General features: G+C 45.5%; 8 protein-coding genes and 1 pseudogene across 12 annotated transcripts; 7 read left to right on the forward strand and 2 right to left on the reverse strand.

The window, feature by feature from the left end:
- Positions 1 to 4,980: 4,980 nt before the first annotated feature.
- On the forward strand, positions 4,981 to 12,658 carry bmp16 (bone morphogenetic protein 16). The gene is made up of 3 exons (XM_035524851.2): positions 4,981 to 5,545; positions 9,680 to 10,011; positions 10,425 to 12,658. The coding sequence occupies exons 2-3, from the start codon at positions 9,687 to 9,689 to the stop codon at positions 11,366 to 11,368; spliced, it is 1,269 nt and encodes a 422-aa protein (XP_035380744.1). The 5' UTR covers positions 4,981 to 5,545; positions 9,680 to 9,686; the 3' UTR covers positions 11,369 to 12,658.
- Positions 12,659 to 25,029: 12,371 nt separating this feature from the next.
- Positions 25,030 to 59,357, forward strand: ppp1r37 (protein phosphatase 1, regulatory subunit 37). 2 transcript variants are annotated; one of them, XM_081716024.1, is made up of 13 exons: positions 25,030 to 27,076; positions 44,925 to 45,022; positions 49,387 to 49,432; positions 49,861 to 49,961; positions 51,636 to 51,755; positions 51,999 to 52,149; positions 52,727 to 52,882; positions 53,297 to 53,409; positions 54,073 to 54,214; positions 54,312 to 54,478; positions 54,823 to 56,461; positions 56,567 to 56,668; positions 57,152 to 59,357. In XM_081716024.1, the coding sequence occupies exons 1-12, from the start codon at positions 26,341 to 26,343 to the stop codon at positions 56,653 to 56,655; spliced, it is 3,558 nt and encodes a 1,185-aa protein (XP_081572150.1). In that variant the 5' UTR covers positions 25,030 to 26,340; the 3' UTR covers positions 56,656 to 56,668; positions 57,152 to 59,357. The 2 variants fall into 2 exon arrangements, with proteins under 2 accessions (XP_081572150.1, XP_081572151.1); XM_081716025.1 differs by lacking the exon at positions 25,030 to 27,076 and adding an exon at positions 35,690 to 35,738.
- Positions 59,358 to 61,444: 2,087 nt separating this feature from the next.
- Positions 61,445 to 65,378, forward strand: LOC113577457 (proton-coupled zinc antiporter SLC30A1). 3 transcript variants are annotated; one of them, XM_081716092.1, is made up of 4 exons: positions 61,445 to 62,607; positions 62,987 to 63,622; positions 63,904 to 64,053; positions 64,313 to 65,378. In XM_081716092.1, exons 2-4 carry the CDS (start codon positions 62,992 to 62,994, stop codon positions 65,059 to 65,061), a joined length of 1,530 nt encoding a protein of 509 aa, XP_081572218.1. In that variant the 5' UTR covers positions 61,445 to 62,607; positions 62,987 to 62,991; the 3' UTR covers positions 65,062 to 65,378. The 3 variants fall into 3 exon arrangements, with proteins under 3 accessions (XP_081572218.1, XP_026865908.2, XP_081572219.1); XM_027010107.3 differs by having other exon boundaries at positions 61,445 to 61,743; positions 62,168 to 63,622; XM_081716093.1 differs by having other exon boundaries at positions 61,445 to 61,608; positions 62,168 to 63,622.
- Positions 65,379 to 65,539: 161 nt separating this feature from the next.
- selenot1b (selenoprotein T, 1b) lies at positions 65,540 to 68,712 on the forward strand. The gene is made up of 6 exons (XM_027010110.3): positions 65,540 to 65,819; positions 66,389 to 66,499; positions 66,588 to 66,714; positions 67,116 to 67,203; positions 67,415 to 67,565; positions 68,011 to 68,712. Exons 1-5 carry the CDS (start codon positions 65,689 to 65,691, stop codon positions 67,537 to 67,539), a joined length of 582 nt encoding a protein of 193 aa, XP_026865911.1. The 5' UTR covers positions 65,540 to 65,688; the 3' UTR covers positions 67,540 to 67,565; positions 68,011 to 68,712.
- Positions 68,713 to 72,491: 3,779 nt separating this feature from the next.
- On the reverse strand, positions 72,492 to 73,891 carry LOC145658577 (trypsin-3 pseudogene; annotated as a pseudogene).
- Positions 73,892 to 74,632: 741 nt separating this feature from the next.
- tsen34 (TSEN34 tRNA splicing endonuclease subunit) lies at positions 74,633 to 76,874 on the forward strand. Of its 2 annotated transcripts, none has more exons than XM_081716027.1 (4): positions 74,633 to 75,383; positions 75,627 to 75,768; positions 76,028 to 76,309; positions 76,510 to 76,874. In XM_081716027.1, exons 1-4 carry the CDS (start codon positions 75,033 to 75,035, stop codon positions 76,713 to 76,715), a joined length of 981 nt encoding a protein of 326 aa, XP_081572153.1. In that variant the 5' UTR covers positions 74,633 to 75,032; the 3' UTR covers positions 76,716 to 76,874. The 2 variants fall into 2 exon arrangements, with proteins under 2 accessions (XP_081572153.1, XP_081572154.1); XM_081716028.1 differs by having other exon boundaries at positions 76,037 to 76,309.
- Positions 76,875 to 77,727: 853 nt separating this feature from the next.
- bcl7bb (BAF chromatin remodeling complex subunit BCL7B b) lies at positions 77,728 to 82,327 on the forward strand. The gene is made up of 6 exons (XM_081716595.1): positions 77,728 to 77,914; positions 78,529 to 78,604; positions 78,683 to 78,785; positions 79,206 to 79,379; positions 80,231 to 80,310; positions 80,475 to 82,327. Exons 1-6 carry the CDS (start codon positions 77,823 to 77,825, stop codon positions 80,544 to 80,546), a joined length of 597 nt encoding a protein of 198 aa, XP_081572721.1. The 5' UTR covers positions 77,728 to 77,822; the 3' UTR covers positions 80,547 to 82,327.
- An 854-nt stretch (positions 82,328 to 83,181) lies between these two features.
- LOC145658578 (tyrosine-protein kinase BAZ1B-like) lies at positions 83,182 to 96,898 on the forward strand. Its single transcript, XM_081716029.1, has 19 exons — positions 83,182 to 83,945; positions 86,279 to 86,395; positions 86,909 to 87,053; positions 87,318 to 87,507; positions 87,691 to 88,010; positions 88,332 to 88,520; positions 88,643 to 90,116; positions 91,022 to 91,160; positions 91,545 to 91,699; positions 91,960 to 92,080; positions 92,332 to 92,430; positions 92,529 to 92,706; positions 92,996 to 93,181; positions 93,328 to 93,475; positions 94,001 to 94,148; positions 94,304 to 94,413; positions 94,524 to 94,711; positions 94,967 to 95,073; positions 95,412 to 96,898. The coding sequence occupies exons 1-19, from the start codon at positions 83,827 to 83,829 to the stop codon at positions 96,112 to 96,114; spliced, it is 4,836 nt and encodes a 1,611-aa protein (XP_081572155.1). The 5' UTR covers positions 83,182 to 83,826; the 3' UTR covers positions 96,115 to 96,898.
- Positions 96,899 to 111,622: 14,724 nt separating this feature from the next.
- Positions 111,623 to 114,447, reverse strand: LOC145658629 (frizzled-9). Its single transcript, XM_081716516.1, has one exon. The coding sequence runs from the start codon at positions 113,864 to 113,866 to the stop codon at positions 112,118 to 112,120; it is 1,749 nt and encodes a 582-aa protein (XP_081572642.1). The 5' UTR covers positions 113,867 to 114,447; the 3' UTR covers positions 111,623 to 112,117.
- Positions 114,448 to 115,000: the final 553 nt, after the last annotated feature.

The following is a 115,000-nucleotide window of genomic DNA, read 5'->3' on the forward strand; positions in this document are numbered from 1 at the left end:
GTTCGTTTATTTACTCCAGGCGGCCATTCCCCCCGAACACGTTTACACGAGCGGAGGAGAGCACGCTTCCTGTTATTTATACCCCCCACCCCTAGATACATCCGCATCGCTCTGCTAACCGCCATCTAACACCCCCCACCCCATAAACATGGCGCTGCCAGACCGTCCACTGCATCATCTGCTTACTGCTCTGGCTATCGCGATGAAGCTGCCGTAGCGCACAAACTGGCGCACAGGTGCGCACAACCACACACACACACACACATATATACACATACATATACGCACATACACACACACACACACTCACACACACATATACATATGTGCACATATACACACACACATACACACATGTACATACACACACACACGTATATACATGCACACATTCATATACACTAATTCATATACACGTAAATATATATGCACACACACACACATGCAGGAATGAGAAGTGGGGATCGTAAAGGCAGTCCACTAGTCCTGGATTGTATCATCCAAAGCACACAGTTTTAGATAATATTGCTTGTTTGGAGCTTCAGGGTCATGGGTCATATCACATTACAGCAGGTGTTTACAGCAGGTGTTTAGGGCTTATCACACTGATAGTCTCTTGTGTAGACTTAACAACTTAACAGTAGTTAATAAGTTTCTATCAGCTGTTATTAACATACAAATGACACTGTGATTTGTTCAGGACCAATGATAAGCAACCCAGGCAAGTATTTGAAACAAGTATTTTCAGTGCACTCAAAACGGGAAAAATACCGAAACAGACACCAAAAGTAGACGCACGAAATGAATTCTTGTTCAAATTCTGAGTTATACTGTGTTACACTGCATTATGCTGAGTTCACACTAGTTACTTAAGCCTTAGTCTAGCACTTAACGAACTGAATATGCAAAAAGGAAACAGTCAGCAGAATGACACTTTTGGCGGTACTGGTGGATGTGGAATGCCCTTCGTCTCAGACGTGTGTATGTATGTGTATGTGTGTGTGTGTGTGTGTGTGTGTGTGTGCGTGTGCGTGTGTCTCTGTGTGTGTGTACGAGTGTGTGTATGTGTTTGTGAAGCGTCTGATTTGCTGGCTGATTGAAGCCATGATCTGTTATTTCAATGTTCCCTAAAAATCCAATAAAAATTATTTTTTTGGTGTGTGTCTTTCTGGGAGCTTGCAGAGCAGAGGAAGAACAGGCCTCTGAAATGAACGATGTTTCACCCACCTGGCGGAACTTCATGCCGGGTGCTCCCTCCAACACAAACGGTCCAACAACCCCCACCCCCCACCCCGTCCCCAGAGCCGACTGGAGATCAGCCTTTCTCAAAGAGCTTACACAGCCTTAAACACAATTTTCAGCCCAAACGCGAGTTTCACTGTTTCAACACATCATGGATCGGCTATGCAGAGGTTATAAACATGTCATGTATCGGCTATGCAGTGGTTATAAACAAGCCCCAGGATCACCATCGCTCTGGGACAAATAAGTCACTGGAGCCTGCTTGACCTCAGAAAGGTCATAAGATGGACTTTTTGGCCAGTGATCTCACAGTGTGAAGCATTAGGAGCGGTTTGGGGGAGCTTAATTGCATTAGCTTCAACAGATCTCTGACTTGGCTAAGATCTAATGGCATTGATACCAGATCACACCTGGATGGCTTATGCAGAAAGACTCCACCTGAAAGTGCTAAGGGGACTCACAGTAAAGGAAAGCTAATGGAACTAATGCTAATCTCACAATGCTAATGAGCTCCTGCTGTCTTCCCTTCATTGTTAGCAACATTGCGTTTCCTTTAAGGGGCACTAGAGGACAATCCAAAGGACTTGGAGCCCTGGCCCAGTGCAGACGTTCTCTCTGAACCCTGTACCATTGGTCCAGTGCACACTGTACCCTGTAACCTTTATTCTGGGCCCAGTGCACACTGTATCCTGTACTCTGAGTCCAGTGCACACTGTACCCTGTACCCTGTACCTGGTGCCCTGGTCCCAGTGTGTGTCCCCTCCTGTGAATAGAGGTCAATATGAAACACATACTCATACACACCCTGGTCAATGTGAAACGCAGACTCATACGCGCCTGGGTCAGTGCAAAACGTGCACTCATACGCACCCGGGTCGGCCTTCACCTGCTGGGTGACCTTGCCTTTATTTTAATTTTCCTGATGACCTCATTGGAATGCTGTGTAGCATAGGGCAGGAGAGGCAGGGTCCTGGGACAATGCAATGTATGTGTGTGTGTGTGTGTGTGTGTGTGTGTGTGTGTGTGTGTGTGTGATGAGCCCATGAGTATTATCATGAAGAGTAGGAGAACTTGTGTGCCGGCAGTGGTGCCATTAGAAGGAAAACCTCACATTGTTTCATAGTCAGAGGGCCAGCCAGGAGATTGGCATGGGTCACCGTCTCGCTCTCTCTCTCTCTCTCTCTCTGTCTCTCTCTCTCTCTCTCGCTCTCTCTTTGTCTTTTTTCTCTCTCAAAAACAGTGACCTAAGGAGAAAAGAATCTTATCTTTACAGAAATGCACTTTGGAATTCCTATCATAATGCAAAGCCAGCCCGTGTTTGTCCATTTGCAAGAGTGCGAGTGGAGTGAGATAGAAACGGGGGGAGTGATGCTGCACACTGTCGTAGAGTGTGTGAAGGAGTGTGTTGTTGTTGTTTATGGGCGGGGCATGTAGAAGATTTATTCTTTGCAATGCCATCATCTCACCCTTCTCATATGTCCTTTCCATTTCCTGACAACTGCAGCCCAAAATTCCCAGCATGCACCAGTACAGACCAAGCTCTGCCATTCTCGCTGCGAAAGTACAAAAACTATCCCTTCTGTACCCCTCCGTGTTTTGTGTACATTCACTTAACACAAGTAACACAAGTAATTAACTTGATTTAAGCGTTTAGCAAATTCAGCAAGCGTGAAGGAAATTCTTTCTAGCTGCACAGTTTAACCTTAGCTGCAGTGCTCTGATAATGACTGTTCTTCGTTCTCTCAGTTTGCACCCTTGGTCTCTTTGTGAAGTGGGTGGAGGTGGAGGTGGTGCGGGTGGGGGTGGGTTCACCTGTGCAAACAGAACATTTTGTCACTGAGATAAGATCCAGAGGCATCTAGCCCTCTTGCTCTCTATAACTGGCTCTAAGCCAAGACCCAGCAACATAAAGCCATAATATCCCTTATTATCACCATAGGAGAAGCGCGGGTTTCTGCCCGATGTCCATCTGGTCTCAGATCAGGGTGTAAGCTGGTTGCAGACATGATGGAGATGAGCTTCAGCCCCTCTGTGCAAGGGTGGGCTGATGCCCTGTCCTGGAATGGCACAAAGCCCTGGGTTTGTAATAGGAAGTGATCCCCTCTTCTGCTGTAAACTGCACGTTCACCAGAACCTTATTATCACCTTATCCCGGCAAATTCACGGAAAACCTGCAACTAGATGGAATACCGCAAAGCTTACAGGTGAGTGAGGAACAGCTGCAGCTGGCTTAGCGATTCTAAGATTCCCCCCCCCCCCCCCCCATCGCTTAGAACAACGCTAGCTTATCACAGACATTTACTAGTTCACATATGCAGAATTGCTTGGAGTGCATTCAGCTGTACACCACCACGTGGGTGGTTTAAGTCAAGAAGAAGCAGCAAACGGCTACGCCTGGCATGGAGGAAGCACATGTTAGCCTGCATCCTCCCATGCTGCTCGCTAAAGTGTGACCTGGAAGAGCTAGATAGCAGGCAGGAACTGCAAATGACTAACTGGGGGAACAAAATGGGGAGAATCCAAGAAATCGAAGAAGAGACATAGAGAGTGAAAGAGAAAGTAGGATCCCAGTGGAGTCGGAAAGTCATTGGAGCAGGCGGAGATCCTCTCAGAGGCTCTGCAGGCTTGAGGGCCTACTGTTTCCCTTTAGGGCCTTCAGTGCCTGACACCCGTTGCGGCTCACCGGATCACTGCAACAGCCCCTCAGCCGAGAAAAGGGATTTGTGTGTCGGGACCCTCTTTCTGCCGCCATGCTCTGCCGTTACCCTAGAGTTGTCCTGCTGCATCCTGATGCAAGTGAAATAAAGGAATTTGGGGATTGTCTGTATTGTCTGTGTTAAAGCAGCCGGGTGGGGGAGTGATTCAGTGGACTCAATCCAATCAGTGAGACAACACTTCTGAGGTTGGAGACGTTTTCTCATTGCCCTGTCGGATGCATACCAATTCACTTCACCTTACAGGAAGGACGAATGCACCTTACTCCTCCACTCTCCCTCTCTCCCTCCCTCCTTCTCTCCCTCCCTTTCTATCTATCTTTTTCTCTCTTTCTCTGTCTTCCTCTCTCTGTCTATGTTTAATCATCCTCTCTCTCTCTCTCTCTCTCTCTCTCTGTCTCTCTATGTCTCCCTTTCTCTCCTTTCTGTCTCTGTTTCTCTCTCTCTCTCTTTTTCCCTCCCTCCCTCTAGGCCCCTTTTCCCCCTCTCGCCCCGTGGTGATGGATGCGCCAGTCGGCCACTGCCGGACTCCTCGGTCGCTCCACTGACAGTGAATTAATCTCGTCCTCTCGATAGCCCGCTCCGTTCGCCACCTCTCCATCCAGAGTAAACAGTCAGAGGGATGATAGCCCGTGGTCGTGCCCATCGTGTGCGCTGCATTATCTATCCTGTTTTTTCCTGTTTCCGACAATAGTAACTAAGAGTGAAGTGTAAAGTAAATGACAAATCTGACCTACTGTGTCTCCAGCTCAACCCTGACCTTATCTCAGTGTGTGTGTGTGTGTGTGTGTGTGTGTGTGTGTGTGTGTGTGTGTGTGTGTGTGTGTGCACACGCGCATGTGGGTGTTTATGTGTTCAAGTGTGAAGGGGAGGGCGACTCTCTTAGTGACATCACTATCAGGGAGGCTCCGACTGGACAGGAAAGTCAATTAGAGTTTAACTGAGTTTACCAGCTGGAGAGAGTGAGGAAGAGAGAGAGAGAGAGAGAGAGAGAGAGAGAGAGAGGAAAAAGGGGAGGAGAGTGAAATAGAGAAGGAGAGCCCAACAGAGAGTGGAAAGCAGAGAAGCGGTTACAAAGCCAGGCGGACTGGAGGGAATTTTACCGGCAAGTGAAAAACTTCAAACTTCTACTTCTCTTCCTCTTGTCCTCTCCACAATCTTCCCGGACTGTTCCCTCTGCTGTTCTCTCAGAGGCACGACTGTTGGCAGGCTGGGACAGGGGAGGAGGAGGTGAGAGGAGCCGGGCTTCGGGGGGCCAGAGGGAAGCTGGTGGAGAGATTTTAAGCGAGCTTATCTGAAGCTGACAACAGGATGAGTGTGTGAGGACCCAGGATTACCGTGTCGTCTTCCCCCAGTGCCCCAGCATGGAGTCGACAGTTAGGCTGCCTGGCAACCACTCACACACGCACTGACTGAGGAAGAGGGAAAGAAAGAGGGAGAAAGAGAGAAAGAGAGAGAGAGAGAGAGAGAGAGAGAGACAGAGACGAGGGGAGGACCAGGTTCTCAGGAGAGCACAGGAGACGTGGGTCCGTAACACTGGAGCTCACGGACAAACCATGGACTCTGCACATCTCTTACCTCACCTGGACGTGAGTACCACACACACACACACACACACACACACACACACACACACAACTTTCCCGAGCAGAAGCTCTCACTCTTGGCACCATTCGTGGTCTAAGCCCAGATGTAAAAACACGGATCGTACATCATAAGCTCGTTCTGGCAGGCTTTCTTTCATCAGACTCGGAGTCTGTCAGTAAGACGTGTTTATTCTGCATCGCGTTACACCTCAGGTCCATTTCCTGCCGTTTCCACGGCGATCCTGATGGCTCGTTGCCTCCGCGCTAAAAACTCACATGTGCTGCTCGTGGACTGTACACCCAGTATGAGCCTCACGTCCCGCACGTGAAAGCGATGCCCCTGCCGGCCGCAGGAATCAGGGTGGCACAGCTTGGGCACAATCTCTTTGCAGGACATCTCTGGGTTTCCTCACTGTCTGCCTGGCTGTCAAAGGGAAAAGGAGAAAGTTTAAGATGGGAAGTTGTGCCCTGCTCAGCAGGAGACTAGGAAGAAATAACATGCTCTGGAAAGGGAAGAAATGCACTCGTAGGAAGGCACGCGGAGCACAAGGGTGTTTTCCCCACTGCTGGCAAACACCATACCAACATGTGTAGTAGTAGCTGTAGGTACCTGTTTCACCTACTTAGGGATATGTCATGCCATATGTCTTTAATAATAATAATAATAATAATAATAATAATATGGTAAAATTATGCTAAAGATATTACATATAATGTTTTTTTGTAAAACAGTGGAGGAGAATTAAAAATAATTAGAGAAGCTACACCTGAAATATGAAGGAGTTCTATTTAAGTTTGGTAGTGATGTATTACGGATCAGCTGACTGTGAGTGCTCCTATCATGCTGAGAACATGTTATGCTCCTGTGAGCCAATGTCTTGTCTAGTCTACTCCAATGGTCCTTAGGGATCCCTTTAGTCTACTCTGATCTGAACCTTGGCACGGACCACCGTCTCTCTCTCTCTCTCTCTCTCTCTCTCTCTCTCTCTCTCTCTCTCTCTCTCTCTCTCTCTCTCTCTATCTGTGTGTGTGTGTGTGTGTGTGTGTGTGTGCATGTGTGTGTGTCTGGTCTGGGCAAAAGTGCTGTGTGTATGGTTTCTGGCTGTGTGTGTGTGTTTGTGTGTGTGTGTGTGTGTGTGTGTGTGTGTGTGAGAGAGAGAGAGAGAGAGCGAGAGAGAGAGAGACAGAGACACAGAAACACATTTATATAGCGGTTCTGAGGTTTTCTCAGTGCTGTGTGACATACAGGAGGCAGACAGGTCTGTATCATTAGCTCTTAATTATTCCAAATTACAATTGTGCTAATACACTCCTATACAACCACCCTCCAGGCTCCCTAGTGTATTATCCTAAAGATTTCATCTGCTTAATGTAGATGGCCAGCCACACACTCTCCCCAGTCTACTTCTCTGTCTGCAAGTTCTTCTAGCACACACATATTTGAACTGTAGGAAAGTGTAGGTACTCTATGTGTGTGTGTGGGGGGGGGGTACACAAAGCATTTTTCACAAGGAGTTTTTCAGCAGTCTTAGCATGTGTTGTTTTAGGAGAAAGTGAGAGAATGGAGAGGAAAAATGGAGAAAGAGTGAGGGAGAAGTGGTCAAGGGGAAGAAAGAGGGAAAAACAACAGGAAGTATGAGGAACCGAGGGACCGCGCGTAACATGAAGACACACAACTTCATGGCAGAGGATAAATCAGCACAGAACAGAGAAAACTGCAGTCCCTACAGACCTCAACCCTCTCTCTCTCTCTCTCTCACACACACACACACACACACACACACACACACACACACACACACACACACGTGCACACACCTACACACATACATATACACACACAATCATGCATGGGCACACACATTCACACACACCTGAGCCCTGGGCGATTGCAAATTACTGACCTAATCCACACAAAAAACAAGATACAAAATATTTCTGTGTGTGTGTGTGTCACTAGCAGCAGTGCCCTTTTGAACAATGATATATCCATTCTAGTCAAAGGAAAATGGCCAACAGGAAGGAGAAAGATAAGGTAAAAGACAAACAGAGAGAGAGAGAAAGAGAGCGAGAGAGAGGAGACAGAGAAGAGAGAGAGAAAGAGAGAAAGTAGATAGCAAATCTTTCATACTCTATGTTCCAACTCAAAGGTCATAAGGTCACATCACTGTAGCAATGGCACGAGCCTAGCTCCCAGTGTCTGCTGGGATCATCCTGCTGTCTGTTTCAGGGTCAGCCTGGAACCTAATAACCCTCCCCTCAGCCTACTCCTGATTACTGCCTCCACCCAAAAGGAAGCAGCTAGATGGTGCGAATCCGAGAATCCAATCACAGCCCCGCCGCAGTGACACTTGCCGAAAATAAACGCACACAGGGGTCATCGAGGGTAAAGGCAGCCACAGCAGTCAATTAAGCCTGGGCCCCGCACTTCCAGGTAGGTGAAGATGGGCACTGTGCAGTGTGGGTCGCTTCTGTGCACACGCCGCCTAGATAACACCCTGCCGTTTGTCCGTGATGGAATGGCGAGGGTTGGGGTCACTTAATCTGTTTAACTGCAGGATGTGGGCGACGTTCTGGTCCTGATTGAGGGACTGACGCAAGTTTGACGAAGGAGGAGGAGTGAGGGAGATGAGTGAGAGAGGGAGAAAGAGAGAGAGAGAGAGAGAGAGAGAAGGGGCTACAGTAGGAATTCTCAGGAATGACTATTTCACGTTGAGAATAGCAATGAAAGAACATCATTCCCAATCCACTATAGCAGCAATCCCAAGAGGATTCCACCCAAACTTCCACAGTCCTCTGCTGCCTCCTTCTCTGTGGTGCATGACTTCACCTGAGAGAACATTACATTCTCCAGCTTAGTGGAACACCTACTTTAGTGTCCCCTGGGCTCTCAAATTAGCCCACACCCAGAGTCCAGGGCTGGGGTGGTCCTACTGCCCTCTAGCCATGCAGTGAAGAGTCTTTGGTAGCAGCTGGTTGATCTCTCAGCTTTAATCGAAAAGTGACAGATAAGATTGACTAACACTTTATATTCCACGTCACTGTTCCCCATGTTGCTGGGGAAAACCATGTCCCATTCCTTTCTTTTTTCTCTATATTCAGCTCAAATTGAGCATGACTGTGTTAGAGATATGTTGATGCAAATTTAGATACCGTACATTAATGCTCATATCTTTCATATTTAAATACTGTCTGATTTACATATTCAAGTGGGAATGTGACATTTGAACAAGCTTCCGCCTCACGGGATCTAAAAATACTGGTTCATACGCAGCTGTGGTGTAAACTTGTCAGTCTCTGACAGAGCGAGCAAAATCTGAAACGTTACTTTTTGCTGCATTTATCACCACGTCACTGCGGTGCAATCAGAGAGAAGATCAACACAGGATTTAGAGGGGCTAATGCGATATTCTGGCTGAGAATGACACCATTCCACAGACACTCCTCCATTGCATAACGGCAAACAAAAATCAAACGTGGCATCTAAGATGGCCAAACAAGGACTACAAAGAGTGAAGAAAATTAACAAAATTCCAAACTCCTTAAGTGTTTCACCAAATATTTACATGGTATAGCCTTAATGTGATGTTTTACCAGATACAAGGCTTGCACAAGTCAGATTACACAGATGATCGACATTACAGGTTACTCTCATTTGTCATTTAAATCAACAGGAGAGACATGAGCCTAATGAATTGGTCTAACAGGACATGTACAGTCCTAAATCAATGATTACAGCCATATCCTCTTCTGTGCTGGTCCTTTTCCCCAGTGCTGTTTCTGCAGTTACTGTCACTTAGAACAAACACCATTTAAATTACAACAAAAAACCTGCAAAAAAACACTGCTTTCTGGCTATATTTAACTAGCAAGACAAATATAGCTGTAAATCTATTGATATAGTGCACTGTGTAGATTGGGAGAGAATGTGGAATAAACAGGGATTTGAAAGTGTCTTCAATTCGTATTTCATTATGTGAACCACTTTCAAAACAGGCCTTTTTTTCTTTAATGTAAAGGGCTCTTGACTTTTCATGTAAAGTCCAGCACCACAGAGAGAATTAAACACAAACCAAATGTCTTGCTACCGAGTCATTTCACTCCTAAATCACGCATGACCTGCTTCACTCTCTCCAGGGCCACGATGTTCCCTGCTAGCCTTCTGGTTCTGATGACCCTGCTGCTCCCCCAAGCCTTGTCAGGCCACCAGGAGGGTTCCAGTCATTCTGATGGGAACCTGGGCCCCCCACTGGAGCCCAGTCTGGCCCAGACCATCCAGAACCTCCTGCTTAGCCGCCTGGGCCTCCAGTCCCATCCCAACCCCAGTCCGGGGGCACTGGTGCCACAGTATCTCCTGGACCTGTACCGCTTCCACACCCAGCAATACCATCTCATAGAAGATCCAGACTTCAGCTTCCCTACCCCACATGTCCAAGGGGCCAACACAGTCCGCACCTTTCACCATGCAGGTACAAGGTGTTAAGAATTTGAGGTCTGATTGTTTTGGCCTTCATAGCAATGTAGCTCACTTTAAGTGCAGCACAGTAATGTGTGGAAGTGACTTAACCTCCTTTTCTGCCAGCATGTGTAATGAAAAAGATATCTGTTAAGTCAATGCAACTGTTTGCTGTTGTGGTCTTGGCTTTAGTATAGAGATCTTGGAGTAGATTTTAAAAACACTCCCTGAAAATGACATTTAATTATGATTTAGTTACACCATTACACCATTACCTGAGTTTTTTTTTTAAAGGAACATGTAATGGAAGCAAGTACCAAGACCATGAATGCAGCAACAGCTAAAAGAAATGCAGCAACGATCAAATGAAATTCTTTTTTTTTCCCCTCCTGTATGTTTTTTGTTCCCCTTCTCTCTCCATCTCAGTGTCTTCAGACATCCCTCACTCTGGCGAGAAGAAGGGCAGGGTCCACATGGCGTTTAACCTGTCCTCTATTCCCTTCTATGAGACCGTGGTCTCAGCAGAACTGCGTTTCCTGCGTGGGGGCGTGGGTTCAATTCCTCACAACGTCAGCATCTATCTCTCTGGTAGCAACACCAACTCCCAGCCCAAGATACTCCATTCAAGACAGGTAACCAGAGAGCCCCAGAATGGTGAGTCTTGGGAGGCCTTCCCCCTGGATGGAGAAGTGTTTCAGAAGCTGTCTGATTGGTCAGGGAGTGTGTCCTTCATCTTGGAGGTGAGCCCAGATAACAGCAGCCTTCTGGTGGAGGACGTAGACACGGAGGATCACCTGAGAGTGCGCAGGTCCGCGGACCAGGACGAGAACAGCTGGACACGACAGCGACCACTACTGGTCACGTACAGCCACGACGGGCGCAGTGAGCCGCTCCTACCCCTCGGAAGGAGGACACCCAGGGGCAGGAGGGCGGGGAGCAGGGTGAGAAACAGCCGAGGTCAGGGGTCAGAGTCGGGCTGGCGCGGCAGGTGGGTGGAGAGGCGGGTGAAGCGTAACGGCGGAGGCCGAGCCGCCAAGCTGAAGCGCCTGGCCCGCACACGCTGCCGCCGCCACCCGCTCTACGTGGACTTCCGAGATGTCGGGTGGAACAAGTGGATCGTGGCGCCCACGGGCTACGACGCCTTCTTCTGCCTGGGCGAGTGCCGCTTCCCACTGGCCGACCACATGAACTCGACGAGCCACGCCATGGTGCAGACGCTGCTGAACTCGGTGAACGGGGCGGCGGTGCCGCGCGCCTGCTGCGTCCCCACTGCCCTCAGCCCCATCGCGCTCCTCTACCTGGACCAGGACGAGCACGTGGTTCTGAAAAACTACCAGGACATGGTGGTGGAGGGATGCGGCTGCCGGTAGCAAGGGGCAGAGCGAGCACCAGGAGTGGAGAGGTGGGCACGGGTGGAGGAGAGATTTAAGAGCGAGAAAGGCCGAAAGAAAGGAAGCAAGCAAGAAAAAAAGAAATGTTCAAATCTTTAAGCTCATGAAGGAACCTCTGAGGGCATTCCCATAATCCTCCTGTCCGGTGAAGCTGTACGTGTCTGTGTGTCGTGTGCTTTGCAGTCGGGGCTGCTAACCCTCTCGCCCAGCCCAAGTACTGCTCTGTCCTGTGCTCCGCAAAATCCTGACCCCCTTCTGTCGGTGTTGTGCCAGTGTTGTTGTGTATTTCCTGTCCGTTTCGCACCCTTTCTCGCTATCGCCATTGTCGTGCCACTTCAGGAGGGTCCAGCTGAGATGTTGGGCTTTTGCCAGCCAAGGACAAAACACGCTTTGATGGACTTCAGTCTTTACAGAAGCGATACGCTGGGCTAATGCATGCTAAGATCGGTGCGCTACATGTCTCAACACAAATAATATGTAAAAAGATGTACAAATACAGGAAAGCAAGGCAGCTCATGCTTACCACCAGAAACTAGTCAAAACCCTGAGAGTAAGTTTGAGAAAGTATTATGCTATTGTTTGAATGTGGAAGTGCTATTATTTATGGTGACCTGTTATGTTAATTTACTTTGCAGTCAGAGAAAAGTTCACAGTTGCTAAACAAGTAATGTCTATGGTCTTGAAGTAAATATAATTTAAGAGAACATATATAAATATGTATATCTATTTAAATAACAAACAGGTATGATGTATTTAATCTTTACAAATATTGCAGACATACATATTGTAAGGCCTCACAAATACAGTGAAAATCATTCCAATTTGGTTGTATTCACCATGTATAAAAATATCGTTAACTTTCCAGTGCCAAGTTGTAAAACAGTGAAAGTTGCCTCCACGCATAAAATATCACCATGTTGTCACACATGTATCCATGCCGAAAGCATTCCACAGAATGCTGTGGAAAGAAGATTTTGTCATCGTGTTAATGTTTCACAGTTGTCGAAGCAAACATTTTGCTTGTCTAAAAAGAAAACTAGTTCAAAGGGGAAAAAAATCAACTCGTTGCTCTTTTTAGGACATGTTCTTCGGGCTGTAGGATTGTTCTATTATTTCCTGGTTATAGTTTTAACAATGTGACACCTTCAACACCCGCATATATGCAACAGTTTGTGGAAAGTCTGATGTTGTCTGAAGATGTGAAATGTGTAAAAATAATAATAAATAAATAAACAAAAAAACTGATCACGCACTCTAGGGATTGTCTGCAGACTCGTTCCCTTCCACCCTGCGTTTTAATCCCACTGCGGGATTTAAGCAATGCTGCAATTGCTCCATTTTATATGCGGGTTCTGGTGGGTTAGCAGAGCAGAGCTTTCGGTAACATACGTGTGCTAGGCCAACAGCATGAAGCCCCCCAACGGCTGCCTACTGGTGACAACGATCGGTCTTAAAATGAGCCCACTATTTCTACCAGTGGTCAAGCTCTCTCACAGTAGCACAAACCCACTGATCTAAGAGCTCAAGCAGACCTTCATTCTACGTCTACTGTACGAACACAGAAATCTGGGGGGGCTGAGGCTGGGGAGTGCAAGATGAGGAGACAGCTCACCAACAAACCGCCACACACCTCATCAGTGAACGTTATGCATCTGAGATCCCTTCCCTCTCCCTCCGTCTCTCTCTCGCTCTCGCTATCTATTGGCAGCGTCGATCTCTTGTCTGTCAAAGGCCATGACTGCGATATGACCTGTTGTGGACACACTGCAGCAGACACCTTAAAATGGGACGTTATAGCGGCAAGAGTGTAAGCCACACATCTTTGCTCAGCATCACTCCCTGCTGAGTATATGCGTGTGTGCATGCGTGTGTGTGTGAGAGAGAGAGAAAATGAAAGAAAATGTGAGCAGAGAGAGTGCTACCTTCCAGATACATCCAGAAGTTGCGAGCCTCAGCAGATTTATAGATCATTGCTTTATATCACTCCTCACTAGCTGTCATTAGCTCAACATCACTCCTTGCTGTTTGTGTGTGTGTGTGTGTGTGCACGTGTGTGTGTTGTGATAGATAGAGAGAGAAGGCTATTTTCTGCAGGCCTGTGTATCTATATGCCCTCACCAAGCTCAATTGATAAGAGTGCATGGCCTTACCAGGTGTAAGTCCAAGAGGAGTCGGTGTGCAAGAACATCACAGACTATGAGAACATTTGTGAGAAAGACTTTTTAAAGCACCCCGGTCATGTGTTGGAAGAAAGATCACCTTTGACCTTCTGTCCCCTTCCCTCCCTTCTCTGTCATTTTGTAGGTCATCATAAAGGAGTGATCGCTGGTAGGCCTGGCTTATCTTGTCAGGTGTGTAAGCTGGATTGGTCCATGAGGTGGATCGCAGTGGCCTTGACCCAGTGAAAGGTACAGCGTTCTTCACCATAAATCTACCCGTATGGCCTCCGTTCAAGCTCCAGATGTGCGGAGGCAAAGCTGGATTCACTTAAACTGTGCTCCAAGGGTGGTGGTCTTTGGGCCATTTCATTGCTGTTTCATCACCAGACTCTCATCCACATTTTGATCAAGCATTTTGGATGGAATGAGTAAAACATATTATAACATTAACAAATAAACAAACACATTAGAACAAAGTTTAAAAGAAAGGTTTCCAAGTAAGGAAGTGGTGCATGAACACTAGAAGACTATCATGTTCAGTTAGAGATTTTTGTTATTAATGTAGAAAACCACACACAATGAGAAATATGGTAAATCCATTGTGGGAGTTCCCCATTGGCCTCTTAATGATTGACAAGTTAAAGAACAGCCCAGACACCCTTTCTTCTGCTTAAACCCGCCCCTTGTCTCATACTCTGGGGAAAACCACTTCCTGTGGTTTTTAGCACATCAGGAACTCTGCTTCTTCTGACTACTGCACAATATCCAGCAACCCTTTGACCTCTTAAACCCATTTTAGACATTGTAAAAAAACATCAAAAAGGGCAGAAAGTCTATTAAGAGCCTTAGCCCTTATAAGCTCTTATGTGACCTTTTACAAAGATTTTGTGATTTTTAGCATGAAGAAATATTTTTAAATGGTATCTTCCCCATCTATCTTATATTGGGAATCTATAATATAAATGACATTCGACATGTTTTCTGGCCTAAGTACTGGAGAACATAGCAGTTATAGATGCAATGAACTGTCAGATTTTCATTTATATTAAGAGAAACTAGAGACACATTATACTTTTGTTTGTGACAAATTCACACTAAACCCAGAGTTCAGCACCGGTTGACTGGCCACAGAAACATCTCTCTCTCTCTCTCTCTCTCTCTCTCTCACACACACACACACACACACACACACACACACACACACACACACACACACACACACACACAGAGTCTCTCTCTCTCTCTCTCTCTCTCTCCCTCACTCTCTCTCTCCGTCCCTCTCTCTCACACACCCACACGCAGTCTCTCTCTCTCCCTCACTCTCTCTCTCTCTGTCCCTCTCTTTCCCTCACTCTCTCACCCACACACACTCTCTCTCTCTCTCTCTCCCTCCCTCCCTCCCTCCCTCCCCAGGCTGCATAGGATGAAAAATTATGTTTTTACAGGTGTCTCACGATGCGGATGCTGTCCCTGCTTGGCTGGAAATCGCATTCATTCATCCCTCCTCCTCCCAACGTTTCTCTCTCTCTCTCTCTCTCTCTCTCTCTCTCTCTCTCTCTCTCTCTCTCTCTCTCTCTCTCTCTCTCTCTCTCTCTCTCTCTCTCTCTCTCTCTCTCTCTCTCTCTCTCTCTCTCTCTCTCTCTCAGCTTAGGCCTTACTGCAGTCACACTTAGGCCCTAAAGGCGTGTAGACCAATTGAAATGGCTGCAGTAGGGAGACATAACCGTGCATGTGTGTTCCCATCAGTTCCCATCAGCTGGCAAAAGGGCAGCTGAAGGGCTAAATGCTCCCCAGAAGATCCTCGTCTCTGCGGCAATCCTTGGGAGTGTCCTGGGAGACGGACGCTCAGCTTGATAGGAGCCCTCGCGCCTGTCCCCGGCGCTCCGCTATCACAGCGCAGGAAGCAAGAGGAGAGATGGAGGGAGGTTGAAAAGAGGGAAAGAGAAATAGAGAGACAGAGGGAGGGCACGAAGACAGACAGGGAGGTGGAGAAAAGTGAGAAGTCGGAGAAAAACAGAAAGAGAGGGACAGAGAGAGAAAGAAGGAGAGAGGGAGGGAGAGAGAAAGAGTGAGCGAAAGAGGGAGAAGCAGCAGCTGCTCAGCCGTTTACTCCTCCTCCATCACTCCTTCTCCAGATGTTATGAAGCGCTCAGCAGAACGGCAGGCAGGAATGGGGGAGTGTGGCTCAGCCGAGGCCGAATCATCACAGAACACGTTTTATGACTTTCACATTCGACGTGCTATGTGAACAGGGACCCGACAGTCAATAGCAACCGTGTCCAGAACGTCTAACTCTGTAAACAACAACACGGCGCTCTAGACCCAGGTTCTTTTCATTAAGACCACTGTCAACGGCAGTACCTAGTTGTAGCGTTTACAGTTTTTATTTCCATTTTACTGCCTGTTGCTTTTTTGATAGGTCCCATGGAAATGAGCCAGCAGATTAAACGGCTCTGATTAAATCTCACCAGACAGGGATGAAGCGGTTACTGACATCCTACGCGCTGCAGAACCTGAGGCTAGCATCAGTTATGCAGGTTTTCTAAGGGGTCTGTCACTAGCTCTTTATTCCTCCCTGTCTGGGTGGTCCCAGGTTACCCTGCTGGGCTCGATCAGGAGAGTTGGACAGCCCGGAGACAATCGGCTCTCCAAGAACATGCACTTCCTCTGCGTCTGGGGGAGTTGCCACTACATTTCAATGCAGCTACTGTACATACGCTTCCCATTCCTCTCCAGCAATAGACTCAGGGGAGGGGGCGGGGGGGCGCAGGCGTAAGCGGATATTAAAACTTTCCTTTGAAGTCCGGCTTCGGAATGGGATTTCGGGTGCGTTCCCTTTTGAACTGCAGGGGGCAACGTTTTATCAAGGCAATAAGGCCATAATCATAAGCCCATGACCGCGAGGTCGCTGCAGGATAGCAGTGGGACGGGTGAACGAGAAGCAAGCGAGCAAGGGAGCAAAACGAGAGACAAAACACGTGAAAAGGCGAGTTCATCCAGCTTGATGGACGGCCACCGGGGGTGCCATTACAAAGAGGCCAACGGCAAGCCTAACCACGTGCCCCACATCGACCCTGACCCTGACCCTTGACCCCAGGCCACACGTTCCCTTCCCTGGCTCTGTCGCCGTCCTCTCCGAGAGAAAAGCGCCTCACTGCGCTCATTGCATTCGCAACGCATCCCTATCCTCTGTAGCTCAAGGCCGCTAACAGTCAGATGACGAAGCGTGGTGGGACGCTACGGCGCAGGAGATCCTGCTTCTGAGAAACATTAAACTGCGATTCATCCCTTCCAAAAGAAGCAGGAGAAAGAATGAGAGAAAAAAGGAGAGGAGGAGGAGGAGGAGAAGGAAGAGGGGGAAAATAGGAGGCCTGGCAGAAAGATTAGATTAGCACTTTTAAAACATCTGCGGATTCGTCCGGCCTGAGCTACTGCTTTCCAACAGATTACTACTTTATCCCACAATTCCTCAACCACCCTCACCCCACCCCCCTTTCCTGATTTTTGTCTGATCTGTCCATCCTTTCTGAATCTCTCAGTGATGGAAAATGAGAGGTTCTGACTCCGCCAGTAGTCATTTCTTGAAAAAACAAACAAACAAACAAACAAAATAAGCAGTAAATGAACTTGTTAACATTGACGTTGCTCAGAATGTCTGGGGAAAAACTGAGAATCATTATGATTCAGAATCATAATAATGATTAACTACCGTGATTTACCACAAGGGGTCTGGGCTCAGTGAGTCACATGGGTGACCCAAGCACAACTCTCTGGGCAAACAGCAGTGCAGAACCCCGCTCAGGCTGCGAGACTAACTCCCTGCTGAAGGCTTGTGAACGCCGTCTCCACGCTCATTCGCAAGGGCCTGCTGTTAGCATTCATACCATGACCTTAAGGGTGCCGGAGAGTCAGGACAGCCTCTTAAAGACGCGATAATGTGTTGCAGTAGCGAAGTTCTGGCAAAAACATCTCGAGATGCAGGTGCTTCTCATAAACATCTTTATTCCTTCGCACATGTACCTCAAGCTGTTTCCTGAAGTGTAGGTGGGTGTGAGGGGAAAGGGGTATCTGCTTCCACGCTCCCAAACACACACGCACACACACACAAATCGTCTCTGGAGGTGTGTTAGCCGAGACGAGGCTGTGTGAGCTGTGAGGAGTTCTGGGATGCAGGGAAGGACCTCTGTGTTTATGGAGGCGAACATTAATTCATGACTCCTGCTGCAAATAATAACTTCCCAGCAAATAATTTAGAGACTTTTGGTGAGAACATTTTGTCCATTGCAGATACAATATGTCTGCATTTATGTTTGAGGTTTGCCAAGCTTCTAAAAAAGGCCTCATACACACTTTGCTCACAATGGATTTGGACGGAACATGCTTCTCCTTTCGTAATGGAGGATGCTTGGGAATCCAAGCGGAAAAACTGTTGGAAGGGTAAAGGTATGGGAAAAACTGGGAAATATGACACTTATGCTGAACTCGCCTTACTGTAAAGTCAAACTGGAAACATGGTACAACTTAAACGTCTTAATTCACAATGCAAAAACACATCTAAGATGTTACAGATGTGATGTCGTTCTCGATACGGGAATAGCAGCCTTTTGCATACAGAACTCTCACAGTGCATGCACAGAGCGTGAGCTCGTTTCCACACGGGTCAGCCCCCAAGAGTTACACGTGCTAAACATGTGCATCTTTAGTCCCTGCCAGCAAAGCACGTGGACAGAGGCGTGTTCGGTTAGGTTTGCGTGTGGGCAACATGGAGCATGGCGGCAAGAAGAAGACGGACAGTTGCAGAGGACACACGGTGCACAGGCGGAAAGCATCTGTTGATGTTCATTGATGATCGGGTCCAAGGAACCATACAGAGAGCTGGGGATTTCTGGAGTCAGAGTTGATGTTGCTGCATGGCCAATGGGGAGAGGGTAAATCTGAGGTCCTGGTTTTGCTATCAAAATAAATAGGTTGATTGATGAGCTCACGAACAGCGTCGACGTTTCAACCTCCACACGGTCCATCCCTGTACCATGGACTTCGGCATTGCAGTCGGAAGATTTTTGATTTATTGGTGTGTGCTGCTATGAGTGTGCTATATCTGGGCCTGTACAGGGCCGACTCAAAGTCTTGTAGTCAGTTCACGAAATAAAGGCAGTAAAAAGGCACCGAGGAGCCGTGGGTCTGCTCCGAGCTTTATAAATTCTCCTGCATGGGCAAGGGCTCTGGGTCAGAACAAAAAGCGATATGTTTCACCCTGGCTTGGCCGTGCTGACATTGGAATCGGACAGCAGACTTGGTAATAAAAAGATTATTGCAGCTTTTTGGTTTTATGAGGTAGGTTTAAAACTGTGGAACATGGTGCCAGTGTGTAGAGTTTAAAGGCCACATAAAAGAGGAAACAAAGGTACCTTTCCTGAACTCACACCATCTGACAGGAAATGACATCAAGTGATAACAATTGTGAGGAACTGCTGCTATGTTCACGTCAACATAGCTGCTTTGGTGTAAAGTCATTAACTTCAGTAAATGTCTCATTTACAGCGATCAAAATGTCTAATATTTACACTGATATTCATAATAAAGGAAAAAATGCGCATAAGAAGATAAACGACTTTGGACAAGAACTGATCAAAACAAATCAACTAGGTGTCAGAGTCGACCCAGCAGCCAGCTGTTTTCAGTGTTTAAGCTGCATCTGCGGCTGCCTGAAGTTTGACAGAGAAGAGAAATAAACAACTAACCAAAAACCTCCCGTCCGTTTTTGGCTACAACAACAGAACAAAAAGATAAATGCCAGGATGTCCACTGCCTCAATGAGAAAACCAAATCAACAACGATATTATCCTGCCACACACACACACACACACACAGATGTGGCCTACAGACCTTGGGCTCTCAGTGGAGAGCCCAGGTCACCCTAAAAGCTATTTTTGAACGTGGGACAGGCACAGACATAAGCCATACACTGGTGGGGAGGTAGATGTCTAGCCCGGTTGCCATGGTGAGGTTTGGCGGAAACAGCCGCGCCGCTCAAAGTAGTTGCACAGGTCTTCCTGTCCGACCTGTTTTCTCTTCCCCGTCTCATGCTCTCAGCTGGACAGACCACTTGGGAGAAGGCAGACAGTAGCAACACTGCACCTTCTGCTCATAGCAACCAAAACAAACTGGGTAAAATAGCCCCTCTCTCTCACTCTCTGTGAGAGCAAAAATGGAGTAAAGCCCCTTCATTTTACTGTGGTTATATATTGCACACAGATTTTTATATTGCGTATAGAGAAGTTTGGAGCAAAGCAAGAAAAATGGCCAATATGTACCCGAGATACTGTGAAAACCAAATAAATCTGTCAGCAAACAGCAACATCCATTATCTTTATCATATGTCTGTAAAAAGCTGTCAAATCTGTCAAACTCTGTGAGAAGTACCTATGTCTGAGGTTGCCTTGACAACATCTACAGTTGCCTAACAAAAGTAGTTAGATGTTCTATTACACCGGGCTTGAATCTAAGTTTAAAAAGTTTTTAAAACGTGAGCGAGTGATCCATGTGCTACTTTTATTTAGAGAAGAGTTAAATAGCATTCTCTTTAATTTAAACAGCAAACAAGAACTCCATTCTGGACCAGCCAACCTCCTCTATATGCACTGAAGGCCATCGCAGGCAGTAGGTCCCATCTAGTCCTCAAAAAGCACAGCCACTATAATCACTTCTGTGTTAGTTGGGTGGGGTGTGGTTGGTGGGGTCACGCACCGATGCGTCCCACCCCCGCCGCTCTCAAACGACTCTCTGGATGAAGGCAGAGGCCAGGACACAAACAGCTGCCGTGCCGCTCGTCTTCTGACAGCACTTTCCCAGGGAAGCCGGCAAGGACACAGGAAGTGCTCCGCAACGCTTCCAAGATTTAAAAAAAAAAAAAAGAAGAAGAAGTACAGTGAGCCGATAGCCGGTGAGCAGAGTTTAGCAGGTATGGGGCGGAGTTTAGCATGTAAGGGGAGGAGTTTAGTAGGTGGGGGGGGGGTTCAGCAGGTAAGGTGTGGGATTTAGCAGGTGATAGGGCTAAATGTCTGGGGAGGCTGGAAAGGAGTGAGACGGAGAGAGGAAGGCAGATTAGATACAATAAGAGAGAGAGACCGAGAGAGGCATAGATAAAACAGATGGCAGGGAGGCCGGAGCACAGGTGGAATGGATGGGCGGACGTGTGGCAGGAGGGACAGAGAAAAACGAGACACCACCTCTCCTCTGAGGATGTGGTGAAGGAGTATGCTGTGTGCAGTCCCCGCACACAGGTGCTCAGTGACAGACCAAATCCGTGCACTCTTTTTATACGTCCCCGGCTCCCTGCCCCGACTGCTACGGTGGCTTGCCTGGTGTTTAAGGAGCAGAAGCCCTGTTATGATTAGAAAACCGTGTGTCCATGTGGAAGCTATCAGAGCAGGGCCTGCCGGCTCGAATCCACCCCCCGTCCCCCCACGACACCCCTCGGCCTTGTCACCCCCGCGCCGTAAGAGGACTGCGGGTTTCCTGTTTCCTGTCGGCCCGACAGCGTCCCCAGAAACGCTGGAGGAAGAGGAGAGGGAGTGCGAGGAGAACACCCCAGGACCAGCCCGGCCTGGCGAACAGCCGAAACCGAGCCGACGCAGGCTGGAGACTTCCTGCGCGGGTTTTCTCACGCTGCCGCTCGGCGCGCGGTCGCAGAGTAAGGTGACAGGGGCCAAATGGATGGCCGTGATCGGAAACCCGCCTTTAAGGGACCGAGCATGTTATCGGTTCCCATAGGTATGATTGATGTCTGTGTTTTTATCCTCATACACAAAGTGCTGCATTTAATGAGTTGGCACAGTTTTCTGATTAGCTTTCAGGCGTGGACAGTTTGTGTTTGTTTACTTGTAACTATGGTAGCATAAATTAGTGGATGTTCCATTTATATGTAGAAAATAATCCGTTCCTCTGTCTGCATACAATTTGGTGTGATAAACTGGGACTATTTTATTGTGTACCATTAGTCTGTTGCTTGCAGGCATTTTGTGTTTTTCTACGTGCATGTGTGCATGTCAGATTCTTTGTTTAGAACCCTTATGTATACACATGCAATGGCATTCCAGCTCCAAACTGGGTTTACATTTGTTTGTTTATAAACTGTGCTCTTTAGGGATGATGATCATGAGATGAGCCCAAAGCTACATCCCCAAGCCCCTCATTCTCCAATCTTCCTGTCTACTTCCAAAAGAGTTTTCACCATACAACTCTTGAGTGTGTTAAGACAAAGTCCTCAATGCGAGGTGTCAGAAAGGTTCACCTTGCACAAACTGGCAAATGATTCTGGCACATCATGTCCACTGTTATTGCTTTGGATCAAGATATAAAGACCCACTCAAAAACCACAGGATTCTTACTCATGCATGAATCATAAGTTGGATAGGGACACACCTGAAACTAATTATAACCCTAACGCAGCTTTATGCAAACAGTTAAGCATCACGTTTGTTATTGGAGCTTCATGAATGAACGACTGCTTTCCTTCCATAGATCATGTCAGAGACTCCTGACATTGGCCTTTCGGACAGGTCCAGGGTCATCTTAAAAGAGGTTAAAGGGAAGGCAGGCAGCATGCTCGCGTCGGAAGAAGTAACTCTCTTTCAACATGTCTCTCGCCCTGGCTGCTGCAGCACTTCCCGCTGTGTGAAAAACATCAGCGATCAACTCTTGGATCCAGTTTATTTAGAAGATTAATTCTTTCCTGGGGAGCTAACGGCAGCTCCCTGAGCCCCTGCCTGACATCTCCATAAAACAAAGCATAGCGTGAAAGAAATAGAGCAGACGCAAAAAAAAAACAACTAAAAAACAGCAAAATCCTCCTGGTCTCCGTGTTTGTGGATTTACAGCCATTCAAAAGAATGGGTGGAGGGGCCCACCATACAGAGGAAGGGAGAGAACATGAGAGCACACCTCCATACGGCTCCTGTTCAAATGCACCTGCTTCACACACACACACACACACACACACAAACACACACACATAAAAAACAAAGACATGCAGACAGGTGGGCCAAGTACTTCAGTACAGAACAGAAAGGGTCATACATCAAAAACTTGTGTGATACTTCTTTCTACTTTCTTCGAAGAAAGCCAGCATAAATAATCATCAAACCAAAAACAGTCTTTTCAGAAATTCTTATTTAGTTATTTGACAGAAGAAATACTGGCTAGACATGACTGCATATATGTTCTCAAAACCTCCAGCATACATCACTGCCTTTGATACTTGATACAGCTCTTTTTTAACCCCACCAAACTGCCTCAAATCCCCCATGAGAGTCATAGCTTTCATTTGCCCCGTAGCCAATAAATCCCAGGAATCCTCAGGCCTATGTCAGCTCAATGGATCTCCAGAGGAGCACAGATAAGGAATGGACTGACTAAAAGACAACCTCCCGTACGGCAGGAGATTACAGCTGGATCTGCTTTCGCTCTGTGCGGTGTGTGAAATAAATCAGACGGGGGCACGCACGGGCTGCAGGCCTCACCCTGGGAGCGCGCACCCCACCTGACAGGAAGCTTGAGCAGACCTGCGGCGTCCTCCAAGGCCAAATAAGGCATGTGCACACCTGCTGGGAGTTTGGGGGGCAGACAGGGAGCAGGCTTGGCCTGCTCGGTCTAACCCCCGCTCATACAGGGCTGCCCAGGGTCATCCTCTTTACTCCCATCTGTTTCATCCATGGCTTTCTGTATTTTGGGGAAGGGGAAATGTAGAAAGGATATCAGGCATTTTTCTCTAACTGGACACTATGGAGATTAGCAGCGATGAAGCTAGCCATTACTGACTTAAGAGGAAACAGAGAAAGCTTAGACATGACTTCCCAAAAACAACCTGCGTGAGTGCTTCCAATCTGATGTTAAAATATTTACTCTTTTCTGCCTGTGGGAGGTCTCTGTTTCCTGTGACTGTACTCCCTCTCCTCTCACTGGCTAAATGAAATCCTTTTTCCTCACATTAGACTTGGAGACCATGACATTGTGGAGCAGCCTGTCAACTGATTACTTCATTCTGCCTCTGTGGTGGACAGAATGTAGGCCAGCAGGTAGATAACACTGTAGGGAAAATGATTTGGAAGTAACTGCTGTGGCTGAATTCTAGCTCAGCTAAAATATCAGAATTCTCAGCCATAACGAAAGATCAAGACCTCTAGAGTGTTTACTGAACCCAAGTAGATGTTTGGCGCCTGAACTTAAGGGTTTAAAATCAAATAATGTTTACAACATGTGTTTTAACTAAAAGTGAAGCATGATGCTTTATAGCCTGTTAAAAAGCACCTCATTGCCTACATTTGCAATGAATAGTAATCGTCTGCCCCCTACTGGTAACAGGTATGAAACAAGGACTTTAGATGGAAATAACAGTACCAAATGCATACGCTGCCAAATAGTCTTCTTTCTGCCTGTTCCATCCCCCACTGAATAAAAGTGCAGGGCTATTTTATGTTCAAGGTCATAGGAAATCAGTTTAAATCATTACATAAGAGAACACGAACAACATCTATCAACATAGCTTTAAATTTCTAAACCGTACTAACCTGCCTCCTTTTGAGAAGCAGGTTACAAAAATAGAATTAACAAACATGCAGATGGTGGCTGCAGTTAAACTTATAAACTATCGCGGGAGCTTCTCTCCCCCGAGCAGTTTACATTTAAAACTGGTATTTTAATGAGTGAAACTTCCACCGCCCTTTGCCTACGAGTCACTCATATTACCAGGTAAAAGGTGTCGACTCCGAGTATAGGTTAAGGGTCGAAAAGTGGCATGAGAAATATTGAAAAACTCAAATTCCAAACGACTAACGTAATCTTTCTCATGCCTGCATTTTCAAGCTTAGAATTTTTGTTGTTGTTTGTTTTATTGATTGATTGATTGATTGATTGATTCGAGGCCCAGGCTAGTACCCACAGACGAATGTTTCCAGATATCCACCACCTAAAAACTGGTTAGCCATTATATCAAACATTGACAGTGAACAAAAAATAAACAAATAAGACACATTTTCAGGGGGGCACATGTTCACCGCTAGAGTGTCTTCATGTTGTGTTTTCTCCATGTTTCTGACCACAGCTAACTAGCATGACAGTTGTAGTTGCATTACATGTTTGCTTTGCTGGTACGGTTAAGAGATTTTCTGCTTTAACAACATGCCGCACCAGCAAAAGATGTAACGCTTCGATAGAAGATAGGAGGCGGCATGATTCGCCAAAATAAGGAGAGTAATAAGGAAAGTTTTCAAATCGCTCGTCATAGTGGAACAACAGGAAAGAGTACCACGCTCTTTTGTGGTGTGTAATTAGTGATTACTTTTATTAACTAAATAAAATCTTATTGTGAAGCACGAATGTGCTGTCTCGAAAACTTACCAGCGTTTTTTTCAGCGGGTGTGATGACGTATCGACGAATGAACAACAAACAGTTGTTAGACTGGAGTAAGCAGTCCAGGCAGAGGATCTGGTGTCTGTACCTCCGTGTCGTCTCTTACATTTGTGCGTTGGACAGAACTAGTCAGCATTTTTCGTCCTATAGGAACAAATACGGTATTAGCACATTCTAATCGAGGGACTTTGTTGTACATTTTTGGACGTCTATCTTTCGTGCTAACCTAGCTAGTCAGCTAACGACGTTACGACGCCTGTTTTTTCTTTGACTTCCCAGAGGTTGCGATGCGATGCGATGTGGTGAGACAAAGTCAAATTAATAAAATATCCGCTTTAACATTTAATGACACACTCAAATCGAAATATGTTGTAAAGTAGACGGTGTCACTTTAGCTTTCTGGCCTGAAAGAGTTAGCTTATTCAGGACTTTTAATGCAAATGAAATGGTCTTGGTGCAAGCTAGCCAATACTGTAGCTAGCTAGCTACTGCTAACAGCCCGTTAACGTGAAGGTAATGGAAGCGCCGTGAAAGACTTCTTGCTAGTGTCAGGAATATTTGGTCTAGATAGCTATCTTGGCGTTCTTCTGCAAATCAGTCCTGACACACAGGAGAAGGCAGATCTCGGTACATTTCTAGTTGACGTTGTGCTAACTTTTTTTTCCCCCGAGGAAATGAGCGTTTTATTGAAGCCTGGGGGATCTTGATAGTTTTGAGGTAACGCTTATTGTCACGAAACAAATCACAATTTCCTCTTTCGATACCAGAAAACGTAACATGTTTCTGTTTCAATTCGGTTCGAAATCGCGTTCTCTTGTGAACAACGTACTGGTCACGAAACGGTAATGTTCCTTTATTTTGTGCCTCCATGGATCAAACTTTAGGTGTTACCTTGATCAGGGGAAGGAATCTAGTAGCTCGCGACTAGGCACGTTTGTAGCACTCTGAGAAGCGCGCGTGATTTTCAGGTGTACTGGTACAAAAGCAAGCGCGAGGGGAAGGCACGAGGGCACCCTTTGAAGTTGGCCGCGAGACTGAATAGAATTGATGAAAGTATTGCACAAGACTATCGAAGTACAAATCACTTTCTGAAAGGACTTTTACTTATATTGTGCGTTTATACCTGGAGGGATGAAAGTATTGCACAAGACTATCGAAGTACAAATCACTTTCTGACAGGACTTTTACTTATATTGTGCGTTTATACTTGGAGGAAGTGGTTATTTATTATGTTACATTGAGACACTTATGAAAGAGCCGCGAAACGTTTTTTGTATTTGCGAAATATTCTAATTAATACACAAAAAGAAATAAGGAGTTGGCTTCGCGTACATCAAGTGACAGTCAGTGGTGTGCTTCGGATTTATTAATGTAATGAGAAGATGAACAGTGAGGCCCAAGCTTTAGATTTATGCAATGCCAAGACAAACACCGGTGTCGATGACATCCCGACTGTACGTGTTTCCGAAGAAATCATTCCACGTAATAGTGTTCAGTTAATGGATAGGGACGCGGGGAAGCCGGTAGGTGATACCACGGCCCCGGGCGCTGCTGTTTTAACAAGAATAACAGACTGTCATGCAGGGGGTGAAGATAACAAAGACAAGGGAAATAAAAAAGAACTGCTTAGTAAGAATAAACATGGCATCCCGACTGGACCTGCGAAGGTCTGCGCGCACACTGACTGCGCTTCCAACGACGTCCAGAAGCAGCAAACTAGCAGAGTCGCATCGGATTCGCAGATTTCTCAGTTTTCCGTCGGGAACGTAGCCGACGACGGGGACATGGATATCGGTGTGGATTTAAGTCTGGACGAAAGTGGAGTTTTGGAATCTGAGCCGGTGGAGTCGCGCCTGGCCATTTCAAGCGAGGAAAGTGCCTCTGGTTCTACCAGTGCAAACTCCTTAACGACAGATCCTAAGTTGGGAAGGGACTCGTACGACCCTTCAGAGCCATGGAGGGATAGTATGCCCTCCAGTTTTACACGTGTGGAGGTTCTTTCTCCGTCTTCAGTCCTAGAGGAAGCTGGGCTTAAGCACGGTGGCAAGAGAGTCACATTTCCTTCAGATGAGGACATTGTCTCTGGATCTGTTGAGCCCAAGGACCCTTGGAGACATGGTAAGTTCATTTAGCACATTACATGCACTGCTGCTGGACAGCTTTCCTCATGCTGTGTCGCCTAAGCATTTGTTAACGGTGTTCATGTCAACAGCTTTGAGATGTTTTAATGCCGCTGTCACAGCTTAACAATAGGTGCTCTGACGTGGGTTGAGCTCATCTCATCTAGCTGGTACCACTAGTTCGCCATACGAGGGCCTTGATCTTTTCTCCCTGAGATCAAAATGCTTTTGAAAATGCCTTTTGTTACCTGTTCTGAAGGAGAGGACCAGAGGGAATAGACACCTTAGATTTACCAGGGGTCTCATGTTTGTGCTGCATTTGTTGGTCTCAACAAACTTGTCCTTTATGGTAGAGTTTCTCAATAACTGTTACAACATTCTAGCAGCTGGGATAGGGAAAAATATTAAACATGCACTGGGTGACTGAATGCTGTATGAATTTACTGCCTGGTTTTAGAAGTGGACAGCACCCTGGTATGTGCGGAAGTCAATCTGTGTAAACCTAAGGCCCCTCCCCCCAGTCTCCCTATGCTGAAGGCTTCGAGATCATCTCCCTTAATCCTGACGCCGCCAAGGAAATCCTTAGCTACAGTCGCTCAGGTCCAAGTTACTACGGTTACAGTTCGCTGAAGGGCAACTACAGGGAAATGCAGCATGCCGCTTTGTCACTTAAAACAGTGTAAGAGTGACTGGTTCTGTTAAGGCCCGTAACGTCATGCTGAGTCAACCGGTGGAGCAGAGGAGTGGAGTTTGCCACCGACTGGCATGCTGGCCTGGAGCTGAGTTTAATCACCAGCCTCCTGCCTCTTCCAACTGCCCTCAGATCAACTGAGTCAGTGCGCCATCATCCCTGAGAGACCGGCTGGTTGGAGGAGCTTCAGGAACGTCTGTGACAACCTCCGAGAGTGAGAGAAACGCATGCGGATTAAAAGAATCAGTTTGCTTAATATTGGCTTCAGGATGCTTCAGGTCAGGCTTCAACAGTTGTGATTTTTCAGTGCTAAACACACAGGAGTTTTAGGTAGTCATTTTGTTCTGTTTGGGATACTTGGAGTTGTCAATATGCTGTGTGTGCAATTATATACTCAGGTCTTGAGAAGTCTATTCACAAAGAAATCGACCAGTTTACAAAAGTTTTACACCTGATGTGCTTTTGTTTCATTAGCATGAGGAGTTAAGTCTCAGTCAGTCCCAGGTAATTGTCCCACATTTTATCACTGTGACACTAGTCATTTTCGAAGTATTTCATGTCTGGCTGTGTCAGGTTGACAGGTTTGTGTTCTAGAGTGTGTCTACCTGGTTTAACGGGGGAAAAAAGGTTGTTGTGACTGCTATTTCTAACCAATTGAAGCCTCTGATATGCCCTCAGCATTAATTTTTCCCTTCCTCACCCTCCTTTACGAGTTTGACAAGACACTGCAAAGAAAGTGCCTGCTGGCTCCTGTCTCTCTCTGTCTCCACCTGTCTCTCTCTTTCTGTGTCTCTTTCCGTTTGGCTCTATCTCTCTGTCACTCTGCTTTCCTTTCGGTACCCTCATGTTGCCATCAAAGCCCTTGTGTCATTAAAAAAAGGAAACGGAGGGTGAAGGCCTTCAGATGTTGAACGTGTTCTCCATAAGTAGCACAAGACAGGTTTCATTGTTTATGTTCCTGTTCATTAGCTTGGAGGGCTGCTCAGTACTCTGAAAAATGGGGCAATCCGCAATACTGACATTGCAGAAGCCTGTATTATGCAAATGAGACCTCTATCAAATCACAAACCGTTTTATTGTGTGCTATGAGCATTCTGCCCATTCTCGGACATTCCAAATGAGTGTTCACTAAATGGTTTGGTGAATTAAAGCTTGCACAAGATTGAACAAACGTAACTTCAAATAATGTTCAAAGTTCACTAGTTCAAATAAAAACAAAAACATAGCCATGTCCCATCAATGCTCAGACATGTTCTTTTAATATGTTGCAGTCATACTGCACAGCAACGTAATTGCTGTGTGCTTCTTTTGTCCGCGTCCGGCTTCCCTGGTTGTGGACATGCCACACCCCCACCCCACCCCCTCACCAACCCAGTCTCTGCGGGGGTTTGCACGGATGAGCACCTCAAATCCAGCTTTTGAGTCTCATTCCCCAGCACTCGCCAACCTCCATCCTGGTTGGCCAACCGGAGGGAGCTCCGTGATATTCCCTCAGGCATTCTCGACCAGGTACCAGCATTCAGCTCTGAAATAAAGGGCTTCGGTTGATCGCGCATCCACTGCCGCTTCCCAGTTTTACAGCTTTGTCTCCTACGGGACAACACCCCACCCACTCTTTCTTTTTAATCTGCAGTCATGTGACTGCCTATGATCCCTCCTGCATAGCTGAGAGCTGCTTGTGGTAATAGTTGTTTTTATGTCGTGTAAATGCTTCTCATAAGCCACAGGGAAGGGGCCCACACACACACCAGATGCCTGTTGCCCAGTTTAGATTAGCCCATTATGTGCCAGCTCTTACTGGTTTGCTGACAAAACATTGGCTGAAGAGGTGCTTTGGATTGTTGTGTTTTACAGCTCGGTAGTGTGAAAAAGCCATTTGATCCTTCTCAACTCAGAAAGCCGTCCAGTCTACACCGACCTAGTTTTTAAAACTGCAAAGTGTGGCTTTGGATCAGCAAGTCTGCTATCTGTTGTGGTCATCCACAGTATTCTGCATATCTACAGGAAATTAGCTATGGCTCCATTACCAAGCTTACTGCGGGCTTTTTAAAAGAGACAGTAGTTGTGTGTTGGTGTAATTCGTGTAGAGAGGGTGCTCCAACAGATTGCTCCATCATGCAGTGCTCCTTCATGCAGAGGCGACCAGACCTGGCTTAAAGTAAGGGATAAATTATTACACTGCAGAACGAAGGAGCTGAGTAAAATCTGTTGTTATATTTTAAGCAATCTATTGCTCTACAGCGAGTGCCTAGTCTGTGGAAGCATTCCACAGTGATCCCACTGGCGGAGGTGAGCGGGTCCGCAAGTCCTGGTGATTGCAGACCCAGTTGCCTTGACGTCTTTTAGTGATGAAAACATTTGAGGAGGGGGAGAGCAGCAAAGACTGAGAAATGGTTAGACCCACTGCAGTTTGCTTACATGGCAAAATAAATAAATAAATAAATAAAAGTGGGTGGAAGATGCTTCAGCAACTTCAGCAACCATTTTTATATTCTGAAAGGGGGACAAATGTTAAAAGTGCCAGTTATTGATGTTTCATCAGCTTTTAATACCATTCAGCCACATCTATTGGCAGAAAGGTTGGTGGATAATTACTTAGTGGACTTTACCTTGGTAGGGTGGATTATTGATTTTTCTTTTTGGATAAATAGGACCCAGAGAGTCACGTTAAATCACTCATTCTCTGACATGCTTTTTTTTCTTTTACTGGTTCTCCACAATGTTGTGTTTCGTGCCCTAACCCCCCCCCCCCCCTTTTGTTTTGTACGCAAAAGGACTAGTGGTATGAGGACAAGTATAATTTAATCTATGCAGAGGACTTGATCGTCTCGTTTTCAAGACAACAAGAACAGCCATGGTCTGATGGTGGAGGAGTTTGTGCAGTGGTGTGAGGATTAAGTCCTAAAGCCTACTATTGATAAAACTATAGAGATGGTAGTGTAAAGGCTAGCAGTCAGATTATGGGGAGCCACTAAGCATATTTCAGAAGCACAACAAGACTGAATGAATGTATGTATTAGATCACCCTCTGAATGAAACGTTTCCACTTCTTCCATCAAGCTGTCACTACAGACTCCCAAAGATGCATTGTACCAGATTTGAAGACTCTATCCCCTATGCAAATATGCTGTCGAACAAGTGGGACAAGTGAACATATGGTCTTGTTTTAGAATCTGTTCTGTATTTTTTTTTATATGGTTTTATTCTTGCATAATGTGAATGTAAATATGACGACTACTGTGACTTGGTTCTCTCCTTGAGACAATAACTCTGAACTGAACAAAGATGGGTGAGATCCGACCCTGTGACACCCTGCATTGGGCCTGCTCAGCCCTGTTTCTGGAACTCTGCTGCACTGAACACTGTAGCCTTGATCACGTCCCAGTGGGTCAGCATGTTCTCCAGTTAATCAGGCCATTCCTGAATAACAGCTGCAGGTGTATTTGATCAGGATTGGCACCGAATTTCTAGAATTTCCGAAACAGGGCTTGCAAGGGTAGCATTGTTTCCAGCGATTCCTCTCATTGACCTGATTGTCAGCAGCTCTTGCACAGAACCTCTGTAAACACCGGTTTTAGCGCGGGACATCTGCAAACACTATTATCGTGGGACCTTTTGTAAACACTTTCCATGAAGAAGCCTCAGGGCACACCACAATTTACGATGTAAGTCATATGCAGTGGATTTGTCCATATGGCTATTAAAAGGGGTGTTTATAAACTAAAAAACATGTTGAAGTGATTGGTTGAAGTGCCTCACCAATATAGGTACTTAAAACTAAACAAGAGGTTTTTGTCTTGGGAAGGGGAGCATGTTGCCTTTACCTTTGTTTCCCTATGTATAAATCGGGTAGCTTGCCAAAACCTTCTCAGAACTTTGCCAGATAGGTCTCGCTTTGACCAAGTGCTCAAGACACGCTCTGTGGCTTATATGGCAGACCGAGAAAGTTTCTGTAGCTGATCATTAACCAGGAATGTTCTGGAAACAGGCCGGAAACCATGCCTCACATGACGGGCCTTATCAGGATCTTAACTTGAGCACTTTTGCCCATTGTGATGCCACCTGCGTTTGCATCCATTGTACCAGGAAAAGGGATTTATGGCAGGCTAGTTAAAGGAACAATATGTAATATAGTTATTGTAAGAAATTATAAAATTTCCTTGATGTGTCGTGAGAGATTAAGAAAACATGTTGAACACGTTGAATTGCAGGCTTCTCCAACAACAGTGCCACAGCCGGTATTTTCTCCTTTGTAATTTCCATTCCAGAACAGAAAGTTTGTGTTTTGTGATCCCGCCCACTGCCCATTTCACAATACCATTTCAACACCAGGGTTGCTACTCATCAAGCACCCCGTGCTGTAGCTATAGAAGCAAGTAAATGAACTGGATCAACAGGGTGAACATTAGATGCTGCCCTTCCTACAAGCCTTGGCATCCTTCTAAAAAGCTCCATGACTAGAGACGTAGTAAAATGCAGCAGTGCATTTGAAAAATGGCGATGGCTTAAAGCCCAGAAGGACTTTTAAGATGGATGCCGATATGGCTAGCTAGCTGGCCAGCTAATTTTCCCCTGAGCAAGTAAGCACAGAACTTCAGCTAAGGTTCAAACCTACTATTAGAGATGGGCAGTTTTAAGCAATAAAAGTGTTCGAGTACTCGCATTCAAACTCTGTGTCCTGTGTGCCTGCTGGGATATCAAGGCAGCCCATGTTTGAGACATAGCTGGTGAAGTGATCCCGACTATCGACATAATGTTAACACATGCTAATGTTTACTGCTAACTGTCACACTGGAAGAGTGGACAGGCCACAGCTGTTTATTAGTTGCAACTGCCAGTGTGACTGAAATATATTAGAGAAATCACATTTGACTCTAAATTGACTCAGTTTATTTAAGATTTTTTTTGTCTAAATCAAGTAATGTTGCACATGCCTATCCCTAGCTACTAGCTGTTTAGCTATCTGTCTTATGTCATAGAAACCATATACTCCATATACACCAACTTCAGAGTGTGCATTTTTGGAGCAGTAGGCTTTTGTTATTGGGATAACAGGCTTATCTATGGCTGCCATACGTAGTCAGCCATGCATTTAGCCAACATTGACTTTATCACATTAATTTATAAAAATCCACAAACTGCTTTATAAATTGAAAACAATTAAAACACTGCACACACATACATTTAGCTCCTCGACTTACAGAGCATGACTTGTTGGTGCTTGCCACTGTCCTAGTTTAAGCTTGCACTCGTTGGATTAGATTCGGTGTCCTCGACCTGGCAACCCAGATAATCTTTTGGGGTTTGTGGGAGCAGGGGTAGACAACTTTCCAATATTTTGAATTTGGACTGCACTTGCCATATTAAATGCATGGTATCAATATTACAAATAGGTCCTTTAAGCTTATTCATGGTTGCTGCAAATATATTTACAAAGTCTTTTTTCACTGTGAAATCTAAAGAGATATGTGTCCTCAGAGCTGTTTTAGAGCTGTCAGTTTACTCTCAATACTTTTAAAAGTACATGTATAAATAAATTAAACAAAAAAAGTTGAAATAATAATAATAATAATACTAGTGTCTCAGCATAATTATTGTTATTATTGAAAATATAGGTATGAGTTGATGTGAAAAGGGAACCCAGGAGGTGGGGGTATAGGCTGCTGGCATCTGTCCAGAGCTGTTCGTGATATTAATGCAGGTTCTTTTTCTCTGAATGGCAGGAACCTTCCCATCTCTGTTTGCTTCTGTGACTGTGTGTGGGTGTCAGTGGCCCCACACATTCTCAGTAGCCAACACCCAAAATCATTTCCCACAGCATCCAGTAACACTGAACCTGATCTGACCTGGAGGTAAAGGAGCTTTCGGAGCGAGTCGAGCGCTCCACCTCTCCCCTTTCCACATTGCGGTGTCCTTTGTACAGAAAAAGAAGGCCACACACACACACACACAGAGAGGCAGGCAGGCACTCGATCACATTCAGGCCGTGCCTCCTGTGAGCTCAGCTGCTGTGTGTAAATGGATGTGCCATCGCACAGCATGTTGGGGCAGTGGGGTGTTTAGTGGGGGGAGGTGGATGGTGTGGGTGCGGTGATGTGAGGTGGGGGGGGGTTTCAGTGCTATTTCTGAACGCTTAGCTCATTCGTTAGTGTCTGCTGTTGTCTTGAGGATTCCAAAGCCTGGTGCAGCTCTCCCCATTACACACAGTAGCCAACAGCAGCGTCTGACAGGCCTGGTCCAGAGAGTCAAGTCTCTCTCTCTCACTCTCTCACACACACACACTCCCTCTTATCTGTTGCCACATAGACGGCCATCATTCTGACGGGTAATTATACGGCTTGCCAGTGTTGCACAGACCTCGTGTGTTTCAGAAGGGCTGATCTCTCGAACCGCCCTAAAGAGCTGCTGGATTAAACAGGGCTGAAACAGGCCTTGATGGTCCTGTGCATTTCACTCTTTTGGGGGGGGGGGGCTAGCACCTCAGTGCTTAGCACCTCAGTGTGGCCATATCCCAAAGCTCCCCAAGATTTCAAACTTTGGTGGTACTGGTAATTCGGCACCATAGCCAATGATTGAGCAAGAGCGGTTGGATGATAACTTTCTCTCCCATCCTAACCCACATGGCAGAAATAGTAAGATTTGCTCAGAGACTTGAAACAGGTGTGCAAATTTAAACAGCTACAAGCACTTATGGCCTGTCAATGATCACTTCTACGCTTGACAACAGGAAATCGGTGTTGTCATGGGTATCCTCTGCCCGGTTGGCGAGTATTAAGATGTCGCTAGCAACGGCTGCTATTGTCGATGCCTCCATATTGCATTTGAATCATCTCTTAAATAGTACACCCTCACATATATTAATTAGAATTTTCAAATTTGTGTTTGAGTCTGAAAAAAAGTCCAGAATCTGCTGCCATAGTTCAATCTTGGGGAGTCGACGCAAATAACCTCCTGTAACTGACTGTATAGTAGTGTTTCCATGGCCACCTTGTTGCCTGTTCATCAGCAGCGTCTGCATCTTCGCCTGCAGCTGTATATCGGTGAATGCTACAGGGCAGTAAGGCGCCTGTCCCTGCGCACAGTTGGACTTAAAGCTGCTGCCTCGTTCCCACCAGGAGATTCAGTCAGAGGGGGTCCTCCCTCATCTCAGGCTTTGCACGCTCCCACTACTCCTGACACCTGGGCTTTTTAAATATTTTATTAATGTCAGTTTTTAATGTTTGATTAAGATGGGGGGGCGGGCAAAGCTCCCCTGAGTGTCTGGCTGCGTACGGGGGAGTGGGAGCGCCACATGGTGTCGGGTGGGCCGCAGCATTCCGGTACGGTTCTTGGTGGAATATTGAAGTCGTATAAAAAACTGAAGTGGAGCCAGGCATGTTCGGCAACACGTTACACTGGACTAGTCGGCTCGACTCGTGTCTGCGTACGTGTTGGAGGTGTCCCATTACACGCGCTGGCTCTCAGACTTTCTGTGAGAGTGGACTGACTGGCAGGGGTGTTGTGGCAGTAAGATTTTGGCTTGGTTTATAACCCACCAAAGGCTTGTTATGTTTGAACCTTACATCATTGCAGTATGTTCTATTCCCCCCCCCCCCCTCTCTCTCTCTCTCTCTCTCTCTGGGTGGGGTGTGCTTTTAACTCCAGGATAAATGAATGCCTTCAGCAGTAGTAAGTTTTCCCCTCCCTTGTTTTACCAAGTTCACTCGCCTTGCCTTATTTCCTGTGGCTGTGTGTCAACAAGTAGCCTGAAGAGATGATTTTGTGGTGTGCCAAACTTGAAAAAGTTTGTGCAGGCACAAGCCCTCATGCGTGAATCAACTACGTTCCGCGTCTCTAGCTTCCTCGAGAAGCTGCGAGTGCTTAATCGCAGCATGTGGTCGCTCAGCGCCTTGTTGGCATGCCGGGCCGTCGCCACTGTGAACAGACCTGCCCGAGATGGAAGGCGTCCGCCGGCGATCACGTTCTTCAGGTTTGTAGCGGTCTATAGCTCTGACATGTGCGAGGCCTACAGGTGTGTCTGTCTGTCTGTGTGAAGGCTCAGGATGACGAGAGTAGAGGTGGCACAGGTTTCCACGACTACGTCGTAAACCACGTAAACTGTTGTGAAGATCAAGTGAAATGGAAAGAAATAAACATTGGTAAACAAATTAGCACAGCTGTTTTGCCCATGGCTGCACTGAAACACCACAAGGCTTTGATGGCCTCACCACAAGCACAGCAGCTGGCTGGGAACCTTCTGGAATCTGATACTCCCCTCTGACATAATCCTATTTCCACACCTCTTAATAATGGGCTACAGGGAGAAAAGGAAAAAGCCAAAGCCAGACTAATTTATTGTATACAACTTGGTGTTTCCTGACAGGATTTTGATATGTTAGCTGTCATGGTAGAAACCGGGTGACGAAAACAGTCAGTTAGTGTTTCCAGCTGGTACAGGCCTGACTCAAGTTGTACTGGACAGGTGTTTGTTGATTAACCATCTACATTTGAATTGATCTGAATTGATTAATCAGCTACATTTTATATTTTTGTATATTTTATATTTTATATTTTTATATTCAGTACATTTTTGTACTGGCTTTTGACACACTGCTATTACATGTGTGTGTTTCTTTGTGTCTGTGTGTGCCCACAAGTAGAACAGGTTGGTGTGGGGGTAAAAATATAGGGTGAAGATGTCAGTCAGAGGGTTGTGTGTGTGTGTGTGTGTGTGTGTGTGTGTGTGTGTGTGTGTGTGTGTGTGTGTGTGTGTGTGTGTGTGTGTGTGTGTGTGTGTGTGTGTAGACGTTCTTATTTGGCATTTTGCTGTTTTAATCTCTACATATCAGACATAGTGTTCCCTTTGCACCTTTGTGGTGGTTCAGGCTGGACAGGTACTGTGTAAGAGCACAAAGAAAAAGGACACATTCACTCGTTCACTCACTCCCTCCCTCTCTCCCTCTGCCAGTGCTTATGTTGTGGGCTCTGTTCTTTCTGCATTGCTCTTCATGCATACTTCTGTGGTTCCATACTTGTGTGTCCTAACGTGTTCTGTGTTTGCCTTGTATGTTTTCTTTCCCCCCATTTGTGCCCATGTCTGAGGAGGCAAAAAGTAGGCTAATCAGTTCAGAGCAAAGTCCATATTGCAAAGTCATTCATTGCGTTTTTTACACACACAGTCTTCTCTCTCTTGCTCTTTGGCTAAAGTGCACATGAATAAAACCAATAGAATACCCATTATTACAATATAGTTTGATTATTTCCAGGCTCTTTTCATTAGGCCCAGTAATCATTCTGTAGGTATTTGTAGTGCTTCCATTTCTGTTTCAGAATCAGCGATGCAAATCTCACATTCCACAGTCCTTCTGATGCCCTTACACTAGGACATCTACATGAGTTGGTCAGGCTCCTGGTCCACACCAGTCTTCACCTGTAGAAACTGCAGACGTATATTCGATGATATTTGTGCGGAATTCGATAATGTGTAGCTGACTTATATATTCTTGTGTGTGAAGTATTTGGGGGTGGGGGGTGCTGTGGCTTGTTGTTTGTGGTATTTGTTTTTGTTTGTTTTGAAATTGTTTACAATGCTTTGGAGTACCATAGCGATGTTTGTTTATACCTGACATGACATCACTGCTTGTTTACTTGCCTACTCCTTGTTCACTTAATGCCAGCAGGGGTGTTTTTGTTTTTTGTTTTTTCCCTGACCACACAAAAGAACACGCTTCCAGACACAGTCCAGCAGAGAGACCCCAAACCCAATGCCAGCTCCCGAGCAAGGGCACGGTGGCAAATCTTCGTCCTGCGAGTAAAACCCAGTAAAAAGATGTCGCTCTTTGTCTCCCTCCTGTTTGTGCTTTTACCTCCAGTACAAATAGTCAGTATACAGTTTAAGTGGAGGTAACCACTGAGATTAGAAATTAACATTCTGTTCCGTTCAAATGCTTGAAAGAATAGAAGCCTGTGTTCTTCCTTCGGGTTGCACACGTTCTCCGCCCATGTGCACCTGCTTCGGATGGATGTTTGTAGTGCTTTCTGTGTGTGTGTTCCACTTTCCTGGAAGACAGATATGTAAGCTAGCCATAAGCCAAATGCTTAACCTCATTCTCCGAAGGTCCAGGTGGTGTTTGTCACTTACTGCTGAAAGGCAGTGAGCCGAGTGGACGTTTTTTTTTTTTTGTTGTTGTTTTTTTTTTTTTGTGGGCGGTTTTGAAATGTTTTGAAATTGGAAATGGGCCTAAATTGTCACACTTCAGAGCCAGACCCGATATTCCTCATCACAAGTGTTGGTCACATGTGCAGCTCTGTCTTTCCGCAGTGTTCACAATGTTCTGATCATCTAATGTTCAATGTAGGATGTGCATATTTCTTTTTCTCCCACACATTACATGGTCATTGGGCATCCATTGACTAAGCTGGCTCTGTAAGGCAAAGAGGAATATTTACACTTTCTGAAAATTATTGTTTTTGTTATTGTCATTTTTCTTTATTGCTAAACAAACAAAGCTGTCAAACACTCAGAACACCAGACATTGTCATTCATCATGCTACATCATGCTGATATAGATGGTGTACAATGAGCTAAACATTTTATATATATATATATATATATATATATATATATATATATATATATATATATATATATATATATATATATATATATATATATATATATATATATATATATAAAAATAATATTAGAGCAAGAGCGTGAGAGTACGTTGGAATGGGCTAAAATTCCTCCAGGTCGATGTGCAAGACTAATCAACAATTACCGGAAACGTTTAGCTGCAGTTACTGCTACACAAAGGGTTCACACCAGATACTGAAAGCAAAGGTTCACATACTTTTGCCACTCACAGATATGTAATATTGGATCATTTTCCTCAATAAATAAATGAGTCAAATGTTCTAAATAGTTTGATTTCTCATTTATCATTGGTTCTCTTTATCTAATTTTAGGACTTGTATGACAATCTGATGAAGTTTTAGGTCAGGTTTATGCAGAAATATAGAAACTTCTAACAGGTTCTCAAACTTTCAAGCACCTCTGTGTGTGTGTTTCTTTGTAATTTTTTTTTTTTTATTAGTTTGAGTTGGCAAATTAATAGAGCATGTACAGCAATATTGCTTGTTATGTAGTTTTTAAGTGCTAAAAGTGGCCATTCATTTCACATTCTCCTATAATAATAATAGGAGATGTAATGGTGTATAAGCCAATAGATGGAGCTTGTTTAGGATTGTAATGTTTCACAAAATTTAAAACACAATTTGATATGACATATGTCATAACTTGATATATTTTTAATACAGCAAATAAAAAATGTGGGGATGAATGTACCTTAGGGTCCCATGTTTTTCACTTTGTTAAAACATTGTATTCAAAACATGGACAGGAACACTGTCCGAGTCTTGTCTCACGCCAGCCTGGTTCTGGTGCAGCACCTGTAGTCCACAGCAGCGGGAGGGGCCACCCTCACTGTAGGCTTGTTTGGTTTCCATTCATGACACACTGCACAGAGCAATATTGTACTGTGATTTGACACTTACATCTTCATTACTTTATACTTTATTTTCCCCACTTGGTAGGACGTATTGTTCATGGCTTCTGAGTGGAGAAGCTAGCTAAGAAGCTTGGGTGGAACACTGCACTCTCTCTGACACTACCCTGGTTTCACATGTCTCAGAGGGAGCACCGTCCCCCACTGCCAAGTAAATACTGTGGAAAATAATCTAGCACAAATACAGAATAAATTTAAGAAAAGTGTTTTTGTTAGATTCCATGCATGTATCGTTCCTCGAGTCGATGCAACACCTGTATGTCTTGTTATACCCCTAACCCTAGTGAGTCAGCTCTGCTTTTGTTTTTTGTTTTTTGAATGTGTGGTTGTCATGATTAGATTATGGTTTCTTATGTACTGGGTGGTGTTTGATTTTTATATATAGAAATGGTTTTGAATATATGGTCCTTGTACAGTAGTTTTTTCAATATGAAAGCAAGGCAAGTTGTTTTTGTATAGCACTTTTAATGCACAGCGGCAATTCAAACTGCTTCAAATAAGATATAGAAGAATAAGAAAGCTTATTACATCGCGAGACCGATCACCTCGGAGGTCCTTGCCAAAAAATAAAAATAAAATATTCTAAATACAATTTATTAAAAGAAAGTTAAAATGAACTAAAGTTAATTTTAAGAAATCTGAAAAATTAAAGTGATTAAAACCTGAATTAAAACAAATGATTAATAAAAATATAAAGTGTATGAAATCAAATTAAACATATAAAGAATGTATTAAGAATTAAAAGAAATTAAAATGCACTTAAGTTAAAATCGCAATGCTTTATGGTCTGAGGGAATAGTGTTTAACCTGAACTGAAAGCCTGGCTAAATAAGACCATTTTTAGTTTCAGTTTAAAAACAACTAGCATCTGGGCTCTTCTAATATCCTCTGACAATTGGTTCCACTTTAAAAACATCATAATAGCTAAACGCTGCTTCTCCCTGTTTTATTCTTCACCTCAGGCAGGAATAATTGACTAGGTCCTGATGATCTGAGGGTCCTGCTCAGCTCGTAACGCTGCAGCATATCAGATAGATACACTGGTTCCACACCATTAAGGGGTTTACAGACCAGTAATGATACCTTAAACTTAACTCTGTGGTATACTGGTAGCCAGTGTAAAGACCTAAGAATGGGGGTGATGTTCTCTTCTTTTGCCCCTAGTTAGAACTCTAGCTGCTGCAACTGAAGCTGTTTCATTGTCTTTTTTGGGAGTCCTGTTAAGATGCCATTACAGTAATCAACCTGCTGGACATAAAAGCATGGATGAGTTTCTCTAGGTCTGGTTTAGTCATGAGCACCTTTGAAAAGCAGAATGTAGTCGCTTCACGTTCTATTCTCCTTTTCGCTCAGGATTAAATGACTTGGTCTTTCCAACGACTTCGATTTAAGATTTTATAATCCAGTTTTACAGTTCAGCAGAAATCAGTTCATCAAAATAAGTCTGTCTGCAATGAAGGATGTGATAAAATTTGTTTGGATAAAACATACTGATTGCATAACGTACGGGGGGGGGGGGGGGGATGCTTACCCCTGCCGATGTTCTAAAAGACAATCCAGACTAATGCCTTTCTAAGGACATAGTGTACACTCAGAACATTCCCTTCCTTTGTGGTCGTGTGTTTGTGTGTGAGTGCAGGCAGGCAAACACCAACATCCCCAACACCCCCATTACCACTATTCCATCTACTGGTTCAACCTTTTGACCTTCAACCTGCTATCGTCTTGGGTTTTCTGAACGCAAACACAAAACGGCCTGTGGCGGTTTTGTGTTCAAAGCACAGTGGTAAACCAAACAATGCTAATATGAGAAAGTAAACAACAAAAAGCAAACAAAATAAACCATAAAATGCACTTTTGCAAATGAAATGGCAGACCCCAAGATGAGAGGTTTGTTTGGTTTCCCCCTTAATGTCTGATTTTAACCAAAGGGAAAGTGCTTCACCATCAGTGCAAACTCCTAAGTAACCAAGCCTTGCTTGGTGGGTGGGCCCTAAGACCAATTGGGCAGTGACACCAGCCAATGGCATTGGTGGTTTGGTGCAAGCTGGATGGAGCTGGAACCATCACAGACAGATGGACCCAGGACAGGTTACCCAGGCACAGCCTACATCTGGGCATAGAAAACCAGGTTTTTAAGGTTATGTAGGCCTATTTGTTGGGTGAGGTTTTATAGCCTGGATTAGACCTAGTCAGAGTTCAGAAAACCAACAGGTCTAATGTCAGGGTACCTGAAAGTGTAAAACGCAAAACTTGCCTAGAATGAGATGGTCAGGTATGACTTTGGAAAAGCCATTCCTAGTTGGTGAACCTCTTGAGTTTTGTGTAAACCTAGTTCTGGTTTAGTCGGGAACACATCTGAAAGCCAGAATGTGGTCGCTCATATTCATAGGTGTCCCTTTTCATTGGGAGGTGAGGGCGGGTTGGGGGCAGGGGTGTTTATTCAATCTAATGAATCTGCCACCATGCCCAGAATACCAGAAACCCTTAATATGTTCCCAACACGGATGCCATTGTACTTGGAGTGCTTATTTATTCGGCTCCCCGATCGTCTCCTGCGGCAGACCGCCACCACCTCTGCGCTCTGCGACTGTGGGGACATGTTCCTGCCTGCCAGGCATAGCTGCCCTAATGGCTTTGAGAGGGAGGGGATTACTGGGTGCTGGAGTGGCCCAAGGCAGTCTGAGGCTGACTTTTTGTGCCTGCCCTTCAGATCAGTGGAGTCCAACAGAGTCATCGAGAGCCGAACGAGTCCCAGCACGCTGCGATCAGCGTGCCGCTCGCCTCCAGACCTTTTCATTTCACCTTAACTGCACTTTAGTGGCCTTTTCTGAACACTAGAATAAGTATCATCACTGTCCAAACTGAGACCACTAGGTTAGGCTAAATGGCTTGTTGAGGTATCAGAGTGTGCTAAGTATGATGCATACACACATGCATGCTAGTAAGGTCACATACGTCCTTCCTGACCCCAGTATTGTAGTCTGAAATCAGATGACTGACTGACTGTACCGGAGTCCTTTGCCCTGTGTACCTTATGTCAACATTTTAATGTCCTCATCGTGAATGGCCTGGTTTGGGGAGTGTGCTGCCTTGTGCTTTTCATATGCATTTATACTGTTAACACACTTTTAAATAGTAATAAATAGTTCATGAAAAGCACTTATGAATACATCATAAACACTGAACCTTTTCTTAAGAAAAAAGAGATCACTGGAAAGAAAAGGGTAGTAATTCATAGAACTAAAAGTGTTACAGTGAACGTCTGATAAGGGAGGCTTACCAGGACTGGTAGCCTGTAGGTACAGTTATAGCAGTTGTAGCTAATAAACTCGCAGCTCAGTTTCACTTGGAAATAGGACAGAAATTCAACCAGGTCACTCTCTACAGAATGCTCCTGCTTTTAAGAATTATATATGAATAGTTTTGCGAAGTAATCAGGACCAGAACACACTGAACAACTGGAATGTTCTTTGCTCATAATAATTAGTTTCATCTTCCTTCTTTGTAGCGGATAGATGATGAGAGCATGTGATTGGCCGGTCTTGAGTGATTAGAGCGTGTGATTGGCTGGGCTGATTAGAGCGTAGCCTGGCTTCAGGGTCACACTCAGGACAGGTGGCTGGATGAGGAAGCAACTACACCCATCCACTTTATTTACATCAGCATATTCGACAGAACACACCACAGCAGTCACACACCATCAGACAGTCCTGTGTGTGTGTGTGTGTGTGTGTGTGCGAACCCTGAGTGTGTGTTTGGGTTCATCCAAGGCTTTCTTTGCTTTCATTAACGCACACGATGCAGTTGGAGTGCCAATAACTTTGTTGATTGTGAACATGGGATTCGCTTCATGTGGCCACAAGATGTGCATCATGAACCAGGGATGTTTTCCATTGTTAACCCCAGATAAGTTTTTCATTGCTATATTTGTTTCATATTACATTAGGCTATAAATGTTAAGTAAAAGTTATTTTGATTAAATGGAGAGAGTGTGTGTGTGTGTGTGTGTGTGTGTGTGTGTGTGTGTGTGTGTGTGTGGCAATAACAAATTAGACTACTGGATTGCAAACAGTCAGTCGCTGACACCGATTTTTCTCATGTTACGTCCCACAATCATTATTAGATGATAAACTACATCTTATGCTCAAATTCCAATGGCTGGTTAAGAAAAACCCAGATTATAATCTGCTCTTCAAGGTATGCGCCTTCTCAACCGAATGCTACACAAGTCTCTAAAACAAACGAGACCGTAGTCTCCTAGAAGAAGAGCGTCCTAACAAAGCACCACAAGTTTGGTACAAAGACCTTTGTTCTCTCGTTCTGTAGCTACCGGCGATATTTACACTGGTGGGGTCTGATGTGATGGGCTGCGAGATGGATTTACACAGTGGATTTACCCAGTACCAAATTTGCATGCTGGTTAGAACATGAAAATAAAGCGATACATCAATGCAGTCTAACAATATTTGATGATTCAGATTATTATCCCCCACAGTAAGCACTAACTGCTTGTTCAACAGTGTATAGCATATAGTATTGAGGGTTTTTTTTGTGTGTGTGTGTGTGTGTGTGTGTGTGTGTGTGTGTGTGTGTGTGTGTGTGTGTGTGTGTGTGTGTGTGTGTGTGTGTGTGTGTGTAGGCTACAGTTAAATATCTGATTACTGTGGCGTAGACCGTTAACAGAAGTGTCTTGTGGTTATCTGAAAGAATCAGTTGGGGCTTGCAGGCTCCCTGTGAATACGCTGACTGGCTGGATTCATCATCTGATGATAAGAAAACAGGAAGCCGTAAATGTTGGGTTTATTTACCGTCTCCAGACATGTGTCCCGACCTTTGTTCAAAGAGGCTGTGTCTGGCCTCTGCTGTTTTCTAGTGATACAGTCACAATTCAAAGCACAGTGGGACGAGTGTTTAATCTTTGACCCCTGACTCAGGGTGTGCGTGCACACTCATACTTTCAACCCCTTTGTTCCAACTGTGAGGGGAGTAGCATCAGCTCAGCACAGATGGGCTGGGTAGAACTGAACTCTGTGTGTCTTGAGAAGGTCAGAGAATATCTGCCTGTCCATCTCTCTCCAACAGAACTAGTGTCTGGGATGGATATAAGGTACTGAGCCGAGTACTTGCACATGTCCGTCTGCCTCTCGCTCTCTTTCTCAGGCAGAACCAGTGTCTTGACTGCTATAGCTGTAAGGGGCCGAGTACTTGCACACACGTCTAGCAGTCTTTCTGGTTCCAGGCTCTTACCAACTCCCTAGAGTATTGTTCAAGTTCTGAGAGTGTGTGTGTGTGTTTATGGACACACACAGACACACTCCTGATTGGCACGTACATCAGGGTTTGTTGGGTCTGTGATCAGAGTGGGTTTTGAAGCAGCTATATATTGCTGAAAATAAACACTCTGAGGAGTGTGTGGCACTGAAAATAAACACTCTGAGGAGTGTGTACAGCTGCCAACTTTGATGCTTCTCAGCCTCGTGTCGCTGTGCCAATCGTGGCTCTACCCCGTGATCTACCCAAGAACGTGGTGTCTTGTATTTGATAGGACATTGTTTGTGTCAGGGTGACCTTTGACCTTGGGTCTGTGTGTCCTTGTGTGTCTGCAGCCCAGAATGTGACAGTGGAGGAGATTCTGAATGCCTACAAACAAGCCTGTCAGAAGCTTAACTGCAAACCCATCCCCAAAGTGCTGCAGCAGATTCAGGTAACACACACACACACACACACACACACACACAGGTGATCCTCCTGCCAAGGTGCCATCTGTACTGTCTTTTCACACAAGCACACATCACAATTTCTTCCCCAAAGAAAACTCCCCCCCCCCCACACACAACACACACACACACACACACACACACACAACCTCAAATAGGTATAGCCACTGAGGCATCATTTCCTGTCTTGACCACACATGTCTACAAACAAACTTGAACAACAGTTCACAGAACACACACACACACACACACACACTGGGTCAACACTGTTTATCTTGTGTTTCTTTGCAAACAGTGCGGAGCTGTCAGATAGCGTTTCTCAGAAAGAAAGAAACAGGTTTCACCACTAGTGGTGTTCAGGCAACAGCCATTGCCTTCCGTGAGCCAGCACATGTAACAGAGCCCCCTCCTATACACATCAAGGAGCCGAGCTCTCTGACCTCCGCCTGACCAGCACCCACCTCCCAAACTGCCCCTGCACAGCTGATGAGGGCTGGCTGTGATGAATGGATGTCTGATCAGGCTGCTTCTCTCCTGAGTCATGGAGAACTGGCCAGGGCAGGATAGAGGAGAGAGAGCGATGGGGAGGCAGAGGTTATCCCTGTCTGCAGTTTGTCTCATCTCTCTCTCTCTACACCTCTTCCTGCTCTCTCCCTCTCTGCATCACAGTCTCTCTCTCTCTCTCCCCCCCCTTCTCTCTCTCCTTTCGCCCACTCCTGCGTTGCATGGTGTTCATATAGTCCTTTCTCCTTCACTGCTATGGCAGAGTTGATATGGGGAGTCTTCAACATGTGCCCCTGTTACGTATCGCTCTTCTCAGAAGTGTGTGTGTGTGTGTGTGTGTGTGTGTGTGTGTGTGTGTGTGTGTGTGTGTGTGTGTGTGTGTGTGTGTGTGTGTGTGTGAGAGAGAGAGAGGGGTGGGGGTGGGCAGCGTAGCTCACACTCAGTTGTGGAAAGAAACATCAGTCTGCTAAAGCTCCCCAATGGCTCATGGTAAATTTCCACAGGGATCCTGAGAGTAGACGATAGTGAGCTGTGTGTGTGTGTGTGTGTGTGTGTGTGAATGCACGCACATGTAAGAGAGATGTGTAGTGTGGTGCTTTTTCCACACTTAACATTTACTTACTTTGGTTTTTGTTTTCCTGCAGTCTTAATCACTTAGTCACTCCAGGAAAAAAATGACTTCCCAAAGCTACCTATGACAGCAGTGTCAGAGGGAAGGGATTGGTGAGAGGTGAGAGGTGGTTGTGGGTGTGGCCAGAAGAGCGCCAATGCCTTAGCTAAATGGTGTCTTTATTTCAGCCTACTGGACCCATGCCCACATCCTGTATGATGTACACACTGAGCGGGTGTGTGTTTTTGTGTGTTTTGTGTAGTCAAAAGAAAATGTAGCCTGCATGCTCAGGTTCCTTGCCTAATTGCTCACTTGCCTAATCGCCTGCCTAAAATGATCTCTGGTTTTTCTTGCGATTGCCGGTGAAACGGATTTGGTTTGGGATGTTGGTAAACATTTGCTCCTGCGTTATACTGTTGGGTTTTTGCTCCACAGACTTCTCTGCCAAGGCTTGTAGCTGTTAGGAGTATGATCTTCACAACGCAGGAAGTCCTGCTGTTTGGAAAGACCTCAAAAAAAAAGTGCAGTTTCCTGCCTTTTAAAGAATCCTTTAACTACCGGCCTGGCAGTGCGAACCGGACTGATCCCATCTCTGATTTGAAGGGATTACAACATTTATCCAGTGCAGCTTTGAAGGGAAGCTGTTTCTCAGCTTCTCGGGAAACGGAGGGGCGAGAGTCATGTGACTGGGACGGGGGGCATGCGCCTTCCCATGTCACCGTATGGGAGCGATGAGGGCGACTTCAGCGCAGGGCGCTCACCGTCGGTGGGGGGGGTTGTGTCATCAGAAGCTTGCAGGTGTGGGCGTACTGCGTGTTCTATTATTGGGCTGGGCGAGAGGAATGGGTTCGAAGAGATGGAGGTGCTAGCTGGTGTCGGTCTGGGGGGGCGTGTCTGATGGGGGGCGGTGTTGGGCTTTCGCTGGCAATTGCATGTTGAATGCTTTGTCGTCAGCAGCGCTGAGGCGCACAACCTTTAGTGTGTCCTCACTGTTCTCAGTCACATAGCAACATGCACAGTGCCTTGGAGAAGCACACATTCAACATGGCAGTGTTATACACATCATATTGTCTCTCTCTCTCTCTCTCTCTCTCTCTCTCTCTCTCTCTCCTCTCTCTCTCTCTCTCTCCTCTCTCTCTCTCCTCTCTCTCTCTCTCTCTCTCTCTCTCACACACACGCGCACACATGCACATACACACACACACTCACACAATCTCACTGGCTGCTGACCTGATGGCACGCAGCCAGGAAAGCTGTGGTATAATCCTGTGATATTAAATCTCAGAAGTACAAAGCATTTTTCTCTCTCCTAAAATGACTCAGAGAAGGATGGCACAGGCCATCTGCCCTCAGAATGTTCCGGAACGGCAGCCTTGTGGACGATGGCTTCTAATGCCCAGCCCGTGATGGGATAGTGCAGAGATGCTTTTTAGAGTAATGTACATGTGCTAGTATGTGCATGTATATACACCGTCCATGGAACTAGCCATTTGTATCTCCCTATATTTTCATTTTCATCCTGACAGAAAACATAAAAAACCCTGTGAACGAGGCTTATATGGTTCCTGGACTTTGTATTTATTGATCTTGCTATCCTCATCAGTAAATTCACTCAGATTCTCCCCCTTGTGTCATATTCAGCTCTGCTTGAGTAGTGTGGCAGGCTGCAACACTGCGGCTGTGGGCTGTAAATCTAGTGTGCTCATTAGAATGTTAGGAGCATGCCCAGTCCGATCTCCTTTTCTGAGCAGTTATCCAATTTCTGAGCTTTTTTTAAATTGCTTAATTTATTTACATGCAAATTTGCCAATATAATTTAATATAACTCTAGCACCATACAATTGTCAGCACTTTTATATATTACCTGGTTCTATAAGCACACATTTTTGTGTTTGATCCAGTGTACGTGTGTTTGTTCACGTGTTTGTGTGGGGGTGCGTTGGTGTAGGTCTGTTTCCAGCCACATCAAGTTAGACTGTTATTTTGTGCAGTTGCATGACTCCGGCCTCTTCAGTACTGCTAAATAGTATGATGATGGCATTACTCTTTAAAGGCTGGTTGCATAACTGGCCTGAGGTCTGCCGTAGTCCCGCTTTAGTGATCAGCAGTATTAAAGCTGGTGCCAGATGCTGTTTGCAGACCAGTGCAGAATGTCAGAAAATGGCCCCCAGTGCATGTCAGCACTTGCTCATAAGCCTCTAGTCATCTTATTGGAGGCTGTGTGGGTGTGTGTTCACCTGTATGCGTGTGTGCATGTGTGCCCGGGTGTTTTCATGCGTTTCTGTTCTAATGGACAGTTCAGGTCACAATAATTTGCTGTGGCCATCCAACTCATGAGTCTGTGTTGTCCAAGGAGTTTTTTTTTTTAGTGTTAAAGGATATTTCACCCAAAACATGCTGCTTGAGTTCTTACCAGCTTTAGAGAGGTGTACACAACATTTACTGTGCCACGGTCTGGTAAACATGCAGGATGTGATTAGCCTCTGATGAAGACAGCTTGAAAGAAAGCAATAAACCCCAATTCAAACCAGTGCGCTTGCCATCATGAATGCTTGTAATTCGTCAAAATGCTTTCCAGATGTTTGTTGGGAGCATCTGATTGGTCTGTGTACATAGACGTCTCGCTGTAGGCTTGTGTGATTTGTCCCCTGCTGAGCGGTACTGGTTTAACTGGGGATGTTTGGGTCAGTGCTTCAGGAGTGCTGCTCTCCTGAATTCGGTATGAAGGTGGGAATCTTGGGTAAAGGTGGTGTCACAGAAATCACGATCACCCTGTAAACTGTGTAGCTGTGTTACTCTCTCTTGGGTTAGCACAAGGCTTGCCTGCCCTCATTTATGATCGCGTGTGTGTGTGTGTGTGTGTGTGTGTGCGCACACAATCTCAGCCCTTTTCTAATCCCACAGCCATCTGAACACACACACACCCCAACACTCATGCAGGCCGTCGTTACAGAAATGTTCGCATTCATTTGCTGTGCGTGTCGAAGCACGCACCCTTTTATGCGCATTCACACAAGCACCCGTCACACTTGCACAATACTCCAGGTCCAAACCCCCTCACACACAGACACACTCCCTGTGCTATGTGTGGCTTCAGGGCATGCTACAGTGGCACACCTGTCTGATCTCACCCCCCCTGCTGTTGTTGTCGTGGTTTCATGCTTTGCTAATTAGCTGCCTTACTCCGAATGCCCTCAAACACGCAGTGCCATCTGTTGCTTTTATCTATTGTTGTAGGACTTGACAGAGCTGACACAGAGAAATGAGTGCTTGGATCTTAAAGGTGAGACCCGTATCTCTCCCCCCCCCCCCCCCCCCCCCAACACACACACGCACGCACACACACACGCGCACGCACACACGCACACACACGCGCACACACACACACGCACGCACACACACGCACACACACGCACACACACACGCACACACACGCACACACACACACGCACACACACCACATTGCGAAGTGTAACAGGCTCACATGCTTTGTGCGGAGACACCACTGATCCTCATACCAATCCCATCCATCCCTCTCTCTTAATGACCTTGTTCATTTTCATCACTGAGGTTTTGTGTTCAAAATAACACAGACTGCCATCAGTAAGACTGAGCAGTGATTAGTCTAGGAATGGAGTTGATTTTTTTTGGAATGGATTTTTGTGTTTTGTGTGCGACAATTCAGTCTCTCTCTCTCACCCCTCCCCCCAGGAGAGAAGTTGGACTACAAGGCATGCGAGTCTCTGGAGGAGATCTTTAAACGTGTACAGTTCAAAGTGGTAAACCTGGAGCAGACCAACCTGGACGAGGACGTGAGTTCAGTTTCCCCAAGCCCCCCTTCCCCAACTCATTGTTTGTTCTTTTACCATAATGAATTCCAGTCCCAATTACTGCCCCCAAAAGTTTCATCACTGACGTGTCCAGGCCCATCTCGGTTGATACCGGCTGATCCCAGCGACCTGCTGATTGCAACTCCACTCTTGCACGCACATTATGAACTTCTCCCAGTTGAACTAGTGATGACCGACCGGCTCTGTTCGCCTTGGGGCTCCGGTTACAGAGAGGGCATATGCTTTTGCTTTGTTTCTGCGACCCATTAACCCCACAGTGCTGTTCATCAGTGCTGCCCCTGCTGTTGCCCCATAAAAGCTGTAGATCTGAGAAGGCTGAGAAGCTCGAGGCTGTCTGCCCCATTCCCCTCCTTGAGCCCATCTGCCTCGCCCCGCCCAGGGCGAGGTCAGGGTCTGAGTGCTGAAGTACTGTTCCGAGTGAGCGAGTGAGAAGCCATTTCATCATGACCGAGACTCCCGCCTGACTCATTTGACCACAGGTTAACAGTTGAAATCATCGCTGATGGTGGTTACGGCTCCCGTGTGGCTTGATCTTTAGCTGTGATGCCAGATGCAGTCCTGCACAGCGTCTTAGTGTTCATGCTCTGTACTGGATGTTAAATGCCCACCCTGGTTGGAGTCTCCCTTTTGTGTGTGCGTGCACGTATGCGCATTCGTGCACGGACATTTGTGTGTGAACAGTTGTGTGCGCACGTCTGTGCGCGTGATGGAGGGGGAGAAGGTGAACACAAGACAGAGGCAGTGAGTGTAAGTGGACTAGTGGCTGTTCTAGTCTTCTGCTCTCCAGTGTGTTCAGTTCGGTGTTCTGCCCTGCATTAGGGAAAGAGGGAGTTGCGCTAGGTGTACTAAAGTCATGTGAGACATGCTCATCATCCCACACACACACATATATATACTTGCGCTCACGTGCACACACAGACACCTGTACATACATGCGCGTGCGCACACACACACACACACACACACACGCGCGCACAGAATTCTAAGGTTTAGAATCATATTGTTCAAGTTATTTACATACATCAATTAATGATTTTCTTTTTTAAAAAGTGATAAAAAATTGGTAAGAAATGTCGAATTTGTCTGCCGCATGTTTTGATTGTTATGTATTACTCATGTCATGAGTCAGGTCATGTGGTCAGATCATCTGCTGTCTCGGGACATATCGAATCGCTAAGTCTTAGCAGTCGCTTCATGGCGAAGTCTGCGCTGTGTGGAGGGGCAGGTTGTGTACGCCCATCGGGGGGAGCTTGTGGTGGGGGAGGGGGAGCAGGTCACCCTTCCCCTCAGCAGGAAGCTCCCTGAAGCTGTTGCAGGTGGTTGTCATGGTGAAACAGGTGCTCTGCCTCATACCCACTGTGGCTTTGCCAGGTGTTTCCTGTTCTCAGATGTAAAATGAGTCTCCTTTAGGAAGGCCAGCAGTTTAGGTTTGTGACCGGGCGCATGGCAGACGGGATCTGTTCCTGAAATTGTCTCCAAGTGACAAACTAAACGTTTTTGTGTAAAAATGGCATACTGTAAGAAATGTACCTTCTGCATATAATGAACACTAGTAACTGTTTGCCATATTTCTGTCTCTCTTGTCTTACTCATCTCTTCCTTCTTTTCTGGGGCTTTTTCTCCTGTCTGTCTCAGGGAGCATCAGCGTTGTTCGATATGATCGAATACTACGAGTCAGCCACTCACCTCAACATCTCGTTCAACAAGCACATTGGCTCTCGCGGCTGGCAGGCAGCCGCCCACATGATGAGGAAGGTGAGAGTCGGAGGGGCTTCTCCACTGCCCCGACCATTCCCATATCTATGCCCTACTGGCTGCCGCAGTGAGACCTCTTAAATCAGAGGTTATGTTTCCGCAGTACAACTAAAATCCGAACTGGTGTTCGGGCCCTCGCGGTTGAGCAGGTTGCTTCCTGTACGAGCGGGTCCGTAGAACCACCTGTAGTCTCGCGTGTTTACTTGAAATGTTTGAACTCTGCGCATGCGTGTGTCCATCCAGACTAGCTCACTGCAGTATCTGGATGCGCGGAACACCCCTCTGCTGGACCACTCTGCTCCGTTTGTGGCTCGAGCTCTCCGCATCAGTGGCAGCCTGGCCGTGCTGCACCTGGAGAACGCCGGCCTATCGGGGAGGCCCCTCATGCTCCTGGGTGAGAGCTCGGCCGTGTGGATGGAGGTGGCGGTGAAACGAATTGAACGTGCATATGGCAGGAAGGAGAGGGAGGCGTAGAGAAAGTGCAGGAGATGTTGGGGAATACAAGAATGAAGGAGAAGAGCTGGTCAAGGAAAAGAAGGAAAACCTGCTTGGAAAACAATAAAGAAAAGCATAGGAGGGAGGGGTGGGACATCAGGAGAGGAGGCGGAGCATGAGGGGAGGGGTTCTGAGAGAGAGAGAGATCGAGAGAGAGATCGATCGATCACAAAACCAAGTCCCCAGCGTGTCGTATACCAGCACAAAGGGGGATGGGCCGGACTCTGCAGTAAAGCAAGCCAGTTTAGTGGGCGAAGTCGTGATTTAACCAGACAGGTTATTTCCAGGAGACAGGGTGACCTCTAAAGGTGTGAGTGGTTCAGACAGATGTGCCCAGTCCTGCTGGCAGAGATCCTCCACCTTTTTTTTTTTTTTTTTTCTTTTTTTTTTTTTTCTTTTTTCCTCTCTCTCTCTCCCACTGTTGAAATGTTAATGAAGCTTCTTTGTACCGTGTGTATGTGCACGTGTGTCCACAGCAACAGCACTGAAGATGAACATGAACCTGCGTGAGCTGTACCTGGCTGACAATAAACTGAACGGCCTGCAGGACTCGGCCCAGCTGGGCAACCTGCTGAAATTCAACTACAACATCCAGATCCTCGACCTGAGGAACAACCACATGCTGGACTCAGGTAGGAGAGAGACATGCAATCTCGCAGGTCAAGGGTCAGGTGGGAGAGAGGAAAGCGGTCTCGCAGGTCTGATGTCAGGTGGGAGAGAGGAACGCGATCTCGCAGGTCTGGGGTCAGGTGGGAGAGAGGAACGCGATCTCGCAGGTCTGGGGTCAGGTGGGAGAGAGGAACGCGATCTCACAGGTCTGGGGTCAGGTAGGAGAGGAACACGGTCTCGCAGGTCTATTGTCAGGTGGGAAAGGATAGTGGTCTCGCAGGTCTGGGGTCAGGTAGGAGAGGAACGCAGTCTCTCTGCACCACTTTGGGTTTATGCCTCTCTCTCTCTGTCATTTTCTCTCATTTCATGCTTATTTTGGAGATCCCAAATCCTCTTCCCTGACTTCCTATGTGTGTGCATGTGTGTGTCCTGTACAGGGTTGGCATACGTGTGTGAGGGCCTGAAGGAGCAGAGGAAAGGTCTGGTGACGCTTGTGCTCTGGAACAACCAGCTCACACACAACGGCATGAGTTACCTTGCTACGGCACTGGTATAATAACACATTATGATCATCATTACCACACAAACACACACACACACACACACACACACACCAGCATGAGTTACCTCACTACTGCACTGGCATAATAACACACCAAAACACCATCATCGTACCACGCACTCAAGGGCATGGGTTACGTCACTACATCACTTGTACAATAACTCACAATCATCTCTCTATGTCTGTCTGTCTCTTTCTCTCTCTCTCTCTCACTCACACACACACACACACACACACAAACAAACATTCCGTAGACACACGTACACATTCACACACATCTTCATAAACACTCCAGATCCATAAAACCCACTCCTCAGTCTCTCTTGGAGCTCTTTGTCTGCATCACTACACGTTACACTTTCCCAGTTTACCGTGCAGACGTGAAACCTATGTGGGAAGGAGAAAAAACAGGGTTAGAATGCTGGCAAACGGCACTTCTACTATATCTATGATCAATCTCTCTCTCTCTCTCTCTCTCTCTCTCGCTCTCTCTTTCAGTTTGCTTTGACCTTCCCCTTATTCTAGTACTGCTTGTGCGCTACATTTTCTTCATCTTTCAGTAGCTGTTTCAGGACGTGCATAATTTTGATCAGAACCTCCTGATTTCATATCTTGACACCGACTGGCTCCCTGTACCCCCCCCACCCCCAGCCTTGCACTCAGAGCTTGGAGACGCTGAACCTTGGCCACAATGCGATAGGCAACGAGGGTGTGCACAAGCTGAAGGACGGTCTGATCTCCAACCGCTCGGTGCTGCGTCTGGGCCTGGCCTCCACCAAGCTCTCCTGCGAAGGTAAGCCCTCGGCCTGATAGACCCCGACAGGGCGAGCGTCCCTGCTGCCTCCCCTGAGGTCCGTGTGTGTGTCTGTGTATCTCCACGCCTGTCTCAGGGGCCGTGGCCGTGGCTGAGTTCGTCGCCGAGAGCCCGCGGCTTGTGCGGCTGGACCTGCGGGAGAACGAGATCAAGACGGGCGGCCTCATGGCCCTGTCCCTGGCCCTGAAGGTCAACTCCTCGCTGCTCCGCCTCGATCTTGACAGGGAGCCCAAGAAAGAGACGGTACAAAGCGTGGGTGGGGCATGGGTTCTACTTGAGCTCCATGTGGGCTCCACATTCTCTTTTAGACAATGATTTAGCTGTAAAAGGTTCTTTAAAAAAAAAAAAGCATACCTATAATGGAGGTTTACTGGCTTTCACATATACTGCGCCAAAGCCGTAAGCTAGTAGAAGAGGTACTTTATTAATCCCCAAGGGGAAACTAAGTCATTTTACCAATCCATGGTAGTGAACACGAACACACACCTTCACTACCCCATCCCCAGGTTTCTGTCCCAAGCCCTCTTCTGTAACCTTTAGGCCGTGGCTAACCTCTCTCTCGCTCTCCCTCTCCCTCTACCTCTCAGGTGAAGAGTTTCATCGAGACACAGCGTGCCCTGCTGGCGGAGATCCAGAATGGCTGCAAGCGGAACTTCATCCTGGCCAAAGAGAAAGAGGAGTCCCAGCTGCAGGTGAGCCAGTCAGCCTCCATGGCCGAAATCGCCACTGAGGAGACGCCGGTGGAGGAGGAGAGCCCAGCCGCAGAGCCCGGAGATGGAGAGAAGTCAGCCAGTGAGGGGGATCAGGAGGAAGGTGAGAAACCCACCAAAAACCAGGAGGGGGAAAGTCAAGACACAGCCACGCAGGAGGATTCCGATTCGGATACCGAGGAGGAGGACGAAGATGGCCTCGAGGAGACGAAAAACGCCGCACAGGAATCGCCCCCAAATCAGATTGCGCCCCCAGATCAGACCGCACCGCCAAATCAGACCCCTCCCATGGTGTCTGCAGTAAACCCAGCCCTCGGTGCATGTCAGTCCAGCCTGGCTCCGCCTTCCCCCACCCCTGGCCACACCCCTGCCTCCTCTGGGGTCTCAGCCATGGATTCGGGGCTTGGGACTACAGAGGCGAGTGTGCCCACTGTGCCCGCTGGAGCGCCACCCTCCCCTGGCCGCTGCATCTCGGTGTCTAGCCCAGGTAGAGGCCACAAGATCTTCATGGTGACTCGCGTGGAGAGCCCGCCCGAAAAGCAGCAGCCGCTGATGGAGCTGGCCAGGAGCCTCCAAGGGAGGGCGCCAGAGATTGAAACTCCTAGGGCACCTGAGCCAGCGGAGCAAGCCACGCCTACACCATCTCTACAGCAGCCCGAACAGAACTCCTCAGCGGCCAAGTGGAGTGTTGAGGCGGCCACCTCAGCTCCCAGGGCCGCAGAGCAACCTCTGCCGGCCCCGTCTGGGACCTCCCCGCAGCTGGGCCAGCAGGCAGAAGACTCACCTCAGCCTGGCGAAGAGCAGCAACCACCTGCCGCCTGCAGCGTGGATGAGCAACACCAGAAGGCAGCAGAGGGCAAGGACACCGCACAAACACTGACGAGAGATGAGGACGAGGGGGTGCACACCGGGCATGCTCAGAGCCAGAAGTCTTCAGCACCAGCTGATAAGGAAGGGCCCATCAGCGACAGGGTGACGCCGCACATGGAGGAGAACAGCTCTCTGTTTGAACAACCACCACAGGGCGCCGTTGCCGATAATCTACTTGATGAGCTATTGATGAGCACAGGTAATGACCTGCAGACCCAGAAAGCGCTCTTGTGTTCGGAACAGCGGTTAGTAACAGGTAGTGACCTGCAAATGGGGCATGACGGTTGCAAACTTGAGCAAGTAAGGGTGTTGGGCAAGCCACACGGAGAGCTGATGCAGAGAGACGCATACCAGGCCCGTGAGCTTGCCCAAGAACAGATCGCCAAGCGTGAGAGCAGCAGCCAGCAGCAGCCTGCCTCAGAGCCCACTGCAGTGGCTGTCCACCACCGCCCCCCGGTGCAGCAGGATGGCATCGCATCCACAGGGGCAGAGGATCCAGCCGAGCGTCCCGACGAGAGCTCCGTGGCGGAGACCGAGGGCGTTGGCGTGGAGAGGGCCGTCCTACCCAACGGCCTGAAGCCCGAGTTCGCTTTCCATCTGCTGGAGCCGGAGGGGACCAAGACGGCCTGCTGCATCATGGAGCACAGTGAGTTCCCGCTGGACTGATCAGACTGTGGCAGACAGCAGTCAAGAGGATTGGTGTACCTGATGCATGTTCGTTTCGCATTCACGCGTTTTTGCGTTTTCACAGTGAGTGTGACTGCCGAACTCAGTTGCGGCCAGGATCTGGAAGAGCTCCTCCTAGAGGCCAGCTTGGATACAAGCAGAGATGCACCTTAGTGCTGTAGCTACGGTAGCCCATCTTTTCTTCTATTTATCCATCCATCCATCCATTTATTTATTTATTTGCTTGCTTGCTTACTTGTCTGTTTAGTTATTTTTGGTCTGTGCTCCAGTTTTTTTGGGTTTAACGTATCTTGCTAATTAGCCTAGCAAACAGTGGCAGAAGTAATTCATTTAAAAATGAGCAATTAGCAAATGTTTACTCTCCCTACACTGGACAAAACTGAGAGACCAGATAAATGATAAGTGCATTGTGAATTCCAGCTGCACTTTATCTGATGTGTGTAGCATTCTTGCCTCTTTTTGTTGGTGTGCATCTTATTGGATTTAAGCTTTTTAGCATCCTTGTTAGCTCCCTGAATATAATGAGGAAAATCACTATTATCACTATTGAGGAACATGACAGCATGACTTAAATGGTTCATTTTCTTGGCAGTGATGGCACCCCAATCTGCAGCTCACCCATTTAACCTCCTTCTGCTTGTTCCTGCAGGCTCCACCCATGTTGAGAGGCTCGGTCCAATCGGTGTGCACCACTGGGCCTTAGAGGTTTCTCCCATCCTCCCTCTGCTATGTTATGGTCCCTTCCCTCCAAGGCAAACACTAAGAGACCATTGAAAAGTGAATATTCAGAAGACAGAAACAAACAGCGTATCTTATCATCGTATGCTCCTCGAGACATCGTTGCACAATGTTCACTACATTGGAGAGCAGTGAAACAAAAATATTTAAGGTTTTTGTTTTTTTTTCTTAATGACCCTGATTATCTGAAGAAAGGATAATTTCATGCTGTCCTTTCATTTGTCACACTACATTCCCCGTGATAATGGAATTAAGTGCAGAAGGGAGCCAGACAGAAACCAAAGACATGCACCGGGTAACAGCCGTTCCTCTATGTTGAGCTGTAGACTAAGGCACGCCTCTCTCTGGCGCCCCCAAGTGGACTCCAAAAGTTACTGTAGCAGAAAGATGGACCCCTCCTTTTTGGAATGGTTGTGGATTTAAAAAAGTGTAAATGCGCTGGACATTTGAGCCGGTAAACGTGTCACTCTCTGGCTGTTAAGACTCGGTGGGCGGGAGAGTGGGCACACAATTTTTCTCTGTAAGTGTGTGTGAAGGTGTGTTTGTGTGTCACATATTGTTCTGTCTCAGAGAAAGGAAAAAAAACCCTGCCAAAGTGACACACAGTCCCTTCTTTAGTTTGTTCCTGATGTGTGGGTCCTCCTCAGGAACTGTCCGTGTGGCTGGCATGTTGTGTTTATGATCCCTTAGCCATTCCTCATTGGCCAAGACCCTGTGGCCATTCTGGCCGAACCTCCTCAGTAAGGGGGGGGGGGGGATCAGTCTCTAAAGCCTTCTGGAAACTGGGGGGGGGTTACCATTCTGCATTGGCTGGACTACTGCTGTTCTGTAGTGAAACTGCTGAATTTTCCAGATGCTTCTTTTGTTAGTGAATATTTTTCATTCTTTCAGTGTGTGTGGGTTGTTTTTTTGTTTTTTTTTTTGTTTTGGTTTTTTTTTTTCTTCTTCTTAACTGTTTTCCTATAAACAAAATTAAAACCAGAAAGTACAGAGGCATACAAAGTAAAACGTTTGTAGCTCTTTTGCGCTCTCTGTGTGTCTCTCTCTCTCTCTCTCTCTCTCTCTCTCTCTCTGTGTGTGTGTGTGGGTGTGGGGGTGGGGGTGTGGGGGTGTGTGTGTGTGTGGGGGTGTGGGTGTGGGTGTGTGGGTGTGGGTGTGGGTGTGTGGGTGTGGGTGTGTGTGTCACCTTCCTCTGGTTTCACCTTGTGCCACCATCATTTGCACCAAACACAGATTCAGCATATAAGCCTGCTCTTAATTTTTGCTGCTTTGGGGGATCGTTAGTTTCTATTTATTTTATTGGAATATGAGCCTTGTTTTGTTTGATGTTTTCCCTCTTCTCCTCACTCTCTTTTATTAGTTGTTACTGAGGCATTTGGTTTTAAAGATTGTCCTCCTACCCTGTTCCCCTTCCCAGTTGGTGTATATTTTCAGATTATATAAAGAGCAATTATACTTTTTTGGGGGGTTTAATTGATGTGTGTGTGTGTGTGTCGGGCTGGATCTTTGGGGAAATTGCAGGTTTTTTGGGCTAAGAGCACACAGACTGTTTCAGGGGAGGGTGGAAAAACCCTGCAGGCACGAGACTGAATGAATGTTGACGTTTATAAAGAAAACACTACTGCTCGGTGAAGCCACAGCCAGAGAGTTCTCATTGCACCCACAAGGAATGGGAAGGTCCTCCAGGTCTCAGGGAGGCAGTGTCACTGATACCAAAAACGAGTAGTGGTGGTGGACACTCAATCGGCCCTCTTCTGGTACAGATGGTGTGCTTTATACCCTGTTCCGCCTGCTCTGACCCGTCTCGCTGGCTTGCGTCATTGGCACTTTGACTCCTCCAGGTGAATAGTACAAATGGGAGATGTGTTTGTGAAGCAAAACAAAGCCCCCGGACAGTTACGGCCTCTACATCCAGATTCTCACTGGCCAAATAACTGACACTTCTGTGCTGCCCCCAACCCAATGTTTGTAATGCTTTAATTTTTAGTAATTTTTAAATTACCTGTTAATTTAATCAGAAATATGTGCTGGTAACCACAAAGAGATGTGTATGGCAGTTTTTTGTTGTTTGTTTCTCTCTCAAATAAATGCATGTAATGAAATTCTAAGCCTGAAAAGACTTGTGTGTCTACTTCTTATCTGGTGTTAATCCAGGTTCATTGGTGTGTAGTACTTAAAAAGTGTAATTACAGTGGGGTTTTTTTTGGTTTTTTTGTTTTGGTTTTTTTGTAAGCACCCCTTCAGCAGCTATAACCCAGCAGAACAGGACAAGGCTTCTCAGACGTTGGGGATACTGGGAACATAGCAGCTGTTTGCTTGTTTATTAAGTGTAAAGGCAGCTGGACTAACACTAGGCTTTAGACAACTTTCAGAGTTGATGGTTTGCGTACAATGTTGCTTTGCAGAGGACTCGTTTACAGAAAGGAATTGGGGACCTGAAATTTTTGTCGCATTACAGAGGTAGGTGAATGGTGTTGGGAGTCGTTGCCAAGGACTCGTATTTTGGTAGTGTGGTACACTTGCCCAGACAGAGGACTGAACCCAAGTCGTAGCAGCATTCTTGTTCAAGAGTCACAGTACAAATAAGTTTGTTTGGTAGAGTCAGAAGAGGCAGTCTCTTCAGAACATCCCTTCTCCTAGGGTTGATAACCTTGGTAATATCCCCTCCACTCGATTCAGCTGATACATTCATTCTGCACACCTGCTGAGAGTGTAGGTGTAACACTTGGCCCTTAAATTGGTTTTCAGTGTCAGGAGTCATGGAAACATGAAAATCACATGAGAATGTAAAGCTGCTCCTGGACTTAAATGAAACTAGCCGCAAGGTGCCTGGTATGGCTACACACAGAGCCTCTGTAGCAGCGCAGCTTGAAGCACTGTAGCACTGGCCTGATGGAGGTCATATCAGGAGGAGCGAGGTCTTCAAGCGTACCCCCACACACACACACACACACACTCACCCCTGCTGACTGATGTACACCTGCTTTGAAAGAATTCCCATGCAGCCCTAAACCACTGTCTCTTATGTAACAGCTGGGAAACGTCATAGGAAAAGGATTGTGCATGCAATAATCTTTAATCTCCATTTCATAAACTGATGGTAAATATGTTAACAGAAACACACCATTACTGTATCTGTGGGCAATTCATGATAGAAAACATTTTTTATGGGACACTAAATGTACAGTCAAATCAGTTTTTTCTTTATTATGCATTTACTAGCTAGAGAGTAGTTTGATACTGTAATATAAAGTATTTGGTGCACAGAAACAAGGGGTAAAGAGGGGTAAAGTGCAGGGCAAGGTCAAACGGCTTCCACATGACCTGGAAGAGGACAAAGGCAGTCCTTTCAACTAGGGACTGTTAAAACGGCACATAAGTATGACCCCCCAGGACAGTACAGAATCACAAACACATCATTTGTGTTACAGGAACTGAAATCTACAGACCACTGTGTACTGAAGATAGATCACATGGTCTCAGCCCTAAAGGAGTCTATTTGAGGGGCAGTTCGATGTGATATCATCTGATCTTTGTCCACGTCAAAGTGAAATGAAAGATACTATGTGATCTACAGCAGTCACATGAACACTCCTAACAAGACATTATCCCAGAATTTCCCCAAAGGCAAGAGTCGCTGTCTCAGTCATTGCTTCATCTGTGAGGTACAGTAATTGCCTGATGTGATCAGTTGTTGCGGTATTAGGTTTAGCTACATGCATTGAGACGGTGGCTCTTCCTGACTGATCGAATAAGCGCTATCTCCTCTTTGTAGTGCCGACTTATCTGCAGCTCGCTTTGAGTCACATGCCTGATTTGCACGGCTCGTTTCACCATCACGATTGGTGATAGGAGCCGAACTAAAGAGGGGAAATTGCTTTAGTCAGTGTTCGCCATGGGAACGCTGATTTGAACGCACAGCACTGCGTCGACTTCTATGCTACTTGCATAGTAGCATGAAACCAGTGGTGCAAATACAGGCACGTTCCTTAACTATTAACAAGAGGTCTGGGGACGAAGGGAAATTGAACAGTGTGTACAAACTTGGAGATGTCCTCCGTTGGTCAGGGTGTTGGCCGTAAGCCGAGTGGCTGTTTATTATTAAAGGCATCCCGCCCGGTCTATAACGAACAAATTTATAACCCTCGATGTTATCCATTGCTGTGGCCTCGCACTTTGCAACTTGCTTAGCAGAACGTGTGGAAAGTGTTGGAACTTTTCCGTTATGTCAAATAGCCTGCCCCTCTGTCAACCTGTCGGGGTAATCTCTAATAAAGAGTCGGTCGTCTTTACGTGTTCAAAGAAGATTTACTTAGCCGAAGAGAAGGGGTGAAAGCATCAGGAAAGCGAGAACGCGATCTGCCCGTTGTGAGTGAGGCGCGCCTTAAAAGATACAGAAAAACCTGGATTTAGCTGGTTTAGTTTTATTTACTGGCACGTAGCTTCACTAACAGCAACACTTTAGTTTTGTGTCAAGGAGAAATACCCTCAGACAGCTTCAGGGTACGGCTTCAAGTTCTACAAAGTTTCTACTTACTGGCACATTTAAACACAAGACAGTACTAATTTAAACTAATTATACAGTACACATTTAAACTAAGTACGTGTTAAAATCAATCTACATATTTGACTCATTGTCTGTGAATTTCTTCCACACCCCGAGAAGGAGAGTGGGAAAAGTTCACAATCGTGGTAATCCAGCTACCGTATGGAAACTAGGATTACTTAGAAAATAACGGGATCGTGTGGAAACTTGTGCGGGACGTGTTTAACCTTGCATCCGTAGATTTCTATCATAGAAATTTGTATTAAACTTTTCCTAAATTTGCGTTCTGTATACGCGAGCAGTCTGAGTCTTTCTGGAAATTATTTTACACTCTTGTCTTGTAATTTTTCTATTTTTATGTTACATGTCCTTAAACGTCAGCGTTGCTTAAAACCACCGAAGCACACACGTGTCTGAAGGTTTACGAGAAGAGGACGAAGGACAGAAAAATTCCCTCACACGATCGCGATTAGGAGTCGGCAGGAGCAGTAGGCGTGGGAGCATGGGGGATCTATAGCCTCCTCAGGAGCGGTGGTCCAGAGGACCTTTTGCATTCAGCGCACAGACAGGCACGGCGGCCTCGTGTATGCGCAAGTGGCTGCTGCGATTCTTTGGCTCTCTGAGGAACCTTCCAAAATCGCAGCTTTAACGTTTTTATAGGTCTAACAGTGAAGCGGAAGAATATTCTGCTTTGCGGTATTCGGCTGTAATATTATCATATAAAGCGCGTAGTGTTCAGCAATACATTTCTGTGGAGAACGAGCTATTTTAGAGAGAGCTGGAAGAAGTACTAAAAAGTGTTGGAACGCGAAAAAAAAACGGTTAGTATTCTTTTAAAAGTATTTTAAATAATAAATAATAATTTGCTCAAGTAATTTCCACTCTTGATCGGTTTTGCCCAGGCAAACACTGTTCTAGTATACCGCTAGTTTCCGAACCTTTTATGTTCCCTGCCACTGTGTAATCAGAATGAAGGAAGCAAGTGTGTCGAATAAATTTACTTGAATACCAGGACGTGCACCCATCTACTACTGAAACTATATTTGCCTACATGGAATAATGATCGCCTTTGTCGGGGTATTTATAGTTTGGTTTCACTGGGTGCCTACCTTAATTTCCAAGACATAGTTTAAAGTGTCTAGTATTTTTAGTTATCAAATAATGTTTCGGGTGTAACGTTCTCTTTTCCATGTGGCGCAGGTGCTATGGAAAGGTCTGTACTCCGGTTTAGCAAAGCGCACACATGCCTGCTGGCATTCACGTCTGCGCTCCTGCTGTGCGAGATCGTGGTTGGCCGTCTCTGCAAGTCTCTTATTAACACGGTGGACAGTTTTCACACCCTCTCCGTCCTCGTTCGCATAATGCTGCACCCGTCACTGATCCGTGCGGGAGCCTGTGTGACCTCGACTCCCGGTCCCAACGCGTGCGCAGACCCCCGTGAACGCGCGCAGCAGCGTCTACCCGTGAGGGTTCCTGAGTCGGCCCGTATGCCATCTCCACACGCAGTCCTACCCGAGGCTGCTGGTACCACCCCTGCTGCGTCCGAGGGGGCCCGGTACAGTGTGCTGCGCTTGCGACCCTTCGGCGCTCTCGTGTCAGATTTGCTGCTGGCCTGCCTGTGCGTCTCCTTCCTTCTCGAGATCCTCAGCCATACGCTGCAGCCGCGTCCGATAAGGCGCCCTCTCCTGGCCACAGTGGTAGGTGCGGTTAGTCTGCTGTTCAATGGACTGATGCTTGTCTGGAGGAGAGGCAGAGGAACAGATGCAGGATCTGATGGGAGCAGCACAAGCCCACCAGCGATACAGTACAACCATTTTAATACCACAAAAAATAAAGGTATGATCCCCAATATTTTGCTGTTCATTTCATATAGTAAAAAAAACACCGTATTCAAACATTTTGAATTTTTGTTGTTTGTGTCTTAGCTAAAGTTAATAGTGGGCTTGGTAAAAGCATTAACACAGGCTGAGAAGATTCAGGTCATGGCCATTCTAGTTCAGAAGCTTCTGGTTCCATGCTCATGTTCTGCAACCTTCGAGCGTCCAATGTGCAGGTTCCAGACCGTGCATCTCAGAAATGCTTCTTGTCCTTCCACAAATGCCCTGATACCCCAACAGCACACACTAGTGACTCTCCTCGTCAGTCCAGTCATGCAGAGGACGCCATCTCCCATGATTCCACTGGCTTCCAGGTATCCCAACATACCTTTTGTCTGACTGGCCCACGCACCGAGGTGGCCAATAACAACATTTGTGTAGGATGCACCGGTAAGAAACGTTCCTTATACTTAACCTTTTATGTTACAGACTCCTTGACATTTGTAACTTCGGCTCTGTTTGGGCTGTATTTTCAGTGTAATTATATTATGTATCTTTGGAAATATTTGGTTAGGAATTAATGATGATGACATGGAATGACACAAAACTCTGGCGGAAACTGAGTCTGCTGAGTTTAACGGTTCACAAACTGAGATGTGACATTCCGGCCTGTTCTCTAACGACAGTGTTTTGTGCTTCTAATTTGTAGTACCATCAGTTAGCTCGAGACCTCCCGCATCAGGTTGGTGTAATCAGGATAGCAGCAGGACTGGGCAGCAGTGGCAGGACATCATTTGGCGCACCGTCACCATGATCCAGGGTCTGCTAGCTTCAGTCTTGGTTCTGGTGAATGGCCTGTTGCCGCTCACCCTCGGCCCGGATTGCCTGCCCTCTCTCTGGGGCTGCCACCTCCTCATGTACATGGACCCAGGCTTCTCCACGCTGACTGTGCTGGTGCTGCTGGTTGGGACACTCCCTGAGCTCCGGCGCTATGGCCTGGTCCTGCTCCAGGCATGCCCGGCACACGTGCACGCACAGGAGCTGTCCGCTCACGTGGGTCGCGTGTCGGGCGTGATAGCTGTGCACGAGCTGCACGTGTGGCAGCTCTCTGCATTGCAGCTGGTGGCATCAGTGCATGTGCACTGCCTTTCAGGGCTGGGACCACTGGAGTACTCCGGCCTCCTGACAGCAGTCACAGATGTGCTGAAAGGCTTTGGCTTGAGCCACTGCACCGTGCAGCTCGAATTTCTCGAATCTGCCTCTTCACAAGGGCAGAGCACAAAGACAGCCATGGCCAACAGTGCGGAGCAGACCCCCTGCAGTTTACACTGTGGGGAGAAGTGTGCTAAGATGATGTGCTGCTCACCTCCACAGGAGCAATCCTGCTCCACAGTACCCTCTAGCATGGACGTGGAAGTGAAGCAACAGGACATTGTCGTTGAGAACACATACTTGTAACTGTAATGTTTAACGAAAAATGACTTTGCAGAATTGATTACAAGAATGAAATGTGATAAAAAGGTTTAATTTTTTAAAACTCTTTTTTAGCATAGCAGATTTTCTGTCACAAAGCTATCACACAGAACTAATCCACAGACTGAGACAAGTCTTTATAGTCTATTCTGGAATTTAAAAAATATAAAATTTCCTATAAAATGCTTCATATTTCACCAAAGAGAAAAATGTAAGAATATGTTTTATTATATATCATTCCAAGGCAAGATACAGAGGTCTATGAGATCCGACGTTTTAGAATGTATTAAAAGGATATGGTTTTTAAATGATAACATTTGATACTTGGAAGTGTAAATGAAGTGTATTTGGACAAAATCAATAACAGTCAAACCATACAATTTACAATTATTTTCAGCACAGCCAAATGTAAGTCACAATTTATCAAAAATGTGCCCTGTCCATCCGTGTGTTGACCAGACTGAACTAATTATTTGTCAGTTTTGAAAGACGTAATGTTTTAGTTATAACACAAGGGGGAGCTGTTCGTTCGTCTTTAGACGAACATACCGGAATAGCTGCAGGGAGGTTTGATAGAGCCGGACCCCAGGAGCGACGATCAGACTCGACAGAATGGTGAAACGGTGGTTGTCGCTTTTATTTGTCTGCGTACTCTCCTTGTACCACGTTGCAGCCGATAACGGCAGTGTTAAAAAGCTGAAAATGCAGTACACCACAGGACCTCTTCTCAAATTCCAGATTTGGTAAGGAAACCTCGACCAAAGTCGAATATCAGATCTTTAGCTGGCTAGCTCGCTATCTTAGCTAACGTTAGCCAGCTCTGTGTTGTCCTTTATAGTGTTATCGCTTCCTTTCTAGATTATTATCCTGGTAAACAGTGTGAAAGGGGTCCGTTTATTGAAATCAATTTTATATGTAATCAACTGTTTTGTTGCAACTTAGCCAGCTTAGCTAGGCTGCTACGCTACTCAGATGGCTGGAATTTGGTAGTTAAAACAAGAAGACGATGCGAGCAGGATTTGCGAGGTAACGCTGGCTATCGTGAGCTGTCCGTAGTCAGTACCGTGGATGTAGGGGGTAGCCTATGGTTTCTTGGCGGTTTTGTGTTTTTACGAGTAAGCAGCTGACAGACGGTTCTAGGTATGGCACGGGACAGCACAGCACAGCGAGAACATGCCGAAATACCGGACGCGTTGCCTGTGCATGTGTGCCGTTACCATACGGAGCTACTTATAAGCAGAAAGAATAAATTCACTTTACCCCCTCCCTCCACACACGGGTTGCTCTGGTTCGTCTTCATGTCAATACGCAGCATATCCTGAGGATACAAGCGGGTGTTCGAGGAGTACACTCGGGTTCTAAGCCAGAGGTACCCAGACATCCGCATCGAAGGGGAGAACTACCTGCCCCGACCAATATACAGGTGAGGGAACCGTTCTGTGACGTGACTTGGCACGTAGGTTGTGTGTCTTATTCACAGACTCGTTTATTTATTTAATTTCTCTTTGCAGACACATTGCTTCTTTCCTCTCCATATTTAAGCTTGCTGTGATTTGCCTTATTATTCTGGGAAAAGACCCTTTTACATTCTTCAGGATGGAGACCCCTGGAATTTGGGTTTGGGGTCAGGAGAACAAGGTAAAGAATTTAACTCTCACTGACATGGAGGAAATAAATGAATGAACCATATAATTGTGGCACCAGTTAACTGTTTAATCAGTTATATTTCTTTTGTGTAAAATCCTTTTTTATTTTATGCAAGAGGAGTACATATAACAAGGCATGGAAGAAAAATGGTAAACAAGTGAGGATTTAGCGTGTCCTTGGTTCAGTCACTGGAGACCATGGAAACGTCTGGGACCTTTGTCTTAAAATGTAACCCACATCATAGATTCCCCAGGGATGACGTTAATGATGTCTACTGGGGAACCTGTATGATCCTCATTATCTCTGTAAAACTGAGATGGCAGGGTGAAGCCCTAAGGGCCCTGGGTACCTTTTTATACTTGAGTCTAAGTGTACCCCTTTGTTTCTTATAGATATATGCCTGTATGATGGTCTTCTTCCTCAGCAACATGATTGAAAATCAGTGCATGTCAACTGGCGCCTTCGAAATATCGCTGAATGGTGAGATGTCTTGCTTTTTTCTGACTATTTTGTCTCAAGTAGGTATTTTGAACTTAAGTGTAGTTTTGGCGGGTGTTGTAATGTTAGTTGTTGTCAGTGATGAAACCCCCACCCCAAATTGAAATGAAACCCACTGATTTTGTTGGTCTTTCCAGTGATCTTACCAGACTGACGTGCGTGTGTGTGTGTGTGTGTGTTTGTTTGTGTGTAGATGTGCCTGTTTGGTCCAAGCTGGAGTCAGGCCACCTGCCTTCCATGCAGCAGCTGGTTCAGATCCTGGAGAATGAGCTGAAGCTGAATGCACACATGGACACGCTGCCCCTCCAGCGTTCCTAACGCCAATCACAGCTTCACTCACTCCTGTAGGTCACTGGGAGGTAGTTTACAGTACAGTAGCTGTCCAGCAAGCAATTCTGTTAGATTAAGGCAAGATACATTGTGATAAAGTTGATAGAATTCATTTTCTTTTTGTTGGGAACTCGGGCATTAAAATAAAATGTTTTTCTGTCCTGGTATATAATGAAGGTACATTTTAAAAAGCTCCAATAAATGTATTGTTGTGAATAAAAGCCCTAGTAGTAATTAACCCAGGCTGGCAATTTAAATGTATCTTATGAGTTTCTATGTAAGGCTCTTCTCTTGCTTATGTTTGAGAGTACTGTAAACTTGTATAAATGATCGACAGGATCAGTGGTCAAATCTCTTGTCACTTTACTACTTCTAATACTTGATTTAGTGATGGCTGATTTTAGCTCTGCAAATAACACCCAAGTCTGACCTCCTTTCTGACTCTCCCTCTTACTCCAGGTATATGGGAGGAGTTCTCTCTCAGTAATGCGGCACCCATGAAGGCCTGCGCTGAAAGCAGTGTGTCTGCTGGTGTAGACTGGATGTCTTTGTCCCCGTTACTGATCTTGTGGAACTTCTGTTATAGACAGTGGGATAACAGTGGGATTAGTGACAGTTTATTGGAGAGCTGGTAAATAATTGTTTTGTTTTGTTTTTTTAATGATGTGCTTGTGGGCTCTAAAAGTAGTAAAGCCCTCTCAGACCTAGTTATTGGTAACCAGTGAACCGTTTTAGATTAAGAACGGTTTCCCATCATATCTATCTTTTGTCTATGCTGTCACTTTGATTAAGTCTTGAGGGCCAAAGTCGCGCGCGTGCGTGCGTGCGTGTGCGTGTGTGTGTGTGTATCCGTCACCCAAACATACACATACAAGCTTTTTTTAATACTTTTGGATAATTTTGCCAATTACATCACTATGTTCTGATGGTAACAATGGAAACAAAACACGTACACAGTTGGAAATTATTTTAGGTATATGGGGAGTATTTTTCCATATACAAATAACTAATTACAAATAAAATAACATGCATTTGAAAAAACCTAGGCATGTGTATCATGATCGTGAATATGTATTGCAGATATCTGTTTTGTTTTAATATATTTAATTTTTCTAATTTTTTTATATCCTCAACTGAATTAAAATGTCGTTTATGTCACAATATGTTGCCTGCAATCTCTTACTTGAGTGAAAACCCGTTGCATGATTTAAAACTCCTGAGGGCTGCCTGATATCGTTCAGGTTATTGTACAACAATTGTACATTCTCGTGTAAATTAGCACAGTGGTTCATGTTTAACTTCCTTAAATTTGCATAACTTGTATAACCTCCAGCACCTAAAAACTGGCTGTCCTTCTGTCAAATTAACAAAGTGCTCTATGGGGTTGTTGATCTTCTGTGATGTCAGAGACTACAAAACTGACACTCAAAAACAATTCCCCTAAAGTCAAAAGCATGTCTACTTCCTATCTTGTTCAGTCAAGGTCATTTAGTACTGAGAGAACCAAGGCAAGATCTTTGACCAGGCAGGTAGACCATGCACTCTGGAAGCCTGTTTGTGTGGTTGGAGGGTGCTTGGGTCTTTTATTTTGTATTGTTATTTAGAAACCCTAAATTCATGGTCAAATAGCATACAGTAAGAGGCACAAGTACTTTTCATTGTAAAGGAGCCCCCAGGTACAGTCGTTTTGGACAAGGCAACTTATCAATTTAGTCTGTGCAGCTGTGGTCATTCACATACAGGAGCAAAGAATAGAGAAAAAACATCTTCAAAGAAATCGCGATTCAAATCTCATACTGCAGTTTCCACATGATGAAGTAGGGCTGACATCTAGTGGATTAAAGGAGGAACTGTAACCTCATTGTAAGTAAATGCTTGAACCTGATGGTTCAAGTTACCTCAAGGAGGAGGAAATCTTTCAACTCCCTCCACAAAGCCACAACTTCCTACAAAGAATCTTGATTGTTTACTTTCTTTGGTTTCTCAGCAATAGGTCAAAGTGTGTGCCTCCTCCATTGGCGACATCCACAGTTAACTTTAGTGTGTAGTATTTCAGAAAGACAGAATTATTTTTTACATGCAAAATGGTGCAGTCAAGGAAACCAAATGAAAAATAATTGCTCTAGCTTGATGGTGTTCAAAATCTTATGGCTAAGGTGATAAACTGTGTTCCTGTTTAATCTTTTGCCTTTAGACAAAGAGCCTGGCAAACTGATCTCTTGCCTGTATTACTCAGAGATCCAGTAAAATCTTCTGGTTCCATATGAAATTGTTTAGAAATGGCCTTATAACCTTATAATTTATCAAATCAAAATTAATTTATAAATTGCTTTTTACCACAGATGTCACAAAGCAGCTTCACAAATTTCCAAGTCCAAGCCCCCAGTGAGCAAGCCAATGGGGACAGTGGCAAGGAAAAACCCCCCTAGAGCATGAGGAAGAAACCTTGAGAGGAAACAAGACTCAAAGGGGGGACCGTCCTCCTCTGGCCGAAAACAGTCACCACAATAATAATAATTTTAAGAAAAATAAATAACTAATAATAAAATGAAAAAAAAAAACAATTAATGTGTAGTCCAGTTTTCTAGAGGCCTTAGTCATGTCCTGATGGTATGGATGTGTCCAAAACCCATCTCGCAAGAGAACGTCCATTAAGGGCAACAGGAAACTAATTGGCTATGGTGGAGGTGTGGTGGACTACAGCAGGGAACATCAGGGGGTGAGAGTAGCCATGGCAACTGAGACGGGTTGAGGCTCAGTAACATTGTGACATCCCACAAGAGAATGTCCATTAAGGGCAACAGAGAAGTAGTTGGTTGGGGTGAAGGTGTGGTGGGCTACAGCAGGGGACATCAGGGGGAGGTGGGAGGAGCCATAACAGCTGAGACGGCTCAGTAACATCATGACATCAGGGGTAGGTGTACCTCGGCAGAAAGAGAGACTAGATTATTAGACATGTCTATGTATGAGAATGTGTAAATTAGGGAACTATAATGTGCAATGATGGACTCCGGCAGATCTAACTATGGCAGCATAGCTAAAAGAAAAGAGCCAGAAGGAACCACATGCACGAGGGAACCTTGGAACATCAGCCTCTTAGTTAACAAACATGAGTGACAAGAGAGAGGTGAAGTGGCAGCGTCACAACATACCAGTTTACCAAAACTCTCAATGCCCTCAATGCTCTCATTTTATGGGCAGCTACAAATGCTTCTCTAAGATCATTGCTAATGTCCTTCTCCTTGACATTGTGTCAACACACCTGAATGCTCCAGACCAGTAAACTGCCAAATCTTCTCTTTGGATGCAGCTCCCTCTGTTGAGAGGATTTGGAGATTATCATTAGCAATAACAAAAATCTTTATTTCTATAGCAATGTTGATTTTTCATCCAAAATCCCAAAGTGGTTTACGGAAAAAAATTAAAACAACATGGAACTAAAAAAACACACTATAAACTGCATACAGGCTAAGCAAATATGTCTGTAATCTGGAACAATTTCAGAATTTAAGAGTAGAGTCTGAGTGGTTGAGATTGGTTAACATGCTTCAGGAGATCTACAACATATGTTAGAGGGAGGCTTGTGAGGGCTTTACCTCTAAAAAGCAAAACTTTGTAGCTAATGCAGAACTTAACAGGCATCTTAACCTCTCATATTGTATCTGAAAGAAAAATCGAACACACCTAAGTGAGTGCAGTGCACCGGCCAAGGAGGCCGAGTGAGGCAGAGTGACACAGAGTGCAGGCTCATTTGAACTCATTTTAGACCACTTTTCTCTGTGTCTGTTTTACTGTTAAGTGATGGGTTGTGAAATAAAAGCTCAATATCAATTATAAAATAACATTCAACACAGGATTTTTTTAAATCTTATTGTCCATTACAGTAGGTCTTGGTGTAGTATTTTAGTGCTGCTGCTATAATTTTACTTTACAATCACAATGTATCCAGACAAATAATGCATTGTATACAGTGTATAGTAAAAAATATTTATTCCACAGAATAAACAGCACTTGACGTTAATTATTCTTTCTCTGTGGCAGAAGTGGCCTAGCATAAGATTTTGTTATATATCAAGGTTCCACCACACAGTTGTCTCCATCTTGGCAATGGAGCCTCAATGATAACCTATCCGTGTCAAGAGCTGCACAGACCAAACCACAAGATCTTTTTTAATTACTTCATCACAGCTCACAATCTGCTGGGGTTGTTGGCTTCAAACAAAATACACGCAGCTGGAACAAAGCGCCCCCCGATTTGCCAACCCGCCACTGATGAGTGACAAAGAGACGTCTAAAATAAAAAGTGGGAACCATAATGAGGTCAGGAGCGGGGGAAAGGTAGCCTTAACCAAGTGGCTTGATAATCGTACTGTGGTCGTAGCTTTCAAGTTGAGTGGTGGGATAAGAACAAAGGATCCTTTGTGAAAATCAAGCAGCCCGAAGTTGTGCTGCAGAATAACCAGGCAATGGGCAATGTGGACAAGTTGGATCAACTGACAGGTCTGTACAGAACAGACATCAAGGCCAAGAATGGACCCTTACAATGATTACACAGGTCTTTGACCTGGCTGCTGTGAACTTGAGAACTTGAATACTGAAGAGATAAAGAACACCAGGGCATTCGTTGATAGTACAAAATGCTGACTGATGGCCTACTGAAGAGGTCAGCCCTGGCATGATGGAGCACATGCCCAATTACACTGATCACAAAGAAGCAACCAGGTATAAATTTACACAGCACACTGGGAAACATATGTGTACTGTGATAAGTGCAAGGTCCTCTACTGCTTTATTCCACTGCTTCAAGGCAGCACATAGACAACGACTGTACAATAGACAATGACTGTCCTCAATAGTCTACACTTATAGGATACAGTTAAGGATAAAAAGTAAGCAAAGCAATGAAACTACTGTTCAAAATGGACTTCTTCCACGAAAGTAAAGTTGAGTGCTTTTAAGTTTTTCAACAGTTCTTAAAAATGATGTTTTCAAATACACCCACTGAATTTTTCTACTTGGTTAACTGTTAAAAATATTTTTTTTCTTGATGATAGGTAATCACATAAAACAAAACTTTTAAATCATGCAAAGCACTTTTAGTATGGTCCATGTTTATGTCCCAAAAAAGAAAAAAGTCTGTTTTATTTAACCACTGTTAAGGCCAACTGTTCACTGCAATGGACAGCAATAAAATATTACATTTGATTTTTTAACTGAGCATTGTTTGTGATTGTATTATAAGCAGAAAACAACATTCTTTATTTTTCTTCTATCACTGAAACATAGTTTGTGTCTGAAAGGGTTAATCTGGAATTAATGAAAACCTTCAGGTTTCTTGCTGAACAAACTGATAGTATATAATAGTGAAATACCAGCATAACGTTTTTTTCTTTTTTTATCCCAAATAAAATCTAGTCCTACCCTTATTTGCGAGCTCTTCTTTAATGAAAAACATGCTCACTTATTATAAATGATTGTATTATTGTTAACATAGACACACTGTATGAACTTTAGGAAATGTTATTGAGGCATGTCAATATTTTTGTATGTTTCAGGCTTTAATGGGAATTCATGGTATCCCTGATCCAAGTGTTGTAGTTGCAGACCTTGGCGTAGACAACGGGCTTGTTCCTCTGGGCACGGCCGGCACCCCATGACACGATCCCCTGGAGCTGGTTGTTGCACACCACAGGTCCACCAGAGTCACCCTGGCAGGAGTCTTTGCCACCCTCCAGGAAGCCAGCACAGAACATGTTGGCAGGGGTAGGAGGGGTAGGAGTTCTGGCAGGCGCTGTCACTCAGGATGGGAGCATCCAGACACATCAGGTTGTTGGGGTAGTTGCTGCCCGAGGGGCTCATGCCCGAGGGGCTTCACCTAGTGCCGGTGGGGGCGCAACTGGTGGGCAGAGTCACGGCACGCAGGTAGCTGTTGAGGGAGGCAGCCTTGCTCAGCTTGATCAGCATGATGTCTTTGCCCAGGCTGCCGCTGTTGTAGCGCGGGTGCCGGATGACCTTAGCCGAGCTCATGCACTGCTCCGTGCCCTCGTTGATGGCGATGTTGTGCTCTCCCAGACATACCTCGATGTGAGACTTGTAGCAGCGAGCAGCAGAAACCACCCACGTTAGCCCGCACCCAGGGACACCTGGTAAGGCACTCCGTTCTTGGAGCACTGCTAACCACCGACAATTTTGTCATCGTCCCCTTCCAGAGGAAAGGTGTATGCTGCAGCGACCAGCGTCAGGAGAACGAAGGCCTTCATGGTTGTGGTAGACACAGCTGCCTTGCTGCTCGTAGGCTTCATGCTGCCTTCTTATATATCATGCTCAAGGACAGGCTATGAAATTTCCTAAGATTAAGAGTAACAGCGTGTGAACTCACATATGGTCAATGGTAGTAGTATGTAAACTGACATATGGTTTCTGATAACACCTTAGGTATAGATATACTCTAGAACACATTGGATTTTAAGGTATTTGTGAAACAACATTTCTATATGCCTGTGATCATACTAACTATGTACTCACTACAGTTGTACTACATATGCTTAGGGATAAGCAAGCTATTTTACTGTAGGCTGCTGAAACAAAAGTATACTTATTCTCTTGACACCGAATGATCTTGCTTTACATCTTCCCTGTGATCTCTAAAGATTATGAACAATACGTAACATATTACATTAACAGACACAATGCACTTTTCTGTCAAGGGAAACATTAGATTGCATAGCTTTAAGAAAGATTGCTAAATACATCTTATCAAAGATATTAGTTTTCAGGGGACCCTTAAAATATTTTTTTATTATTGGTCAGTATGGCAGTTGTCAGTTAACTATTGATTTAGTGTGATCATCAACAAAAAGTAATATGATTTTGTCTTAGTAGAAACTGGACTACACAATCCAATTAGAAAGTAAAAATGTTTGTGTCAGAATGTAGGCTTTTTTAGTTGCGTTAACATAACCTAATAGAAAACACATGAACCCCACCCACCCCCACCCCCACCCCCACCCCCGGAACTTTTGGATCAAGTGTATTGGTTGAAAATATAGATATGGGTCACGTGGCATGCAGCAAGGCGGAAATAAATATGTGAGGGTCCGTTCGAAACCCTTTGAAGTCTTGAGAACGTCTGAAAGTTGTAACCTACGTTGTATATGCTGGTATTTGGGAAAAGTAAATATAAAATCAAATTCACATGAACTATTTCGCGTACCACTAAATTTCTGACTGACCTGGTTGGTCGGTGGAGTTCTGTACTTTACAAGAGAAGGGCTAAGTAGCTAGCAGCACACAGCGTTCTAGCTAGCTAGCTAGCTATGTTCCTCGTGCGGCAAAAGTAGAGCAAATTCTTCAGCTTATGATTTGACGGATACAATGGACATCGTCTGAACGGTGTGTTTTTTGAATAACTAGGTTTTTTTTCTTCTGAGAAATGCATTTGAAAGTAATCGGTGGTCATACCGTTGTTAGTAAATAACGCCATGGACTGGACCACGACACAGCTTGTAGGCAAATCTCTGCCTAACGGACAAGATGTAAAGTGCAGAGACCGTGAGAGTGCCATAACAAAAACGGATCAAGGAAATGCAGCCAAGGATCGGACAATTCAAATTAGCATTTGCGGATCCACACCGCTGCTCTGGAGGTCGGTCGATATTAAACAGTCTAGGGACGAGGTCGGGGTGATCGGGACCCTGATAGGTTCACTTGCCAGACAGCCAAGGCAAAACAATAGATTAGGAAGACCCCTGGAAATACTTAAGGAAGAAGCTCGTCTCTTGTTGGAGACGGGAGAGGCTACCGATGTACGGCATCCGGACAAGAGCAAGAAGGTAGCGTTTACTAATTTGCGTTAGGAAAGTACTTAAAAGTGTCTGACTTGCATGTGCTCGTTACCTGTAATGCCATCTTTGTAATCTCTTCTAAGGGGTTGTGTGAGTAACGTGTTCTATCATGTACATCTTCACAGAAAATTGTAGTTTGCTTGTTAATGGTTACATAAGCAGCTAGCTTCATGGATGAACAGCACAGTGGTGAGAGTGGAAGTATTGTTTACATCTCTTTGTATTCCACAGGTGTCTGAAAGTGGAGAGAGTCATCTGAATGCTGTTCAACTTTACCAGGCTAGACTAGACCGCAGCTATGAAGAACAATGCAGTCTGGCTCTGGAAGAGAAGAAAGCAGTGCTGCATAGAGTGATGGATGAGAAACAGAATAGTGAGTGAGACTCCACAGTGTGTCCACTACTAATCAAAACATTAAAAGATATTAAACTCTAAGTATGAATACCCTAGATCTTCTCACTTACTTATGTCCATCAGAGGTGCAGAAAGTATTTTAGGGCTGATCAATACATGTGATTGTGATGTGATGGTATTCCACCTGTTTCATTATAAAATGCTTCAGTGTTGGGAGTGCTATGAAAGTGCAATATGCTACATGTGGGTGAGATTGTAAGATGTGTCCTGTCGCTGAGACCATACAGGTAACGAGGGTCCAGAAAGAGCCGTGAGAGAGCGCCTTTGCTCCCTGGAAAAAAGCTTCTCGTTCCCCCGTTCCGCCATGGCTGTTCAACTTTGTACCGCACGTGCTGGCTTCAGTCACTGCCCCGAAGAACTTGCTTTCTTAGCTGCTGATTGGCCAGAGCCTAGAGACAAGCACTCAGAGGCGAGATTCCGGGTGTATAAGGACCTGAGGAGGAAGGGCTTCTACCTAACCGCAGCAGGGAAGTTTGGGGGAGATTACCTGGTGTATCCAGGTGAGTTTAGAATCAATGGTATGCTCACTATTTGTCATAATATCTGTAGACATTAACACATTACTGAATACACCATTTTCTGGATTTTAATAGTAATAATAGGGTAAACAATGTATTTTGAGTCATTATTAAAGCTGCTATGGGTAAGAAAGGTGCAAATTGATTATCAAAATGTATCATTTTTTATTGTTTTCTTGAAGGTGATCCACTTCGTTTTCATGCCCACTTCATTGCGTTGTGCATGCCTATGGATGAGTCATCTCCCCTCAGTGATATTCTTACTATAGCACGGCTTGGTTCCAATGTGAAGAAAACTGTGCTGCTGTGCTCCCCACGGGATCCCAGTGACAGCCAAGTAGAGGGGGATGTTGTGTATTCATCTCTACAGTGGAGTGGAATGGTATAGCGTTTACCACTAGCACAGGTCATGGTAATAATGGTGCTAAAAGCCCAAGTGTGTGAGCCAAACAGAACCAAGTAGCTTGTCTGTCAGGACTGAGCCAGCAGGTGGACTGTCCCTGTGGGAAGGTCATGTGTATATTATGTAATAAAGTTTAAAAATATCCATCTTCTGTGGTCTGCTTGTCTGTGGCCCCTTCCATACTGAATAATTTCAAATCCTTGTACAGGAGTCACCCTCTTCTAAACATTTGATGATTACCTAATGAGCTGAACCAGGTCTGTTTGGAGTAGGCAAGACACCTAGATTTGTAGTGCATTGGTTCTCCGGGTAGAGTTGGGAAACACTTGTCTGCACTGCATAGGTATGTCAGCTGGTGTTTATTCTATTAGAATAAATAGCTCTATTTATTCTGGGTAAGGCTACAACAGTCAATAACTTTAGGTTTGTGTTAACAGTTGGGATGGGATTCAGACAGGAAAAGTGTATTTCCCAATTTTCCAGAGTAAGATTAATTTCGATTACACAATTACACCACACACTGACGCACAAAGGCAGTGTTGGGTAGGTTACTTTTCAAGTTTATTTCATTATATATTACTGAATATGTAGTACATGTGACTTAAATGTAATTAAAATTAGTACAATTTTAAATACTATATTACATCAACATCGTCTTGGGCAATGCTGAAGTAATCCAGAGTTTTTAAAATGCATTACTCGTTTTGAGTAATCTAATAGAGGATGTTACCAATTTGAGGACATGTAATCTGTAGTAAAATACATTTTAAAAGTAACCTTCTGAATACATATATTTATTATGATTACATTTTTAAAGAAAACTACCTATTGCCAAGTAAATTAAGGTTTTCCATATTTAACATGCGCTATGGGTATGCTAACTACCTACGTTTACATGATTATTGAACTGCTAGGCGGCAACACATCCTTATTGTTAGACTAAAAAAAAAAAAAAAAAAGTTCCTCTAACGAGAGTGCGGAGCGGATAATGAAACCTCGCGAGACTACGAACTATGCGGACAGACAAATCGCAGGCAGCAGAGGGTAGACGAAAAGAGGGACATCTTGACAAACTAATATAACTCGTCAAAAATGTCGGGACGATCAGTACGGGCGGAGACAAGAAGCCGTGCAAAAGATGATATCAAGAAAGTGATGGCAGCGATCGAAAGGGTCCGTAGATGGTAAGCTGCAAATCCAAAGACGGTTAAGTTTCTTTCTGTCAACGATAGCTAGCCACGAAACACAAACTTCAGTGCGGCCTGGGAGGGACAAATACTTGAATGACAAGTTAACGATAAGCGCTGAGCCAATAACCACCCTTGGACGTCATGCAAATTGAGGGGGGGTGGGCGTGTCTTGTAAATGTCAGTGGCAAACGCACGTTTCAGCACGTTATAACGCGTGTTATAGCCGTAGAATAGTCGTCTTCCTCGGGAGTGTAACTAGCCAGCTGTGTGGCGGGGCTGCAGGTTCGGTATCTGGGACGAGATGGCGTAGAGGTCTCTGGTGCGTTCGGACCCGCCAGAATCGAATAATACACAAGCTGTGTATCTCTATCGCTAGGTACATCCCATTTTTATGCAGTGTCTCTGAAAGAAATCTAGACCGCAACACTGCTGAGTAGATAAAGAGTTGTCTATTGGTTCTTTGTTATTTTGGGATTTCATGGTAGCAGTGCTTAGAAATATATCTGTTTTTCAAACATTGCAGACAGTCAGGCCTCATTTCTTTTCACAATTTTCATACATTCTGTAAATCTTTAATTATGCTGAATATGTGATACTTTTTCCTACAGGGAGAAGAAGTGGGTTACTGTGGGTGACACATCCTTGCGGATCTTTAAGTGGGTCCCTGTAACAGAGACCAAACAGGTGTGAGCTCTAAAGCGAGTATGTCACTGCAATATTTGAACACATCTCACATTGGTGTTCCATCTCTCTCCTTCTCAGATATTTAAGTCGAAAGGGCCAGGTGGGACAGTGAGGGAACTGAAAGGTTTTCCTACAGATGTGGTACTGGAAAATGCTCGTTCAGTCTTACTGGATTTCCAAGGTAATAACCTTGAGGCTGAGCATATTACACTGCAGTGACACATGAAAAAGCTTGTCATAGCCTTTTGATGCATAAAATAGCAATTCCTTTGTATTAAAACATTTATTTTCACTAGTTTATATATTTTTATTTAATACCTTTAATAATAACTTTTAATACATAAAGAATTTTCTTTCAGTGTTATTGTATCTGTTGCTGTTTCATTGTGTGCACAAGGGAAAATATTTCAGACTCCTGTTAGATGTCATTTTAAGTTTCACTGCATATGCCCATTAAATGTAACAGTTAGTAAGGTCCATGCTTTTGTGACCTTTCTGCTGAGTCTATAATTTAAAAAAAATATCTCTGAATCACCAGTTGTAAAAACCAAAAACCTTCTCTTTTAAATATTTAACTTCAATAAACAATTTTGCTGAACAGATGACAACAGCAACCTAAGCTTCATGTCGGATGCATATCAGTCTAACAACAAGGTGGGCAGCAGCAGTAACTCCAGCCCGCTGCACGCTAGCGGAGCAGTCAGCCCCAGCCACGCAGCCTACTACCGCACAGAGGACTCCCAGCCTCCCACCCTGGGACAGGAGACCATGGAGGGTAAGACGGGCCAAAGACTCAGACGCTGCTTCTGTGATGACAATAATGTCTTTACCCTACCTCTTATTTATATATACCCATATCCATCACTTACCCACTTTATAGGAAATGTTTAAAGAAGGGCTTTGTATGTGTACAGTTGGAAACTATAAGACTACACCCCATGTGTTGCCGATGCTCAGTTTATGTTAGATATTCTCAACATGTTCCTCAGTGTTCAGTGTCTGACCAAGTGGCTGTTGTTGGCTGGAGTGATGTTTGGAGCCACAGCTGCTCTGAGATCAGCAATGGCACTGGTGTGTGTAAAAACTTGACTAATGATGAACCCGGTGGAGGGGGGCTGATGAACTGTGCTGGCCAAGATGTTACAGGCTGTAACTGTTTATTCATAAAATCACCTATCAGATAATCAAGAGTCCAATGAGTGTAGGTACAAGGTAAGTGTTAATTATTACAGGGCTGGTGCATGTGTTAGTCTTTATTGAGGTGTAACAGGAAAAATTCAGCCTAGTTTACTAATGGCTTAAATACACCTGAAGTGACATTACCTCTAGTGTGAAGTGGGAAACATATAGCACTCTACGTAATCCATTATGGCTATTAACAGAGTACACAAATCCTGCACCCAGTCTAATAATATGCAGTGAGTGTGTAGTAAGCCGGCTGGGGGGGGGGGAGGGGTACACTGCTTGCACCACCCAGCCTAACACATCATATGAGTAGTGTGAGCAGCAATTATTGTTCCAAAATATGCTGATGCATGCTAAACGTATTGTATCTGATACTTCTTAATTAAGAGTCCATCTGTCCCCTGAGAGTGTGTTCTTTTTATCACCATCTCCCGCATATAGAGCCGTCAGTGATCAGCAGTGAACTGACAGACGAACCACCGACTCTGATAAAAGAGGATTTGCTACCCCTGTCTGCTCAGGTAGTATTCAGTCATCTCCCAGTTAACACTCATGTATGACACATTATCCATATACCGGTTCCTTATATACTATATTTAGATTTTTGAACAATTAAATGTAATTTATTACTTTTTTTGTCAATCACAGATATAACTTATTGCTTATTACATTATTGCATTTACAGGAAGACGAAGAAGTGGCAATTGCTCCACCATTGAAAAGAGTTTGCACAGAGGAAAAATCAGGTCTAAGTTAGTAGCTCTGTGATGAAGTTAGGTTTCCTGGGCACATTCAACTGAAATGGGCAGCCATTTTGTCCTCTAAGTGTCTGCTGGCTGCATTTGAACTTGACAAGGAAAGAAAACGTCATCTCATAGAGGTGATTTTCTAAAATTAGCACGTGATTATAAAAAGAAATACAAAACTATAAATAGCTGAAAGGCACAAGCTCTAAAATGCTTGGAATGCCATTTTTCCCAAAGGTTTGATATTTCTGTAACAAAATATTTACTTGAAGGAAGTCTTTAGTGTTGCATTTACTGTATATACAAATGAACTTGAGAGGAAACGTAAACAGTATAATGTTTCATGGTGTAATGTGCATTTCAAGGCATTTAAGTTCCTATTTGTACCATGTTTTCTTTTGGCTTTTATATAATAGTGTTTAGCAAAATAATTTCTTTCAGTCCCATTGTATTTGTGGATTTATTAAATTGTTTTATTGCATGCAAAAAAAAAGAGAGAAAATTACATTTTTAAGGCCCCTGTCTATAATGGCCAAAACAGCAAACACACATATTTAACAAGTCAGATTTATTGGTTAACAAGCTAACTTCAGCAAAGGTTGAGTTCAGCTTAATATAATTATTTTAGGATGGACTCAGGTAGAGCTGCGCAGCATATAATTTGTAAATTATTATCAGAGTACTGGCCATTGTAACACTGATATCACAAAATGCTGCATCATGCACATTTTAATTGTGTGCTCTGAACATCCAGCCTCACATGCTCCAGGTGTTCTGTGGTTGTTTTGCTGGATCACAGCATTCACACAATCCAACAAATGTGAATCATTTTGGTGAAGAAAAAATGCAGGCTACTCTTTAACAATCAAGGCTTTACCGCTGTGTTTTTAATATATTGCAGGGCATAACACTGTATTTAGCAATATGATCACGTTAAAGTGTTTCTGTGCATACAGTGCAGCCTTGACTCAGGTCCTGTAAACTAAACTAAAGGAAAAAGATAGCTTGTTAGCTGAAAATCTCTGCCCTTGTAGTACAAACTCTTGCAGTACACCCTAAGAGTGTACTGATAGGGGAGTGGCCATAGTAAATATGCAGTGTATTGTGTGGTGCACACAGTCATTCAGACCTACTCATGCTTTTTGCAGCACTGACCAGCCACTTGCAGTGATACCGCATTGTTGCTTTAGTGCATATACAATATTTTATATATAGTAATGAGTCGAGGTGGCCATTTGCAGGCTTACATTACAAGGATGAAGGTCTTTATGTTTTACATGCCTTGTATTTTATTGTATATATGATGGTATTTCCATTGTCTTTGTAAAAATATTTTGCTATAGAAAAATAAAAGTTGGTGATGATCAGACTATAACTTGTGTTTGACATCTACCCATACGTTTACAAACATCAAACTAATAATGCAAATCAAATGTTTAGGTAAAATACATGGGATATACCATATTGTGCTAAATCTGGTAACTCTTTCCATTAAGATTCACTTAACTAACATTATAGCTTAGCTAATTATTAACAAGATAACCATCACCGACTGATTCTTGTCATATGTGAGCAACAATCCAAACCATGAAGTCCGCTTTGATGACATCAAGAGGTCTCTTTGTGGCCTTCAAAAATGATCACTGCTCATTCAGCTGCATAATCTACTAATGGTGTTAATTGCCTTATCACTTTGTTAACATTTCTTGTAGTACTTGGCACTTCAGAAAATAAAATGGATGGTTTGCCAGTTCTTCCTTCCTATTTTAAATAAAATGCTATTTGAACCATTGTTAAAGCAAGAATTTTTATTGAATTGAGTTACAGAAGAACTCCATAAGAAATGTATTTCCAACAGCTGGTAAAAGGAAAAGTTTACTATTGGCATGTGTATACATATACAGTATTTTCCAGCAGGAAAGAGTGGAGATTTAATAGTCAAACGTTTTCTTTTGTATTGGTGAATGTAATTATACTGTATGGTTGCACTATATCATTAATGGTTATTTGTTTATTACATATAGTGAACACAACAGTTATTTGTGTTAATATGCCAAATGAAGTATAATACCTACATAGGTTAGTTAATCTTATAGCATTATAATAAGGCATTAATTAATGGAGGGTTGTTTAGGCCACGGTTCACCCATATATTCAGAACGCTGTTTCGATTGGAAACTTGAGTAACGGGCTGAATCCAATAGCTGTGCCTAATCGAAAACTGCGGTTTAATCGTTGCATGTTTAGCAAGAAAGAGAAAAGAGAGAATAAGTATCGGGATTCGTCTGTTCTATTGTTTCTTTGACCTCTACAATACTGCCCCCTTTCCGCAGATTTTAAAATAGCCCTAAAACATGACATTGTTCAGGAAGTATGTGTCTTCTGGTAGACGGGATTCGACAATCTGTCAGTTTAGAATTAGTCGTAAAGTTATCATTCATAGTGGTTTGGCTCCATCTGACCTTTACCCTTCCTTTCCAACCGAACACTCTCCGTCGCTCCATTTCCTTTCAGGGTCGCACTGATAAAGGTGGCGTGGATAAAATAGTTGACAGCAATGTTTACCAATAAGAGTTCCCCGCTTCGGGAGTCGTATGAGGGGAGCCAATTGGTGATTGAGGTAGGCGGGATAAAGCTCTGAGACGCCGCTTGCTGCCGGGGTAACGGAGTTTTGGGGTTGTGCGGTATGTTGCCGGTGAAGTAGGATCTCCCGCCCTTTTTCAATCAAGCATTCTGTCTCTTATTTGTTATTTATAACGAATAGCTGATATATCCCACGGCTGCCTTAGGAAGCCCAAGAAACTCAGAACGGAACAGAAAACGAATCTTCATCACGCGGAGAAGAGGCCCAAGTGCACACTGGGACAGTTTAGAAAGCGCGCCATACCGCTGACGAGCGCCTCGGAGGCGGCAGTAGCGTTTCCATCCCGGCTTGCAGAAGTTTCCTCTTTAAACACCAGTTTAAGCCAAGAGAAATTGACGCCGTCTCTTTTTAAGAGCAGGATGTTAGCTAAATAGCTAGCTATGACACAGCCGGCCCTTCGAGTAACCAGAGCAAGGCGGCGAGGGGAATACTAACCCGAAGAGTCCTGTTATTGTTTTTCAGCGACAGCTAAGACGCTAGCCTAGCTTGATGCTAGCGACGCGTTGAATGTCGGAAAAACCGTTGGGAAGCGCTTTGTGTTCTTGTAGGAATCTGGAGTTCATGGTTGTGCAGTATTTTGACGTGTTTTTTTGCGGTAAAAGGAGCTTTATTTATTAGTTCATCGTCGCTGTCACTTGCGAGTTACGATGGCACCATTGCTGGGCCGGAAGCCCTACCCGCTAGCGAAGCCGCTCGCCGAGGCGCCAGGCCCAGGAGAAGAAGTCTACATCATCGGACACACCAAGGAGGCCTTCAGGAACAAAGAGTATCCTTTCTCTCAAGGCAGGGCTTCCTGGCTCTGTCGCTTCACGACAATGGTATGCCAGAAAATGTATAGCTACCCAGTTCATAACCTTCAATTTCTCTAATGACCTCTTTTTAAAATATATCAGGACGGTTTATGTTTCGCTTTTGTGATTGTTTTCCTGATTAGCATACGATAGGTTATCCTCAGTGATGCTTCTCATTGAAGCTAACCGGCTAGCTAATGTGAAAATGTCATCGAGACTTTATTTAAAGAGGTCGGCCAATTTAGCGATATGGTCGAAATGGCTAATCAAGAAAAACTACTCTGCCGGACTTGGGCACCACGTTTATGTTGGTCTGAACCGAGCTAACATTAGCAAGCATTAACATTTAACACCGGGACTATTCAAGGCAGTATAGCTATGACTGCTTGCTAACTCGCTTTACACTAGGATCTGCCATGTCTCCAGTTTGTGCAAGATACACAGGGGCAGTGCAGAGACTAACTGGATGTGCCTTACACATTGAATCCTACGAGAGTTGCTATGTAGCTAGCAAAGCCAAATAAGATAGCTAGACGCACAGGCTATGGATGGGATCCGTTAGCTTTTTGCTAATGACGCGTCAGACCTTTGATGTTGCAGTTTCGTTTGTCATGTCTTCAGGAAAATGTGCTCCCTTACTTGCTACGCCTTTGGGTTACGTCCGTGAAGATGCACTGGCACTTGGCTAAAGATAACTAGCTACCTAGCTATCAGGCTTGTATTTTGTATCTTTGCTCGAGGTCTCTAATTTGGTAGGTATTTGACTAGATAGCTATTCTAAAATAGAAAGAAAAGTTATCGTGTCTGAGTTTTGTCATTGAACAGGGAAGTGCTGTAGCACGCGTGTTGAGTTGGTGAGGCACGGGTTTCTGACGTTTAAATCGCTACATCCCTTTAACTTTGAGTTGATCTCTGTTATGGTGAAGTACGTTTGCACAGATGAGCAGTGATAGACTAAATCATGTTTCCTGCGTAAAGCCTATGGTTGCTTGGTGTCTGAATAGTCGCACTGACCAGCACGAGATTGAACAGGTACCTGTCAAACAATTTCTTCTTATTGTTTTTTTTTTTTTTTGGGGGGGGGGGGGGGGTGTCTTGTTTATAAAGCTTCTAAAGCATTGTTTTGAACAGATGCACACAGATATTTCATGGATCTTCTGGCGTACCTGTGTTTTTAATCACTTTATATAATGGGGTTTGGGGATTTCCCATCGTTTTATCACCATGTGCTTGCCTGTCTTGGGCAATAAGTGATGCAAAATTCTTTTAGCAGACAAAATTAAGACAAACCCTTTGCTGTGCGTTGTTTCAGGTGATACAAATACCACTAGAAGGCATTAAAAACATGGAAGGTGGACACTGAGAATTATTCCATTTCAGAATGGTTTTCTAGAGTAAAATCAGGTTGACTTGTGTTGTGCCTTGTATTGAGCAACCTTTAAAGGAAGTTAATGGTTGTGTGTTAAACTATCATCTCTCCAATTTAAAGGTTTTATAGTTCCAGCACATCATTTAAAAGTGTACCCTCGTTAGAGGTTGGGCTAGTATTCTGCCTTTTAATTATTGAGCTCCTGGTATTAATTATGAATGAAGGCTCATGCTCTCTCTCCAGGCCCATGCTACAGAGCGCCATCTGATTGGACTCAATACAGCGTCAGTCCAGTCATTACCCTGGTTATGCAGCATAGCTTTTAGGAGTCAGAGGGCTCTCAAAGTTTTGACTGGAATTTTTATTCTGTCTGTCTGGGTGTGTTTGTGTAAGTGAGGTCTTCAAGAAATTCTCACACACTGAGTACTCATGGGGTGAGGGACTAAAGTTCTGGACAAAAATTATTTGCAAAGTGGGCTGAGTAAATTCAGTTGTATTTTTTTATTTTATTTTATTCTTTTTAAAAAAAAATTGGACTGGTTTTTTAAATTTTATATTTTTATGTAGGCTAGAATTTTTATGTAGGCTTTCACTATTTATCATTGTCTTAGAAACAAATTTAAGCCTAAAACATTAGATTAACTGCCTTTAAGACTGTAAAAAAAAAAACAACCCATATATTCATTCAGGTGTGTCCAAACCTTTGGTATATATTGACTGGTGTGTGTATGTATAATTAATATAGTTTATATGTATCCAGCAAATATCAATATAAGTAGTTGGCAGTCCTTGTGCCTTTGTTCTCCAGGTAATTCAACTTGTTCTTGGATAGGTCCCCCTTTTTTTTTTTTAAAGACAGGTGTGTGTCTCTGTCTGTGCGTTTGTCCCCCCCACACGCACGCCCTCCGCCAGTCTTTTGTCCTTAACGGATGCGCTCAGAGAGTATGATGTGCGGATGCAGAGGTACAGTGAGCGGATCTGGACGTGTAAAAGCACGGGCAGCAGCCAGCTCACGCACATGGAGGCCTGGGAGGAGGAGCAGGAGGTCACTGAGCTGTGAGTCACAAAAGTGCATGAGAATCAACACGGGCATGCAAGAGAAACTTGAACTAATTAGAAATCTCCCCATCAAAAACATGGCCCATTCACGCTGGTTATTCGCATAACTTGCACACTCATTCGTCACGTCGGACATTTGCAGGAAAAATGTAGGATAGATTTGTGCGCCTTTGACACTGGTGCAGAGCTGTTATTTTTAATTTAGATTTGCACCCTCTGCTGGCCTATATAAGAAATATCATTTTGTAATTGTATCCATTTTATTTGGTTTCCATAACAACTTTGCACTGCTTGCTTTCTTGGCTTGATGTTTAATCTTAGATTCCCTGACACATTTACGCAGCTATTGAACTAAAAATCTGAGCTTTCTCTCCCAGTGCTTTGTGAAAACTTTCTGCTAGGTCACTAAACCACTTCAACATGAAATTATTTTTGAAACGTGTGCGGTTTAAAAAATAAAATAAAATAAGTAAAATGTTCCTCATTGCTTTGGTAATTTTGTTGTCCCAGACTGCAGGAAGAGTACCCTGTGTGGTTTGAGAAACCAGTTCTGGAGATTGTACACCACAACACAGTGTCTCTGGACAAACTGGTGGATCTGGCCTGGGTGGAAATCCTCACCAAGTACGCTGTCGCAGAGGAGTGTGACTTCCTGGTCAGAGTCTTTTTTTTAATTATTATTTAATGCGCTAGAACATCACCATAGAGAGAGTAATTTCCCATGATTCATTTACCTCTACTTCCCTAAGCCCATGTTGAAAAATGTCTGGACATGTTTATCTGTCTGTGTCTTCAATGATAATGGGGAGGCTCATTATAGAAGTGATGCGCTTTTTAAATATAATAAAACACAAGAATGGTATAACTGCGAAGTCAGTTGAATGAAGGTCTTTGTTAAAAATAAAAATCTCTCTCTCAGCTTGGTAAGGATAAAAGTTTGCGGGTGAAGGTGGTGAAAATCCATCCATTGGAAGCCACTCCAGAGGAGACCGCTGAGAAGAAGCTGGAAGGAGCATGCGATTCCCCCTCCAGCGACAAAGAGAATGCTAGCCAGGAGATCCAGAAGAAGGAGCAGCCCAAAGAGGAGGAGAACAGGAGAGACAGCCTGTGTGAGTCACCCGCAAAGCGTGACCCTTCTCCACGTCCTCCAGGGCTGCCACGAAGACCACTGGCATTCTGGGACGCATCTGAGCTGTTGCATGATATAAGATGCACCTTATGTTTGTGAGTGGATGTTTGTGTGTGTGCTCCTCTTCAACATGTGTGGGTGTGCTTTTCTTCCTTCTGAGCAGGCGATCGTGCACGCCGCTCACCCAGAAAGCTCCCCACCAGTATGAAGGAAGAGAAGAAGAAGTGGGTGATGCCTAAATTCCTGCCCCACAAATATGACGTGAAGCTGCTCGATGAAGACAAAGTGATCAGCGATGTGCCGGCGGACAGCCTCTTCAGGACAGAGAGGCCGCCCAACAAAGAGATCATGCGCTACTTCATCAGACACTATGCACTCAGGCTCGGCACAGGAGAGAGCGCCCCCTGGGTTGTGGAGGACGAGCTGGTCAAAAAGTTCAACCTGCCCAGCAAATTCAGCGACTTCCTCTTAGACCCACATAAGGTTAGTATGTAGTCACTGATGTCGCCCAAGCAGTCGATACAGTTGGCCTAGGTTAGCACTGTACTTGATGTGGACTGTTCAAAAGCTCTTACTGTTCTGTCGTAAGTTTGGTCGTATGGGAGCTTCAACGGGAAAAACAATTATAGAAATGCAAAGCTTTTAAAAACTAACACAAAGTATTCAGAATAACAAAAGTATGCAACACAACATTTTGTGTTCCTTTTGTATGCTGTGTGTGTGTGTGTGTGTGTGTGTGTGTGTGTGTGTGTGTGTGTGTGTGTGTGTGTGTGTGTGTGTGTGTGTGTGTGTGTGTGTGTGTAGTTTTTGGCGGAAAACCCCTCATCTAAGAGAAAGAGTCTCAGCTCTCCAGATGGGAAACCCAACAAGAGGCTGAAGATGGCTGAGTCTGGAGCCGAGATGGATGGCGTGAACGAGAAGGGGAAGAAGAGGAAGAAGAAGAGCGACTCTCAGAACATGCCTCTGAGCCCCACGCTCTGGGGAAACATGCAGGTAACACTATTTCTCACACCGAGGACCACGCCACCTGGGAATGATGTTCTTGTGTAGATAGACCAGTTTTCTTTTTGGATTCTTCTCGTTTGAACTGATTAACTTTGTTCGCATGCCTTCAGGTGAAGAAAGTGAACGGTTCTCCGCTGAAGGTGAAGAATTCTGGCACTCCCAAGAAATCAGAGAGCAAGAAGCTCACCGAGGCGAAGAAGAATCGCAAGTCGCCAGGTGGCCAGAAACACTCCAAAAAAGACGAGAAGGGCTCCGGGAGCTCCAAGAAGCCCAAAATGAAGCAAATGACCCTGCTGGACCTGGCGAAGAGCCCCCCGGCCTCGGGCAGCCCCAAGAAGAGGGTGCGGAGCTCAGGCCCTGGCACGCCGAAGCTGGGCAAACCTCTGCCACCCATGGCACTGCACCTGCTGCGCTTCTACAAGGAGAACAAGGGCAAGGAGGACAAGAAGAATGCACTGTCCTCCATGGTAACGCGGGCAGCTAAGACACTGTCGGTGGAGGACCGTGGGCGGCTCCCCGAGGAGCTCCGGGAGCTGGTGCAAAAGCGCTGGGAGCGCCTGGAGGAGCGGCGTCGCTGGGCCCTGCTGAGCGACGAGGAGAAGCAGGAGGCCATACGCAAGAAGCGGGAGGAGGTGAAGGAGAAGCTGCGTGAGAAGGCGAAGGAGCGTCGCGAGAGGGAGATGCAGCTGCGCCGCGAGCAGCAGCGTCGCTACGAGGACCAGGAGCTGGCGGGCCGGACGCTTCCTGCCTTCCGCCTGGTGGACATGCCCGACGGCCTGCCCAACACGCTGTTCGGCGATGTGGCCATGGTGGCGGACTTCCTGAGCTGCTACGCTGAGCTGCTGATGCCTGACGACCAGTACCCAATCACGAGCCAGATGCTGATGGAAGCGCTGGCGGCTGACAAGGCTGGCTTCCTCTACCTGAACCGCGTGTTGGTGGTGCTGCTACAGACCCTGTTGCAGGACGAGCTAGCGGAGGCCTACAGTGAGCTGGACATGCCGCTCTCCGAGATCCCGCTCACCATGCACTCTGTGTCGGAGCTGGTGCGCCTGTGCTTGCGACCGTCAGACGCGCAGTGTGACGAGAGCGCCCGTGGGTCCGACCAGTGGCCGACTGCGTCCACCGCCGGCGGCTACGACGACGTGGTGAGCGCCGCTATGCTGGAGCGTCTGGAGACGGCCGAGGTGTTCGAGTTGACGCCGGCGGAGAAGGTGGGGCTGCTGGTGGCACTGTGCCACCGCATCCTGATGACGTACTCAGTGCAAGACCATGTGGATGCCGTACAGCAGCGCTCCGCCGAGCTCTGGAAAGAGCGGCTAGCCACGCTCAAGGAGGCCAACATCCGCCGGCGTGCCGAGAAACAGCGTCGCAAGGAGCTGCTGGAGGCCAAGGGGCAGGGGGCGGCGGCCAAGCCTGAGGAGGCGGCCAGCAAGGCCGAGAAGAAGAAGGAGGGCGGAGTCAAGAAGGAGGCACCCAAGGTCAAGGCGGAGCCTGAGGACATGATCAGCACGGTGAAGAGTCGCCGGCTGATGGCCATTCAGGCCAAGAAGGAGAAGGAAGAAATGGAACGACAGAATAAAGGTGAGGGGGGGGATGGAAAGGAAGAACAGGCGGAGAGGTGGAAATACGGTAGTGTGCAGTGGCTTCGGCGACACAGACAGAGTTGAGTTGATGTGGTTCGCTGTTTGAGTAGTCAGTGTCCTGTAACCAGGAGCTAGAGTCCTGGCAGGGTGAACATGCGGGACCACAGGCAGATGAGGGGTGTCTGCCTGTAGCCTGCACCTGGTGATCTTGCCAGTGAGGTCCTGAGAAAAGGGTTCCAGTCTTGTGCAGCCGTAGTCCAGGCGGAGTTGTCCTGAAATTGAGTGTAACAGGGTTCCCACAGGTCATGAAATTTCTGGAATGTCATTGAATTTTCTCTCCCAGACATGAAAGGTCATGCATGGTATGTGATCATTAGGGGTCAAGTCATGGAATATGAGGGAATTTTGTTTGAAGCACCTTTGAATTTTAGTTGCCATTTAGAACATCAGAATGCTATTTTCAGGCCTTTCTCATATTGTGTGAGTGGTTGTTATGGTTACTTGATTTTACTGCGTCCATACAAAGACGGCCCGTCGTTCCGTTTAAGTCATGGAAATTCAGCTTTTTCTTCAGTGACAGGGCAAAGTCAGGGAATTTGACATCTGACTTGGAGTGGGAGCCCTGGTGTAAGCAAGGCACTATAGCAACATCAGTAATGTCTGACTGAAGTGTGCAGGGGGGGGGGGGGGTCCAACAGAAGAGGGCAAATGGAAGACAACACTGGCTCAACAGCAGAGTATTAATAGACTAATAACCATGTCTGTGTGTGATCGGGAGAGTTGGAAGTTTGTGGGGATGTAATTTCATACACTCTTGAAGACTACTGCCTGTGTGTGTATATACGGATGTATATTTTGAATCATTGTTATTGATGCCCTGTGTGTGTGTGTGTGTGTGTGTAGAACGTATGGAGAAGGAGGCGGAGGAGGAGCGTTTGCGGAAGCAGAGAGCCGCTGCAGAGAGGGCCTTCCAGGACGGCATCACCAAGGCCAAGCTGGTCATGAGGAGAATACCGTTAGGCACCGACCGCAACCACAACCGGTACAGGCACCCCACCTTACTCTTATCACACCTGCTACACACACCCCTCTCCTTACCACACTCGCTACACCTTTACTTTAGTACACCTAGTTCATACACTGCACACCTTACTACACATGGTTTATACACACGTGCCCTACTACAGCTGATGCGTGCAACTATCACCTTACTACAGCCGGTTTCTGTGCACGATCACAGCTAGATCGAGGCACGTGTTCTCGTACCAGCTTGCAATGAAAAGAATATTACGTTTTTAACAGCAGTAGGCGATGTCTAAAAGGCTTAGCTACACTGAAGCGTGACACTCTGTTATAACAGTAGAGTGTACCGAGTGATTGGGACGTTGTAGTGGCGGGCAAACTTTAGTAGTGTTGCTGTGCGCAGGTACTGGCTGTTCTCTGACGTGGTCCCAGGGCTGTACATAGAAAAGGGCTGGGTACATGACACCATCGAGTACTGCTTCACCCTTGTGCCTGAGGAAGAGGACGAGGACGAAGAGGACGATGAAGACGAGATGAAGAAAGAGGAGGATATGGAGGGTGGGTGGGGCCTTTTCCTTGGGGACTAGATCCATCAAAAATCAGGCATGTGTAGTGGTGGGGGGAATTTTGTAGTGTTGGGAGTTCTGACACATGCATCAAACGGGGAACTTTTTCTTTTTTTTTTTTTGTCCTTTACACAGAAAGCTCATCCTGACAATCATACTAGTTTAAGCTACTGTTAATAGTAAATGTCCTAGTTTTATATTCTATGTCTAAATGTTCTAGATTATCTGAATATTCTTTGTTCTTTTGTGTAGATGGGGAGAAGGAAGATGATGAAAGTATTGCCAGCATCACTAATGAGAGTGGCCAGCAGGGGGTGCCAGCTCCTGAGACCTGCATAGAGACCACTGTGCCCAAACAAGGCCAAAACCTCTGGTATTGAAAAAAAATTGGTCTTTGTACTAAAAGGGCATGTTGGTCTATTTCTGTCTGTCATTTTTTGTATCTTGGTTGGGTGATGTGTAGATTACCCATAAGCCCACAGACTGCCTTCTGGTTAATGGCAACACACAGAGGCCAAGACGAGTTTTAGGCTTTTATTTTTCATTTTTAACTTGGTTGGCCAGTGTTCTGTGTGCTCGTGTGTGCAGTGCATGGTGCTTATAGGAGATTCTCTCTCCTTGCAGGTTTGTGTGTGACACCACAAAAGATTTTGAAGAGCTTCTAGAAAGCCTCCACTCACAGGGTGTGCGGGAGAGTGAATTGAAACTGAATCTGGAACTCAAGTGAGTTCTCTCACACACACACACACACACACACACACACAGACAGATGGTGTTTTAGCTGCTATACACAGCACCTTTGCCCACCCACCCCCCGGCAGGTTCCAGGACATCGTGCACTCCATGCACCTGAGTCGGAAGGGCAGTATACGTCTGAGGCCCTGTGACGGATACCAGGAGCTCATCCGCTACCTACGCAGTGATATAATAGAGGTGGCGTCCCGCCTGCAGAAGGGTGGCCTGGGCTTCATGGAAGACACGGCCGACTTCGAGGAGCAGGTGAGGGGGGCGGGGCTTGTGTAAATCTCTGCCTGTGATGTTTGCTAGTTTTGTGGATGGATGCAAAAAGTAAGAGTGCAAAAGTATAATGTTTAGTATGGGCAGTAACAATGTTTAATGACAAATATGAACTGTAATAGATGTACTGAAACTAGTCCAGCAGGCAGGTTTGTTTGTGACAGCTAGATAATGGTGTTTGTCCAGTGTGTTATGTTTTTTCTCTCTCTCTCTCTGCTATGGTTTCTCCTGAAACCTTTGAGAGTGTGTGTTTATTTGTTTGTTTTATAAGGTGCGAGACCTGGAGAAGCTGAGGGACTTTGGTGAGTGTGTGATCACGCTGCAGGAGAGTGTGATAAAGAAGTTCCTGCAGGGCTTCATGGCTCCCAAGCAGAAGAAGAAAAAGAAGGAAGTGTTGGAGGGGAGTGGGAAGCCCGAAGAGGTGGATGAGGAGAAGAAACTGGCAGAGGAAGCCCGGGTGTGTGTCTTGTCTCTGTGTCTGCGTGCTAGCGCACTGGTACCTCACTTCGAGTGGCCCTCTGTGGCCCCTCTCCACATCCATGAGAGCCAGTAGCTTTGTCCCGCTCATCCTTTTGTTCTGCCTTTCCGCCCCTCCACCTGCAGGTGGCGACGGCAGTGGAGAAGTGGAAGGTGGCGATCCGTGAGGCGCAGACCTTCTCACGCATGCATGTGCTCCTTGGCATGCTCGACGCCTGCATCAAGTGGGACATGTCCGCGGAGAACGCACGCTGCAAAGTGTGTCGCAAGAAAGGTGAGCTGCTCCCGGAAAACAGGACTTGGAGAGAGGCGGGCATGCAGCCAGGTGGAGAGAGAGAGAGGGAGAGACTTAACTCACAGAGAGGCCGAGAGACAGACAGACAGACAGGGAGAAACAGAGTGTCTGATGAGGGCAGGGAGGAACGTTGAGAGAGAGGATAATGACCTCCTGCATTCATGAGCAAGTGTAGCTAGTTAGGTTAAGGAGGAAGGGCACGATGGTGGAAGTGCAAATGGAGGATCTGTCTGGGGAGAGATGATTGTAAACCAGCATGGAGGTTGATGGGTGCTGAAAATCAGATTGGTCCTCACCCCATACGCAGCTAGAACGCAGGATGTCCTACACACGAGAAGATTACTCAGATCTCCTCCCGCTGCAGATGTTGCAGGACTTCATGCAGTGCTATCTTAGCTTTATGGAGGCATTTTTAAAAAATAAAGGTATGTTCGTTTAGTCAATTTGATAACGGTCTTTACTAAAATCTCTCTTTCCCTCTCTTTCCCGTCTCTGTGCCCGTAGGAGAGGATGATAAGTTGATTCTGTGTGATGAGTGTAATAAGGCCTTCCACCTGTTCTGTCTGCGGCCGGTGCTTTACCGCATACCCGAGGGGGAGTGGCTCTGCCCAGCCTGTCAGCCAACCATCGCTCGCCGCTATTCTCGTGGCAGGTAAGACCCACCCACTCCTTTACATGCGGTCACACGTTCATGAGGAAATACACACACATCTACTTGAGCTGTCCTGTGTAACACACACACACACACACACACACACACACACACACGTACACACTCAACCCAAACTTCCTGCATCTGTGTGACAGGAACTATAATGAAGACTCTGAAGAAGAGGAGGAAGAAGATGAGGACGATGAGGATGAGTTGGATGATGAAGAATCTGAGGAAGAGGAACAGAGGGACACGGGGCACAGCTGTGAGTCCTCATCACTCGGATGACTCTCACACGGTTTTCCCGTCAGCTGGTGACCGTCACCCACTCGTGCAGCCCTAATTCTTGTCTGCTTCCATGTTTGCGTTTCCCAGTGAGGCCGAGGAAGAAGCTGAAGTCGTTCCTGCGGACTAAAGTCCAGAGCAAGTCGCTATCCAAGAAACACTCCCTTCCCAGTGCTAAACCTGCACTGAAAACAGCTAAGCATGCCTCGAAACCCTCGCCGAGAAACGCTCTGAAATCGCGGGTGGGTCCAAGCAACCCAGCAGATATCGACGAACTGGTGAGGAACCCAGTGGTGTGTGGGGGTGTGTGTGTGGGGGTGGGGGTGGGGGGGGGTGCGCACACATGCATTCACATATACCAGAGAAGAAACATGCCTGCGGTTGAGTTTAACTAGATCTCTAGATGTTTCAGCAATACTTCTGTTTCTTGGAGCACTGCTATTGTGCGGTTTTGCTCTGGTTCGTTTTCAGGCACTGGGGTTCGGGGTTCAGTCGCTGAACTGGGGGTAAAACCTGGATGTGTTTTTCTGCAGGTACGGCAGACCTCCAGATTCGGAGGGAGCAGGCAAGCGCAGGAGCTTGAGAAGTGTGAGGAGATCCTGCAGAAGCTGATAAAATTCCGTTACAGCTGGCCCTTTAGGTACAGACGTGTACCTTGAGTTTGAGAGGCTCTATATAAATGCAACTAATAATAATAATAATAATAATAATAATAATAATAATAATAATAATAATTATTATTATTATTATTATTATTATTACACTCACACAGCATATCATTGGTAATCACTGTTGCAGTAATGGTCTTTGCAGTGCTAATATCAAAGGCTGCAATAACACACTTTTTTGTTGTTGGTTTTTTGTGCGTGTACTTTGAGCACCTGGCCCGCTATTAGGTATTCCATAGTTACATAAGCCAGTGTGCTTCAATAAAAGCTCCGTGTGCCCTTCCCAATCTGTTCTCTGTTTCCCCCCCAGAGAGCCTGTGTCAGCAGAGGAGGCTGAGGACTACCAGGACATCATCGTCTCGCCCATGGACTTCAGCACCATGCAGAGCAAGTTCCAGTCCTCGCAGTACCGTGGCACGCACGACTTCATCGAGGACATGAAGCTGGTGTTCTCCAATGCCGAGGAGTACAACCAGCCTGGGAGCAGTGTGCTGCAGTCTGTGGTGCGCACGGAGCAGACCTTCACTGAGCTCCTGAGGAAGATCCTGCCGGGGGTGAGTTACCTGCGTCGCCGCGTCCGCAAGCGTGCCCTGCCCCTTCGCCGGGACGAGGAGGAGGACGACGAAGAAGAGGACGAGGACGATGAGAAAGGGGGAAGGAAGATGCAGAACGGCAAGCGGGGCAGACCGCCAACCAGAGGCCGGGAGGAGAGTGGCAGTGGAGGGCGGGGAGTGGGGCACGGTGGGCGTGTGCGTAAACGGGTGGAGAGTGAGGAAGAGGAGGACGAGGAGGAGGAGGAGGAGGAGGAGGCGGCAGGCAGGAGGCGGAGCAAGCGGACAGTGACCATGGTGACACGGAAGGACTATCGGGAAGATGAAAGCGACAGCGAGAGGGAGAACAGGAGGACTGGCTCAAGGAGGGCGGTGACGAGAGCAGTACAGGAGGCGGAGCCAAGCAGTGACGAGGACTCGGTCAACCAGCGACATTCCAAGAAGCAGAAACGCTCGCTTTAAAGTCCAGGGTGGTGTGTGGGGGGTTTTTTTTTGGGGGGGGGGGTGTTCCTTACAAACAAGATTCCTTCCGCTCCTGTCTGCAGCCGCCCCACAAGGCAGGCTGGACCCGTTCTCACTACAGAAACCTCCCTAACTGCCCCCAAATAGAGGTTTTTTTTTTTGTTTGTTTTTTTTATCCTTTTTTCCTGGTTTATTAGACTTTTTGATGTTTTATGTTCATATTGACAAATGCAAAAGAAACTGATTTATATTTGTAAGTCATTTATTGCTGGTGACTTCTTTTTCTCAACCAGGAAATTTATGATATCTGATGTGATGATCTCTGTGAGCTCCTAAAAGACACTTTTTTTCCCCTTTTTTTTTTCTTCTTTTTTAAAAAATAAATAATTTGACCATAAGCCACTTAATGTTGGGGAGGGGGTGGGGGGAATTAGCTATTGGGGTACATTGCCACCTATCTATGCCTCATTTGATTGTCAGTGTCAGGTGTGGCAGCTAATCAAAGCCAGTGACAAAAAGCAGCTCAGCTGTAATTGAAAATTCTAGAGCATTTTAGATGATAAGTGATACTCTAGAATAAAAATTCTATCTTGGTTTATTTGTTTTGTTTTGCTTTGTTTTTTGTTTCTTTTGTGGGGTTTGTTTGTTTTTGTTTTTTTGGTGTACCGATACGTCACTCAATCATCATGGGGACAACCAGCACCAAAATATTTTTTTCTTTAATAATGTTATTTCATTTTTCAGAGAACAATACAAATGAATAAAGCATTTGCTATAGCTGAAATCGTGTCTGATGGGTTTGGATCTTTTCTTCTAAATGATTATGAGCACAATAACAGTAAAACCTCAGATTTTTTTTATTGCATTGACACAGTTTTACCTAGACCTTACCTAGACTTTACCTGCGAATTTTAAAAGTCTTTGAAGACAAGCAGATGGAAAAAGGCAGTAGAGAATATGGTGCTGAGTATTGCGATACTGTTTGTTGCATCAATAGTATCGGTGCACCCCTGTGGATGTGTAGGAAGTGTTATTTGCCGTCGGGGTGTGCAAGACTTTGTCCAAAAGGTGGAGGGTGGTCACATTGATCAGAGTGTGTTTGTTTTTTTGTTTTGTTTTGTTTTGTTTTTTTCCCTTTAATTTATATAAATATTGCTGCCATATTGTTTTTTTTCAGTCATTCTTATATTTCAGTTTTACAATAAACGGTGAAAATTAGCCACCCATTCTTTGGAGGAGCCCAAAATGATTTTCAGGATTATTGTTGTTATTATTTGATATGGTAGTTTGAAAGTTTGATCATGTCTAAGTTCAGGTTTACCCCTTAGGCATTAGAACCAGAATGGCTCTCTGTTGTCTCACAAGGGTCTGCATGACAATCACATGAGCCTGGAGTGCCCTGCCTGTTCCTGCTGTCCTGCAGAGCACGGTTTGCATGGATCTGTCTCATGTTCTGTACCAAGAGTAATCACCTCTACAGGAGATGGAACCGCAAAACCGCAGTCTTGTGAAGTTGTGCCTTTAAAGGGGAAAAAACTGGATAGTTCATGCGTCATTACCCCATATTGACCTGCAGATGGCAGTCTTTCATTAACGATTATCCTTTGCCTTTGCCTTTGTAGTGTGTATGAAGAGAAATCTCTCTCTTGACCTTGTAAACAGAAGTTGGTTTGGTCCACTATATATTAATGGGCAGAACACTTCATGAACATAAACCTGTTCTCACCTACTCTATCCAAACCTTCACACTATTTATTTGTAGCTGCGTTTCCAACTCGGATTAGTCACAGTGCTCTAGCTCTCTCATATATATATATATATATATATATATATATATATATATATATATATATATATATATATATATATATATATATATAAATAAAAAATGTATGTATGTGTGTGTGAGTGTCTGTGTGGAAACTTAACTATTTCAGAAGAAGAGTCTTGTTCATCAGCCTTTGTCAGCATGTGATTAGCATTAACTGCCCAAGTTCCAGGCTTTTATTGTGAAATGTTTGGTGCATATGACCCTGGGGTGATGTAAACAGACCACTGGCACAGGCTGACTGCTCTTAAATAAGTTCTCTGTATTCTCTTGTGATTAAGATCAGTGTGAAGTGGGAGGAGTCCGATCTTAGATTGGTGTTCACGTTCTGGGACACTTCAGGAATACATGTCATGAATTATACAAAGTCGGTTTTGAGAAACCTTTTTAATATTTTTTGATTTTATGCTCCATGTCCAACTTTTGGCTTTGCCTTCATGTGTAAATGCTGTTTTGTTTTAATAAGATATTTTAATATGAACATTATGGTGTATGTTATATATAGAAGGGTTTCAGTTTCCAGTGTGAATTTGAAACATGCGGAAACCGAACGGAATGCTCTGGAGGTGCAGTGGTTTTGGGCTTGAGAGGCAGTGCAAAGAGACGTATGAATGTGTGTGGAGTCTTTCTTCCCAGGGTGAAGGACCCACCAGACAGAGCTGGGTTTGCACGCGTATGTACAGCTGACATGCTGCAGCCGTTAATGCCGTCTAACCAGAGCATTCTCTTGCTCCATTCACATTACAGGCATTATTACTCAATTTAGACCCAAATGTGTGCATTCTATAACAACAAAGTCATAATTGATGAATTGTCCATTATAGAAATAGCTAAATGAATAAAACAATAGCACACACGTTCAGACCAAAGCCTACAATGTTGTGGCTCTCAGCAGTATGGTCTTCAGCTGCTGACCAGAGGATGTGAAGGACAGTGGTCATAACCAATGCCATTTGCTGGCTACTGCTGGGCTGCATGAGACAGTATCCTACAGAGGGACCGTGATGTGGATTTTTTTAAAAATCAACCCATCTGAAAAACTTTGTTTCTTACCTGACAGTTCCCCCTGCCCGGATCACATATGCAGGTGCTTCCGAGTTTTACATTCAAATTAATTAGAAAAAACAAGGTGGCCACTATAGTAGATTTTAATGTAGACTCTTTTTTGTGTTCGTTTTTTGTTGGTGTGTTTAGTTTTAGATTTTTTCTTTTGTAGATGGTGTCCCCAGTCCATCAGTCATCAATGCCAGTTATAAACTATTATCGCCATGGGGAGGAGAGGGCCAACTTAGGGACCTGACCCAATGTTGTGGCTTTTGCTCTCTCTCTTTTTAATAAAACCCTGAACAATGTTCATAGTTTGCCTTGGTCCTTCCTTGCTGAGTTTCCAGCAAAGAGGAAGTTATAAAGGAGCCATTGGTTACACGTGCTACAAAAATGAAGTTTCATCCAAAGAAAAAGTGTACCTTGGCAGAGCTTCTGGGTCACTAAAGAGGCGTGAAAGTGCCGTGGCCGTAACATGCAGATGAGGTTTATCCCTCCTCAAGAAAGATGCTCTGTTTTTTTTGTTTGTTTTAATAACTTAATAACGTCTACTCTCCGCATGCATCAGGGGCCTCCGGCCATGAATGGAGCACTGGGAAGAATGGTGGGGGGGGGCCTCCTTTCGTTCCTTTAATTACAGGCAATGGTATTTTGCTTGGAGCTCTCAGGTGGCACCAGGTAATTATCGTTTCCCATGCCTCTGTCCAGCCTGCCTGGCCGCCGAGCTTCCCACAGAGGGGAGGGACGGATAGAGAGAGAGAGAACACCACGAAAGACCACGAAGCACGAAGAACAAGAGGACCTTCTGTGGAGGGAGAGCAACCACGGAGAGTTGGAGGGGAGGAGGAGAGACCCCGTCTGTCCGTCTGCCTCCATATTTCCTCTCTGGAGGTACATGGACAGACGGGGGGGGGGGGTCCTAAACTGAGAATGTAGACACCCAAGGAGAAGGGCTTTGGCAGAACCGCGCGAATAATTGAGTAGGTTCAGGGTTTTCACTTGATGCATACATTACTTTGATTCATTTGACAAGGTTTAGTAGATAAAATAAGCGTTGATGCCGCATTCATGTTAATTATTAGTCAGAAATAATTATAGCCCATAAACTCTACAGGATAAAAACTAGAATCACATTCTCCATCTCTTTTGCGCTGCACATCTGTTTCCCCTGAAGAAGAAGATGTGAGAAAGATAATGCCATTCAGAAACGTAATCTGAGCCAGTCCCATCGTTAATGGATTTTTTCCAGTGCTCACATACGATCCCATTTTTTGTTTTGTTAATGTATATTAAACTGTGATAAAAATAAAAAAAGTCAAATAGCAGTTTAGAAACTCTAATGGCAAAGTATATGGGTTCTTCCTTCACAAAAAAAGAGAAGGTTAGAGCTTTTGAATTTCAGTCCAGCTCTCTGGTTGTCCTTGGTGCATGGTACAGTAGGGCACTCAGGAAAGATGAAGGATAAACACATCAAAGTGTGTGACAACAGAAAGGAGGTCTCTTTCCAGAAACACACGTTCTCACACACCCACACGCACAATCTCATCGGGCCATTAAAAATATGGGCAGAAGCAGCTGTTGGGTAGGAGCAGCAGGATAAGGAAGGTTTCTTCAGAGGTATAAGCCTGTGTAACTGACACCTTTTCGATATGTGTGTGTGTGTGTCCATTTGGGACAGAGGCAGTGAACAGAGTTTATACATTTATAGGGCCTGGTTTGCATGCAGTGGTCCACTGATACAAGTTCTTCTGCACGTAATTAAAACTTTGCGCATGAATGCCATGACATGCAGGCTCATGTTCACGGAGTGAATTTGCATGTGCATGAATATGTATGTGTCGAGTAGTGCTGTGTGTGAGTCTTTCTGTGCGTGCACTTGCTCTAATGGGGAGCAGTAAGAAGTCAGCAGGCCCATAAAGGACTCTTTGATTGGCAGGCGGTGTGTGTGGAGTGGGCCATAATCCATTACAGATGTGGAGGTAATTATATCCAGCCAGGTCTGGTGGCCTCCTCAGCCCAGTGACGTGGGTTCTGCCTGGGCACAGTGACTGCAGACACCGGAACTCTGCAAGGTCCCATGGCTGATCTTACATCAAATTCCACTCTGCTGATAGTCCCAGCAGGCAGGCTGGTTGTCCTGTCTTTCCCTGTCTCTTCATTTCTCTTTCCCCACATCTCAGAATTTTGCCGGGAAAAGGTGAAGCTGCTCCCACTGACAGATGTAACTCTAACCTCTGCCTCTCTCTCTCCTCATTATTACTTACCGTATCTGTCCCAGAAACAGACTCGTCATCGCAACATAGCATACCATGCTGTAATGTTTACCAGCATTCTCAAACATGATCGCACGCACTGTGATGACGCGCGTGCCAGCTAAACTTGCTCCGGCCTGCCAGGATTACTGCACCTTGTCTTATTCTTTCTCCGACCTGTCCAGATTACTGCACCTTGTCTCACTCTCGCACGGGTCCGAGGAACGTTACCACATTCAGGGCAGTTGCAGGCAAGCCTGCCCAGACTGAGCACATGCATACCTGTGATATTCCAGCCATGCTGCTACCCAAAACTGACTCCAGAAATTCATACAGCTTATGCTTTCACAAGACGGCATGGAAAATCCCTCCCTTCAGATTCCAGTGAACGAGAGCTAAACATCAAGGGCTGGTGATGTATGGGTCTATGTAGGCTGCACTCTCTGAATAAAGGGACTTTAGTATCTGAATGTTTATTTTATCTCGGCAGGACAAAGAAAGGGAGTATGGGGTGAATGGATGTATGAAGGTAATCTAGTGGGATACCGTAAATCACAGCGGTCATGCGGTATTAATGGTGTGTGTAACAAATTTGATGAATGTAGAGCTTAATTAATACTGTGAGCAACTTGATATGTTGATATGGTGGATTCAAGGCCTCTGAGTTTACTTGCAGATGGACATGATGTGAGAGTCAGGGAATGAGGAACTTTCAGTGTTTAACTCAGCTGTGTTCTGCATGACAAAGGAAGACAAAACAAACTGATCTGGAGTAGGAAAGGAAGAGGAGACACAGGAGAGATGAAGAGGAGATGGAGGAGAGCTAGAGAGGAGGAATAGTGTAGAGGAGAGGTGGAGGGGAGGTGAAGAAGAGACAGAATGGAGTGGGGTGAAGGAGAGGTAGAGGAGGTCTGAAGCAATTTCACACTCTCAGCATAATCACTGGGGCTGTGACTGTGCTGTGGCCCAAAACACTACACACACACTCACACACACACCCACACACACACACTCACACACACACACTCACACACACTCACACACACACGCACACACATATACACACACACACACATACACCCCCCCCCACACACACACACACCCACACACACACCCACACACACTCACACACACACACCCCCACACACACACACACACACACACACACACACTCACACACACACACACACACACTCACACACACACACACACACCCACACACACACACACACACACACACTCACACACACCCACACACACTCACACACACACCCACACACACTCACACACACACACACACACACACACACACACACACACACACACACACATACACACACACACCCACACCCACCCACACACACACACACACACACACACACACACACACACTCACACCCACACACACTCACACACACACACCCACACCCACACACACACACACACACACCCACACACACACACACACACACACACACACACACACACACACACACACACACACACACACACACACAAAACTCATTCCTCATTTCCATGTTGCAGAGGAAAAATGCAGGACTCTGTCTTTGGCAAAAGGCTTTCCTCTTGCTTTTAATTAAAGACTCACATTCAATAAATGTGACCCCACACCCATTCATCTCAAAAGAAGCCATTTCCACGCTCTCTCACTTTCACACACTTCCACTCCTGCTGTGCAGAGGTGTCACTAGTGGACCTGTATGAGACAGATGTTTGCCCCGGTGTGAAAATAAATATCCTGTGTGTGGTTTTGGCTCTGTAAGAGAATCTGGCCTTTCCTGCGATCCGTCAGCTTAAGAGTGACTCGGGCAAAATACACCGACTGAGTTCCTTGTCTCTGTCTCTCTGTCTCTCTCTCTCTTTCTCTCTCTCATTCTATCTGTCTATGTCTGTCTTAATAATGTCCCTCTGTGTGCTGTTTTTTGTCTGCTTGTACTCTTCCTGCTTCCCCCTTTCATTGAAGTGTGTGTAAATAAGATGCTTTCTTGTGTTCTACTGTCTTTTGTGTGCACACACACACACACACTCCTCCGGTGTGTTTCCAGCTCAGATTCTGATGCAGTGCTATAGTAGCTCATTGCTGAGCACTGCTTTCATTCTGATACAGTGACTTTGTAAGTGAGACTCTGTGCTTGTGTGTGTGAGCAACATAAACCACGAGGTGGGGGATGTAGTGGTGTTGGGACTCTGATCGCAGCTGTTAATCTCCCATCCCTGTCCTCCACCCACCCACACACACATGGTCACACACCACTGGTCCAGGGCATCCTTTATGACACTTGAGACTCCAGCAGAATTCATCTCTTGTCTTCCTGAGGGGTTTGTCCAAGAGTTCTTTCAGCATCACATGATTCATTCCCCTTCATGCACTAACACTTGCTTTAACAGGTACACACACACACACACACACACACACACACACACACACACACACACACACACACTCATTCATTCATTCATTCATTACCAATGGCTGTACAAGACAAATACCTTTCTGTTGTTTGCTTTCTGTCTCACCCTCCGTATTGTTCTCTCTACCCTATTACTAAAGACTTACACAAAGATGCATATGCGCGCAAACACTTATAAAATCGACTGAAGTTCGGAGAATGCCTTCGTCAGTCTTCCATCGTCGCTTCACCTTCTGTGAGTGTTGAGCTTCTCTCCCTTCTCCCAGAGTCCAACAGAGTCATCGCCCTGGTTACCGTTGACGGTCTGGAGCTGTCGACCCCGACAAGCATCTCATCTACGGGCAGGCACATGACGACTCGGTTCACACGCTGGATACGTTTACACTACAAGCGAGCAGTAGTGTTCAGAATAAATGTGTTTTTCGTATTGACCATATCAGAATGCTTAACTAGCCTATGGGCGTTTGAACCGTTGCTGAAAGTATTTAAAGCAACAATATCTGGGTGAATTGAATTCATATCAGATAAATATCCAGTAAACTAGGTTTGTAGTGTATGCTTTCTGGCATCGCCTAGTACACCCGGACGCTTCTCTGCCCCCGGGCCTCCTGGGGTTGTTGTGGAGTCTGGATAATCTGTGCTCTGCTTATGACTAATGGGTCCTAACACTGCCACGACCTCCTGTGTCTTTACGAGAGCCTGTGTTCGGTCGTAAACTCGGCCAGATGCGTGGCACAAAGAGAACAGCGCTCGTAAAAGACTCCAAGAAGGTGTGATTAGTACGCAGCGGCGAGTCACGTCCGGCTACGCGCGACAAGAGAAACGACGGGGAAAAGCGCACGGGCTGCATCGTTTAGCATCAAATAAACCGGCGCTGGAAACACAAGGCACACTGTGCCGCTTAGGTGTTCCTACCTGCATTTTTACCTAACTAGCTATCTACCGATTAATGTTTGATAATACTGTCTGAATGCAGAGGCAGTAAAATGTTATTAAGGATAAACTTAAAAACCGTTGCTAAAATGACCTTTGCCGGCTTGAGATTAATTTTTGACTGCATACAAAAACTTGTGTGTGTGTGTGTTCAATGCATAATTATATTTTTCAAAGTGGAGATTGTAATTGACGCCAGCAGTTAAAAAGGTGAGCAAATATCTATATTGTCTAAATTTGAAAAAGAATAGGTGCACGGGATTCAGTACTGTCCGTCAGTGCAATAGGCAATATTTATGTATCTAGGAGGTTCTAAATCATGTAATTGCAAAGGAGGAAAAATGACAGAAATTTGAACAGGAGGATTAAGGGTGATGGAAATGAAAAGCATTTATTTTTTATTTGTTTTCCTTGAAAAGAGATTCAGTATGATACCCATTCAAATGAAATGGTTCACAGCTGAAATCACAGTGCCTCAACCACAGAGCCCAGCACAGAGAACCCGTCCAAACATTGCCCCATGTCCGTACACACTATACAGAACCACACGGAACCAAAGTGAACTACCGTTTTCTTTTAGGAGACTTGTTGCAATTGTAAATATAATAGGTTTTATTTGTAATGGTTTACATTTGTCTCCACTTCCTCCAAGCACTTTCTACACTTTTCCACACTATGGGTAATATATTTATTTTTATTTATTTATTTATCTATTTATTTATTTTATTTATTTATTTATTTATTGGGGGGGGGGGGGTCAAAGGAACAAGTGAGAGTACTGAGAGGAGAAGAGAGGGTTAACTTCATTAACAGTTCTTTTTAACGACATATAACGACAGTTCTTTTTAACAGACATATAATACAACATAGGGAGAGGATAGGACACAAAAGCCCTGTGTCTCGATCTGAACAAGTGCTTGTGCATTTGGACCGATATACGGATCATCTGGCCAATATGATTCTCCTATAAATATTTTGCACGATGCTAAAAGTAAATCGTGTTCTGCTGACATACATGTGCAGTTTATGACTATACATATTTCGAAGGCATGTTTCTTAATAAAAGATGGTATCCGAACATTGTTCTTGGCCTGAGTTCAAATTTCATGGCTCCGGCTCCTGTGTTTGAAAGCTGACCTTGATCAGAGAGGAGAAATGAGGCAAAAAAAAAAGGGATTTGAGCTGAAAGATTGTCCTGCTTTGAAGGAGAAGGAGAAGATTAGATCAAATGGATGGACGATGGGCTTCATGATTCCAGACAGCCTTGGGTATGGATGCTGCATCTTTTGATGAGGATTTACTGCAGGGGGCACCGAACTGTCCAAACTCACACAGCATGTGTTCATCCTCTTCAATGCTCTCTCGTCCTCCCCTCTCTCGTCCTCTCCTCTCTCGTCCTCCCCTCTCTCGTCCTCCCCTCTCTCGTCCTCCCCTCTCTCGTCCTCTCCTCTCTCATCCTCCCCTCTCTCGTCCTCCCCTCTCTCGTCCTCTCCTCTCTCTTCTTTCCAACATGTTCTTAATGCAGTGCAAATCTGGCCAAAGTCATGTGGAATTAATGCAGATTATACATGCAAGTAAAATGAATAGGGAATTTAAACATAGATAACCATCAGTGACTTTGGTAATAAGGCTGTACACTCATAGAATCACTTGCATTGCATCTTGTTTGCCTTGGTGCGTCTTTGAATGCGCTGAACCACAGCGAAGATCCTGACTGTATCGGTGGCGTGCATGAGTACCTTCTAGTGACCGAGAGTTTGTGGCTCCAGCTTTTTTTTCACACAACGCCTGTCTCAGCCTGTTTATGAGTTTAAAATAGGATCCTTTGAACTGTGTTTTCATTAGACGAGAAAAAAGATGAAAGTGGCATCATCTAGTACGTTACTCTCTCCATCGCTCCCAAACACACAGAATATTTTAGCAACCTCAGGGGGAAAAACTCAAAAGAAAAGCAAAAGAAACAGAGAGAGTGAAAGAGAAAGATCAGGTCTCTGTGGGTTATTATTGGATGGCGGAGCATGACATAAGGAAAGCATGACAGCTACCCAGATCTGTACCTACACAAAGTGTGTGTGTGCGCATGTGTGTGTGTGTGTGTGTGTGTGTGTGTGTGTCTGTGTGTGTGTGTGCACGTCAGTGTGTATAATTATCAAATGAAGAGGTGTGTGTGTGCATGCAAGAATAGAGATCAGAGGCTGGGGCCAGTGGACAGGCAGAGATCAGGGAAAGTGCATTCTGGGAAGTGGGTGGTTAATAGCCCCTCTCCCTTTCACTCCCTCGCTCCCCTTCTACATTTCTAAAAGCAGGACATGACGCTGCATCACTCGTCTCTCTTTGTTGTGGTGATTCCACTCATCCCTCTCCTTTCTTCTGCTGATCCCTCACAGTCTATCTCTTTCTTTCTCTCTCTCTCTCTCTCTCTCTCTCTCTCTCTCTCTCTCTCTCACTCACTGGAGAAGGAACAAGAGAGAGATCGGCGCTGGAGAATAGAGAAGGGTGCTGCCTAGCAACCAAAATCAAAATGGCAGAACCCTCCATGTCTGGAGCAGCTGACCTACATAACAGCAAGCCTGTGATCGCGCCACATGACAACCAGCATTGAAAGGCCATGACGAGTGCCTGTCATTTCACCGCTCAGGTGAACGCCTCCCGCCATGATAAATGCACGCCACTATGAAGGCTGTGGTGTGTTGCTCCCCAAGTGAAGAGCAACAAAGACTCTTGACTGGTTTTCTTCCAGGGCTCAACACACGGCAGGCGATGTTTCTGTGCAGTTCAGAAACGCGCTGGGTGACAGTTACTCAAAAGGAGTGACTGTATTTCTCATTAAGACAGAGCGCAGAGAACAGCAGCTGGTGAGCTGAAGTAAGCATCTCATCTTTATGCACTGCCATCCTTTGTTCTGCTCGAGTCTCACATGCATGACTGGACGAGACATCCTTCTAGCTTTATGTCTTGTGTGCTCCAGGCTTATGGAAGGCCGTCCAAGGAGCCAAAAATGGTTTTCCGAACCATCATCGATAAATCTGTCTGCTCCCAGCCAGTTTGGGGAACACACAGAGTATGCTGATCGTGCGCCATTAGCTTTCATTGGCTTTTATGACTCATGGGCCATTTAAATCACACACAGTTATTCTGCATCGTGCACTCGGGATTTCTCCATCCGTCGGAATAGCCTGCAGCCTGGCAGAACTGGGATCTGTTAGTGGCTTTGGAAACAGGGCTATGGGTTTGATGTCAGCTGCCGCCCCTGTTGTTTTGGGGTGTAGAGATGGAGGCCAAACTGTAGCACATGATGTTTACAGTTGGCTATAAGAAACAGAGAAGAGTTCAGTGGTTATATGCGCTGAGCCAGAGGTGTGAAGCGTTATGGCCAGTTAAAGCCTCCTGCCCCCAAAATTCCAATACTATATTTATCTTTGCCACTTTTTATGTCTAGCTTTGCATGAACTCACACAATGGCTTCACTGTTCCAAATTTGCAGAATATTCTTGATTCTGGGCAGCTTTTGTGTTATTCTGAGAATAAGTTTGTTTAAAAAATATTTAAGCAGCATTTGTGAGCATATTTTCCCGCCGTCCGGAGGCCACAGTTTTCTCGGCCGAGATTCGGCCTTTCCAACTCTGGCAGCCTGAGAAGATGGACCTGACAGCACAGCAGAACACTGCTGCTTTTAACGGGCTCCATAAAGAACGGAGCAGCTTTAGCTCGCAGGCATGAGAGAGCCAGCATGCGTTGTTGCTGGGTTTTATGGTTCCTGACAGTATTTGCTTGTGTTCCTGTGTTTGAACGCGTCAGATCATCGGACTTGGAACGATCTAGGGGCTGGTCTTGAATATGTGTTGGTTTTTCTGAATGTGTGTGTGTGTGTGTGTGTGTGTGTGTGTAAAGAGCGTGTTCATCCTGTACTGAGTGGATTCATGCAGGAACCCCACCATGCCGTGACTTTTTCATGGAAAGCATCTCCTTTGGGCAGGCAGCTTCTCAATGCACTCATTTACACATCAAAACCCGACGCACAAGGAGGAGCCCTCCTGGGAGGGGGTGGGGAAGGGGGGATGAGTGTAATGAGGGGTGCTTTTATTCCCCCTCTCTCTGTCTCTCTTCTTTCCCGAGGGCTGGGTGGACTGCAGCGTGGTGGGCGGAGCTGGGATAGGGATGACATCCTATAATGATTGCCTTTTGTCCAACACATGGCAGTGTCTCCCTCCAATCAGACCAACCAGACAACACAACCCACAGCCCCTGACAACCTTTCACACAGACACATTTTACATTCATTCAAACTTTGCAAACTATAATAGGAAAATCTCACGGCGTTCTTTTGGTTATATTTACTGAAATGGGCCATACGAAAATGTAGCTTAGCAACAATGAAAAGGTCAGAATGCCAGAAGTTAAAGCTATGTGACGTGCACTGCATGGCTGGGTGTCTCCCTGGCTTCAGTCCCCCAGCACACGTTAAAGGTCATCGCACGTACCTGATGGGTAGACTCGGTCATGTTAGAGTGAGCAGAGCAATTACGTCCTGCAGGTTCACTTCAGGACTATGGCTGGGAGACTGTTTAAAGTTGTTCTATGGAAGTAGGGGAAAGTGGACCTTTACCAGGGAAAGTGTATACACTTTCAAAGACTCTTCAACAATTCAAGATAATAGGGTTACTATGAGTGTGTGTGTGTACCTGCAAGCATGTTTTGGTAGTCTTGACCTCATGTCTGCAGGCAGGGTCACACTGGGTGATGCGAGTCCTCTAAAGAAGAAAAGCAGTCTCTTCTCTCTCTCACTCTTTCTCCCTCTTTCTCCTTTCTCTCTCTCTCACCATCTGCAGTTTGCTGGCATTGTGAGTGTGAATGGGATTCCTTCTGGAGAGGCAATCCGAGCTGAAAAACACCAGCGTGCACCATCATAAAATGGCAGCCCAGTGTCAGCATGCCTTTGAATGCTCAGCTTGAGAAAAGAAAGTTCCCCTTACTAAATTCACCTCAGAGGGACTGGCTTTGGACACCATGCTAAATACATGACTTACGTACGTCACTCACCTTTGGTCATGCTAAAAGCCATAGGCCTCTTAATAAATCAGCACCTACAAACCTATCAAACCTAAAATCTACACAAAGGATTTGTAGCAATCACGGTTTTGTTTACCGTGGAGGGCAGAGGTTGACTCTGGTGCTGGTGAGATTACGAGGTGCTGGAGAATGCTGTGGCTGTTGGTTGACATCATGAGAAACTTAAGCTCTGGTCAAAGTCACACTGGCCTTTACTAACCTGCTCAGCCGTGGTTAAGTAAAGCTGTACGCTGCCGGTGGCTAGGAGTGGTGATCTGGATGAGTGCTCATCCTCTGTGAATATTGTCACAGGATGTGGACTGGACACTGGGACAATCACTGCTGTCTGTGACTTGGGGAAAAAAAGGGTTTTCACCCTTTAATGACCGATTGAAGGTTTGGACCTGCTCTGCTGGCTTACAGAAGCCAGTTTTCTGGACAAATGAAGAGTAAGCTGTTTTAAAGCAGCAGGGCTACGGGGCAGAATTAAACACAGTCAGGATGAGGTAAGGACATAATGAGGTGTAGGTAATAAACTCACCCATGGCTTTTTCCATGCCTTTGGCAAATGTCAGCGACTTGAGACACGACCATGTCCCCACCCAGTGTGTGACCAAATGGGTGCTTTGCATTTATGTGTTAATTAACCTTACAGCTTACAGCTTTATAACCATGTGCTACAGTGATGAGTTGTGTGCATGTAATTTGAACCCATAGTTTGAATGTCTGTTTATCCATTCATTCGTTTGTCATTTTTAATGATCCATGCCGGACAAACCAGCATACACATAATCTGCTATTAAAAAAATACCCATCTTAACAGTGAAGAAAGTCTGCAGGGCTGCCACTTTCACGCAGACGAAGAAACACATCTTCAGCCCATCTTTAGGCGTATCGTTTGACACAGCAACTGGAACCCAGCATGCTCCAGATCCAGCGGCGGGAAAATGACCCCCCATTTCCATGAGTAGCTCACATCAAAGCAGCGAGAAGGGGGCGGAGTCGTGGGCCCCACAACAATAGGCGAACTGCAGGGGGTGGGGAGGAGGCTGTCAACTCATTAATGAAATATATTACCAGAACAACCTCTGCATTTAAAAGTGATGATGCGAGTGCTAACATGGAGAAATCCGGGCCACTGTCTGTCCTGCTGTTCAGCGATTCTCTTTGAGGGGGATGAGGAGAGATTCCCTTGGGAAACCTTCAAGGGGTGAATGCGCTCAAAGGAGCCTGCGTCAAAAATGAGTAGATTGTCACTGAGGAGACGGAATAGGGGATTGCCTAATTATTTGTTAGAACACCCTTATAAACTGTATCAGTTCAATATGAACATAGATCATCATCATACCCCAACAGCTTAAATATCAAAGTTGTTGAGATCTAATACTGGCAATACTAATTTATCTGCTTTCCAGTCACACAAAAGCCAGACAGCCTAATCTTGCATTAAGTGGAACTTCTGTTTCAACTAGTAGATCGGGAGTAACACAGACCATTGATGGCTCCTGGTGGAGACGCTCAAGCATCGATTTGCATTTGAACTAGGGCCATTTTCATATGAAAACCCAGCTACTTCATCCAAATATTTGCATTGCTTTGACCAAACTTCTCCGAGTCTTATTGTAGCACACGGACGGAGGAGAACGGGAATCACAGACTTTTTCTTCTGCACTTCCAGATTGGTGAATTCAAGCACAAGAGTCCAGTACAATACTTTCAATACTTTTATGCTGAATTAAAAGGATTATTGTATACATGATTATTATGTATATCAACAGAATTAAAAACACTTGCTTTAGGAAAGATGTGTCAACTCTGTATGAAACATCCAGTCAATGGGAAAAAGGTTGAGAAGGTGAATTAATGTTAAAATTGTTCTACATTTTTTTTTTAAGATTCCAAAAAATATTTTTGCAAATTTACTCCATAACAAATTCCTTAAAAACACACAAACAAACAAACCACCATAGTAAAAATATAGTATATTTTATTATCTTTTCCAAAAAAGGCACTTTTCTTATTTTGCTCATTGACTTAACTTCTTTACAGAGAGATGGGCCATTTAGGACCATTCTCGATAAACCAAGACCAAACTAAATTAAATATATATACAATAAATAAGAACTGTGAAACACTGAAACATAAATGCCATCATTTCAGACAGGAACATGCATTTGTTCTTTTCCCTTTTCGTATAACAGATAAAAGACTGCATCTTCCACACTCCTACAGAGAGCAGTAATTAACATTCCCTTGACACATAGGCTCGGATTATCTGTAAAGCTGCGACCTACCCTGCGACCTGCTTACACTCACTGTCCTTGTTACTGCTCTCTCACGCTGCCGTGCACCCAGAGAGGGGTAGCGTAAGCTGTACACCGCAGCTGAGGTCACTTTCACTGTGTGCAGCCGCACACCCACACCCACACACACCCACACACATGCTCATCCAACTCTAGTCTCTCTCACACATGTGTAGGGCTGTCCAAGTAAGGGTCAGTCTTGGTCGTGTGCAGGAGCACGGTAGGAGCTTTGTAGTGGCAGTGAGTGCTACTGCAGCTCCCACTGCAGGGCTTCCTGATAGTCCTGTCCCCCAGCCTTCGGCTGCACAGTGCCTGCCAGGTCTGCAGTGTCTTGGAACTCCACACCCACACACCGCTGGTGATGCCCACCACCAGCGACATGAAGATCTTAAGCATGAATACGGCCACGGTGGGCACGGACGCCTCCAGCCTGCAGTCCTCGTTCCTGCGGCCAGGGGAGGCCATGCAAGCACTCTCCAGCCCCCGCGCTTTCCAGTACTTCATGTTCAGGCGCTCGTAGAAGTAGCAGATGATGACGCAGGTGGCAGGGACGGTGTAGAGGATGGAGTAGATGCCTATCTTCACCATCAGCTTCTCCAGCTTCTCCGTGTTGGTTCCCTCTGTCTTCATTACCCTGCGGATGTGGAAGAGTGCCACAAAGCCAGTCAAGACGAAGGATGTGCCCACCACGAGGTAGCAGGACAGAGGGACCAGGACGAAGCCCGTCAGGGCCCCCACGTCCATGCTGCCTACGTAGCAAAGGCCCGTGAGCTCATCCCCTGCCACCTTCCTCATGGTGAGGATGACGATGGTCTTCAGGGCAGGGATGCCCCACGCAGCCATGTGGAAGTAACTGCTGTGAGACTCGATGGCTTCGTGGCCCCATTTCTTCCCCGCAGCAAGGAACCAGGTGAGCGTGAGGATGACCCACCAGATGGAGCTGGCCATTCCGAAGTAGTAGAGGATGAGGAAGACGATGGTGCAGCCCGTACTCTCCAGCCCCTCCTGGATGATGTACAGCTCACCGTTCTCGCGGTCACAAGCAATGTTCTCTGCCCCAGCGACTGAGCGGATGATGAAGGCAATGGAGTAGACGTTGTAGCACATGGAGAGGAAGATTATGGGCCTCTCGGGGTACTGGAATCGGTGTGGGTCCAGGAGGAAGGTGAGCACCGTGAACGCTGTGGAGATGAAGCACAGTGAGGACCACACAGCCATCCATATGAAGGCAAAGTCCTTGTCCCGCCTGGACCAGAACACGTCGACAGCCGAGGAGCACCGTGGTGCACAGGAATTGCTCTTCTCGACATACTGGAACTTCTCAGGGTTCTCACAGGCCCCGGCAGGGCCCCCTGGGCGCCCACTGCCAGGGTTGGGCTGCCTGGCTCGAGGAGGCACTGGCAGCATGCCCTCTCCTTTCTTAGGCTCCGGCTTGGTGTCGTTCTCCGGTGCCTCCATGCACAGCGCATTTGGGTCGTTCCTGGTGGGCAGCCTGGAGCAGTCCAGCGAGTCAGGCCAGGCGTAGTTAAACTTCTCCATGATGGGCGAGCATCTCTGACGGGCCTGCTCGCACATTGGCCGGCAGGCAGGGATGGAGGTGGATACCTGGTCCGTGCACATGGGCGCATACAGGGAACAGAGGAAAAATCGTAGATGGACGTCGCAACCATACTCCACCAGCGGGGCAAACTCATTCAGCTTAATAGCAGCCTCCTTTTGGTTATCATGGTCCATGAAGTTAGGCATTCGGGTGAGGTTGTATCCGATGCCCTGACACAGCGGGATGACAATTGGCTCGCATTTAGCCGGTCGCCCCCTCTCGAAGTCATAGGAGCCTATCTCTAGACTTGAGGCTGTGATGACTAGCTGACAACACAGAGAAATCGCGATCTTCCATGGTGAGCCCTCCATGCTAGATTTTTAGTCACCTGTACGAATGAGGGATTTAAAAAACTTTCCTCGCATAAAAAAGTCGCCAGGTAAAAGGATTTTGTTTTCGAAAGTCTTTCGAATGTCCTGTGTGGGTTAAAACTACTTTAAAATCCAGTCGAATGCATTTTACCACAAACGCCAATGAAAGGTTCAAAAACGCACTGCAAAACCAGCTTTTTGGTTAAAGAGAACAGGCACACCTCTGCAAAATGGCACCTTTGAAAGTGTAGTGTCAGATGATATTCAGGCAGTTGTTCCTGTGGTGTAAAATCCGCAGCTATTCGACCGAAAGCATGTCAACGCGAAGTCCCGTAATATTTCACTGTGGTCTGCACCGCAGACGAATAACGGAATCAAGATGATCAGTTACGCCGCGGATAGAAACAGATACGTCCTTGTCTTAATCCACGGGTTTCAAACGTCGTGCACAGCGCACTGCATGGGTAGCAAGGACTTCTTTCACGCAAGGTGCGTTTATCTAAGTGTCAGCGACACGATGCCTCCCTCCACTCACCTCTGGCAAACACTGAACTTTCTCTTTCCTCCTCGGTCCTCTAAAACACGGGGGTGGCGACGCGTGACGCAGGGATGTAGTCCGCCCACTTACAACCAAAAAGGCGCTCTTAAAAACTCCGTAAACCACTCAATGTAGTCTCTGTTTCAGTGTTTTGAGACAAACGGCCGTCTAATTAAGTAATTTGCTTGAAAAAGCAGCGAGACCGTAATGTGAAACTTTTTGAAACTACTTTCTATGAGTTTATGAGTCGTGCGCGATAAATCAAAGACCTGCTTACACCAGTGGAGAACAGACTAATTTAAGACAGGTTTTATTTTTTCACGGAATGACCGACACAATATTTAAAGTTTATATAGATGTTATATAATTATGGCTTGGACCTTGTATGTAATGTGACGCAAGCAGTAAAAAACACCCTTTTGGTTATGCTTATACAAAAATCAGAAATTAAACGGAAAATATTAATCTCTTAAATTCCAGTGTTTATATTCGAGATACTCCACAATTGATACAATACTGCCTTCACTCTGCGAAGGAAGATAATTTATAAAGCCGATTAAAGAAAAACAGCGCCAATTCCAGATTCTTCGTCTCGA

This window comes from Electrophorus electricus, chromosome 6, assembly GCF_041902795.1.
Source record: "Electrophorus electricus isolate QZ-2024a chromosome 6, ASM4190279v1, whole genome shotgun sequence".
NCBI lineage: Eukaryota > Metazoa > Chordata > Actinopteri > Gymnotiformes > Gymnotidae > Electrophorus > Electrophorus electricus.

Excerpts from the sequence above, each read along its gene's own strand:
- bcl7bb (XM_081716595.1), top strand. The coding sequence starts at position 77,823 with ATGTCGGGACGATCAGTACGGGCGGAGACAAGAAGCCGTGCAAAAGAT. Across the intron at positions 77,915-78,528 it reads ATCGAAAGGGTCCGTAGATG|GGAGAAGAAGTGGGTTACTG; the intron begins GTAAGCTGCAAA and ends TTTTTCCTACAG. Across the intron at positions 78,786-79,205 it reads AGTCTTACTGGATTTCCAAG|ATGACAACAGCAACCTAAGC; the intron begins GTAATAACCTTG and ends TTTGCTGAACAG.
- ppp1r37 (XM_081716024.1), top strand. The coding sequence starts at position 26,341 with ATGAACAGTGAGGCCCAAGCTTTAGATTTATGCAATGCCAAGACAAAC. Across the intron at positions 45,023-49,386 it reads AAGTGCTGCAGCAGATTCAG|GACTTGACAGAGCTGACACA; the intron begins GTAACACACACA and ends CTATTGTTGTAG. Across the intron at positions 54,215-54,311 it reads CACCAAGCTCTCCTGCGAAG|GGGCCGTGGCCGTGGCTGAG; the intron begins GTAAGCCCTCGG and ends CGCCTGTCTCAG.
- LOC145658629 (XM_081716516.1), bottom strand. The coding sequence starts at position 113,866 with ATGGAGGGCTCACCATGGAAGATCGCGATTTCTCTGTGTTGTCAGCTA.
- tsen34 (XM_081716027.1), top strand. The coding sequence starts at position 75,033 with ATGGACTGGACCACGACACAGCTTGTAGGCAAATCTCTGCCTAACGGA. Across the intron at positions 75,769-76,027 it reads GATGGATGAGAAACAGAATA|ACCATACAGGTAACGAGGGT; the intron begins GTGAGTGAGACT and ends CCTGTCGCTGAG. Across the intron at positions 76,310-76,509 it reads AGATTACCTGGTGTATCCAG|GTGATCCACTTCGTTTTCAT; the intron begins GTGAGTTTAGAA and ends GTTTTCTTGAAG.
- bmp16 (XM_035524851.2), top strand. The coding sequence starts at position 9,687 with ATGTTCCCTGCTAGCCTTCTGGTTCTGATGACCCTGCTGCTCCCCCAA. Across the intron at positions 10,012-10,424 it reads CCGCACCTTTCACCATGCAG|TGTCTTCAGACATCCCTCAC; the intron begins GTACAAGGTGTT and ends TCTCCATCTCAG.
- LOC113577457 (XM_081716092.1), top strand. The coding sequence starts at position 62,992 with ATGGAAAGGTCTGTACTCCGGTTTAGCAAAGCGCACACATGCCTGCTG. Across the intron at positions 63,623-63,903 it reads TAATACCACAAAAAATAAAG|CACACACTAGTGACTCTCCT; the intron begins GTATGATCCCCA and ends ATACCCCAACAG. Across the intron at positions 64,054-64,312 it reads CATTTGTGTAGGATGCACCG|TACCATCAGTTAGCTCGAGA; the intron begins GTAAGAAACGTT and ends TCTAATTTGTAG.
- LOC145658578 (XM_081716029.1), top strand. The coding sequence starts at position 83,827 with ATGGCACCATTGCTGGGCCGGAAGCCCTACCCGCTAGCGAAGCCGCTC. Across the intron at positions 87,054-87,317 it reads CAGAGGAGTGTGACTTCCTG|CTTGGTAAGGATAAAAGTTT; the intron begins GTCAGAGTCTTT and ends TCTCTCTCTCAG. Across the intron at positions 92,081-92,331 it reads AAACAAGGCCAAAACCTCTG|GTTTGTGTGTGACACCACAA; the intron begins GTATTGAAAAAA and ends CTCTCCTTGCAG.